This window comes from Gambusia affinis, linkage group LG20 (genome assembly GCF_019740435.1).
Source record: "Gambusia affinis linkage group LG20, SWU_Gaff_1.0, whole genome shotgun sequence".
NCBI lineage: Eukaryota > Metazoa > Chordata > Actinopteri > Cyprinodontiformes > Poeciliidae > Gambusia > Gambusia affinis.
In genome coordinates, this window is record NC_057887.1 from 3,771,335 (window position 1) to 3,889,332 (window position 117,998).

Below are 117,998 nucleotides of genomic sequence, written 5' to 3' on the forward strand. Positions count from 1 at the left end.
AATTTTTTTTTCCTGAATAACCCATCTTCAGAAATCCAGAAATACTTACGGTAATTATTTGTCTTAGAAACAAGAAAATAAATAAATATTCATTCAATCTGTATTTATTTTGTACTCTTTGTATCTTTACCATCTTAAATTTGTTTTAGGCTTCTGACATTTTTCTTTTATCAAAGTTTATATCTATTGAGATTAGGTTGTAAAACATTTCTTGAATGAAGAAACCAAAAAACACTCCCATTCTAATCCCTCACTCCAGGACAACAGCTTGTCAGTTTGCAGCTTCTATTGCCCCTTCACCTTTCACCCCCACTTTTCCATTTTTAACTTTACTTCTCAATTTACTTTTATTAATTTAACAAACTCCTTCCATGCCAGTGTTTTCTCAGAGCAAATAATATTCTCCTAACTGTGTCTAGAAACAAACAAAACCAGCAACAATGTTGACAATTAACCACATCTCCATTTCTATAGTCTTGTTTGCTTCGGAGACGCAGAACGCGTCATCACTGTCAGTACCTTGGACGGCGAAGCTTCGTATGACATCAAACTGAGGGACCACCGACCGGTTTGAGGAGTACTTGTTGTACAGCTCCACCATGAACTGAGAGGGCGAGATCTTGCGATCCTCCTGTGGAACGTCCGAAAGGTTGAGTTGCCTCAGGAAACCTTCCTTCATGCTTTCCAAATAGTCCTCCATTTGTGACTCCTTGTCTTCTTCCTCCAACACGTCCTCCGACAGCTCCAAGTAGAGCCTCTCCAGACCTTCGCTTTGGGAGTTGTTGCTGAGAGGCTTGCAGGTGCAGGAGGTGATGGAGACCACCAGAGTCACGCACGTCTGGAGCAGGAAGGACCCAGATATCTTCATTTTGATAAAAGAGTCTTAGCAGGCGACGACTTTAGCTTCTGAAATGAGAGTTTGCGGTTGCAAAGTTTGAAAACGGCGTTCCCCGGCTCAAGAATGACGGTCCTGTTATCCGCTCCCATGCTCCAAGAGTAAACAGAGCGACTGGTGTCAACCGGAAAAAAAAAAAAACTAGCATGGCCTGCTTATCACCATCATTGATGTCCTTTTAAAGCTCCGTTATCATCTGGAGGCTGTCGGCTAATGAAGACACTGTAAACACTCCACAGTGATAATGAGGGAAGCGCTGGAAAATGTGAGGTTTTTGACAAGTGGACATTTCCACAAAGTGCTCTTTTCCCAGCTTCATATTCACATCAAGCAGAGAGAAACAACTGGAGAAACATGGCACTTCGTAACAAGTTCCAACTTCTTCTTCTGAAAAGTGTGTTGAAACACAGCAGATACACCAGGGGTTAAGTTGATGAGAAGATTAAAACAGTTCAGGTTACAAACCAGTACCTTGAGCCTCACAGACCAGAGTCTAAAAATGAAAAGAGTTTGACAGAAGCACAGGCTGACAGTGAATATATTAATGGAAACACACCAATTTTTCTTTTCAATTAAATGTTCTGGTGCTATGATGAGGTGTTTGGATTTTTTTGGGGGGCCAAATCGACATTGTTAATTTAGCAAAACTGCTATGGAAACACTTTTTTCCACGTCACACTTCCTGTCGTTTGATTAACAACCAAACGACAGGAAGTAATTGGAAGATCAAGTTTCTTTAATGGTAGAAAAGGGTAGAGTGCCTTCTCCGGGTCGGGGGGTGTTCTGCCCCAAGTGGAGGAGTTCAAGTATCTCGGGATCTTGTTCACGTATGAGGGAAGAAGGGAGTGGGAGATCGACAGGTGGATTGGTGCAGCGTCTGCCGTCAAGCGGGCGCTGTACTGGTCCATCGTGGTGAAGAGAGAGCTGAGCCAAAAAGCGAAGCTCTCGATTTACCGGTCGATCTACGTTCCCACTCTCATCTATGGTCATGAGCTTTGGGTCATAACCGAAAGAACGAGATCGCGGATACAAGTGGCCGAAATGGGTTTTCTCCGTAGGGTGGCTGGGCTCTCCCTTAGAGATAGGGTGAGAAGTTCAGTCATCCGGGATGGACTCAGAGTAGAGCTGCTGCTCCTCCATGTCGAGAGGGGCCAGTTGAGATGGCTCGGGCATCTGGTCAGGCTGCCTCCTGGACGCCTCCCTGGTGAGGTTTTCCAGGCACGTCCCACTGGGAGGAGGAAGACCCAGGACACGCTGGAGGGACTATGTCTCTCGGCTGGCCTGGGAACGCCTTGGGATTCCTCCGGAGGAGTTGGTGGAAGTGGCTGGGGAGAGGGAAGACTGGGCCTCCCTTCTGAAGCTGCTACCCCCGCGGCCCGACCCTGGATAAGCTGAAGAAGATGGATGGATGGATGGATGTTTCTTTAATGACTTATTGCGTGAACAAACTTAATTACATTTCTTATTTACACACCCCAACTGCAAAATGTTTTGTTTTTTTTATGTTAGCGTTATATTGACAAAGTTTTTACGCACGTATTTAATGAAAACGCTGCTGTAGAACACATTCATCTGATAAGAGGAGAAATGTATGCTACAGCTGAAAACCTCATAAAACTTGGGCACCCAGAGAAACAGAGCTCATTTCAGAGAAGAAACGAAAAGACTCATAATTTATCAGAGCAGAAACATGAGAAAATGGGCAAAACTTTATGGCGCAAGAGTAGTGGAAAACACTGTTGATCCCAATACACATGTACTATTCAGATTGAATTATTTAAATGATTTATTCATTCTGATCAGATGAGACTACGACAAAACGTTTTGGCCTACATTTGTTTGACAGGCAAAACTAACTGCATCTCGCTTTGAAAACAACAACCTTAGTGTTATCAGCAGTTACGGACTGTTGCACTATCCGCACATCGGATGGGTTTGTCAATAGATGGAGGTTTTAATGAAGGACGCCCTCCCCAATGAGAGTTAAAGTCTTTTACTCTCGTTGTCACTTAGTACTTGGTTCATGCTGAGCTTTTTAAAAATGCTCTCAATGGGGCCTTTTCAAGATTTTTGTAAGTTCCCCTCTATGGAGTTATTCATTCGTGAAAGGAGACAACGAAATGCATGGGCACAAGTACAGCAATCACTGCAGGCATGGAGGGAAATTAAAGTGAAAAAGAAAAACCCATGAGAAATGTGGGCAGTGTCATATGTCAACGCCTCAGTGAAGTTGCCCCCCCACCTTCTTCAAATCCGACATAATTGGTGTCAGTCGACTCGACTACGCTTGTGGAGCTAACATTTTTGTTTGTGCTGCTTTTGCTTTGTAGATGTTAATGAAAGTTTAAAGGTCTAAAGGTCAACCACCCCCCCACACTAAAACAAAATTACCTTTAATCTTTCATTAATATCTTCAAAGCCAAAGCAGCACAAACAAAACTTTTTGCTGCACAAACCAGCACAAACGTTGTCGAGTTGATTGACACCAAATTTGTCTGATTTGACGAAGGTAGTGTGAGGCTGGTTGACCTTTCATGACATCTGGAAACATTTCTTAATATCTTTAAAATGATAGCGGCACAAACAAAGATTTTTGCTGCACAAACCAGCACAGGCGGGTTCGATTCCCGGACCTGACTGACATTTGCAGTATGTCTTGCCCCTCTCACTCCCCATTTCCTGTCAGCCTACTGTCATATAAGGGACACTAGAGCCCACAAAAGACCCCCTGGAGGGGAGGAAAAAAAAAAGATTTGAACATTTTCCTGAGTATTTCTCATGCACAGATAATTTACTGATAAATACCGATACGCAATAGTTCACAGCATTGGTGTGTATAGAAGAATGTATGGGTGAAAGAGCAAATTCACCGGCCAATCAAAATTTCTTGTCGTCAGGATGCTAAACACTTTGAAACAATATTTCAGATTGTTTTAAACTACTATTTGTTGCTGTAGTTTTAGCTTTCTTTTGCAAATCCCTGCTAAAACGGGTTGCTAAGCATGCTAGTGCTAAGGCTAGCTAGCTAACACGCTTCAATACGATCAGCTTATAACCCTGTCACACCGCCTTTTGTTAGTGTTGTATCATAACAGATACAAGATTAAAGAAACTGCTACTCAAATTTTGCAGCAAAACTCAATAAGATTATTTATTCCCACATTATGCTAATAAAGACTCACTCAACTCAGCATGCAAGGTGCTTAAAGCTAAACGTGAGTTTGACTTAGTTTTGATTTCTTAGTTAAAAATTACCTGACCAACTCGAGTGTTCATAGACAACTCAGTTTAATTCTGGAATACTAGGGAAGATCCTTAAATATATTAAATAATGACAATAATAGTAAAGGAAGACAGTTATGTATTAGGAAAAGAAGTGATACAGCAAAACACTGGATTTTACACCCTTGATTCCAAAACTAATGAACTATTCAGAGTGGAAGCACATCAAAAGCAATATGCACATTGAAAAAAAATTGCAGGAATTGATGTTTCTCAAAGCCCAATTAATTTTCCACATGTAGACTCATATAGCACAAGCTGTTTTATTTATTTATTTATTGTCTATTGTATAAAAACAAACAATAGTGTGACTGGAGCTTCATGCTTTCTTTCATTGAATGAGTTTCAAGTTGGGGACATTGTGTAATTTGGGTTTTAAATATAGTTTTAACAGATCTAAATTAACAAAAATCTTTATATTTTCAAAAATCCCTAAAAGATATAGATAGGGATAAACTGCACATGCTTTGTTTCCAGATTCACACTCTAGTTTCATACAGATTTGTTCAAATGAAAAACACAATCCTCACTTAATTCATAATAGTGTATTTAAAAAAAGAAAATTAGAATTATTAGCTTTACAGTCATCAATTTTATATAAAGTCAACAGTTACCATTGACTGTATATACAAGTCAACCTTTTCTTCCATAAACTTACCATATAATCTGTTCAAGTATACACACTACTGTAATACAATTTAATTACACTTTATAGTCACATACTTGTGAATACATACATTGGACATTTTCGTTATTGTTTAAAAGCCATTATTATTTTACACATCAGTACCTGTACAAGTTTGTTTATGGGCTACATTTGTAAGAAAATCCGGAACAGCTGCTCCAAGTTTTTCATTCCTCAGTTTATCAGCTTGCACAGCAGAGGGCAGCATCACACCGTTTTTCACTGTAGGACTCAGAAGATGCAACCACACAAACATTAACATGCTTGAACAGTCAATGGAAGACCAATAAAACCTTTAAATGAAAAACACAGAAACAATGCTATTGGAACTGGTTTAAAGGCGATTATGATGCATTATTCATGATAAAACGTCACCACACCACAGAAATGACAACAGATGGTTAACTTGACAAGAGTTGAACATTCTGCAGTTTCGGTTTCTGATAATCTCCGTAAGGTTACAGCTTGTCAGCTTGACTAAAAGCTCTTAAAATGAAAGATGAAAGCCAAGAGAGGAAAGCTGCTGAAACCCAGCTCGTCTTCAACCACACACAAATGGCTAACAGCGGAGTTTCCTGCACAGGGTTGTTCCTAAAGAGTCTGAGGTGACCCTACAAAAACCAGGTCCGCTTGAGTTAAGGCCTAAGGTTTGATCTAAGACAAAATCACTTTGGATATTTTGCCCCAAAAAAGAACCCTCATGAACATCCAGGAAGCAAACAAAAAAAGATTTGAACATGTTTTTTTAAGGGAACCGGCTCATCCTTTCTTTAAGCAATGTATAGAAATAAGTGAAAACAGAATACGTGATAAACATTAGCATTAAAAACTGTTATTAGAGCAGCATACTTTAAGGCAACGTTCAGTCAGATCAGAAAACAAACAAGAACAAGTATGATAAAAAAGGCCATTTCTCAGTTCTTCCCTCTGACGTGATTTCCTGCACATTTGGCGTCAACAGTACAGTCTTTCGCTCTGTTTTTCAATCATCACACTTCTTGGAGGATTGGGTGGTCCTATCGACAGCCACAAGTATCCACGGACATTCCAGGGTAGACCTTCAGAACCATGTTTCTATCCGGGTCCAGGAAGAGGACACTGAGGGAATTCATCTTGTCTGGAACACAACATGGTTCCGGGATCCCTGGGACGATTCCTACAGCTCGGACGATACTCTGGATGGTGGCATGATTAGAGGGATGTGCCAACTAAAGAAATCAAGTGTAGAAAAAAAGCAACAATTAGCACTTAACTGAACAACACAGAATTCCCAAAATAAGCATCTAAAGTACTTTATCACAGCCAGGGGCAAATCAAGGATCTATCTTCTTCCTCAGTTCAGTAACAGGCCAACTCTTAGACTCAACTGGCATTACAAGAAGTTCTTAAGCCTTAAATGCTTCCTGTTGATATAATCATCACCACCCTGCCACCCAACAGATAACTGCTAAAATAATAAACCTCTAGAGAGACTTTATCTTAAAGTTCCCATGACTTACTTTAGGTATAGGGAATCCACATGTCCCGGCACAGTAGTAGGCATCAAAAGACTTTGGTGCCAACACCCATTCACTCCAGCCAATGTCAGCGAAGTCCACTCTGAGGTAGCGTCTGGAGCAAACCCTGGGCTCGCTCCACTGTCTCCTTCTTGCCTTTTTCATTGTCCGTTCATCAAAATTTAAAACCTGGGGCTTTCTCATGGCCTCACTGCTCACCTGGTCGTGCTTTCTCCCATTTTTGAGTTCAGCTTTTGCTTTAGCTGGGAAGTATGTGTTTTGCCAGAGTTCATGGTTTTTCAAGGTGCTGAAATGAACCTCTGGGATGTCATTGGTTTCAATCTGGAGATGTAGCTCTCTCCGGATCCTTGAAGCCGAAGTGGCGGCGGATGCATCGTCCCCGACAGGAAAAGGCCCGTATCTCTGAAGTGACAAGGCGACACTGTTTGGCTCGTCTATAGCTTGATCATCAGCATGCACCAGAATGTATGGCTGGTTGGCTGGAGACAGATGTTCATGGCTGAGGGGGCCTCTCTGTTGAATCCTTGCTGCCTCAAAGCCCATATCAACCTCCACAGTGATCACAAGCTCATTGACATCCCTAGCCTGTCTCACCACTGTTGTCACATCTCTGGTTTGCCAAGAGCCTTTCTTTAGAGACATGAGACTAATGTTTCCAAGAGGTATTGCAAAACCCAAATTTGAGGAAGATCCATAGAAGAGGAGCTGCGAGGAGGGCAAATGCCGGACTCCAATGGCTAGGTGGTGAGGCTTTCGCAAATGCCATGGCCTCTGGTAGTGACGGGGCCGCTTGTTAAGGAAGTGAAAAGAGGCAGAAAGGATGATCTCTGAGTTTTGAATTGAAGACAGATTGAACTGGAGCAACTCTTTGCCGTGCAAAACTCCTGAAAGAAATGAAAAAGCAAATCAGCAGGGTGGCATGAAAATTCTCATCAACTTGAAAATCACATGTGACAGCTAGTGTTGGATTGATTACTGGTGTCAAAGTATAAAAGGTAATGCTTTCAAAATTACTACATTTTTCTATAGTACCATTCATATGGTTTAAATACTTCTTAACGACCTGCCAGAAAAAGTCCCAGACTGACAGCTGTATTGAGTTAGAGTAAGTGCAAGGGATTGATTCATAAAGCACTGCTATTCTCCCACCTGTTACTTAGCACCGCCACCCAGCTAGCTAAAAAGACTAATCGACTTTTCCCTTACTTCCAGAAGGAGATATTTGGCACTCTGGAGAAATCCCCCCTATCCCCTGCCACCAAACCCCCACCAAAAAAAAAGAGTCACGGTGCATAAAATAAAGGAGCATCCTCCATCCCTCTGAAATCAAGATTAAGTACTCGCGTGTTTAGAGCTGCTTTTCAAGCATAATAAATAGATCACTGACCAACAAATTTCCTGTGTGCTGATGATGTTAAACAATGGCACTTGACAAATTTCACTGTCTGTTAATGATATTCACAATTGTTGAATGTATTGTGTGTTTATGATGTTTTTATGTTTTCGTGACGTAAAGCACTTTGAACTGCCGTGTTGCTGAAATGTGCTATGCAGATAAACTTGATTGAGTGATGCAGGCTGCATTTGATCATTTAAGCAGCAGCAGGAACAATTGTTACTGTTTAAAAATATGATAAATATCTAAGTACGACCGGATATGGACTCCCTTCCTGGACATTTTAACCACCCTAGACCTGAGAGACTGATCTGGATTGATCTTTACTGGCTTGTTTAATTCCTCTAATATTTTTGTTGTATCCTTTACTACTTATTCTGGCCTTTCAAAAATATGGATAGTGCTAAATGTAATGTTACTAAGTGTGTTGCTACATAGAGAGAGTGGGTGGGGTGGGTGTATTTTTATTTTTATTTTTTTGGGGGGGTCGGGGGGTTGAAAAAGAAAAAGAATAATATTGTACCCTGGATGTAGATTTTGTATGGACATACATTCTGAATAAATATATATATATATATATATAAAAAAAAAATCTGATAAATATATATATTTTTTGGGTTTTTACAATATTGCTGTAATTGTAATAGCTGTCTTTTTACTTAAATCTTATCATATGGTGTGAATCTAATACGGACCCTTATCTCACGACAGCTGATGCTGCTCTTTCTTAGCTGCTTTTTTCATTTGAGACAAAGAAACACAATCAAAATTCTCATTTCACCCCAAACGGATATGCTCTTCAACAGATGCGAAACCTAAAACAAGCGCTTCCTGGAACCTGTTATCTGTTTTATCTCGTCCTTTGTCATCTCTTCTGACAGGTTTGAGGTAAATGAGAAACGGTAACCAGAGAAAAACCCCACTCACCACAACATGTTTCTCAACACATCTGAGCGGAGCGGCATGGAAAATATTAAGCGCTGCACGGTTAAGTGCTTGCCTTATGCATGACCAAAAACCTCATCCCTGATAGCTATACTCTTGAAGTTCAGCCTCGTCTCCCGCACTTCCACCACAGTCTGAAAGACAAACATTGGACCAGTCCAGTAGGTCTCTCGCAGGCATATGGAAGTGCTTATTGGAGAAAAAGTTACTCCTGAGGCTTTACTTTTGTGTGTGTGTGCAGCCAGTGTCTGGCTGTGATAATAGGTGCTTGTCTAACACCTCGGCTGCTACATCTACTGAAGAGGTAACAGCATTTGACTCTTTAAGTCACTCTGTTCAGTAAATCATAACGCAGTCGGAGCACTGAGGTGAAGACATGTAGCCCGAAGGGAGGCTGGCTACTGCTGTGAGATGGACGGTACATCGACACTCAGCGTTCACGGCCATTAAATACAACAACAAAAAACTTTTTAAAAAAACAACTAACCTTTCCACAAAGCATTTTGATTGAACCTTTAACGCCTAACTTAACCCTTTAGGTTGGTACTTTTATCCTTTAAAAGTGACTGAAATGTGCGATGACAATATAAAGCATGCTTAACGCAGCTTTTAATTTAAAAACTAAAACCCCTTAATTCTCAAGCTGTACTATTAAAAGCACAGTTAAGGATAGGTGCTTGAAAATATATATTTCACTTATTTCTGGAATCTTTTTAGTATGCATAAAAATGATTTGCAGCTATTTTTTTTCTGGGTGTGATAAATGGTCAGATTCAAAAGACCGAAGTCATTGAACTTCAGTGTACGTTGATGAAATCTTGTACCACAAACACAAAGTAGTGCAACAATTGTGAAGTGGAAGGAAAACAGTGCTTGGTTTTAAAATAGCTTTTACAAACAAAAAACTGAAAAGTGTGAATTTTGATCATTTTCCCCCATAAACCAGCACTTTCTTGAACTTTGAGATGACACGTGTTGTGCATTGGTGCTGTGTAAACTAAACTGGTGCAAATATAATTTAGTTCAGCTGCAGGTCAGTTAGGACTACGCCTTTACCTGCTTTGCATATCAAGAGACTGAAACTAAGTCAAACTGAAAAACGGGTATCTGTAAACAGCAATTTTAAAATTTTGCCACAGATTCTTACTTGGATGTGAATCTAGACTTTGGCTAGGGCCATTGCAACACATACTTCTGGGCTAAACCACGTTGTTGTACCTCCTGTTGTACGTTTAGGGTCACTGGCCCGTTGAAAGGTGAACCTCCTTGAAGGAGCCACGATATTTTTATGCATTCAGCTCTATCCAACGTCCCCACAGCGTGCTGCCACAGGTGACGTCAGGTCAGGATTTACATGTAGGCCAAAACTATCAAACTGTGTAGGATTTCTATAGAGACCAGGTTTCCCTAGAGCATCAGTAGTAGTTGTCCAGATCTCTGCAGCTCCTTTAAAATTACCATATGCATCTAGTCTGCTTTTTTTTGATTGATGTCTGGTCTGTCAGTCAGTTCAATGCTATTTGTGTTATTTTCTATTTTCCAGATAATAAATTGAAAGTAGTTAGTTTGCACTACCTGCCACTTTTCTCTAAATATTTTTTTTAATGCATTTTTAGTTACCAAGACTTCGTAGTTATTGTTGTTTCTGTTGTTATGTTTCTTTATTCTTGATACTGAAAATGTTTTCCAGAACCGCTGTTATATTTGTTGAAAATGGTCTCGAAATGACAATATTAAAGTTCCTCGCAATAATTTCTGGGACAGTTTATCGTCCAGTAAAATGTGTTCTTGCAGCAGGCCTGTCTGTGAAATGTTCAAAACTTGGAATATTATTTGCATGAATCTGCTTTAGATTTCTCCCTGGTGTGTCTGCTGTGTTTGGTCTTCATGATGCTGGTTTTGCTCTAACGCTGTCTCTACAGCCACCACAGAGCCAATGGATGGATGAATAACACACACACTGACTCTGTTTACTAATTAATTGACTTTCTGGAAGCAGTTTGCTGCATTCAATTTTGGAGTATCAGAATAAAGGAGGTTGGCAACTAATGTAGACCAGGTTTTTACTGGTAAATAAAATTTGAACAATCTTTTTTCCTATTCATAATAGTGTGGTGTAATTTTTTGTGTCTTTTCTATCAGTTAAAACCTCATAAAATACGTTAGTTTGCGTCTGTAAGGTGAGACAGATTGAAAGGGAGCGAATACTTAAGGAAGGCTCTGTAAATGACATAATGACATCTTCAGTGCTTTGAAGACACAAATGTTGTTTCACAAAATCCAATTAATCCAATTCCCAAAAAGGAACAGAGACAGGTTGGACCAGGAGTTCACCGACAGAAATGAATGCGTGAATCAGCGACTCACTCGGGACAGCTTTGAAGCTCCTCACGGTGTTCCCCGCCGCGTGGCTCCGCGGCTCCTCGCTGTACCTCTCGTACAGCTTGAACATGTTGACGGAGACCGCGTCCTGGCTCGCGCTCTCCTGAGCAGAGACGCGCTCATCCACCTCCGGCCGCGCGCCGGCAACTTGACGCGCGAGGTGAGCCCCGCCGGGCGCGAGGATCACCAACAAACTCCAGATGTGAAAAAGCCAAGTCGCCATAAGTGACAATCTGAGGGATGAATGCAGTTGAAGTAAGGAGAGTGAAACACGGAGCCGCGTGTTTTCAGCCAGACGTCCAGTCGGTTTTACAGATAATAAAGCCCTCCGCGGCTGTCTCTGCTGTGGGAGGAGAGGCTGGCCCCGGAACCGGCCCGGCCCAGGCGCGTGCACGAAACGATGCTGCTGGATGACAGGCGGTGACGTCTTCTGAGCGCACAACCAACAAGCACCAGGCACCCCATTAGGTAAACTAATGCGAAGTTTGGAGCTCCCAGTGTGCTCCTGTCATTACCTGGTTTTCATTAACCATTAGCAATGCGCAAATTGAAATTCCGAAAATTATTTAGCTTAATGGAAACACGTCAATTTTGATAAACCCTACGTTTTCCGATAGAGTGAAAGTGGTTTGAAAGAAATGTATTTAGCAAAACACCAACGGAAACACTTTTCCCCCCCTTATCACACAAGTCACGTGGTCAACATCCAGATGTTACTACCGGCGAAAGAAAATGAGTGCCGTGGCAGACTTCTGAATATATTTTATGCAACATTTACATAAATTGCCATGATTTTTCATACTGCGTGAACAGGCTTATTCACGTGTATCTCCAGTTTCAGTTCGTATTTAATGGAAGAACCGCAACTGCCAAATTGTGTTTTTTCGACATTAGCAGAATAGTGACAAAAAATTGCGCACACTTGTAATGGTAACACATTATTGTAACACAGCTATTGGCCACTTTGGTTGTACATAATTATTGTTCATCTTCACTTAATGTTCATTGGTATTTGAACATTACCAATGAACATTGGTAATAACTATCAATGAGGGGCTGACACAATATTGTGTCAATAATGTGACACAATATTGAGGAAAGTGTTAGGCTGGTTAAACGTTGTGCTATTTGCTTTGTACACAAAGTCTGGACTAATGGCTAGTGAGAAACAATCGCTTAAACAGTAACAGGTTTTCTGCATCATTTAATTCCATTACCAAAGCTTAATATATAAAATAATTACAGGTTATGTATTCATGAAAGCCAAATAGTTTTCATAGCTTTAAAGGGAAACTTTTCTCTCTACTGTGATTGAAGTCTCTTACTGGTAAACTGAGACGAATTCGACTTTTTTTTCTCTCCTTAAAATAGAGAACAAACAAGCCAAAACTAACTGGAGAAACGTCTCTGTCCTGTCAGTTTCCACACAGATATTTTACACTACATCAATTTTAGTTTTTCCTAAAAGTTTACAACTGCGTATTGGATTTCAACGTTGACTCCGTGTAATTTTACACTTTCCACCAGCTAGCCGCAGTTTATGTAACTTCTAAGAGTTGTAAAAATATGATCTTTGCATGTTGTTTCATTGCTGGTTCCAGACTTCAGAATCAGCCCAGTTTATGAACATAGCTTCAGCTGGAGGAGAAAAGACAATGGACGCAACGTGGAAACGTGTTCTTAGCTTACAGTGGGTCATATAAGTATGACTTTTTCTGAGTAGAAAACCAACAACAAGTTTGGACAAAATTTGTTCAGGTACTATTTAGACTTACCTTATACATTTCTCATTCTAATAGCTGGATTCTTTATTTTTATAAGACATTACATTGCTCTCATTCAAAACTCTGCCCTCTACCTGAAAATTAGGTTGTTTCTCAAAGAATATCTCTGCGTTCTCACAAAACAGTTTCTGCTGTAATGTTTCCTGACAAATAGTCCTCCACTGTTTCTAAACTTTCCTTCTCGTATGGATTTAGCTTGCTGAAACTATCGGTTGTAAATGTTTTGAGTACACTTTTTCAGTGGAGCGGGGGAGGGAAAATATACCTTTTACCTTTTAAGTTGATGGAGGAACTTTTGATTTGCAAATTTATCAGTCTTTGTGGCAATCTAGAGCGTAAATGTGGGAAGATGCAATGGGTAATATAACCTGAGGGTTTCAAAATGGTACAGCCATTAGCCAAAAGTCTCTATGTGAAAGGTAAGAGAATATTCTGATTGAGAGACTGAAAGTAATTTTGATTCTGGGGCAACGTTTAGAGGTAAGATGTGAATTAAGTTTTAGTTAAGATTAGGGTTTATGGTGCATGTTTATGTCTGTTAATTCTAAGATGGAACGGCACTGAAAGCAGCCCTTTAAACCAGTGGTCCCCAACCACCGGGCCGCAGACCGGTACCGGGCCACGCAAGAAATAATTAAATATGGCCGTTCTATGTATTAAGTATGGAGGAGCTTTTATTTTTAATGGAAGAACCGCAGAAATAATCCAAATTAGGATGTATTTTTACTTCTTTCCTACTTACGGAAAGTTTCTGTTAATATTACAGGTTTGTGGTGCCTTCCTATCCTAAAGAAAAACATGTAAAACATCAGATATTTCACAAGGAGATATTAACATACATGGAAAAACCTTACATAACCTTGTATTAAGGCAGAAAGTACAGCAGTCACTGTAAGAAAGGCTTACAGTATTCAATTATGCCACATAACTTATCAGTAGATTATTGCGAGGGAACGCAAAAGAAAATTTTTCCCCAATTCCCTAGAGCCCACAAAAACCCCCTGGCGGGAAAAAAAAAGAAAAAAAAAAGAGAGAAAAGACGTGAACTAGCATGCTAGCACGGACTTGGCAGCAAGAAAATAGCCTCGTCCTTAAGCAGTTCAAAATAACTGAAACTGACAAATATTAAAACCCAACTTTATCTTCTCTAACGAGAAAACTGCAGCAAATGTTTTCCATGTGAGCTCATGCTACTGTGAATAAAAAAAAGGGAGAATTAATTGAAAGTTTTTACACATCGTTACTGTGCATATTAATAAATATCAAAGATGCTGTGTTAAGACATCGTTAGCCTTTTTTTTTTCTTTTAAATTTTGCAGCAAAAAGCAATAGGTTTCTGATGCAGCACAACGGTTTCCCTGTGACAGACGTGGCAGCATGTTACTGCCACCGCAGGTCGGACGGCCATTAAAATACCTCCTACTGCTCCAGAGGGAGGGATCACAAGGCGCTCTTTGACACCACTGTGTCCCACATCAGAGATAAAGGGCTGAGCTGAGTCCGGGTTCCCCCAACCACTACTTGGTAAAAAGAACGACTTGTCATGCTGTTTCAGCAAAAAGAGCGCGATAGCATCAGTCTCCTCCCAAGGAGTAATCAGAAGCTGTTATCACTCAGCGTGGAGTTGTCTAATTGATTTTAATGGGACAGGAAAAACAAATGTTGTTCTTGTGAGTTTCCTTTTGATGCCTGTTTCCCCCTCTCCCTCTTTGTGGTCTACAAGAAAATCGACGAGGAGTCAGGGAGGCTTTGTTGTGCCAAAAATAACTATCAATCAGGGGCTGTTTATTATTTTCTTTCTTGCTTAGCAGAAAACAACAAAAGGCATTAATCATTAGATCAACCACTTTAAACGCAAACCAAAGTCCTGTGGTCATGGGAGGAAAGAGTCCTTCCTGCTGGAAGCTCATCTGACAGTAGGGCGAGGCTGGATTACCAATCAGCCCCCCAGGATTTGGCGCTTTGAACATCGCTTGATGTTATTAAGGTGCCGAGAAACTCCTGACAGGGGAGGTCAACGAAGATGAATGCAGGGGGGGACAACATGCAGAGCTCTGATATCGGAGAGCGAGCTTCACATCCAGCCTGTGGGTTTCTCTAATCACGTCCCGATCTTAACTCTTAACCTGGCAGCTTTGCTGGAGCTAAACGAGCCCAAATGGACAAAACGTCTCCAGTCCACCTCTGGTAGAAGAAGTGAAATCTCACATGAGACACGTTGTGTTCCTGTTTTGCAGTGTAAACCACTTCAACAAATCCATGAACACAACTACATATTCAAAAACACGATACTCAGTTACAAATTAGAGGGGCTGTACTTCGTGTTTTCAGCCACGCATGATCATTTTATAGCAAAATCAAGTAACTATGCCGCCTTAATTTGTTAACAAAAATTGCTGCATTTCAAATATGTCTTAAAAGAAATTTGAGCTTATAATTTAACACCTTGAAATTGGGCCTCTGTCTCTTTAAAAACTCCTACTCTTTCCTCCTTCAGGAAGTCATCACAACATGGCTCCTCTGTTAACCCTGCATTTCACTGAGAAGTAGCTCCTATAATGAACTCTGCTGATGTGCAGTTCCACCAGGTGTTTGCTAATTGCTGCTGGCTAGTCTGCAGGAGTAAAGTAGGGGAATTATGGGGCAATGCTGCTCTGTGAGGCGGAAGTATGGAGGAGGAGCTTTATCTCACGGGCGGAGCTACATCCATCCAAGCGTTTTGCACAGCTGAACAGTTGCTCAATAAAATATAGTACTGTCACTTCAAGAAAACACATGAACAAAACAGAAAACGTAGGCCCCAGTGAGAAATATGAGACATCACAGTTTTTCACTTAAAACCGGAAATCATTCTTGCATTCACACTCTCATTGTTCAGACAGGTGAGAAGACAGTCACTGCTCTACATGTTGCCCAAACTGTGAAAAAGAACAAACCTGAACTTCTTAGAGTTTCCCAACTCAGAAATATTCTTTCACAGCAGTAGCTACGTTTTCATCACCGCTAACATTCATATTTTCAACAAACGCGGCCAAAAGTGGTATCGTCCAATCAGTGAAGTCTCAGGTTTCCCACTGAGGCATAGCGCTGATGTTTTGTTGGTGTCAGTTTGTATTCTTAATTTGCAATTGTGCTTTGTGTTTAGTAATTTGTTGACATGGTTTGAACTTCAGGGCCACCAAGCTATTTAGATTTGTTGCAGAAGCTCTTTTTCTTTTTTTTGGGGGGGTAAAATTTGTTGTTAATGCTCGGCATTAACGGCGGTTAAAAGGAATCGGTCCCTGTGTCAGCTGTCACTGAGCCAGTGGTGCTTCACTGTGATGATCAGCCACCACATCAGGGGTAATTTAACCACTCTGGAGTATTTGTGAGACTCTCTCTGCTCTACCCCTCCCTGTACGCCACCAAACTCTGTCAGACCCCTCCAGGTTTTGCCTGTGAAGTAAATGACAGCTATTTAGAGAGCATTTAAAAGGCATTTAGATGGACGTGGCTGATCATTCCCAGGATTGAAGATTGTTACGTCCCGTGAGCATAAATTCAAAATGATCATAAAGCCGCCTCATTACCGGGAATTTGCTTCCAGAGACCAGACCTGTCTGTCCCACACCTCGTCTCTTCAGCTCATTTATCCTTGCGTTATTATCAAATGCCTGCAGACCTGCAGTTCTATAATGATGCTGTTTATTTTTATTTTTTTAAAACACAGACGTAAATCAGCAATGTTGCTGCAGGACATGCTAGTGTTTAAAGTGTGTAAAGTGCAAACATTTTCATATTTCCAATTGGATTTTATGATAAACCAACACCAAGCCGTACCTGATTATAAAGTGGAAGGGAAGTTATGGATGGTTTTCCTTTCTTTTTTTGTTTGTTTTTAAAGAAATATATAAAAATTGTGACTTGCACTTCATTCCACTGTGGTTACTGAACTACTCTGGGTTGTTTTAATCAATTCTCTGATTTTTTTTTTTAAATCATCAAAACTGTTTTGTAGAACAAATAAAGCAGATCCCCCGTCATTAGTCTAGTATGTCTGAAGCTATAGAGTGAGTTACTTCTTGACTTGCAATCGTCTTCCAAACTGAATTTTGCTTAATAAATTAAGCCTAATTTTAGTTTTCTAATCTCTGAAACAATCAGAGTAACTGTTTGGTTTTTATTGATCGCCCACCGATGAAGAAAGAAAGAAAGAGAGCGAGAGAAGGAAAGAAAGAAAGCATCAGGCCAATAATTATGCTACACTCCTGTCCTCAGTTACACATCAACACTAATTTTTCATTTTACACTTGGATGACATCATCGATGAGTCACCTCTCTGCTACCTCCTCTGCTGCAGGGAGAAATTAAAATGTAGCTCCCCAAAACTGTTCTCATTCATAGAATATTTGCCCGGGGTCTTCATGGGGACGGGGGAGCAGGAGAGAAGAGCCGACCGTGTTTTTGTTGCCATCAGACCCCATCTTTCACACTCTTTGCCCCCAACCCCACACCCCTGTTTTCCCTCTTTTGACTTGTTTTCATACTTCTGGCTTCAGCTGAATGACCATTCATGCTCACTGATGCTGGATGTGGATGTGTGTATTCGACTGCCTCAGGCTTCTTCTCATTCTCTTCTGCCAAGGTCTCGCTTTCTCTCTCACACACACACGCACACACCCACACACACGCGCGCGCGCACTCTCTCAACCAAATACAATACGAACTTTCTCGATTTTGGATGGTTTACCTGTGCCACTTTAGGTTATTCCATGTTTTCCAGCAACATAGTATCATTTCATAGCACAATCAATGAACCATTTTATAAAAATGCTATGCGTATTAAATATGATATAAAAACAATTTGACTTCATAATTTAACGCCTTAAAATTGAGCCTCTGTCTCTTTAAGAAACTCCTGCCTTTTTAAAACTACGCCTTCAGGAAGTCACCACAACAAGGCTCCTTTATCAAACATTTAAGAAAGTTTTTTTCCCAGAGTTTCACTGAGAAGTAGGAGATGCACAGTTCCACCAGGTGTTTGCTAATTGCTACTGGCTAGTCTGAAGGAGCTGAGTGGGAGACTGGCAGGGGAGGGGCTCTGTGAGCTTGAAAACTGCACCCCTCCTCTGCCACTCTCCCACTCAGCTCCTTCAGACTAGCCAGTAGCAATTAGCAAACACCTGGTGGATCAGAAGAGCTCGTTATAGGAGCTACTTCTCAGATCAACGCCGGTAAAAATGTTGTAAAAGGCTTAATAGAGGAGCCATGTTGTGAAGAGCAGGACTTTCTTAAAGAGACAGACGCTCAACTTCAAAGTTATAAAATTACAAAGTCAAGTCATATTTCATATATGCAGCATTTTTATAGCAACTGAAGGAAACATAGTTAATTTATTGTGCTATAAAATTATACTTTGGGGCTGGAAATACAGAATCCTGTCCCTTTAGACACAACTAGCTGATGAAGAATCCTCAATTAAAGCATATTTCTCTGAATGCCCTCACAGGTTCTTCGACGCATGGTTGATTTCTTCCTTTTTTTCTTTTTCTTTTTCCCCACATCTTGGTGGCACACTACAGCATTCCCCTCTGCCAAAGAAGTGTCAGAGACACACATGACAACCTGCTCATTAATCATCCAACTGCAGACAACGAGGCTGATGACTAAGTAATCGCTGCAACCAGTTGTTCTCCGCTATTCGTTGGCCGCTCTCATGTGATCCAACTGGCATGTGTGGAGCAGAAAACCGCAAGATCACCAGCAGACCCACACGCAGCACCCCTCCCATGTGGCCGACAGCAGACAGGGCCAGCAATCAGCGTGATGGATTTTAGTCGTGACGCGCCTTTCCTCAAGTGAGCCAATTAGGGAAACACTTTTGTAGAGTTGAGTTTCCGTTCTCTGACAAAGTGAAGTTCTTGTAGAGTCTGATACTGAGGCCGATGTTGTTCACCTGAACCAAGAAGATGGACGTAAGATGAAGGTATCAGGGATAAACAGGTGCAAAAAAGGAACTTCCAACAGGAATCTGGAGAGTATCAGTCTCACTATGTTTATGACTCAAGTCTTTTCAGTGGGGCACAAACCTTAGAGTCACTGTATACTTATTGTCAGGCTGAAACGCTGTCTGAATGTCTCCCATGTCAACAAAGTTTATTAGTAAATGATGATCAGGAAAGAGTATAAAATCATGTGTGAGGTACTATTCAGGCTAACATGTGAAGGGCACGTAGACGCATTAGTTTCCCTAACACACAAGAGTGTTTGTGGACTCTGGAACAAGTCAAAGAACAAACGAGATCCAAACTGGAGATGATTATGTGAAGTTCAAGAGCATCGGTCCATTAGCTTTTAACACATACAAGCTCCCACATTACTGCAGTCACTTTCTCTGAACAGGTACAGAAAATGTTGATGTTTCAGAAGACATGTATACACGTTTGTTGGGCTGGACTTTGTATTGTAAAGAAAAGCTCCCTTTTAACATAGAAAGACCCCTGTGTTGTTTATTTCTGTGATGGGTTTGGGAAAAGGGAGCGCTGCCTTCGATCCGCCATACATCACTTCTAGTACCAACCTACAGGAAGAGGCCATTTTCCCATCAGCTGTCTGTCAGTGAGCCCATTACTTTCCACATTAATGGACCAAACAGACTGACGACTGGCACCAGCCCCTCCTCGCCCTCTTTACTTTATTAATCTTTCTTTGTAAGCTTTTTTTTCCCCTTCTTCCCCCCTCTCGCTCTCGTCTTTCGGCGTTTTCGCTCGGTTGTCCGTGAGTTGCTTGTCATGTCACAGCGATGCACTCTGGACCCCGCTGGGGTCGCCTGCGGTGTGATTTAGCCTCCGGTTGCTTTTCGTGCAGAGTGATACTCGGTATGTCAGCGCCTCTGTCAGTTGCGCAGGAGTCGGACACAGTGAGTTATGCGGGGAAGCTCAGAACTTTTTATTCTCTTTTCATGCAAGAGAAAGGAATTAAGTCGGCGCATTACTGACTGCGGTTTTTCTGGCCAGGCACGTTGTTTTCTTTGGCTGCCGCACTTAAAGTCTGTTGAAACAGGCCCTTTTTCTCATGCCTATAAATGGACTTCTTTCATAAATCCATGAGGGGATGCTTGCTCATTTGAAAGGGGTTTAGGAGGATCCTTCACCCTACACAGTCACAGATTTGTGGTCCGCATTCACACACTCCATCACGTTAGCGCTAATACGTTGTGGCGGGCTCACTGCTCACTGCGTATGAATTGTCATGGTCTTTAAGAAAATGACCCGGCGAACAACTGGAGTGGCGATGAAAAGGGTTAGTGAATTGTTTCCTGTCTCTGAAATCAGAAGGAAGGCGGCAGCAGGCGCCCAGAGGAGAAATAAGATGGAATGATGGAGACTAGAGGAGTGATGGAAGGAAACACAAGGCAATACAATCGGTCATAGCAGAGAAAGCACGCTGCGTCTGCAATACCAGTCACAGATAAATGGAGTGAATTCCCTTTCTTGTTTCTGTCGGTCTTCACAGTTCTACTGTGACAAAGTGTTTGCCCCATTCCTGATTTTCTTTTTCTTTTCTTTTTTTTGCATGTCTGTCACATTATGGTGTTTCTGTACATCAAGCCAACATGAATATGTTGGCTTGATGAAACAAATATAGTTATTAAATGAGGGTTTTTAAATGAGGGTGTTTATTATTAAGAAAGAGCCAAAATCAAAACCTACGTGACCCTGTGTGAGAAAGAAACGTGCCAGTGGCAACATTCAGTTGTTGATCATGTGACTTGTGTGATGCAAAAAACCTGTTTCCATTGCAGTTTAACAACATAATCCAATTTTGATAGGGCCAACAAAAAAAAAAAACAAACAAAAAAAACACCTCGCCTCGCGCCAAAACGTTTTATTAAAAAAACAAGCCTCATTTTCATAATTCACATTTCCATCAAGCTAATTTATTCTTGATATGTGAAATTGTGTATCCACAATGTTGCAATGGATGCAACGGATGGTCAATGGATGTTGCCAGTGATGTAAACCAAGACGACGACAGGAAGTAGTAGGAGGATGATTTTATGGAAACACCTCAATTAGAAACTTTTGTTTTTTTATTCTTCACATCGGCTGAATATCGACAAAGTTTTGCTCACATTTTTAATGGAGACTAAACTTTAGAAAGTCTTTTTTCCTCAGACGTTGATTCTAATGAACTCATAGCTTTGCTTCTGACTGAATGTTAAGGGAAACATAATGAAAACACGCACACACACACACACACACACACACACACATACACCCACATAGTCCTGTCACTGAGCCAGCTCTGACTCCAGTTAAGCCAATTTCTGCTTCCAAACTCAATTGTTTCCGTAATCACAATCTTCCACCGCACGCTTTTGCTAAACTCTCTATCGGGTTGCCGTTCGCGGCCACTTGACCCGGTCCTGAACCTGCTGACTTCCTCTCCTCTAAATGCGGTGTGACCGGATTCCAAAAACCTGAGTGCTGCGTTTATCAAACCCCCGGTGAACTCCACATCTGTCTGTTTTCTCTCTCTCTCTCTCTCTCGACCTCCACCTTTAATTGCCTCTCCCGTTTCCTCTCGCTCCGTCTGTTTGTCAGTGTGTCGGGTGTGTTTAAGTAGAAGGTCAGTCTGTTACTTTCTGTCAAGAGCTTCTAATTATGAAATAGAAAGTAAAAGATATTTGGGTTGTTAGGTCATTTCATGATAGTAATCATACATCCTAACACTGACTGTGAGTTAAAAAAATTAAAATAAAAAAATAGTAGGGCTGTAATAAGGGCTTATAATATAAAAATACCATTATATTTTACGTCAATAAGAAGTCTTTCTCCTCAAAGTGTCATTAGCACTGAACTGGACAGACTATCAGAATACAAATGATTTGCAAATGCAGTGCAGTGAATGGTTAACCGTTAGCATTGGCAACATTAGCATCTACTTCTGAGTTTCCTTAGGCTGTTAAATTAAGGGTGAATTTTAAGTTTATTCTAAAATATTGCAAAAATGTGTTTTTCTTGCGAGTTTTCCATGATGCTTTTTCTGGCAAGCTGAATTTATCAGTATGTCCTCAAGCTTTAATATTCAAGCGTATTCCTCACACTGTGATATTTAGTGGACTGACTTCACAAAAATACATTTTAGACCTTCAGAAAAAAGGTAACATATTTTTGGAGAAACAACGCAATATCCATAGTACAAAGAGCAAACTCACCTATTAAAACAATGAATATTGGTATGGATGAAAATGAATTCCAATTGATCTTCTACAAGCCATCCATGCGGGAAAACCCTCCAGTGAGGCAAAATTTGAATATTCTGCAGAGAAGAAAGAATCAAAATAATTAGCATTAAAAGAAATTCATCGCACATTATGACAAGCAGTAGATGGCATGTAGAGTAGCACACTGGGGTTTTTGCGGGCAACAACTTTTCCCTCAATAGATGAAATCCTATGAAGTTTGCATTTTGTATTATAGATATTATGGATAAAGGATACTGGTGGGGAAAACCCGAGGACCGAGGCAAAACCCTTCATCAGTGAGATCAGGTCAGTAGCTGCATTTCCATTGACAATATAATTGCACAATTTGACATTTCAGAAATAAATTTGCTTAATGGAAACACAACAATTTTGAAAAAAACTCATTTTTGCCGCTAGGATGAAGTTGTTTTTTTTTTTGGGCGTACCAAAATTAAAAAAAAAAAAAAAAAACATACCAAAAAACCACTGAGTTAGAGGATGATGGGATAGCACGTTCTTTGATGACCTATCACGTGAACCGACTTATTCACGTGTGATTTTAACAGCGTCTCTTATTTAAAGGAAACGCTGCAAGTGCCACACTTTTTTTTCCGACATTTGCAGAATATCAACACAATTTTGCACCCATTTGTACTGGTCCAAATGTGTAACCTTCTGCATGGTGGATTGTGAAGAGTAATGGAACAGGTAAGAGGACTGATTGGGATTTGCCAACAAGATTGATTTCAGGAATGGATGCCAGTTAAAAAAAAAAGAGAGAAAAGAATCTGGTTAATGAGTTTTAATGAAGGAGAAGAAAATTATAGTAGAGAAAGAAAAGGCAATCCAGAATCAGTGGAGGGGAAATGGGAGGGGGAGGCAGAGAAGAAGACAGATGCAGGCAAAGACAGAAAAAGACAGACGTGCTGCTCTACCTCAGCTCGTCAGTGAGGGGTTCATGAGTGATAGCAGCCAAAGGCAAAGGATCGGCTCATTGCTGCTGCTGCTGCTGCTGCTGCCCTCTGCTTTATTTAACCATCAAGTTTTTTTGCATGGAAAAATAACAAGGCACAGAGCCAAGCAGCACAACAGCCGAAAGAAAAGCAAGCAAGAAAAAAAAATCCAAGCTCTGTCAGACAAAAGGCTTCTGTTGTTTCTAAATCAATGTTAATTTTTAAGTTGGCGGACCCCTGCCTCGAGGAAGGTTGTGGTGAAGAAACGAAAATGAGTCAGGCAATTTCTTCTTCTTTTTTTTTTTTTTTTTTTTAACAATCCCCATCTGAGGTCTGAGGTTGTTTTTTATGCAAACCTTGTGGTAAAGTTTTGGATTTCACCTCAACCCTTAAGCTTCCCTCCCAATACCAAGGACTTCTTGCCCCATGGGAAATGAGCGTCGTGATAGCAATGAATCAGAGCGCAAACCTCAACCAGGGACTTAACCCTTTTTCAGTCCACTTTGTCCTGCATTTGTCCTCTTGTTAATTGGCTTCTCCGCCCCGTAAAAAGTGACGAAACCAGCGAATCTCACAAGTGCAATTGTTGAGTAAAAGGCCGGATTTGTTCAGTGACAGAACATTAAACCTAATGGCTCCCTGTGGCTTTCACAGCAGCAAGAATAACAGAAGACTGGGTTGAAGAAGACACGAATAATGAAACTAAATTATGAAATGTAAGGCATACTGTGTATAAAAAATATACATGTGGCTTTGTATTATTTTTTTTCATGTTAATATTTCATGTCATCAGAACGTCCACCTAAACAGTTGGAGGGATTTGAGCATCTCCTGTGATCCTAGGGAGGATGTTTTTCTGAGTTTTGTCTCCCGATGGGCCTCTTAAGGGCCAGTTAGTCTTATGGAACGAGTCAGATTAAAGATAAATCACAAAACTTGATGAAGGATGACCATAGCGAAGAACATACCTTTTCCAGACCAGGGCATTCTCCTGAAGCCAGGCTTGGGAGTGAAATTTGCCAGAAAGCACCTGGTGGTGGAGCTCTGGCCCTCGCGGTCGGCCAGGTAACAGGAAACCAAACCCACAACCCAACCTTGTCCACCGAGTGGAACACTGATATTGACCACCTTTGCTCGGAAACATCACATTTCAAGCCAAGGCAATTTCAGATTTTGGCTTGAAACTGCAAGAGGAAAGGTTCCAGAAGGAGAAGAGAAAACCAAAATATATGCATGATATAGAGAACCTGAAGGAACAAAACCCAATGACTGAGACATAACCCTTCATCAGATCTTCAAAAACCCAACATTAGAGAGAGCCTGTCAGTAGCTGCATGTCCGTAGGCAGTATAATGCAAATAAATTTGCTAACTAGAAACAAGTCAATTTTGAAGAAAATCTAGTTTTTGATGAAAACTTTGGATGATAAGAATAATGCGTTTCTTTTCATCGTATCAAAATTTGTTTATTTTGCAAAACTTACAATAAAAACACTTTTTTTTTTCTTTTTTTTTTGCATCACACGGGTCACGTGATCAACAACCGGATGTTACCGCTGGCACAAACCATGAAGAAGAAAACAACAGGGAGGAGGAAAACGTTTTTTAATGGCTAATTGCCTGAAGCAATGTAATCACGTGTGATTTTAATTGCTTTTCTTAGTCAATAGATACACCACAATTGTGAAATTGTGTTTTTTTTTACATTAGCAGAATATTGACAAAGTTTTGCGCACATTTGTAATGGAAACTCTGCTGCTGTGTGGTGGATTGTGAAGAGTAATGGAACAGGTAAGATAACAAATTGAGATTTGCACACAAAGACAACCTGCCAACCTTCTTTGACAGAAGAAATCCTGTCATCAAAGAAGGGGTGTTTGGTTGATTCCTTGAAGAGGATCTACTTGAATATTCAGGGGGTTTTTCCTGAGAGCCTCCACAGCTCTCAGGCTCTCAGGAGGTTAATGTTGGAGTCACTTGGTGGGTTGTTATTAGAAAAGCATAGTCATTAATTTCAATCCGAGCCTTGTTTGCTGTTGAAGGTCTGTATTATGGCATGGGTTGTCCAAAACACAATCTTCAAACATGTAACTGGTCTTTAGTGTACTTGGTTCAGATTAGTCTTGAGTCAAAGGTCTACAATCAAATATTTTCATCAGACCTGTGATGCTATGTCTTGCGCACACCGCCTGGTTCTGAGTTTGAAAATGAGGAGTCTAAAGTTAACCCACCTCTGAAGGAAAGTGATATAGGTCAAGTTAAGTCATGACCAAGGGACAAGAACTTGATTGGTGGGTTGTGAACGACCAATAGAGCCATTAATACGGGTTCGCCTGTCACCTAAAAGGTCTTACTTTCTAATGTGACATATGAATACTCTATCAAAGACAGAAACCACAGGAGCACCACAGGGGACAGTACGCTCACCATTCATTTTCACTCTGTACACTTCAGACTTCCAGCACAAGTTTGACTCCTGTCATCCATGGAAATACTCAGATGACTGCAGTTCCTGGGGGTAACAGTGATCCTCTTCACTGAAAACCAGAGTGTGACCTTTTTGTGAGATATATGTCTGATAACATCTGATCTAAAGCTAGGAAAATATACTGAGTTGAGCATGGTAGTGGCTTAACTCGGTATAAGCCACTAAGCTGTCTTATATCGAATAAAGTAACAGTGACTCTTGTCTGTAGGTCACTGTTATGAGCTAGTGACAAAAACGGTCGTAACAGAAGAAATCTGTCAAGAGGCAAATACTTTTTCGCAGCACATCAGTCAGAGCAAATATTTCTGCCAACAAAGGAAACAGATACAACTCTGTGCAACGTTTCCATCCACAGAGATCCAGGAAGAGTGGGATAAAAGAGAGCTTCAAAGATAGACGGCAAATATTAAAACTATGTTCTTCTCAACAACGACCAGCTGAAAACACTTTTCCGAATATTCTCTCAGCTGCAAAATTGAATGATTCCATCCGTTGCGGACATTGATAACCAATGTTTCAGAAAAACCGGGAGACTTCGCTGCTTTGCGTTCGTCTTGCTTGGACTGAGCCCATTAGAGAAGCAGCCAAGTTGGACTGTCAGAGTCCATCCAGATCAGAAACAGGTGAAGAGCTCTGTCTCTGTTTTATAGCTTCTGGACATTGAGATAAATCCGACTTTAACTGCGAATGACAAAGACAGAGGACTGACTTCATGCGACTGCGCTAAGCGGCCGGTAGTTTCATGTGCGAGCCATCGATCTCCACCTGTGCGTACATGAAAACCAGGTCTGGACTTGATTGGCTGTGGGGGGGAGTTGAGCGCGAGGCGGCCAATTTGTCATCATTTGGGTGACAACTTGTGTGACTGACACGCTGCCTCAGTGACCTCTCTGTGTGCTTTGAACTGATAACCAAACTGTATGTGTGTAACTGCATGCAAGAAGAGGGAGGGCGGGGGAGGGCTGAGAAAAATGACAACCAGGAGGGAACAGGAGACGTTAAAGAGAAAAGCAGGGTCTCCGGGTTCAGTGATACCGTCTCTAGCTTTTCCAGATCTCCACGTCCTGAATTCTTCTCAGGACTTTGATATTTCCAAGGATCCGGGTTGACTGCCACGTCACAGACTCACTTTAACGGTTGCGGTTACTTTTGACGGATAAAGATAGAAAAGTGAGATAATTTTGAGTTCAAAAACCAGATTTAGTCTGCGTCCTTCAGCTGAACAATGTTTCAGTACCTTTCCAGAGTTGTCAGGCCTTAACCTCTGGAGGCTGAACAATTTGATTGATTAATTCCGGGATATATCCGATCTGGAAGCAGCCCTGTGGCTGTTTGACCCAACCTGAAATAATAGTAACTTTATTAAGAAGGCAGAACGTTTTCAATTATACTTACGTAACATAATGCCAAGGCCAAAAAATAACTAAATCTCTTATTTGCTATTATTTAAAACACAGTTCAGAATTTAAAGTGTGTTTGCATAGAGTGCATTGATTAGAATAAATGGCTGTGCCTTGATTTAAACATGTTTAAATATTACATCTGAAACATTTTCAAAACAACAGAAGTCAACCTGGACCAGATTTATGGGTGTTAAAATAAATGTTCAATGATTAAGAGATAACTGTTAATGAATACCCAAAGACTAAGAGATTATTATTAACTGTTCTTCTCATCAGAGCGAAGGGAAGTCACATGCGGAGTCCCTCAAGGTACAATCCTGGGTTCCCCTCTATCATTTCACATATATTCATGGAGAAGCACCATTCAGCTTCTATGCACCACAAATCTGGAATGAACTCCCAGAAAACTGCAAAACAGCCGAAACACTGAGTTCCTTTAAATCTAGACTAAAACCCCCCACATGTTAAGAGTTGCTTTTAATCTCTAAACATGGAGATTAGAGATTAAATCTCTATGTTTATTAATTAAGTGGAAGATATTTATTATGCTACACTTAATTAATAAGTGGAACAATGACCAATTCTAGACTTCAACCCAATAGTTGATGATGATGTCATTTGAGAAAATGCAATGTTTCAAAAAATGTATTTATTTATTTATTTTTTGCTGTTTTATGTTCTCAACATAATATATTCTGTTACGTTTTTATCATGTAATTTATTTCGAACTGCCTCGTTGTTAATATGTGCTATACAAGTAAACCTGACTTAACTGACCTTCAGCTTCCTGAAACGTGACTTGGACTTGTAAGGATGACTTGTGAACTTCTCTGAGATCCAAACACATCCGTCACATTTCTATTGCAGCACAATCCTTTTCACGGAATGAAAATATGTGACATTTTAGTTCACGTAACTGAGTGGAATGTCACGCGAATGTGTACTTGGAGACAAATTGTGACTTGTAAAACGTTCAAACCTTCTTCCATCGGGAATCTGAAGGAGCTTGAACTCGGTGTTCCAGAATACCTCGGACAAAAGCCATTCCTGGTGCAGCTGGCAGGTGAACCAAGTGGTAGCAAAGAGCCGCAGCTTGTGTGATGGCAGAAGCAAAATCTCAAGAACTGTGTTAAACATTTTCTTCTTCAGTCTTTGTTTGACAGCTTTATTCTAGAAAAAGTACTGTCATCATCAAAGTGCTTAATCACTTGGATGTGTTTGATGCTCATGTAGCCGCTCTTATCCGGCTCATCTGTAGTACTCTGCGTTGTGTGTGATATGCAAAAGGAACCAGCAGACGAGGACACTGGAGTGTATTGCGGCAGGGCAGGTTTATTCTGTTTAAAACAAAAATAAAATCAGCACAGTTCTTGGGCTCTGGCTTTCCCACGCACACCTCTCCCCAGCGCAGCTTGGCGCGAACTGACAGGACTGTTTAAAACAAAAATAAAATCAGCACAGTTCTTGGGCTCTGGCTTTCCCACGCACACCTCTCCCCAGCGCAGCTTGGCGCGAACTGAGGAGAGCAGCGCGAACACAGAGGATATGACGCAAAAAACAGGAAACAAGAAAATAAAAGCTTCTCCGTCAAAATAAAATACAATTCAAGAACTAAGAAAAACAAATATACATGGATAATGAAGATGGATTTGAGGTGGAATATAAACAGTTTTACACACTTGCTACATCCACCCCTCCTATATTACACCAAAATCCAAGTCAGTCTAAATTTTACAAGCCTAATACAAGAAAAACTGACAAATTTGATAAAGCACAGGGTTGCCGTAACCGAGTACAGCATTCAGCTTGAGAGCCACCTACAAACAGGTTTCGAAGGAACATAAGGTTGATCAGGCCTCTGCCCTTCTCAGATCAATATGATGCCATTTACACCATACAATTCTGTGTTAACTTTAAACCCATAAACACAATACCGGATGCATATTTGAGGAAAACAAAATTCCATTACAGTCATATTACTGAACTGTCCATATAAAGACTCTAAACAAATGAGTTTACTCAAAACCAAGTAAGAATAGACTGGGATTTTTGGCTCACAGAGTTTGCTAAATCCCTAAAATCAAAAGGTCTTTGAACCATGGATTCAATGAGTCTGTTCACCCTTTTGCTGACCCTACCCACCCGAGTCCTAACAACTTGGTCAGTATTCTCTGGAGGATGGCACATGTCCATGTTAGCCCCTGAATTTACAGGAAGAGCCCCTGTGTCCATAGAATGAACTTGATTCACTGTATGTAACTCTTCTTCTGCCAGATGTTCAGCATGTTCACCTGAGAGTTCCATCACACTGTGAGGTGTCACAAGACTCTGGTTGGATAAGCCTGGTTCTGATACCTCTTGATCCAGAGAGACATTGTTGTCACAGTTTGTTGATTTACTCATCTCCCATGCATTATCTCCATCATCCAAACTTCCCTCTTCCAAAGCATCAAAAGAGTCCGACAAGTCTTGTGCCTCTTCTGCCCCGACAACAGCGATCTCATCCTGAGCTGTTCCCACGGGTAGAAAGCTGATATCCAGTATCAGATTCCTGTGCACAATTTTTTTGTTACCTTGTTCGTCCTCCAACCTGTATGTGTGAGTTTGGAGATTCCTGTCAACAATTGTGTAAACTTTAGCACTCCACTTGTCAGATAACTTTTTCTTCCCTCTTTCACCCTTGTTTGCCAGCAAGACTCTGGCTCCAATGTTCAAATGGGTACCCTTCACTTTTTTGTTGTACCCGTGTGCCTGTTTATCTTGTTCTTCCACAGCATGTGCCTGAGCTATCCTAGCTGCTTCATACAGATGTGACATGAGTGTTTTGGCATAGCTTTTATAATCAGTGGTCACCGGATCACACAACACCTGTTTGAAGATCACATCCACAGGGAGTCTCGGAACCCGACCAAACATGAGTTGGAATGGAGCAAATCCTGTAGTCTCATGAACGGTTGCATTATATGCAAAAGTCAATGTTTGTATTTGTTCAGGCCATTTGTTCTTCTCTCTGAGTGGCAATGATCTGAGCATGCTGCCAAGTGTGCGGTTGAACCTCTCGGTGCCCCCGTTCCCCATAGGATGGTACGCCGTAGTGTGAGACTTTGACACTCCCACCAGTCGAAGCAATTCAGCAATGAGCTCACTTTCGAAGTTTGCTCCCTGATCCGAATGGATACGTTCAGGAAATCCATACACACAAAATACGCGGTCCCACAACTTTTTAGCAACCTGCTTTGCTGTTTGATTAGTGCATGGAAATGCATGGGCTAGCTTTGTGAAATGGTCAGTCAGGACAAGCACATCTACTGAGTTTTGCTTTTTATCCTCCGCACTCCAGAAGTCCAAACACACCAACTCCATTGGAGCAAAGGTTCTTATACTTTTAAGAGGGGCTCTAGCACAAGGTTCTGGTGTTTTGGCAAGAATGCATCTCTGGCAACATTTGACATACTCCCTAACATCAGTATCCATCTTTGGCCAAAAAAATCTCTGCCTTGCCAGGTGAAGAGTCCGTGCCTGCCCCTGATGTCCAGCCAAGTCATGAATGCCTTGCAAGGCTCTGTCCTTAAGGCTATCAGGAAGAACAAACTGATGTCTTCTCTGTTTGCTGAGGGGATCTCGAGTGACTCTATAGAGGATCCCATTCTTAATCTTGAGCCTCTCCCACTGTTTAATGAACACCATAGCTCCTCTACTGAGTCCTGCTCTTTCACGTCTGGATGGACGCCTCTCTCGGATAATGAATGGCAAGATTTTGGAAACATCAGGGTCAAGATTTTGTGCACTTTTTAAATCATCCAAAGTGAACACAGGAAGCGAATCTTGGCCCGGTATGCCCAAATCCTGGACAGACTGAATCAGTGCTACTGCACGGGTCTCAGTAACCAAATCCCACTGGTCATGCATCTCCAGAAGAGCCTTGACTGCGTCGCATTGGTAAGGTTGCGAACTACAATGAGGTTCTGGGACATCACAAGATGGTTTCTTTACTTTTTGGCTCTGGACCTTTAGGTGAAAAGCATCTTGGACCCCATCATGGCTAATACTATCAGCTTCAATAAGGAGACGAGAATAGCCCTCAGTGATGATCCTGTGACTGACGGTTGTTGCAAATGGATCCCTGCTGAGTGCGTCAGCCACTGTGTTCTTGGATCCAGGTATGTGTTTCAAATCAAAAGAGAAGGGTGCCAGCTTTGCAACCCAACGCTGCTCACAAGCATCAAGTCTTGGCTTTGTCATGATGTAGGTGAGTGGATTGTTATCAGTCCATACCGTGAATGTTTGACCTCTTAACCAATGACTGAACTTCTCACATATACTCCATTTCAAAGCCAAGAATTCAAGCCTGTGTGCCGGGTATTTCTTTTGAGAGTTACTCAGTGTCTTGCTGGCAAATGCAATGGGGCGAGCCTTCTCCTCTCCAGCTGGTACTTGAGACAAGACAGCTCCAAGTCCATCCAGTGAAGCATCAATAGACAGAATCAGAGGCTGTGAAAAATCTGGGTGTGCAAGGACAACACAATTCAACAACTTTTCTTTGAGACTCAAAAAGGCTGTTTCACATTCCTCTGTCCAATCAGATGGTTTCAGTTTTCTGTAAGAACCCACATTTGTTGTTGTTTTGGTTTTGCCCTTCCTCTTCTGTCCAGCAGTTAAAGCAAACAGTGGCTTGGCCACAGATGAGCAGCTCGGAATGAAATGTTGGTAATAAAATACCATACCGAGGAAGGACTTTATCCTCTTGACTGAAGGCGTGCATCCATCATCCTCCATCAGGTCAGCCTTTGTCATCTTTGTAATGATTTCCACCTTTCCAGGGTCAACAGACACTCCATGGCCATCTATGATGTGCCCCAGAAATTTCACTGATGATCTCATAAAGTGACATTTCTTGGGGCTCAACTTGAGATTGTGCAGGCGAAGGCGTTGGAACACAACCTCCAGCCTCTCCAGAGACTCTTTTTCAGTCGAAGCAAAAACAAGGAGATCGTCCAGGTAACACAACAAACTGCTAAAGTTCAGATCTCCAAATATGCTGAGCATCATTCTCATGAAAGAGGCAGGGCTGTTACACAGGCCTTGGGGCATTCTATTATATTCATACAACCCCATAGGAGTTGTGAATGCTGTATATTTCTGGTCCTCCTCCGCCATAGGAATGTTGTAAAATCCTGACGTCAAATCCATAGTGCTGAAGTAAGTGTTGCCTCCAAGAGCGGCTAAGCAGTCGGACTGGTGTGGAAGTGGGTGTGCGTCTTTGAATGTCCTTGCATTTAACCACCTGAAATCTGTGCATATCCTCAGACTGCCATCCTTCTTCCAGACCAGCACAAGAGGAGAGGCGTATTCACTCACAGATTTCTTTATTATCTCCTGTTCCTCCATGTCAGATAAAACCTGACGCAGCTTGTGATAATGAGCTGGTGGAATTCGGCGGTATGGAAGACGAAATGGTCTATCATCAACAAGCCGGATACGATGTACAAAGCCTTCTGCCTTGCCACAATCTAGAGCATGCTTAGAAAAAACATCATTATATTTCTCAAGCAGCTCGACCAACTTGGTCTTCCCTGCATCATCAGTGTGGCATAAGTCAATATTGAGGTCACCGAGCCCAACCTGCTGCAATCGCAGTTTCAGATCCCCGGACCTTTCTTTGACATGTCCCTTCTCTGGAGCAGTGGTTTCAACCTGACTGATGCCTTGAAAAACCTCAAAATCTTCAACTGCCAGGCAAGGAGAAACATCTGCCAACTTGCTGTTCCTTTTTAACCTGATGGGCTTGTCTGACAGGTTAGCGACTTTTAAGGGAACCCACCTATCTCCCCATAAAGGAGTGATAATGCGAGCAACCATAATGTTGCGTGGCATCGACTTCGATGAGGTTGGCTCAATAATTACAGTACTCCCTGGGGACATAGGAATGTTATGTGGCATCTTACCCCACACCAGATGTTCAGTCCTTGCCAGCAGGGTAACAGATTGTTGTAATTTGACTGTGCCAACCTTCTCTGGAAGTTCTTCACCTCTCCACCGAGAAGTGCTTGCCATCATGTCGAGAAACTGTTCACATTCTGGGAGAAGACTGGGACTGGACACTAAACGCCAATAATCATTGGTTATTTTCAACTGATGCATGAGAAATCTTATGACATTTGTGCCAATGATTAAATCGTCCCTTTGGCCTGGTACTACTAACACAGGGACAACACATGTCTCGCCATACAATTTCATTTCCACCTCATACATGCAACGAGGTTTGCTGAGTGTCCCTCCACAACCAATGAGAACGATTTCTTCAGAGAGGGGAACAGGTTCTGAAAGTGAGTTCTGATTCAGCATCATTTCTTCCACCTTCTCACTCAGTGTGCAGGCCATGGAACCAGAGTCAAGCATCCCCTGTAACTGAAACTTGTTATTTAGAGTCACAGGTGTATAAAATAGTTCATCAAATGGCTCAACTCGTTGTGTGTTTTGAGCTATCACCCTAGCACCAACTGGTGCTGCTGCACGTGCCTTCTCATATTGCTGTTCAATGTCATTATTATTGAGGGTTGTTTCTTTCAAGCCCACACCACCCCTCATCCCATGTAGGCCATCTAGTTTAAATGCTGGGGGTCTTGTGGCTGGAGGCCATGCTCACCTCTGACAGATAAGCGGTTGGGACAGTCTCGCTTAATATGATTTGGTTCAAAGCATGCTAAACACAAGCGTTTCTGTTTGCAATGTGAGATGGTAGAATGATCCCGAGACTGACAAACCCTGCACGCTTTGTGATGCACTTGACTGAGTGAGTTCTGTCTGCCTGCAATCTGACTGTTCTGTGAGAGAGTACGTTCTAAGAGACCGATTAGAGTTTTCATGCAGCTGTCATTACAATGTGATGGGGCTGCTGCACCAGTCTCTTGGTGCGATGGAATGTCTCTTAAGTGACAGGATGGTGGTGATTGTTCAGGAACAGAAGCCTGAGCATGAACTGTAGCTAGTTTAGGATATCTCGACCTGGAGAATGCCTGCTCTCTGGTTTCAATTTGGTAACGATCAATGTGCTCCTGAATTTCACTGGCTGTCCATTTATCTGGTGCTTTGAACTTCAAAATGGCAGCAAGCGCTGGGTCTGGGCAATGTTTCACAAACATCATAGTTGCTTCTTGGGAAGGGTTATCCACATGCCGTCCTAATCTCTTCAAGCCCTCTTCTGCTGCATCAACTGCCTTGTTCAAGCGTACCCAGTAATCTAGAGGTGTTTCTCTTGCTAGTGGCACAGTGTTATAAAAGTCGGCCATAGGCATACATGAATAGGGCACATCACTGAAATGTTGTCTGAGAATGCTGTAGACAATATCTGGTTTTTCCTGAGGCTTTAGTGAAGGGCTGCTTCGCAGTGTTATCCTCACAATATCCTTAGCTTTCCCCATCAACTTAGAGAGGATCTCAGAGTACTGTTCATTAGTGGGTGTGCCTCGTTTTCTGAAGTAGATTTTCATTAATTCTTCCCACTCGTCAATAGTGTTTTTGTCGGATCCATCTCCCCTGAAAATGGGGGGTTCTTTGACATCTGGCTGTAGTACTAGCTTTGCGCCAGTCAAGTTGAGGTAAGTAGGTTCACCTTGTGACTGGCCCACACTACCCTGAGATTGCAGACCCATAACACTCCCTTCCCCACATTCACCCTTAAGACGGTCCATTATGGACTGTCCAACTTGCTGTGCAATGCTTGTAATAAGGTCACTTAGTGGTGGGTCAGCACTAGCTGAATTGTCAGAGACCGCACCATCATGTACAATACTAGAAGATACATTCTCAACTACACGTGTAGAACTGAAGGCTGGAGAACCTGCATCATTAGTGTTTCGAACTGGGGTAAAAGGCAAAGCCTCAATCATTCTCCCTCTCCCCACAGAAAAGTTAATACCACTCAACGAACATTTATCCTCATCTGCCTTATTTTTAATATAAGTCATTTTCAGTTTTTTTTTTTTTTTTTTTAACAGTTTTTTTACATAAAAACAAATGTATACAAAATCTGTTTTTGTTACTGGAACACTATTCCACGTTGGACTGTCACACTATTCAGTCTATATAAACGTGTTAATGTAACAAGCAACCTCAGGTGACCAGCTGACGTTGATCCACTCTTCACGAACCACGATGAACTTGTCCGAAGCAGTGTGGATCCGGGTCACGGCACCACTGTAGCCGCTCTTATCCGGCTCATCTGTAGTACTCTGCGTTGTGTGTGATATGCAAAAGGAACCAGCAGACGAGGACACTGGAGTGTATTGCGGCAGGGCAGGTTTATTCTGTTTAAAACAAAAATAAAATCAGCACAGTTCTTGGGCTCTGGCTTTCCCACGCACACCTCTCCCCAGCGCAGCTTGGCGCGAACTGACAGGACTGTTTAAAACAAAAATAAAATCAGCACAGTTCTTGGGCTCTGGCTTTCCCACGCACACCTCTCCCCAGCGCAGCTTGGCGCGAACTGACAGGACTGTTTAAAACAAAAATAAAATCAGCACAGTTCTTGGGCTCTGGCTTTCCCACGCACACCTCTCCCCAGCGCAGCTTGGCGCGAACTGAGGAGAGCAGCGCGAACACAGAGGATATGACGCAAAAAACAGGAAACAAGAAAATAAAAGCTTCTCCGTCAAAATAAAATACAATTCAAGAACTAAGGAAAACAAATATACATGGATAATGAAGATGGATTTGAGGTGGAATATAAACAGTTTTACACACTTGCTACACTCATATACATCTATTTTCGACAAATTCAGGACACGGCACGGAAACAATTAGCTGACATAACAAGACGCAACGCAGGGATCCTTCTGGAAAAAGACTGACAATTCTTTGTATATGAAGACAATTGCAGTTTATAATTTAGTTTAAGGAACTTCAGTCCAGCTTCTTTGAGTTTGTAACTTCTTGTTATTGATTTCCGATTTCAGGTCTTGTGTACAGCTATTTTTTTACTGCCAGCAATTAAATAAACAGAGTAATGAGGCTCCGTGATATTACTCGCCTTGTATTATTTCTGCACCATCAGCAGAAATATCAGAAGAAAATCAGAAGAAAATAAACGTGTTGCTGAGAAAAACATTCGAGGTGGACGGAGAAAACAAATCTGATCTTGATTATGAGACATAACGAGTTCTGTGGGTTCTTTTTTTTTTTTATTATTATTATTTTACAAGCAATTGGTAGCTGTCTGGGGAGCCAGCCAGGTACACAGGGAGGCTGGGAGGCACGCATTGTGAAGACTGAAAAATTCCATGTCCCGGAATGGTTTTTGGCTTAAAGCATGGAATGGAAGATTAGCCCCCCAGAGAGACGGCTTAAAAAAATCCAGCCTCTTATGGGGTTGGCTGTAGAACCACTGTTGAGGCAAACAAGATGTAAGAAAAAGAGCTTCTTTTTTTAGAGCTCAAACTGTTTGTTCCCCCCCTGTAGATGGATAAATAGAGACAAAATGTAAACAAGAACCATGACGGTGACTGCGCTTCTCTTGACTTTCGGTAATTTCACAGGTTGCTGGATGTTGCTTCAGACCCAGGAGAAGAAGAAGAAAACAGGTGGCAAAGGTCACGTTTGGATTTGTTGTGTTTGTGACCACAGAAAGATGTACAGTATGCACTTTGTCAGACTTCTGTTGAAACGCCTGTTTTGTTAATTCACATTTTTGTCACTTTGTAACTGCAAACTTCGATATATTTTACGCGTTGGGTCATGTGAGAGCAGGTCATTATTGAAAGGTGGAATGTAAATTATAGAGAATTTTTTTCAAATTTAAAAACAAAAAAACATATTAGAAGTCTGGTGTGCAATTGTACTCAGAAGAATCAAAGGAGTATGAAGAGAGCGGGAAGGAAACTGGTTTAAGTGGAAAAGTAGAGGAAATATGTGAACTGGCGTTAGGGAAAAGCCAGAGAAAGGAGAGAACAAGAGAAAGGAGAAAACAAATTCTAGTGAAGGGAGAACAGAAAGTGAGGAAGAGAATAAAAGAGAAGCTATCCCAAATATTGTGACATGGCTTGAAGGTGAGAAACTAAGTCCTTTGAAACTTACTGAAATCATAAGTGTTAGTAAGGGTTATGTTAGAGTTCACTAAAGAAGGGTTCAGTGAATGAAACTGGTGGGTTCAGAGATGGAAACTTGCTGATTTGGTGCAGTAGTGATGAACAGATTGCAAAAGCAACTAATTTGACTTTTGTTGGTAATGCAAAGGTGAGTAAAGTTGCAAAGGTAGGAGACAGGTCTGGCCTCCACGCAGGAGTTCCTTTGGGAATGGAGAGGAAAGAGCTTGTTTTGAACTTACAGGTCTGAGATAAAACGGTCAAAAGTGCTAAAAAATTGACTATGGGCTGAGAAAAGGTACTCTGAATCTGTGTTGATTGAGTCTGCAAGCAAGAAGATCCTTGAATCCCTTATATTATTATTTGCAAAGTTCAGTATAAGGGAATACATACCGAAAACCATGAGATATCGCAGGTGTCAGAAATTTGGCTGTTCGGCAAAAGATTGCAAAGGGATAAAGAAGTGTGTAAGGTGTGTTGGTGATCCTGAGTATGGTAAGTGTGGACAGGGAGTACAGCCAGAGTGTTGTAACTGTGGAGGAAATCAGTGTGGCCTGTTGGGGATGTGACGTTATGAAAAGAGAGACTGTTGTGCAGCAGACAAACACTAAGGAGAAATTTTCTCATGCTGCAATTCAGGAAATTAGACTAACAGGAAAAAAAAAAATAGCTTGCCATAGACATTAATGCCACTTTTAATGTTACATCCAAAACCAAGAGGATACAAATAAATTAGGCAGCAGTACAATATCTTGATATTTTAGGACTTAAGAGGGAAGAAATAAGAGATATTCTTAACGTGGAGGCAAAGCAGGAACCATGCATTGAGAGATAGTACGTTTTTCTCCGTCATGTAGTCCAGTGGTCCCCAACCACCTGCAGGGACGGTACCGTCCGTGGACCAATTTACCAGGTGACGCCGCAAACACAAATTAAATATGTCCGTTCTATGTATTGAGTATGGAGGAGCTTTTATTTTGAAAATCGTACACCGGATGCCGAGGTTTATCCAATAATCGCTAGCTCACAACGCTCAGTTGCCCGATCTTCAGAACGCACGCACGAACACCCCCTTCGATCTTCACAACGCAACGAACACCCCACTTTGAATACATGAATAAGAAAACATGTTCCGCAGGAATTTACGAGGCTTGGCCGGTCCGCTGTACTAAAATAACATTAAAACCATATGACGGATAAAATCACATTACAGCCAGTTGGGGGCGGTAATGCTCATATACTTGTTAGCCAAACGCTAATGAAACAGAAGAAGAGCAGGTAAAAATAGTTGCTATGGCGCTGGTTACCACTTGTCACAGCCTTAAAGTAATTGTGTAACGCCGTCCGGCCCCCGCTGCGTGGCCGCAGTCGCTGGTGGTGTGTCACAGGAACATTTACGAGGCTTTCTGTCTGCAGCCCGGCAGAGTGGAGCCACCGAGCCGCCCAACTTTCTCCAGGTGACGTTTTAACACAAAGTTAAAGTCCAATTGAGTATGCAGTGAAAGAAATGTCTGCAGAAGGTGACGGACTGTCGCTGTTTAATTTATCCAATAATCGCTTGGCGACAGTGACTCAGTTGCGTGTGGTTTGAGAGAGCGTTAGTATATTTTCCTTGTTAGCTTTGCTAACAACAAAATCGAGAGTAGTTTGAATACATGAATTATGAAAAATGTTAAGGGTTTGCTGTTTGAGCGGTTGGCATTTCAAAGACGTCATTAGATAGAAAATAACATTAAAACAACAAAGCTTGTGTATGATAAAGAGGCATCACTTTGATGTAAACTGTGCGTGCACTTTTGGTTAAAACATGTTCAGGGAACTTGCTCGCTGCGGGTAGAGTAGCTAGAAATTTAGAGTAGCGATACTTAATATTACTGAAGTAAAAGTAAAAAGAAATACGGTGCAGTAAAACTTCTAAAATATATATTTTAAGTTATTCAAAGCTAGCTTTTTGAAAAAACTCCTTTTTTATTTAACCTTTGTCTTCTTCTCCTGTCTTATTCTGGAAACCACTGCTCCTCGAAACTTTTCCGTTTTAACAGTAATTGCACCAATTTTGAAATATCAAAGAATTTTTTTAACCAGCATATGAATATTGTTTGCAAAGAATTATGTATTATCACAGCAAATCGATGAGCTTGTGAAACGTATCCCGCTCAAAGTTGATAGCAGAGAGATAGTAGTTTGTTCAACGTCCTGTAAATATCACAGAGCAGCTATTAAACCCTCACATGAACAATAAAATTCTGAGGCAGGGAACACAGAAAATTGCTTTTCTACATATTTTCTTGAGGTCCCATGCTGAACAGAGGTTCTTTGTGAGCAGACAGAAACATTCTCCCTCTGTGATCACAGCAGGGTGCTAGCTTCATACAACACAAACACACACACACAGCAGCTCTGCAAACCTAAAGAGTAACATTATGGCAGTTCCCCCTCCTATGTCTGTATTAAAGGGATGAAGGAGGAGGAGGGCGGTGGAAGTCCACATTCCAATACAAACTTAATGCGGGATGTCTTACACACAGTACTATGACTGATGCCAGGAGCGCTGGGAGAGGGGATGTGACTGTGTGTGTGTGTGTGTGTGTGTGTGTCATCGTTCTCTGTGGTGAGCAAAACACCACAGGAGGATTTGAACAAAACACTTAGCTAATCTCCTCCACTCATGATTTTCCCAAGACTTAAAAAGTCATATTTCGACACACAGTGGATATACATATTTCGGATTTGTTCAACATATGTACAACATAATGCCTAATTTACTTTTCTATGTTTTTTAACTATTGTCTACACAGATACGTTTGTGAAGGGAAAAAAAACCCAAACCATTGTGCTCTGTTTTTGACCATTGCTCCCATGGAAACGACATGTGGACTTTATCTAACAAACATTTTGTAAAGTAAATCTTTGGTGAGCGTGCATGCACTCTTAAGATTTTTGGATTGACATCGAGTTCTAAATTGCACATTTCCCCTTGTATTGTGCTGTGTGTTGAGCATGCACGAAAACATCATGAGAGACATTTAAAAACATTTTTTACAAGTCTGACTGACAAAATCCAGACTCTATCCCCATTTTGCTTCTAAAGTGTGCTGGAAAGAAACAAAATTAGTTGCCATCACCGACTGAGTGCAATGTTCACAGCTCATTTCTTCCAAATGCCAATCAAGTCTCCAGTAGGGCTGGGCGATATGACTTCAAGATAAAATCTCAGATGTTTTCATACCTGATTTTAATCAATTTTATTTCTTGCTCTTGTTTTTCTGAAAGAGAAATTACAAATGACAGAAAATATTTTCAAAAAAGTTGGCTTTATCCATCCCTTCTGGAAGTTGTACCAGGGCTATGCTTTTTTTGTGAACTATGTTATGAGAATATAGTGATAATATTAGCAGAATAAAGATACATTTTTACCAGAAGGACATATTCAAATTTAAAAACTTACAAATAACTTTTCAGCAAGACATACAAGCTTGTTTTAAGTCAATAATTCCTTAATATTGTTAAAAAAGTACTTGCTCCATTGGCAGATTGTTTCACTTATAAGATGAGGAAAATGTCTTGTAAGAGAAATAATCTGGCAATGAAACTAGTACTTTTTCATCAATATTAAGAATTATTCACTTAAAACTAGCTCTTATATTTGGTCTTATTTCGAGTCTACTATGACATGCACTAGAAACTTGACCAAAAATACTTGGCAAGATTTGGTGTTTTTGCAGTGCAGTACAATACTACCGCCATTTTTTTCCACTCTTATCTGCCATGCATGTCTTATCTGACAAATCCACACCTGCGGAGAACCTCACATGTCTGCAGGGAGTGTTCCTGAAAAGTTCCACTCTGAGACCTGGCTTCAGAAAGTGCTGGTGTGCGAGACTCCAATCACTGCAGACCTGTAAACAAGTGACTCAATGGCAATAATCATTTTATAGTTTCACTAAAAAACAACTGTTTAAATAAGGCTTCAGGTTTCTCTAAAATGTGATGCATTTTTAGAGAAATGCATCACATACGTTTGGTTGTAATGTGAAAATGTAAAAAGTTCAAGGGAAACGGAGATGTTTTTTGGTCCTAGTGGTCTTTATTGTCAGTATTTAGGCAGGAAACGGAAGAGAGAACCAACATACATTAAAGATTCATGGTTAGAATGAGACTGTATGTATTGTCTCTTGGGGAAGACTACACAAATTACCCACAACACTGTTGTAATATTGATGATGATGACAAACGTAGATGCCATGTACTCAAGATATTGTCATCAAAGGAAGTTTTCTCCTTCATGGTTGTCTGTCATTAACTCTCAAACGTCTGACTACACAACGGGTTGTGTTACTATTTGGACTCTGTCCTCCCTTCGCTGTGATGTCATGTCAGCCAGAGCAACCACACGTTCATGGTTGCGGTGGTCCTCTGCCTCTGCGTGACGAGGTCCATCGCCCTACGCAGAGCATGTGGAGGACATCCAGGACTAATCTGATTCCTCACCTATTAAAACGACACACATCACCAGGTCAAAGTGAGGCGAAATCACCACAAATAGCTGTAAAGTCTCATCGCAAACCCACACACTCGCTCTCAAACACACACACAAACAGTAAAGACAGTGATGAATTGCACTGGGAAAATTCCCTTCTGTAAGGATTCTTCAATGGTTAAAACCTGCAAAGCTCTTCAGGGCAGATCCTCCCGGCACTCAAAGGCAACTTGCTCTCCTCCACTAAAGGGAATTAGGCTGAATGAAAGCACTGGAAAGTCATTCAAACACTTTATTAAGATCTCAAGTCATAAAGCCACTGGAAAGCCATTGGATCAGAGGCCGCTTGGGCGCCGTCTGCTCTGGACACCAATCAAACTCTTGATGCGTAGCGTACATCTGGGATACCACTTGAGCGCTGTCTCTTAGACTGGGCTGTATTTGAAAAGCACTTCTCAGAGGAGAGGTGAGTTGAATCCAGAGTTCCCGGTGAGGCCACCCTGTTCAATCCAACCAACGGCTAAAACAGCTGAAACCTGAAAACCTTTCCACGAGACTGTACGAACCAAAAGGAGACATAAAAAAAAATACTGAGAAATGTAACCCCAGAGTCCCGCCATAGGGGCACTGACTGCTTCGCTTCTGACCGTCACCAGATACAGTCGTAAAGCCTTGGCGTATTATGTTGTGTAGCTTCAGGCGCATCGGCTAAGCCAACTTAAAGAGCTTCTCTAAGTCAATCTGAAGAACAGAGAACGTAAAAGTGCAGCTGCATGACTAATAAGGGTGTCGTAATAAATCCGTCGTACATGTGGAGACGATGCGCAATATTGGTTTCATGAGAACGAGACGAGAAAGATTTTAGGAATATTTTTTTTCGGGAGAGGGGGATTTAAGAATCCCAATTTTTTTTTTTATTTGGCTTTAACAACCAATTGAAAGGTTTTATACATTTAAAATTGGGATTCAATGAATTTATTGCTTTATTGTTCTTATGACAATAAAGCATTGCAATGACTGACTTTGACATCATTGTGGAGGAATTTTGGGCCCACTCTTGTTTCCAGGCTTGTAGCAGGGTTTAGAGGCATGAAGACTTTCAATTTTCTGCTTCAAAACTTTAATTTCACTTTATTTTGAGCATGTAAACACATGAAAGTCCATTCAGTCTCAGACTCTGAGATGCTTCTGTAACTTTGCATCCAAATGGGACAAATTCCAATATAAATCTTAGTTTCTGTCTGGAATTTGTCAGTCCTCACCAACTTTCAGCAGTATGCTCGACCGTCTTCATACTCAAGCTTGTTTGATTTCGGTTGATCTAGGATCATACTGTTTAAAAAAAAAAAACAAAAAAAAAACTGAACTTTTTCTGCACCTTCGCAGTCATAAATATGAATTTTTAGAGGCGTTGGAGTGATCTGAACCCACTTGTATCTTCATGGCCGCTGTAGTTGTTGTCACTGACTTTCCTGACCCCCGGAGGCCGGCTGGCCGAGACGAAAGGGAAGGAGGGCTCTGTCCGTCTTCTATGCTTTGGGTCCATTTAAAGCTGATTATAGGGAGCTGGCCGAGCCATAAAGCCTCCCTTCATGAGCGATCATGCAGACGAACCGCACGTCTCACTGTCAATATGATGGCTGTTGCCCGGCCAGTCCAGCACGGTTCGCTGGAATGCGGGGCTGTTTAATCAGAGGACAAACGCCATATTTTGTGTGGTTTGTTTTTACGGCCCAGCGGGGGGTGGGAATGTAAATGCGAGTGAAAAACATAACCCAGTGTGTGTCTTTTTTAGAAAGGATTATGTAGCAGTTGCATAAACAAGCATCTTAAGTTCTCGTCCCCTTTTGTTTGTGTTCTTACCTATGTGTTCAATCATGCATGTTTTGTGGCATGTCAGAGAGATACGAAGCATGCGTTTAAGCAAATATTCTCAATAATTTATGTGCAAATTCATTTATTGTTTTTCTCCAGAAAGTCACTTTTATACATAACAATATATACCGGTATGTATTTGTGAGTGTGTGTGTAAGGGCCACCCATGGAGACTGCGGCGTCTCAGAACCAGCAGCGAGACAAACCGTATCTGAACCCTGCTGAGTTTTCCTGTAACTAACCGGTTAATGGTCCTTCCTTTAAAACACAAATACATGAGCGCACAGTAGCAGCCATTGTCCACGTCTGCCTTCGTGCATCTTCGGCGTTTCACACACAGCTGTCCCGGGTCCGGCAGAATGTTAAAAAAAGAATAATCGTACATAACCCTGGAGGTTTGGGGAGGGGGGGGCCTCCCGTCCGGTATAGCTGGGCCTGAGTCAGAACAGCAGCGAGTACCACCCACGTGATTTCACTTGTAACTTTTTAAAGACTTTCCTAACTGCATCATTACTGTGTTTCTGGTGGAACGGAGGAACGCTGTTTGAGGGCTCTATTTTTCCGACCATATAAACTTGACATTATATGTTAATGTTGCTCTTAATTTTCACTGCCGTTCTGTTTTGCTGAAGACGTGAACCTGGCAAAAAAAAAAAAAAAAAGCAGTAAAATTAGTAATCTGTTGGTACATGACCATTATTCCACATGTGAGTGCTTTAAAGGTGCAGTGCCATATTAAATTGACTTTTGTGAGCTTTACATTGCGTTAGAATGTTATCCCCTCTTCAAAGACATACATGGAGTGTTTCTTTGACTCTTTCCTGACAAAAAATCCTTTAATATCCACGGCAACCATTCAGCTTTTTCAAAACACCTGGTTGGACCTAGCCCCGCCTTCAAGGACGAAGCTCCTCCTCTCATGAATAATTGGAAAACAGTTTCATAGGCATAAACCTTATCTATCTTCTCACCTGTAAGCTGGAGATGTATTGTTAAATATCCACTATTCTTTCCCTAGCTGTGTTTCCATTTACAATAAAATTGCCCAAATTAAAATTCCGAAAATAAATTTGCTTCATGGAAATGCAGCATTTTTTGAAAAAACATAAGTTTTTCGATAAAATGTTTTTTTGCGCGACAATGACGTGGTTTTTTCAGCTGACTTGAAACACTTTGACATCACACAAGTTGTGATCAACAGCTGGATGTCACCACTGGCAAAAATGACTGTGGCCTCGTTTTTGCCATCATCACCTTCCTGTCATCTTCACTATTGAAGATGACAGGAAGTAAAAGGAGGATGATGAATTTTTATTAATTTTTTTTGACCGCCAGCTGCATTTTTTGGAAAATGCGGCTGGCTTGAATCCATGAATCTTCCATAAAATTACCCACTACAATTTCCCCAAAACGCTGCATATGCAGCCGCTCCCAAGTATGTTGCTTGTTGCTAGATGATTAGCGCTAGCACCATGGCTGACTTATGAATATATCTCGTATAACTGTTTGCATTTGTCGTTGGCATGATTTTAATGGCTTGTTGCGTGAACGAACTTATTCATGTGGGATTTTTAATTTAATTTCCAAATTTTTTTCAATTCTGGCACAAAATACACAAAGATTTGCGCACATTTGTAATGGAAACACATCTTCTGATAAAACGACAGTTTCATCTTTATTTTTGAGATGTATAGGTTATATTTGTCAACACAAAGTCCTGTTTTTTTTGTTCTTGTTTTTTCTCACATTTTCAGACATCTTCTCTGTTAAGACGTGAGGAAAAACCTGACTCTTAATTACTGGAAGGGGAATTAAACAAGAAGTTGTGGGTTGCTTTGGGAATTCTAACCTTTAATGAGGCACATCTGTCTTAGGCGAAATGTTGATGACCGTTTCAGCTGAAATTCCTGCTAAGCAAATAATGAGCGCTGAAGATTTGCACTGGATTAAACCTGTACTCGGGGGTCTGCAAACACCAAATATGAGCAGGGCTTTTCAGGTCGGCCGTGCGGTTCTGTGCCAGGCGCTTATGAATGATGCAGGACAAATAAACGTATGACACAGTCCAGAGCACTTTTTTTCCCTGCCCACATTTAAAAGCCCTGGCTGTGGTTCATCCAGGTACCCTGGCTGTGCTTCTGTTAATTAGAAAATCTCTTGCACACCAGTTTTGTACAGTAAAGCAGCACTTTGTTCTGATTAATGACTGAATGAAAACGGGCTTAATGCAGAACGGCTCCATCTTGTTGCACTGGAGCCCCAGAGATGACCCTTTTTCATTGGAATTGGCCTGATTCTATGTGAGTGAGGTTTTTACTTAAACGTCTTTGATGGAAATGATCCATTTCTCTCGGGCTTCGTGTGGGGAAAAAAAGCCCCAGCATTCTCAGTAAATCATAGAAAAGTATGTCCAGTCAATCAGTTCAAACCGATTAACGGGAATGCTCCTGTCCACATCCCACTGGACCTCACTAACTGTGTTGATGTGCATCAGAGTTTTAGATGGAAACGCATGAAATCCAGCCAGAGACACAAGAATCTTGGTTAGTACTGAGAAGACGACACCCCAGAAAATTAGGAATGTTTTGTTCTGTATCTTTCTGAACGACCGAGAAAAGAAGGAGTCTGTTTTGTTTTTCTTCCACTCAGTATTGTGAGTGATTAGAATAAGACTGAACTTTTTTTTAACATAAAACAAAGGTTGGAAAAGTGGAAATCCATCTCATCTTTACTATTAGGTATGGTGAAAATTCTATAATCCTGTGGGCCTATTTTATTTTTAAAAGGAAAACACGCTATCCCCTACGCCACCACAGCACGCCCTGCATGTTTTTATAAATCAATCAATATTTTGGATTGTGTGCCTACTTCTAATGGAGGGATATCTTGCATATATGTTCTTTATATTAAAACAATACATACATTAATGGAAAAAAGAAAAAAAAAATCAGATGTATGACAATAACAGTTAAAATGTTTTTCCTGATTTAACGTCTGCATAACATCACTTCTGAGCTTAAGCTACTTAAAACAAACAAGAGCTCCTCAAAAATGGTAACTTTATGAACTTTCATGGAAACAATTGTGTGTGTTTTCCCCAGATGCTTTGGAGAGGTTGCTTTGCATGACCAGACCAAAACAGACGTATTGGCTATCATTCCGATGTTTAAATCATTTAAGAGTTTGGATCCCTTCCTGCAGCTCTGGATTTGATCCACTTTTAGCACCGTGGCTCTAAGCCTTATTGTAAAGTCTCCACTATTAATGGATCCAAGCTCTTTTCATCTACATATTTAGCACATAATAAAACAAACCTTATTGTCCTATTTCATTACACATCAGCTCCTGATACCATTAAATGTTTTTGTTGAAATCCAGTTCAGAGTTTTTCTCAGTAACATGTTGTTTAGGAGGTCCAACCAGCAGCTGTGTCGTGAACAAATCCGTGTGATGAAATCCGTAAAAAATATTTAGAAAATCATCGGCACACGTACAACTTCAGAGAAAGGCCGACTCAAATGAGGCGGCTGTTGATGTTATTTCAGTATTTGAAAGCTCAGCCAACACGGACTGAACGGCTACGCTCGCTTCATCCGCTGCCACTGCTAAAACTACAAGCAGACTACAATTCCAAAGCAGTTCTTGTTCACAACTTCTGCTGTTCGCTGCTGTTCTCAAACCAACGAGAATCACAAGTCAATGGAAAAAAGACCAGACTGCACTGTAAGTGAGATTTGAATCGAGTGGAATAGCGAAGGAAGGCAATGGCCAGGCTAGCAATGTATGAGTTCTTGGACAAAAACACAAACTGAGTCCTGTTCTACCCTAAAAACCTTTTAACCATTTATCAATCATCATATGCTGCTGACAGTTTTTCGTTTCGTGACCTTTACGTGCATTGTTGTCAGAGGGCAAAGCCATTTTCCTGTCTTTTCAACATGATATTCCTCAGGTTTAGGCTTTTGATCTACTTCAAAGATTTAGAGTGGGGGGGGGAAATGCAGTAATTTATGAAAGTGTCATGGTGGAGACAAAGATCTACCCCTTGTCTGTTTTGATTTGACATTGGAAACAGCCTCTGAGGGTTCTAAGTGACTGAAATTATAGTGAGCATATAACAAGTTGGAAAATGGCTCGCATATAGTCAAATTGATTCGAGACATCTGGAAGAGGGGGGCACAAACATAATACCCATCACGTCGAGGAAAAGATGGTACATTTTACGCTGTGAAACATCAAACTCCACCAGCTGGGTGTCCTGATTCGTACGGCTTTGGCACGGAGACGCAGTCCGGCTAGGAGCTACGGTTCACTCATCAGATGTGGAATACGGGATCTTCCTTGGTGACATAATGGAGATCGTGTTACAGTGAGGTAATAGCAGATGGGCCAGTCAGTATCACACATAAGCACACAATGTGCCCTGCTGTAATAATCGCACACCAGCGCACCCGAACACACAAGTCATGTCCCCAACCACCAACCCCAACCATCTCTGTGTTTGATCGCAAATGTGACAGATGCTGAGTGCCTCACACCACTGCTGTAACCTTGATTTGTGCTCTAAATGAGGGAGGTTGCATTTTACGACTGCTGCTGACGTACAGATCACTTTATTGGCTGAGCTGTGCTTTGGCCGACAGAGCCACGGAACCAGAGGCTCTACTCATTTTATCTGCATTTAAAAATGATCCTCAGCATCACATTCAACCTATATTTTTAGACTTGCCTGGACCAAATAGAAATGAAAACACGTTTGTCTTCAGTTTAACGGTGACGTCTTAAACCGCACATTACTCGTTTGAAGACTCGCACTTGCATATATTCCGTCGCAGACTTTGTGGCCGCTTTGTCCTAATCAGTTTGTAAAATTTAACTGATCATGTACGGTGACCTGTGTGTTACCTGGAGAAGACACGTTTCCACCACAGATGGTTCTGTTTAGCAAAAGTGTTTGTTTTTGAAAGAAAGTGAGCCCTGTCAAAACTCAGTGGAATTTCTTTACAATTTCAAACATGGTTAATTGGAAAGAAAAATTTGAAAGCAGGATATTGGATTTTGTTGCGTTGAGTATAGAGCTTTCACATCCAGCTGTTGACGACGCCATGATTTTTCTTTTTTCTTTTTTTTATTGTCTTAACTAGTTGCCATTTCGGAATCAGACAGCTGTAGTAGTTATATTATTCAATAGTGTTTTATAATATTTCTAATTCCAAAAACTGTTTCTGTAAATGACATTATTGTCTGATGTCTTTCAAGTGACATGAAAGTTACGTTTTTGCTTTTTTTTTGTAAAGCTTTATTCTCTTTTTAAAATACAATTCGTACCTGAATTGGAAGTGGCCTAAGCACAGAGCCCTGTGGGATTCCATGACTAGCTTTTTAGTCAAAAGTTATTGCTACAACATTTTCACTTGCATATATTCCATAGCAGTGGTCCATGTGTGTTGTAGATATGATGTGTTTAAGTTGTGGTGCTTATACAGCCTAGCATAGCCATGGAGATCTTTAGCTTTATTAACTTTACTAAATGTCTGTGCTACTAAAGCTGTGGAGCAGATGTGGATATGCAGCTCAACCTCTACATGCTATACATCTTCTCATCTAGAGCAGATTCTGGCTGGTGGAAAATATATATAATTCCAGAAATAATCTGGCGACATATTAGATAGGCAGAGGAGCTGGGCTTTTAAAGTGGGAGGAATCGGACTTTTATGAGATGTGACGGACAGATACAAGGCTGCAATTTATTGCTCTGGCGTAGTCTGCTCGCCCGCTGGGAAACATCAAGTAGGAAAAGAGAAGCAGAGCTAGAAATGCGAAGCGTAAAGGGTGAAGAGGAAGAAAGAAAGGGTACGGGTGTCCAAAAGGGAAATAAATTGGAGAAAACTGAAGGAAGGAGGGATTTGGGGTTTGTTGAATTCTTTTCATTCACTACCATTAAGTTCATGTCAGAGTAAAAGCAAAGGGCAGCGCTTACATTCCACTTCAGAGTTGCTTCTCCAGCTCCAGCACAGAAACCACCAACATCTTATAACACGCTATGCTCTTGAACACTTGACAATGATTCTAATAGAGGCTGAACGTTATATTATATTTCCACAGTTTGTGGGTGTAAATTATTGCGTCCCAGTCCAGTTTGAATAACACCAAAACTCCAATGAATGTGGACACCCATGCATTTAAAGAGTCAATTGGACTTTCAGATTTATGCACATTAGCTCTGAACGCTTGACTGACTCTGGTTGAACAACAGTTGGGGTTCAGTTTGTTGATGAAACCACAGCGTCTTGGTTTGCAGGCTTCAAACGGTTTTACTAATAACTCAAAAATTAATCAAACTTAAGAAAATTGAATTAATATGCCAATACCAAGGACATATAGGTTATATTTGTCACTGTACAACAAAAAAATAAGGACAGTGCTGTTAAAATTGAAACCATAAAAAATAAAAAAACAAAACTGGAACAAATATTGTTCATCCATCTGAGAATAGACGATATTCCCCTGAGGTTCCAGATTTAGATTAGCGTACCTCTAAGTAATAGCCAGTTAGTAAGGTTGGTGGCATCAACTAACTCGCTCACTCATTGGTTACCTAGCAATAACCTGCTGAGTAACTTGTGCAGCAGCAATTTCAAGTTTTTGCCACCGTTTAACATTAGCTTCTAATTTTTTTATGTGCTTAGTGGTTAAAAGTTAGCAGAGTTAAGATTCTTGCTTATTAGCAAATTTGTCAAACTTTTTGGTTATCTGTGCCCACCACTGGCAAAAGGTGATGCTAACTTTAGTACATACCTATACTCTCTATTAGTTAGGTTATTGTATCTGCATGTGAAAGAGTTTGAGAGTTTGCTGAATCGTCTGCTGCGTTATGAATTTTAGAATTCAAAATACAACTGATCTTGGTTTAATAACTCTTTATATATCTGCTCATCCAACAAGCCTTTTTCCTACCAGTAAAACTCAAAGCTGTGAGTCTTAAACAACCCATGGGAGGTTTCTGGCTGTGGGGAGGGAGGGTAGGCTGATTGACCGTGGGGCTTGTAAAACTTTATCGGGACAGATGCGGTCTCGCTGCGTTTCACGGAGGCTGACGTTAACTGTGTCGGGCGTGGTGGAGGGTCTGGGGTCAGCTTGTTTATCCTGGCCTCCAAGGTGATTGGGGACCTTAAAATACAGAAGGAGATGAGTCTGGATGATCCAGACTCCAACTGCAGCTGGGTGGGCTTTACACTACCCAAGGGAGCTGCACTACTTGGATTTAGACGTGTTTGTTCGTTCTGCTAATGTTCATACCACACACCTGAGAGCGCAAATGTTGACTTCGCTAACTTCTAGCTCTCTTTAGCCCTTCCATATAGGATGTAATGCCCACATGCACCATCAAACACTTCATTTACTAAACCTACGCTTCACTTGAGAGCTCCTATTTGTTATCATTTTCACACAGATAGAAATCTGAAGCTCTGGTTTCTACATGATGCTTAATTACCCACAGAAGCATCGTATCGTTTAGAGCTTAGTGAACTTTCCTGAATGAGTTTGTCCCTTATGTGGGGTTATCGCAGCTCATAAAGTATACCACGTTCTCCTGTAAAACAACAGAAATCAGTCTCTCTTTCTCACGCTTTCAATTTAAACCACTCTTAAAACGGACCTATTATTCCTCAACGTCTATCAAAATCAGCCTGGTAGAAGCCAGCCCCTTGTTCTACGTTTTGCATCGTCCAGAGGATCTGGAAACCTTGGCTATGGAGAAACAATTGCTTTCTGGAGGCATGGACACTATTGAATTTTTAAATTGTACCCAACCTTTGCCTGTGATATTTGAAGATGCAAAGCTTACCGAAAATGGCCTGCAATGTAAACAACCATCCTCCACTGCAAAGAGGACAAGATATCCAAACAAGATGGATATTAGTGTTGATTCAATATTTGGGAGCATGGCAGATGCTTCCTGTGGTGCCACTGCTAAAACTACAGTCAGACTACAATTCCAAAACCAAGCTGAAAATGAACGTCATACCAGAGGAAATCCAGCTCAATGGGAGAAATCCCACACAGAGCAATGAAGGGAGATGAGAATCAAGCGGAACTGAAAAGGAAGGCAATTGACAGGCTATCAAAATCAAAAGGGTTTGCCTTTAAACTGTTTTGTAAAGCACGGATGATGATGCCATGAATTTTGAAAGCCACATTAATTCACATCTAAATTGATTGGAAGCAACACCTCAAACACACTGCTTCCTTATGTTACACGTATATCAAAAGAAATGTGCAAGGGTGTCAGGTAGAATACTGAGAATCCCCATTCATCTGAACCAGATGGGGTAGAATTTGTAGATGCCTTAAAGTTCTGCGCTCAGGTTTCCATCAAAGAATGTCAAAGAAGAAGAAGCCACCACTACTCCAAAAGGAGGTTTAGGAAGCACATACCTGATACACGAGAATACTTGAGACACTCTCTAAAAACACTTATGATTGTCTATTTTAATGGTTCAAACACAAAATATATCTTAATATGCATTATGTACTACGACAGAAGTTAACAACCAAGATCTTTATTATATCTACTCTTAGGGCTACAGCCAATCAGCACAAAAGAAACTCAATGGTATTCCTGGATTGGCTGCTTCGCAAACTGCAGCTAATATTTTTGATATGTCACCTAAATCATTGTTTTTCAATAGAAAGGGTTTATATAGCTATTTACTTACTTAATTTCCTTCTCTGCAAAAATGACTTTTGGCAAAAATAACTTGCTGCATTATTTTAGGAAAGTGACGATATGCTCTATTTTTTTATTTTTTTTTAAATCATCAAATATCCAAGTTTTAGTTAAATAATTTGGTGTCACTATTCACAGAAAAACCTACAAATACTGAATGGTGACTTGGCGGGGGTTCGCTCTACTCTTGTAGCTATTTACCTTCATAATCTATATATTCAACTTTTACTTAAGCAACAATAAAACAGTATATTCATATAGAATAGAACAGAATATGATGCGTTTTTTTAAAAATGATTTCCCTTTTCATTATAAGGCTTTCCAATAGTTGTTGGTTAATGTTGCTTCCAGACACTATCTGGTACTTTTGAACTTATTCATTGGATGAAATATATTTATATTTTGCATGATTTATTGCATTATTGAGACAAGAAACTGAGCAAATAAACCTCGCCTGAGTAGATGTCTGGATTTTTTTTTTTTTCCAGATGTTCTGGAGCGACTGAATTAAACGACAGCTGTAGCAGCGAATTAAAATGGTAGTGTTTATTTATATGAAATCTAAGCCTATTTTGTGCTAATTTCCACTTCCTTTTATCGACAACAGTGGTCGATGCCTGTGAAGGAAAGTCGTGGGTTTTGGCAATAACAGACCCCCGTCTCCCCTTATGGAAGCCTCATTAAGGCATCTGGAAAACCAGGTTAATTTGTCACACAATACCTCATCCTTCTGGTGTTACTGTCACTGCAGTGGGATTTAGGGAATATTAAAGCCCAATCACTCTTCTCTGCTCACGGCTGTTACGGATCCTGACTCTAGACCGTACACAACGTCAGGCCCTGAACTTACCTCAGCTGCAGCCTCTTTCCTTTCGCCTGTTTGATCTTCTGCACAGCTGGTTTTCTTCTGAGCAAAGGTGTTGAGTGAGAGCTGAGACGTCTGGTTTATGGCATCAGACGGAACCAGTAATACTGAGCGGTCACGCGGGTCCGTCCCAGAGCAGCTCATCGGACTGGGCAAGGCACAACGATCTGGGAGAAAAATTAGTTTTGCTTGTTTTGTCCGAGAGGATTAAAAAAAAAAGTTTGTTTTAAGAGAAAATTGCATCATTCCTGCTAAGGCCGCAACTGTTAATCTTACGCTGACGATTAATTGGGGGGAAAATTATCACATTCTGCTGATTTTTCATGTCACCTCTTGAGCCTTATTTGTACAATATTTGAAATACTTTAGAAGATTCAAATAAATAAAGAATTCAACTCCTTTTTAAAATAAGAAAATAACACAATAACGTAGCGTTCTTTTTGTGAATGTGGACCGTGTGAAACTGAAGCTAAAACTATGCCACGTGAAGAGTTTTGACTCAAACACATTTACAGTCAGAGGTTGTTTTTCTTTTTATTCTTATTGCAAAATGTATATCTATTTTGTACAGTTTTGGCTTAATTACTGCTCTGAATGTGTTGGGGGTTTTTTCTCCAAATGGCATTTTTGCAGATTCTATTCTCCAGTTAACGATTAATCGATGACTAAATTAGTAGATTAATCATGATGAAATTCATTATTCAATTATTAGTCCTAGTTCCTACTCCTAAAACTGAAAAAAAAAATCTGAGAAAGTCTTGTAAAATAATAATAATAACAATAATAATAATAATACACAGTCCTTCACTGATCAATGTGTTTCGATCAGTGAAGGATTGCGTGACCCGGCGGCCTGGACGGAGCAGAACCACTGGTTTAGATTAAAGCATCAGTGTACGTTAGGTCAGCCCAGTCAAAGTTCAGATCGAAGTCTAATTGAGAATCTATGGCACGATGGGAAGATTGATGTTCACGGCTGCTTTCCATTTATGACTGAGCCTGAGCTGTTTGGAAAAGAAGAATGAGTGAAACACTCAACCTGTGATGTGAGTCTAACCTTAATAGGAACCAGTTCTTACCTCGCTTCTATCAGGTTATGAATTGATTCATGTTCATAGTTCACCATCCAAATACTCTAATCTGTTAATAGCTCTAACTGGATCTAGTTGTTGCTCATGTGTCGTAATTATATCTGAAATAAGGTTTAATAGATGGCAGGTCGTGGCGTTAATCAGATGGATAATGGTCTGGAATCCGTTTTATTCTCAAACTGTATTTTATGGTGGCAAAACTTCCAAAACATCTGCTCTCATTCACATATTTACTAACAAGAATCAATTTAGGCATCCATCCATCCATCCATTCTCTGAACACCCTTCTTCCCTAATGGGGTCTGGTGTGCCATTTGAACTGCTATTCCACAGACAAAACTCCTTCAGTAACAGTGAAAAATGTCAAAAAACTAAAAGTTATCTGTAATAAAATAAGTACAGTTTGGACACAGAACTCAGACCACAACCTAGAACAGGTTAAAGCTGCAGTCATGTTTTTGGACTGTGGGAGGAAAAAAAAAAAGAAAATGCACAGTGTTAGAACAGACAAACTCTATGCAGAAAAATCATTTGAAGAAATGCTCTGCTTCCAGTCAAAAACAACCAATCCAAGCCAGGAGGAGGGACTTAGTGCTGTCAATCATTCTCATGTATACAGTCCTAAAATATTGCTAATGGCAGAGAAACAAACTGCTGTTACAGGAAAACTGTTTATTTGCTGTCTTCAGTGGCCATGCTAACTAGCCTTAGCATTCACGACAAGCTATGCTAGCTGCAGCAAACAGAAAGCAAATATTGTAAAAAAAAAAAACAGTTTTTTTTAAATAAAAGTTACATACTGCAGCTTTAAATAAGTTTTATTGGCAGCAATTTGATATTTGACTTCTTCCCCATGGTCAAGTCTTACTTTAGCCAGTTAATGTCTGATTCAGTTCTAGCCAAGTTGGGTGTGTCTCCAGCAGCATGTCGAATGTCGTTCAGTTCAAAAAACCTTCTAGCCGTTCCTGCACAACACGCTTTTCAGTTTGCGACTTGTAAAAGCATTTTAAAAAGCAGGCATCCTCTTCGTTCCGCTCAATCACACTCTACTTAGGGTTGTTCCGTTACATTGCCGCCAAATAAAACCCATTAAGGTTTGTGGTCGCAACGTGCCTCTATCTAACAAAGCAAAAGGCACAGAGCATCTAGAAATCAGGAAGCTCGTCTTTCTCCAGGCAGCGTAGAATAATATTTGAACACCGTGTGTCTTTTCCTCTCAGTTTCGCCACATGATGTATTGGATTCCTGTCGTTAAAATGAATAAACCTTTCACGATTCTTTCTGCCTCGCGGACGGTGACAACCGCAACCCCGTCAGATTGTTTTGCTTTCCTGAAGCGTTGTAGATGTATGATGAGGATTTCCGTTGACAGAGCTGTTGAATTTCTCCCCTGTGCGCCAGCCGGGGTCCGCACCACCCCCCCAGGCAACCTCCCACACTGAGCTGTGAACTGAGTAACTCTAATTTACTTTGATTCTGTCATTTTCCCTCTAAGTGTGGGTACTCAGTCCTTCGCCTTCTATTCATCTACTTGACACATTGAACTTTTATTCCCTTCACTTTCCAGTCTAAACCTAATCTTTGGCTTTTTCTTTTAGCAACTCCAAAAAAGCTGCTCAATGTTCAATAGTTGCCGTAAAATGAGCAATTATCACAGTTTCGCTCCATAAATATTGACCAATTTTGGTTGTTTTTACTTGGAATTAATTGAAGAAAAAAAAACTTCCAGTTTTATAGAGCTCTAGGACTTTTTCCAAGCTTTGTTTTAAGTCAATGCATACCGCTGCTGGGTGATGGATTTGAAGCTTTTTAAAAAAAAAAACAACTCTAGCACAATCAGTTTAATTGGGGAAATAGCAGGATGAGAGGGAACTTCAAAGTGGGAGGAAATCTACCCTATTCATACAACCCTCTCCAATCCCTGGAAAGGGCGGCAGTGGAAAATGTGATCCTGAACAATGTCTTCCATTATAGGTAGAGGTCTTTGAGGTCCGCCGAACCATTAGCATGTCCACTCCTCATGGTGTTGATAGTTTGGAGGTCTTCGACATGTGATCTCGCAGCAGGAGCTAAGATGGTTAGCAGATATAGTGTGTAACAGTTCAGGAACGGGATACTCGTTTTCTCTGATATCCTGTGTTGCAGTCGAGCCCACCCAACCTGAGGTCAAGTCAAGACCAACTCTAGAGTGTATCCACACAAGACCAAATCTTTTAGGGGCTGAGACCAAGTCAAGACCAAGACCAGTGCCAACACTAACATTACGTGACATTATCTATTGTTCACTAAGCTGAGTGGCAAACAGCTGACAGGAAACAAAAACCAGTGCCAATAAGCATACAGTATATGCTATACACAGTTAGCTAGCTTACTATGTGTAGCTAATATTGACTGTATCTCTGTGTGACGGCCAGGTAAAGAATTTTGGTCATGGGGCTGACTGCTAACGTTAGCTAGCTTTGCTAACATCACTTACACATAACTCAACTTTCTAAATTTAGCTATCACTACAGTGTTGACTTAAATAAACTCACTCCATTCAGTATGGCAAGCTAAGCTATTATATTGAATATATACAATACAAAATTAGCTACTTTTAGCTGTAAGGCTAATGTTGAAATACACTTTTGTCATTTTGTCGATGAACCCACATCGTGTAAGGCAGCACCTTACAGACAGCAGACAGTATTCTGTTATTACCTAATGAATGAGTTTTTGGTTCAGGATTGTAACACTTTGAAATAAATAAATTTCAAACTACATCAATGGCCAGTTGGCTATTGGTGACCTGCAGAGATCCGGACACACTGTTCACCGTTGTGATTTGTCTCCAAAACAAAGAGCTCAGTGCTTCGAAGTGCATCTTCCTTCCTGGAGATGGCTTCGGGAACTCACAAACACACACACGCATGCACGCACGCATACAGGGACACACACGCTCAAACAGCCCCGTGCCGACTCTGCTAGCATAATTAGAACCATTTGGGATCATTTGCAAAAGAACACAAGCTCTGATGGGATCCAGATGCACAGTTGAATTTCACAGAATATACAGGAGCCCTTATTTACAAGGGGCCATTGCTGGTTTCTCACCCAGGGAGATGTGTGTCTGCGTGTGTGTGTGTGTGTGTGTGTGTGTGTGTGTGTGTGTGGGTGTGTGTGTGTGTGTGTGTGTGTGTGTATGTATGTTTGCTGCTATGTTTGTTCACATACTGACTGAGTGCTTCAGATTGGATCATCCATACTCTATTCAGACTCGGTTCAGTAGCTTTTATTTTTGTTTGGTTACATAATGTAAGCCCACTAAGGCAATGTTTTAAACAATGTTTTGTTCTTGTCACTTCAGTTTTCTTCTCTTGGTGGAAACTTCTGTGTTGGACTACTTCTTCTTTCAGTCATGATGTTTCCTGAAGGAGACATCCATCAATGAAAGTCATTGTTTGAAATCAGTCACGTTTTGGTAAATGCTGCCATCTAGTGGATTTCACAAGCTTGGAGCATTTGCCTTTTTTCTTTTTCAAAAATGTTTCTCTTTCTTTCCAGATTTGCTCATTATGAGGCACATCTCCCTACATTGTTCTATATTAGCAGTTCTGTAGAAAGGCAGAAGCTATAACTAATGGATTCTAAGGTGCTGTTGACCACATCACATTAATCGAAAACCTACTACATACCTGGAATCAGGTTCCTCTATCCTCAGACACACTGTGAGGTTCTAGATTGTATCGGCACCTGGCAGAAAACTCTCCAAGTTTCCCGTCCTCTGCTATCCTCACTGTGCAAAGAAAACAGAGGAAGGAACCAACACATACGTTACTCTTAGAAAGGAATAGAGAAAGAGGGCAAGTTAAACCACATTTTTAAAATTTACTTGCTGAAATATGCACAGATTATACCACAGATTTGGTAAGATTGGACCTTCTGATACTGAGCTGATTCTGATTCTTCTTTAACTATTTAAATATCAAAATATTGTTGTAAATGTTTCTAGCCTTTCTGCCATAAATTACTAATATTAGGACCAAAGACCAAGCCATACTGTATGTTGTGTAGGAGAATGATTTATGTAGTACAGCGGTTTTACTGATGTAGTGTCAATTTTTTTAAACTCATTATTGGGTCTTCCTGGGCTTTGACTGTAAAAAGCAGTGCTTGTATATTCCATAGGGAATTTAGATCTTCGTGTCAACACAAGAGATTTAATCTGGCTTCTTCCATGACCGACAGAAGGGGAAAGGTGAAAATGCTAAAACAGAGAAACATTGCAGTATTTGACCTCCCACAAGCATGTCTCAACATGTGTCAGAAAGTAGTTTTCTTTTGAACAGCTTCTTGTGTTCCTGTGCTTCCTTGGATTTCTCCTAATACCTTGACAATACCGACAAGAGGAAACAATGAATCTCTTTGCTGCAGAAACAACTTCCACATGTTTGTCATTCCTTTGATTTGGAGTAAAGCACTTTGGATTTCCTTTTCTATGAATGGTGGCATACAGATAAACCTGGCTTGGTTGTGTTTAGGTATGGTGCATTCACTGAGCGGAAACTCCCCCCACAAGATTTGAGTATCTTTCTGGTTGGATTGTGAATGATTCTGGTATCTAGGTGAGTACTCTGTGCATTTCCTGAATGTAGCTGTTTATCAGAAACAATGCTGACCTTTTCACAGTGCCAGCAGCAATCTGCTAACAGGTCAGAACAACCTTAAGCCTTCAGCATCCATCACCACCTCCTGCTTCATCTGAAAGCATGATGTTGCTTCAAAACGTCAGTGCTGATGTGAAGCTCTAAAGGTGGATCAGGTGCCGGCGAAATGGTCCATGGAAGGGAGAATCCCTGCAGAAACAAGAGGAGTTAGGGAAGTTGACGGGTGGATCTTTTTCAAGATGATGTTCGATGTTTGTACCTGGCGACGGCCGACAGAGAGTTAGCCTCACTTCAGCTGGGGAATTCTTGAACAGCTTTAGCACTTTCTGCACCAAGAGATGAACAGTGGTTTACACAGATATCAGGGTTCACTGAGGCCCATTCATTTCAGAACTTTTGAAGTTAAGTACAATTGAACAGTTTTAAGAAACAACTGTATTTTCTGCTGCAGATAACTCTCTTGCTGTCTTCATTTAGCATAAACCTGAATGAGTTGGTCATTCCGGCTCATTATGTAATAGAAAGGTAAGCTAGTGTAAGAATATATATAAAAAAACATTCACTTAAACCATTTAAAGTAATCGAGTTTTATAATTTATGTGTATTAATGTGGTGGTAAAACTAAAAGGACATTGACATAATTAACCCTACACACAAGGTTGCAGGGAAAGAAAGAATACAAAAACTAATTTCTAACCCACAAAACATGAGAAATCTTAAAACTAATTAGTCAAATATGAAAAACAAAGAGCAACGAATCTCAAAAAAAACCCCAAAGATTATGAAAGTTCCTGTTTCATTGGTTCATTAGAAGATCACTGGTGGCACATCACCTCCAATCTTAATTTCCTCTTTAAATAGTTGCCATTTTTAAAAATTTCCACGACATATTAATGTGACGACAAATTAATTGTTGATGAAAGTTCATTTGTGTAAATCGCGATGAGAGCTTTGAGACTGGAGTTGTTTTAAAACAGGACAAACTTGATGACTCTGGCCTGCTTCAAACTAGATGTTCACTTCAGTGTTCAGGTCCAGCTAACCCGGATTAGCACCAAGTGAAGACACCGACAGAGCCATCGCTTCAGATAAATACCTGAAAGTATCTCGTTAACAACCATTTACAGTCATGACAATAGAAACAAACAATTTAAAAACTCAATTTTACACATACTAGATAGGACAGCTCCTTTAGCGACTGGCCGTTGATAGCCAGCAGGACGTCTCCCTCCAGAATTCTGCCGCTTTGCTCGGCGGGCTGGCCAGGGAACAGCTGCTTTATCCGGACCAGGCTGCTGAAGTCCTTGGTGGGTGGGTCCAGCTCACACATCAGGAAGCTAAATCCCAGACCGTTGACGTCTTTGGTCAGAGTCACCTCCTTAACATTTTCTTGGGGTTTAGGAGGAGGAGGCAGGGCAGTGAAGCAATAGTGATAAGGTCAAAGGTTGGACAGAAGAAACAGATGTGGGGAGATAAAGGACAAATGAAACCCAAACAGTAGCTGCCACTCCATTACAAATGTGCACAATTTTAATTTTAATTTATTTTATTTTATTGATATTCTGCTAATGTCGGAAAACACAGTGTCGTAGTTGCGGTATTAACATTGAAGAAGAAATCTAATCGAAGTCACACATGAGTAAGCTTGTTTGCATAACAAGTAAATTAAAAACATGGCGGCGATGGATGTAAACATGCACTCATCCGTCAGCCAATCAGAGGAGATGTTGGAGTCTTAGTGAGGCGTTGGCGCATCAAGCCCCGCCTACTTGGGAGTGGCTACGTATGCTGCGTTTGACTTGAGAAACTTGTAGTCGGCCATTTTACAGAAGAGCTTTGAATTCAACTGTTTTGAATGACAAACTAAACTTTTGATGTGCGATGCTGCGAGAGCTCCGGTGCATTTCTAATGCAACTGATATTATCCCAGGAAAGGCTGAGATGATAAATTCCTTGATGGATGGGATTCATTTAAATGCTAAGTAAGACATAACAGTTCCATATCTTTTCTCCTGCCACTGCAAATGGAATATTATATCGTCTTCTTTGTTGCAGCAACATATATCCTCAGGCTCTGTCCACACTAACAGACACTTTGCTATCGTTGCATTTTCTGTATCATTTACAGTTTGATAGAGTGAGTCATAATTTTATCGCTCGGTGTCCTCAGCAGAAAATATATAAGGCAATATAATAATTCAACATTGAGAGTGAAATACATTTCACACTTTCTGGATACAGCTGAAATTAGACCCATCTGTGGGCTGTTTCGGGATTTTACAGATGTATGACGGACGTCTCGTTGACCGACTAGTAAACAAATGTTGCTGTATGAAAAAATTCAAAAAACAGTCACACTTTCCAATAAATAAATGTAGGACCTGCTATGATATTAAATAAATTAGCATTTGTGGAATTAGAATTGGATTCTAGGGCTGGGCAATAACACAATAACAACGCAGGCATAATAAATATCAATAGATACTGTAGTATCTCCAATATAATGTTGAACTCCAAACCAGGAATGCACAGCATTCTGGGAGATGTAGGCAGAAGAAAGGCTTTAGCAGCTCAACCTTACATGGCCATCTAAGCTAGGTTGGGGGTATCAACTAAATCACTCTCTCGTTGGTTACTTAGCAACAGCCTATTGCGTGACGTGGTTTAGGTTCCATCACCATACCTCATAACTGCTTAAAATAAAAAAACAACAGCATGGAGTGGACGGAGAAAATGAGTGAAACAGCTTGAGAGGAAACTGGATAAAGCAGGAAAGGTTACATATCAGTTGGCAGTATTTCAGATATTTAAAACAAAATAAAAACTCATTAACTAGAGATATCGACTGATATGAAACACTTGTGTTGTGATACGTTTTCCAGCATATCGTCCAGCCCTAGGCTCTAATTACCATAACATCAATACTGTTTTATGGACCACTATGAGGCATATGTAATGTCTTCATTGCATTTTTTTTCCAGTTTCCGTGTTTTCAGTTGTACTTTTTGTGCTGCTGTAGGCTGTTTAGTAACCAGTGCTGCTCAGTCTATTCATTCTTCAGAAAATCCATTTTTAGGTTTGAAAAATATGTTTCTCTTGCTCCAAAATCCTCAAAAAGTTGTTATTCCTAATCTCAGTTATTAATATTCAGAAATAAGCTGTCCTCTGTTGACCTTTCCTATCATCTAGATTTTGATGAAGCAAAATCTAGACGAGGTTTTAACAGCGAAAAGATTTTCACTGTGCATTCGTAGAGTTTTGTTTATCAAGAGACTTCAAGTGCTTCCGCAGTATTGGTTTTTCACATGAAACCACAACAATGGAGGCATTATTTTTTTTTAATTACTTGACTAAACTTCAAGCTAGAAAAGTTACTGATTGATAAACATGTTAAGATGAGGAACGCCTGTTTTGGGTGAATCTTTAGCCCAGCACCACTTCAGCCATCCTGAAAACGTATTTTCCTGATAGTTGAAATCATTTTAGCTCCTTAATTTTAGTTCATTTAAATTTGGAGCTTTCCTGGCATCACAAATTGGACGTCACTCAGTTTCTCGGCCTGTAATGGAACGTCAAATCCACCTATGTACTTTGATAGAAGTCAGTGTAGGAAGGTGCCTATAGGTGTTGTGGTCACAGATTAAGGGAAGTCTGGATGAGGTCAGGGTCAATCAGCAGTGTAAACATTCACAGGCAGCCAGAACCTTTCAACCACCTTAGACAGTTATGAACACAGAGCCTCAGATTTCCTCCTCTGCTGGTTACTCTCCTCCATTTTGATGTGGAGGACAATATATAACATGTCACACCTGTACTTATTTAACTGGAACTATCTCTTGGCATAATCATTCTTGATTAACAAGAATTTGTGAACATGAAGGTCTTAGTCATCTGAAACAACGGAAAGAAGAGAGGTCCAAAATTCCTCCTTAACAGTGTCAGAGAACAAGTATTTGAGGTTATTGCTGCTAACTGTGGTTCCGTTACATTTTACAATCAGTGTACTGCACGTTATGGTACATTTGTAATGACTTCCAACTTTTTTAGTGCTGTGCATTTCAGTCCACTGGTCCTAACCTGCGTTGAAATGTCCTACCCTCAGTGACGAAGCTGTAGTCTCTGGAACGGTCAGACCTTGTGCTTGTGGGAGAGCTGAAGGATGACGAGCTGCTGAGTCTCAGATGGCTGGTGGTTTGACGAACTCTCTGATTGGACACCATGCTGTCTGTGTCAGCAATAACAGAAACCTTAGGCAGGTTGACTGACTCCCGTCTCACAACAAAGTAGACCACCTAGATGATAGAAGAGCAGAGCAGTTAATAGCACCTCACGAGACACATTTGAACATGTCACATGAAGATTTCTGCAACCAAATCCATGTCTGTTTTTGCTAAATGAGGCCTAGCATTCTAAGCATATTTGGCCACTTTTATAAAAACTGCCTTAGAAAAGACAGTCATGACCTTCAAGCATTTTGTAGGGAATACGGTGTCCCAGCAACAATCTTGTCAGCTGTCCAGTTCCACTATGAACAAAGAGCTGTGTCTGTATTCTCAACACAATCTTAAGCCGGTTCCTGAGGCCTGTTGGACTCCACCAGGAGGGGCTTCAAGTCCCTGAAATACATGATCAGTATCTCAAGGTGCAGTCCTGAGGATGATGACTAGTTTGGAGACCTCAAGGTCTCGTCATTTCTTTTAGTGGATTTAATGGTGCTCTTGGCTTGCTCAGGCCATGACCTCCATTCAGTAGGTACTACTACAGCAGTTTGCACTCAGGTCTGTCTTGGCCAATGTTCAGAATCGGTTCCTTCACGTCTGAGGCCATGGTGCTTAACTACCAAAACATGAACTCTTCTCTCTGGGTTTGGGTCAGCGATTGCCTCAAGTGGAGAGCAATGGGTTCATGGTGGAAGCAGGGGAAGGAGCTTCCACCATGAAGCTCCATTTGCTGTAATGCAGGCGTTGCTTAGCTCTTTGTGATAAAAAAAAAAAACTGAGCCAAAAATCTCCCATACCCATTATCCTCATTACCAGATTTTGGATAAGTGGGAGACAATGGATGTATTGGTGGGCCCAGCAGAAGAATTGCAGATTTTTGGAGTGCAGTGCAAACCCATGCTATTCCCATCCAATATACATATCAGTTAAGTTCAAAAACCTTGACCAGATCATGATTATTACATTGGAGATGGTATCAGAAACACTAGGTTTAATTTTACTGGGACTTGTCCCAACTGAAATGTGTTCTGCAAACATTTCCAAAATTAGCTTTTGAAACACCAAAACTTCCAATTGTCATCTGCATATGCAAGGTCTTTGCTCTCATGCGGTCCTTTACCTCCCCGGTTTTACCCAGACACTCCACGGCCTGCTGGTAGGTGAAGCCATGAAAGTTAATCCCATCAACCTCCAAAATTCTATCGCCTGTAAATAAAGAAAAAAACAAAGGTGAAAAATAAAGACAGAAAAACAGTCAGACTGATCAGACTTTACACATTGATACGTTTGAAACAGAAGTGTGGTACCTGTGTGTAAACGTCCGTCTCTCTCTGCTGCCCCTCCGGGAACGAGGCTCTTGATGTAGATTCCCCTGTTTTGAATGTTAGTGTTTGCTGCACCCTAATGAGTTAAGAAGAGGATTTCCTTATTTACATTCATGATATCCCGAGTTATTTTATTTATTTATTTAGCACCTTATAAGAGCAACTATATTTACTTAAAGTGGTTCACACAATTTTATTAATATATACCACATAAACTTTAACTAAAAATATTCTTGTATTTGACGACCAACCGAAAGTCATTATTTTCATGCTAATCAGTTAGCACTTGTGTTTTGTCATACATGTTTATTTTTCCTGCTTGGTTACATTTGTACTTTAGATTCACTCAACCACAGTCGTTAGGGTTTATACAGAAGCTTTCTAAATTTGTAATATTTAGTTTGATATTTCTTATAACTAAGATATAATAATGTCCTTGTAATCTGACATGCTTTATTTTGGTGGTGTAAAGTTCTGTGTCATGCTCTGGCTCAGTTTTGCTGAGGTTATCAGTGTGGATGAGCCAACTCTTGGCATCCCCATCTAATCCTGTCAGACCTCAGATGTTAATCAGCTTAAGTGGAAGAGTCTCTGTGGCCCACTGCTTCAGATCAGGTGCTACAGTTGACCGTTCACTGCCAGCATTGGAAGCACATTCGTCAGAATGACAGGTTTTTGAAAGTAAAGCCGGAAAACTCACCGAGATGCTGATGCCCAGGTTTCCAGAGATCTTCCTGAGCTCCACAGAGATCTCCTCTGGCTCCACACAGTTCAGAGATGGAGGTATAGGGCAGCCGTCCTGAGGCAAATAAAACACAAGGACCTTGTCATTACATTGTGTAATAGTCCATGTAGAAGACAATAAGAATATCCCGGCAGGAGAAAAGGTCAAGATTTAAGCCAATAGGTTTGAAGAGAACACAGAAGCAACAAGAAGAAAAGACAGGTTTTCAAAAATACACACAAAAAACACACCTTAAGGAGTTGACTGAATATGAATACCACTGACATCATGAAAAGGAAGAACTAAGTGTAGCTTGAGTTTGAGTGTTGTCAGTGTCCTCAAAAAAACCATTTGCTATCTACCAGATGAAGCACGATGAACAATGTGTCATTCATGTAGAGTGAGATTTTCAGCTGCTTCCATCCACTGACACTGTGCTTTTCACAAAGGCTTAAGTAATGCATGGTGCCAGTTATATGGAGAAGTAGAGCTGCTGATACCCATTCTAATTGTAGCGACAATGCTGGTCAGAACTGGAGCAAATGCTTTTGTAAAAGAAAAACAGGTAGATTAGGCTTGTCATAATTTTATAAATCTTCACTTTATATCATATTGTACTTTTGTATTTTATGGTTTAAGTAGCCATTGTGTTATGTGCTGATGCTCAGGTTTGGTGTTCCATCATGTTTTCCTTTTTTTTTTTTTCCCCACTCTAATTTACATTCAGTCATTTTCAATAGAATAGAAAATGTGTTGAGCGGAGGTTTGTTTTAAAAATAACATTTATACAGGTATTAAACATATTAATCCCAAATATGTAAATTAAAAATGATTTTTAGTGGTCTGACGTAATGTTCCAACTTTAAATTGTTTTCATTATCTCTACGTGGAAAATCATAACAGGAACAAAGCTTGAAAACATCCGTCTTTGTAATTAATTTATATTATAAGTTTCACTTGGTGAACTGAATTAAGGAATTAATGAAAATAAATAAAATATGTCCACTAAATGGTGTCATCATGATGGCTCTATCCTGTGAACTGAGGCTATCGTCTCCTGAACGTCCGTCTGTCATCAGCGTAGTCTGGGACCCAAATTTTCTCATTACAGGAGAGCGAACGTTGAGGGGACTTAGTGGGACTGTGGAGAAAAAAAAATCAACAAAACTTCATTCTCTGTTTTTCAGTACCGAGACGTTTTGTTTATTTATTTGTTTTTAATGCTTTAACTTAAACCAGACTTGATTTAAGTGGGACTGTGGAGAAAAAAAAATCAACAAAACTTCATTCTCTGTTTTTCAGTACCGAGACGTTTTGTTTATTTATTTGTTTTTAATGCTTTAACTTAAACCAGACTTGATTTAGCATCAAATAAGCGATGAAATGCAAGCAATACATGTTATGTACAAACAACCCAAGGTTTAGTAAGCCAGGTAGAAAGTGGTATGGGGTTCTAGATTTATTTTTCTGCCTTCAAATTAAACTACAGTAGGATTTTGTTCCAGCTACTCCTGTCATGTTTGTGAGCTAAGCTAGCCCAGATGCTAACTAGATTAGTTAGGTCAGTGGTCGTTTCTGGCTAGCAGACAATCAACATTTACCAAAGCAGAGTTACTTATCTGAATCCATGAAATGTTTTTGTGGAAAGGGATATTTTCAGACAGAATTGCTTTAACCTTCCTCTATTCTTTGCAAAGAATGCAAATTTTTTTTCATATTTCTAATGTGTGATTTCAAATTTCAAAGAAATTTCTGGACATGACTGTGACTGTAAGCATGATAACTTGACAATAAATCAAGCTAGCAAGTTGTCTGTTAAAGATGCTACCTAGTATTTATTCTGCCAGTTAATCTACAGAAATTGTAGGCTATTGAAGTAATTTCAATTAAATAGCTGTATTTTTTTTTCTACAATATCTTCGAATTTGTGACTCAATTTAACATGTAGGTTTTTTGAAGTACATAGAAAAGCATTTTTAACTGCCTGTGTTTAAGCTAACAAACAAGCTAGCAAGGCACCTGTTCAACATGTTGACACCTAATCTGCTACTAAATTAGTGCTGAAGAAACTTTTTTGAATAGATTTTTCATCCAGATAGGTTAGATAAACGTAAATTTTTTTCCAAGATATTTTTATTTTATTTTGTCTCCAGAAATAGCAAGTCCACAACAAATTATACATTGTCAGTTATAGGGTGTAGCCTTAATGCTAACAAAAACTCCCACAATTAAAATGACTAAAGATGAAAGGGCAAAACCAAACAGTAAAGGATAGAAATTAAACAAATATTTCTATTATTCTAGTAACTATTTTACATCGTGTTAAAAAATGTGCATTTGTGGAGTAATTACTCAAACAATACTGAGACAGAGAACACCAGATGACTACTCGTGCTCTACTATTGATATAGAGCACGTGAAGCACCTTTAGGCTGAGAGACAATGAGCTGCACTTCCTCAGGGCTGTCCTCCATGACCTCTGCTGCCTCGCTAAAAGTGACGCCCTCCAGGCTGACGTGGTTCAGGGATATCAGGCGACCCCCTGAAGGCAAAGGTCAAACATTAAAAGGTGACCCCACCAGAGCATGCGGAACACAATCTCTGTCCTTCTGAGCACATGACTTGATACATCCTGCCCACAGTCATTCATCAAAGGTGTGGAAGAATTTAACAAGTAAGATTTAAACATTAGAGGAATGTTTAAACTAACTGATAAAAAAAATAAATAAATTCATCCCTACATGAAAAAAAATCTAGATACATTTTTAAGTATTATTTAATGTAGAATGAATATGTTTTAGTATTATAGGCATGTACCGGGTCTGATGCGTCCGTCCTTGTCTGCAGGTCCTCCAGGCACAATGGAGGCGATAAAAATGCCCAAGTCATAGCGGCCTATTGTGTCCTCTCCGACTATAACTATACCTGTATAAGTACAAGTTACAGTTTAAATTAACTGAATAAAATGAGACGCTTAACGTTTTTTTGTGCTCAGTGCCTTATGTCAAATTGTTATTTAAGATTACCAAAAATGAAATCCCAGAAAATTTTGATTTTGACAGCAGGCTGTTTATTATGGAGTGAAAAGTGCTGAATTACTCTAGATAAATACCTTATGTTATAACTATTAATGTGTCATAATTTTTTTTTTAGACTGAAAATAAATATAGAATTAATCATATGAGTCTCAATTAAATGTATTGACTTCATTTTAAAAACTACATATTAGTATTACATGTATAGTAAGTTATTCCTGTGCTGGAGCACTCCATGAATGAATTTAAACCATCAACTTTACCCATCAAACGCAGTGGGTGGGATTAGGACTGCTTCTGATGACATGTTGCAGGGTGACATCACAAGACCCCGCCCCCCAGCTTCCTGCTGGAGGGCAAAAAGCTGCTCGCCAACAATAACTACCACTGGTTTAACTTGGCAAGTTGTCAACATTACACACTAAATTTTAAATGTATTTGTAATATAGAGAATGAAAAAGGGACACAGCGTTTTGCTAATATTTGTCAACACGCCGACACATAGTATCACATTCTAACCCTAGGAAAACATTTAGCAATAACTGGGAGTTATAAAATTCTGGGTTATATCCAGTGCAGAGTGATATCCTTACCCAAGCCTAGTTTTGGGTCTTTCTTCAGTGAAACACAGATGACTTCCCTTTCCGAAGGAGTCCCCAGTTTAGGCGGTGTTTCTGTTGGACGAGTGATACGACCAACCATTAGCCAAAAGGAAAAATCGCTCTGAATGAGTGAGGAGACACAAAATTCTCTTGAAGGGGAAACTACTGGCTGACTAGAGCAGAAGCACACAAGCACATGAAGCTGGGCTGTAAGAGTGAAGACGCTGTGCCTCGGGCTGCCGGGGATCCGGAATGGGCCTCCGACCCGCTCCTCTGGGAACCGGGTGGAGAGAGTAAACCTGTGCTGCTGCGCTGGCTGCTGGAGCAGGTGCTGCTGAAGGAACACACGAAGGAGAAAGATGAGAAATGAATTGACATAAAATAGTTTAGACTTTGTGCATAGGGGAAGTAATGTTTTCAAGAGGAAACAAAGCAAGTACATTTTATGGTTTCCTGGGGAAAAGCATTTATGCATTAGAGGTTTTACACATCTTCTCAGGTTTTAGCTTAACTTTCATTAGCATTTTATGAGGTAAAACAAATTAATGGTTAACAGTAAAGTGAAAGAAAAGGATGTATGCAGACTCAATGTATTTTTGAATGAATTTTTTTTAAAACCCACTTGTTTAGAGTTGTATTTGAAACATAATCAATTACAACATTTTTGACGGAACCTGACTTAATGTTGTTTTGATTGTTGATTCTATGTTGCATTGTGTTTTTGTGTTTGATTTGATGTAAATCACTTTGAAATGCCTTGCTGCTGAAATGTGCTATACAAATAAAATTTGATTAATTGATTGACAGGAAATTAGAAAATATCACTAGATAACTGTGTTATTGGAAGACATGATTAACAATACCTAAACATCAACTATAAGTCTTAAAATAGAAAAATACAAAAGAATACACTTAAAATAAATATATATATTTTACACTTCAGCTGTTTCATCCTAATTAAAGTGTCCAAAACTCATTGATTTTTTTTATCTGTAATTTATTTCCATTGCAGAAGTTATTAGCATGTAACAGGTAAACACAGGGAGTTGTTACGGAGTTCTAGTGAATAAACATAGTACTGAGTTTACTATGTTGCCATTATGCTTCCAGCCATTTCACCAAAGAGAGTCTGTAACCTGTCTTTGCTATCACTGTTAGTGATGTATTAAATAAATAATAAATAAACAAACAACGCTTAGCCTGGAGGTGATGCATGTAAAGTAAAACCCGCCAGACTTATAATACACTGGGGGAAACCCTGATTAGTACAAAAGGTAAAAAATATACCTGTGATTTTTCACACGGGCCTCGATTCTGGCCGCGACGTCGTCACACAGCTTGGTCAGAGACTCTTCCTGCGGCGTGGTCAGGCCGCTGTCGTCCTGGGGCGTCTCGGAACACGAAATGGACTTGAGCTGGCTGCTCTGAGTGCGGCACACAGCTGCGTACTGCACAATGTTGTCCTCTGGACAAAGATGCAGAGGTTATGCTTGCCATCCTCTACAGCTTGCAAGAGTAGTGGCTGAAGCGCAGAGCTGCGATGGAATGTAGTCCCTTCTGCTAAATACGTGCAATGAAACTACAAAGAAAGTCTGGCAGCGGACGTCTACACCGCCAAACCTTACCTGAGACCAGGCTGTGGCTTAGCTGCCGGGAGCTCATCTCATTGTTAAACTTGTGCTGGGCAGAACAGAGGTTACACAAGTACGTGGCTATCCTGGACCTCTCCGTGATGAAGATGTATTTCTTCCGGCTGCCCCGGGACTCTATTATAAATTTTCGCTTCTGCAGATTCATAAAAGATGCACGTTTTAGACCAGAAACAGAAATATGTTAGAATGTCACATGGCACTGTGGAGGGCTCTCTCACGCTAGAGGAGATGGTAGCCGTCTCCCTCCAGAAGAAATTCTGAGCAGTGGACCGGCAGCCATCTTTAACCTCGTAGACAATAACACCTTTGGCACAAACTCCGAGAACAACTTCTCCGTCTGAAGGCCTTTTCTCCCGTATCACACGGTGGAACAAGACGCCGTATTCAGGCAACTGCTGACAAACCTGCAGGGTTGAGAACAGAACAGCCATCACTTTTAGAAGCGGTCGACGGAGCATTGTGAGTTTTATTGTTTCTAAGTACTTTGCTACTACCTTCAGGAATTCAAGTTCTGATTCATCTGTGAGCATTTGGGCGCTATTGGCATGAAGTCTCAGCAGCTCTGCCTGAATGTAAGGCAAGGCACGTTTCTCCATCACACTCTTGGAGACGTACTGGTCAGGTCGGTAGTAGTTTCTACCGTACACCTAAACAGAACAGAGTACAGGCTTTCACAACATATTACATTTCATTGTGTATACTACACAATGAATACTACACTATGCTACACAATGCATATTTATCTGGTGAAAATGCTACTTCTTTTAATAGAGAAGGGTAGTTGCCCATGTTGACCATATCATAAACTGCCACTGATGGGAATGTCACTCACTTGGACAATAGACATCAAAATATAATTGCCACCTTACAAATGTCTTCTGTTTTTACTATTTTGTCTTATTTAAATGCTTTAGATCAGGGGTTTTCAAAGTGGGGGTTGTGCCTTTCCTACAGAGTTCTTCAAGTGAAGCATGAGATAAGGAAACAACTAAACTACAAAAACCAACTGCAAACATTTAACCGTCTTCACCAAGCTTATGCCATAAACAAAAAGAATAGATCTTTAGAATCTAAAGCTATGGTGAGTATAGGTGTATAGTTGACGCAGAGAAGGAGGCTTGAGAATATTGGCGCTAACCCTATATGGCAAAAATAAGGATAACTGTAGACTTCAGCTTCTACGGTAGTGCTAAAACGGCTTCCACTGTGTCTGTTAATGCAAATTAAGGTATATCTGATGTTTGAACCAATAAAATAGACTTATAACAATTTTTAGAAGGGGTCTCATTCACAGATATTAGCTATTCGTGGGAAGCCCAGTTGCCTAATCTCTACAGTTACTGGGCGGTCCACTGTATTCTCATTCTTCTAAATGTACAACCTCAGGCATGCAGTCTCCATACTCTGTCTGCAAGGCCAGACCTCCCAGATACAGAGCAGTCTCCTCATGGCAGGACAGTCTGTCTTCTAAAAGGTCCCTCCTAAGCTGGAGGTAGTACTGGTGACGGGTCTGTTTGTGCCTAAGAGAGGAAACCAGGGACATTAAGTTACTCAGATCAGTTTGGGATACTCTTACTTTCGCTATTGGTAACTCCGGATCTGTTCCAGCAACAAATCAACTGGAGCTCTAGGTCTAGCACGCATAATTAGAATCTTTGAAGTATTTCCTGATCACAAGAGAAAGTTTCTTCTACTAGTGAATCTATTAAGACTTCTCAAAGGAAACTGTTTTAGTAAACCAGTAAGCTGGAGCACTTGCCATCAAGTGTCCACCCTCACCAATAAAAAAAAGAATAATAAAAAAAGAATAACTTACAAAAGAAGAGAAATGTTGTTCACAAAGAATTTGATCCTGAAGAAAAGGACAAAAGTTGTTGTAGGCACTTTCTTCCAGCTATCTGGAGCCACTTTGGAAATCTTGGTGTCATTATCAACGAAGAAAAACTCATTATCTGACCACAGAAGAGAGACAAGATCAAAGTCACTTGGGAAGGGCTTGACATAGAAAGACCCATTCAACAAGTAGTCACGGCAAACCAATCGCTTCAATTATTTTACCATCTATATATGCAAGGCCAAAATAGAAGTGTTCCATGAGGTTTGAATGAGCCACAATCATGTCAAACACATCCCCTCCTCTGGTTTTCACTTCACACTTGACCAGGATGCTTTGACCATTTGGCATCACCACACTGAGCTCTCTATGGGTGGCTGGAGATTTCCCTTTCTTTGTCTGTGGAAACGGGGAAGAGGACTAAACCTGACATCCAGAAAAAGCAAAGATGCTTGAAAGCAGTTTTGGAGAGCATGAACTTACCAGGATGGATCCAGGCAGTTCCAAAACGACAAGGGGTTCCTCTAAAACTCTGAGAAACTCAGGACCCATGTCCTACAACCCAGAAAGGAAGGGAGAGGAATCTCTAACAGGACATAATAGATGCCATTTAAATGAGAGTTCAGTTTATTTTTGATACCATAGAGCATGAAACGCTGCCTCACTTTCATTTTCTTATCATTGAAACTCATTGCGGACTCGAACTGCGGCAGGGATCTTGCACTGGTAGTTCGACTGCCATCCATGTATGGGCTGCTGGGGGTACGGGTCAGATGCTGCCACCTGGGATAACTTTCTCTGAGTCGACCTCCCGAGGGAATCCTGGGGGAAGAGAATTTTCTAGTCTCAGATGGATAGGAGACATCTGTCACTTACGAGATAATGGCTTGGAACTAAATATATTCATGAATTTAGCAATACCTTGGAGAGTTTGTGTTGTATACACTCACTGAATACTGTATTTGGTACACCTTGGACCCCCTTTTGCATTCAAAGCTACTTTAAGTCTTTGTGGCATAGGTACAAGGTGTCAGAGTCGGACACATTCTTCAAAAACTTTGGATCACATTATGATCCAAAGTCCACATGATGCTAGCATTTGTCAGCTGCAAGCATTCGTCAGTTGCTAACAGCTGACAAATGCAGATTTGCCTGAGGTTGTACATGCCACCTCCAGCAAGAATAACCCCCCTTTAATTTTTTTACTATTTTTGCAAGACTGAGAAGTTATTTAGAATTTTTTGCTATTTCCATCAACTGTTTCTAACGCGATTCTTCAAAATGTGCATTAAAAAATCGCCAGTGGAAACACAGTTGATGTCAAACCAGTTTTATATGGTCAGAGCTCACGTAGGCTGTGACATCCAATGACATTCAGTGGATATTAAGAGGCCCGACGTGTACCGAGAAAATATCCCACACACCAGAAACAGTGCTACAAGGATCCATGCTTGTCTCGGCTAGAATTGCGACTCATCAAACCAGGCAATGATTTTGTCTCATGTGACAAAATCATTGCCAACAATCTTCAGTTCCTTGAAGATTGTTGTCTCTTCAAGGAACTGAAAAGACGACAATCTCTTCAGTTCCTTGTTGGCTCACACCCAGTGTGGACTTTTACTGTTACCATCTTCTTCAAGATTTGACTTGACTCGCAGTTAAAACCAGTAGTTTACATACACCATATAAAAAGACATACACATTCTTTTTTTCCTCACTACCTGAACCTGAAGTTAAATCAGACCAAACTCCTCTTGTTCTGGTCCAGTTAGAATTATTAAAATGATTAACAGATTTATTTATTTATTCAGTTTATGTACCGGTAGTCCTTCTCCTCAAGCCAGCCTTTCCATTCAAATCTGACCTCTGACACCAGTAGATAAGCTATTTCTAATAATCATGACTGATCTGTTTGCTACCAACAACAATGTTCAAAGCTGATCTCTACCATATCTGGATGCCTGAGTGCCTCCTGAGTGCCATGTAGTTGGAAAATCTACCAGGTGTATCTAATAAAACCAGCTATATATTACCATAACTCAATATTATTTAGATTAATAAATGAAAACAAGGTTCTGTTGACTGCAAAGGAACCAAGATTTGCAAGGATTTGCTCCTCTGATTATACCTCTGAGTGTATGATCACTCAGAGGTATAATAACTTCTTACCCTGTAGTATCAGCTGGATAAGATGTTCCTGAAAAGGTTCTGTGGATCTTCTTTTTTAGGGTCCATGTCGAGTTACTGAAAGAACCTCCTGAAACACACATTAGATTAATAATTGCTTTGGCCGTATTGTATCTTATACATTAGATTGTGGTACTGTGTCGGTTCTAAATAAGCTTAATAATTGCATATTTTGAAAAATAGTCTTATTAGCTTCCTAGCTAATAAATTAATAGTGAAATTAACACCCCCAAACTGTAAAGGTCAAGGTAAGGTGCCCCGTATACATTTAATTTAGACACACTTTTACATGTATTTCTTGTGAAACCAACATGTTTCCACCACAACTCACTGTGTTGATGTGAGAAGAGGCCATATTGATATGTGACGTTTTGACTTGCACTGTCTCACTTCTGTTTTGAAGAATTGCTGGACATTATTTATCATATCATTTCCAAACGAGCAGTCAACGTGTTCCGGCTTTTGGAGTAAACACTTGTGTTTCAAATCATGGTGCAGGAAGTCCTCCTGACCATTTTTAAGTTTTTAAATGTCGCTACCGTCTATGCGCTGGACCTCCAACGGTTCCAGTAAGCCAGCTTAAAGACGCGGTGCAGAGAGAAACGGCTCGCCACAGCTTTTCAGCTTATGCACTAATTAAAGAAATTAGATGGGATATTGTGAGGCACTTTTAACTTGCTTAGCTTACTGAGCTGTTTTCCCTCAAAATTATATGTAAAGGTTGGAAGTATCCCCCCTTCAAGGTGATTCTTCTGTGTTTAACTTGCTCTTGCAAAGTCTTAGGTTAGCATTTTTTCTATTAGCCATAATATTTGATATTTTCTTTGAAAAGATACCATGCTACTTGCTAGCACCTTTTTCAAAAGACAAATATACTTAAAACAATGCATGTCAAGTAAATAAATAAGTGCCTCAGACGGAACGGATAAAGTAAACGAGAGTGACATACAGGGAGGTATTCCACTCTCTTGTTTAACATTTTTAGCTTTAATGTTAGCCGTTAAGTCTGAGGCACTTATTTCTTCTTAAAGGCGGGGTCAGGTTCAACTTTGCCGTTCTTAACACTAATCCACACTAACTACTACTGTTTTGTTTTGCTCTTTACAGACACCGGCTTTCACAATCCTGTTTTTTTTTTTGTCTTCCACTTTACAAAAGTCACTGAAGATTTACTTTATTTTTGTCCAAAGGTACCAGTAATTTTTAAAACTAGCACAATATAAACATTTAAAAAAATTATGTGTAATTTAAGCAACATTGACAGCAACTGTAGTTTCAAGAAACTCAACATATGGCCCTCATCCATTGTTTAATGCAAATGTTACAGATTTTTGATTTGCCTAAAATGCAACAACATAGCATCCATTTAGTGGACGATCATTTGCAGATGCATCAGCAACTAAAACATTACTTCTAACATCAGAATGTGAAAAGCTCAGCCCTTTGTGCTTGACTTAACATCAATATAGTGTCTGGAGATTGTGTTTTTGGATTAACCTATTAATGATTAGATAGAAAAATATGCTTAAGATGAGATTCTATGTAATTGTTTCCAGTATTTTTTCCAGGTAAAATTAACACTAGACTTCTTGAGGAGTTCTGGAATGTATTAAATGCAAATTGAATACATTTTTTGTACAGTTTTGATTGTTACCCTGACTTTGTTTCAGCATAATTGCCTTTTTTGGGATCTGTATATTCCAGTTAATGATAATCCATAACACTAGTTGATGATTATTTCAATAATCTATTCATCACGATTAATCGTTTCAGCCCTACCCGCAAGGATTTAAAGGCATTCAGGTTCCATATTCATAAATCCCATGTATGAAACAGGATTTTCTCCTTTTTGTACTCTGTCTCTCTTTGGGTTGCTCGATAGCAACACTTAAACTCTAGGTGATGATTCCACGTGGATCAGAGTTCAGCTGTTCAGTCCAGAGTTCAGATGAGCTTTCACACTTTCCCAAGCAAAGTGGATTATTGGAGGAAACGGACTCTGGTCCGTTTAAATCGGATCAAACAGCTCTGCGGTGGAAGTGCACCAGTAATAATTATCTGTCTCCAAGGAAATACTGCTTTTATTTACTGATCAGATGCTATTGGATTGTTTTTTGTTTTTTTTTACAAACATTATTTTGCTGTACAATGCATCTTTTGATTTTAGCAATAAACTACAATGTCTTTTGTTTCTGTACAATGACTGGTGTCCATCTGCAGCTGGGCTTCCAGTAACCGCAAAATTGCGCAAATTGACATCATGAAAATAAATTTGCTTAATGAAAACAACAATTTTTGCTCTAGCACAAAGTGGTTTTTCAGTCGTATCGAAACACATTTTTCACATCACACTAGTCACATGATCAACAGCCACGTGTTACTACTAGTGAAAACAACGTAAAAGATGACAGGAACTAGAGGGAGGATGATGGGGACTTTTTTCCCTGACATTGCAGATGATGAGCGCTAGCATCATGGCTGAATTATGAATATATCTCATGTAACTGTTTACATCCGTCACTGCCATGATTTTTAATGACTTATCTCGAGAACAAGGTCATTCACGTGTAATTTTAATTTCATTTCTTCAGCAGCTGCATTTCCATTGACCATATAATTGAGCAATTTGACATTTCGAATATAAATTTACTCATTGGAAACACAGCAATTTTGAAAAACGTTTTTTTGATTAAAAGTTTTGAGGTTTGTATGAAGTCTTTTTTTAACTGTATCAAAATTGGTTACATTTGGAAAATAATTAAAATGTTTTGTTTTTTTTCCCCCCCCAACAACTGCATGTTGCCACTGTTAGAAACCATGAAGAAAACGACAGGAAGTAGTCGGAGGATCATCACACTGCATGTTTTTTAATAACTTATCACATGAGCGAGCTTATTCATCTATAATTTTCATTTAATTTTTCCTTTAATGGAAACAACTTATTTGTGAAATTGTGTTTTTTTGACATTAGCAGAATATTCTCAAAGACTGACGCACATTTGTAACGGAAATGTAGCTTGTGTGAAACTGGTTGTTGAGACCTGGAACTTGTCATGGAAAAGCTTACTGTGGACATATTTAGTACTTTGCTTTGCGAACAGTTGTAAACACTTAATCACTGTGTCTCTTAGCAAGAAAGCCAATAAGCACACTCCAGAAGAAGTCAAACGATGTCAAACTTCAGCTCAAACAAATGGGATCAGTTTCTTACTGTGTAATCTATCCCTGACCATCTGACTGCGGTCTGTTAGCTGGGATCCGTTTTCGGTCATGGCCACGTGGTCGGCCTGTAGAGACAGTAGGTTCCGGCTCGATTAAATAAGCAGAGGACTGGTTTTACAGAAAAGAAAACAAAGAAGGAAATGCGGCCACTCACCGAGTTTCTGTAGACGTCCTCTACCAGCTGCCTGATGAGGCGCTCTGGGGATGGCAGCATGGAGGACTTGTGATGGAACTCGCAGGTCTCCAGCACCGTCAGCAGGTCGGTCCTCCTCACCGCCATGTCCTCACACATGCTCAGCAGCAAACCCTCCAGCTCTGCGCTTATCTGGACTGGCTGAGGAGAGGCCAGCAAAACCCAAAACAGCTTAGAGAATGGAAGACAGTGACCGGGATGAGAAGAAAGGAAGTGAGGAACATACCTGATTCTGAGGTAGGTGATAATCAGCGCACCAGTAAAGAGTCATTCCCAGTGAGTATACTACCACCTGAGGGTCATGCACACAATGCTGTTTTAGATGTTTTATTCTAAAATAGATACTGCTTTTTTTATTTTTTTCACAAAAGTTGTGCTATGGGGAATTGTCTCAGACATTAATGGCAATAAAAACTGGGGAGTGAACTTCAGAGCTTGGCAGAGGAGCAACGAGAGGCTTCAAGAAGCTAAAAAGCTGAAGCTAAAATCCACAAAGCTAACCAGAGTACAAAAGCACATTATTTTATTCTGACTGTGCTGTCTGCCACAGGGCACAATGGACATTATTATGTTATAATTAACATAATAATTAAGTAAAGAATATTTAAAATCTAAAAATTACTACTGTACAGAGTGCTGTTATAGTTAGCGAACAGTGCTAGCTGTGCTAATTGCTAATAGAACATGTTGAAAACAGCTTAGAACATCCCATAGTTGAGTATTCTGAACTTTTGGGGAGGTTTTTAAATTTCTTATGTACACATATCGGTATTACATCTCTCATGAATAATTAATAACTGTTCAAAGCAAAAAAAAAACCATAACATTTCAAACTTAGCTAAGAGGGATGTTTCAAGTTTATTCTTAGTGAGGTCGACACCTATGAACATTCAGTCTGTGTATCATTTTAGCAGCTCACTAGCATAAAAATCCTTTTTATATGTTCATATAAAAAGGATTTATATGAACATAAATCCTTTTATGTTCATATAGACATAAAAGGATTCTTCTTAGGGGTAATTATGTAGTTTTTTGGTTTTTTTTACGTCTCATCATGTACTGTTGAGGTATTCAGGTATACCATAGCTTGGTGCTAACATGTACCAGGGCACCCAGGTTACCCAGGTCTTCACCCAGGTTAATAACCAACAGGAACTTTGGTGATTTTGTTGTTGTTGTTGTTGTTGTTGTTGTTTTTTTTCTCCATTTTTGTAAGCAGAAGAAAGGTTTTTTCCGCTCTCAGACCTTTTCAGCAGCAGCCCTGGTGGAAGGAGTGAGACCCTGCTGGACCTCGGGAGCTGTGTAAGAAGCCACGTCTTCACTTCGTGCGCAGCTCTTGAAGGCCAGGCTCCCATTGGCTGACAGTAGCACTGAGCCAGGGTTCAACACAGTACACATATTACCTGGACCTAAACACAGCAGACCACAAACCCTTTACCAAGACATTGTTACAAATCGTAAACCAACAAACAGTGGATCAATTTTGGCACATTTTAAATCGGTTCTGAATAGTGAAAAAAGTTTTTTCCCTGACTCAAACGTTTTTGGACACAAACCTACCTCACATGTTCATCTAGTGCGTTGTTTCAACCTTTTCCTATGAGTCTGCAGATTCTGACAAACTGTATGTTTAAGAAGGTACAGTTGTTGTACGTGTAAGTTCATACTTAGATGTGGTCACCTTTTTTGGAGATGTCCAGTAAGGCATCAGCGGTGGCCAGCAGCAGACACCAGACTTCGTCCTCTTCCAGGGGTGAACCCCGGGCCTCTAGCACCTCCGTCAGGGTCACAAATGTGCCCATCCTGCTACACATGGGCTGCACATGCAAAAATGACACAAGGCTGTGAATGAAATGATCTGGACCGTTTGCATTGAGCACAAACATACTGGTACATTTGCAGTTTTAATAAGGTACCCTACACATTTTGTTCACCGATAAGCCTACGGTTTAGTAGATGGTTAAGACAGAAAGGCTGGAATAAATCCAACACCAATTCAACACTTAATTCTGCTCATCTTTTCCCTGAAATAGAAACGGATATTTACCGATGACCTTGTATTGTACAACTGTATTGTACCAGCAGCCACTCACTCTGCTCTATACTTTGGGGCACTAAGGACAATTTAATTACATCTAGTACATCCCCAAAATACAATTAATCTTACTATCCTATTCGTGTCCAAAGTCTGCCTTTAGATTTTTTGAACTTAAGATGAAAAATCTACTTTATATTCCATTTTTCAAATCAAGTGCTTGGCTTAGAAAGCATGCAATTTGAAACACTAAAGTGTAACTAGCCCCAAATTATAATTTATTTTTTGCTAATAAACTAAAGTTATTTAGGATGTTCCTCCATGGAATCTTTTTGTAGCAAGTAGGGCCACAAACAAATACATTCAAAGTATAACAAGCTGATTGAGATCCAACTTTATCAAAAGTATCAACATTATCCGTTTGAAAATGTCTGAATGGCTCGAGGGTTTGCTTACTTAAACCTCAGAACCAAGCTGTCATGCAAAGGAAGACTTCTTGTTGGATAGCTGGCTTGTCTCTACCACTGATGCACAAAGGCAAAAATAAACAAAACTAGAACTTTAAATATTAGATAACGAGCTGAACAAAAGGTTGAGGTACATAAAATCTTTGTCTCTCCATCTAGCAGCACATTATTCTCTGCCATCATTCTCTTCTTTAGCCAGCCTAATTCAGAGATACTCGATGTTCAGTCCCATTAGATAGCGCTGTAAAAAAAAATAGAGTTCACAACATTTCGAATCCTGTTTTGCTCGCATGACAGAAGAATCTGTTTGAAAACAGGCCCAAGATAAGCTAATGGTGTCACTGGGTGGAGGTTGATTTAAAGCAGTCATTACATTAGACAAAAGACTATTTTTTTGTTTGTTTCTAATGATTCTCCTATATTTTATCCGAAGCCAAACAAAGGACACTAACAGAGGACACACCCTAACCCTATGCCATTGTGTGGTTGCTGGAAGTTCATATTCGCACACCTTTTAAACATAGGTCAGACCACATGTCCTGTTTCAGTGTACGTCACCCCGGCGTTCCCACTCCATCCCTCCATTCTCAGTTTTACTTTAACAAAAAAGTCAAGGAGAAAGCCTTGATTGTAAGTCGTCCTTTCTCCATGGATAACTTTGCAATTTTCATCCAGGAGTTTTTAGCTATTTGAGAATCATTGTCGTACAAATGTACGCAGTTCCTCACCAGGTCTGATAAGTACTCCTCAAAAGCAATCATGTCACCCCCAGATACAAAAATCCGATAATCGAAGTGGACTAGCTGGAGAGAGCCAAGTGCATTTCTGCATAAAACACGGCAACAAACATCTGACCAATCACACACCACATCCAACAAAGCTCTGCGCAAAATGGTTCCACCTGATCCTGGTGTTGAGAAACGGGAGGAGGACACCAAACTCCTGATCCACTGTTTTATTGAGCTACGTCAATGAAAGCCGATTTCCATGCTTTGGATGGGACTGCCTTAAACAAAGCTAAATTCCGATCTAGCTGTGTATGATCTCTCCCTTTCAAAAGGCTTATTTAACATGCACTAATATGCATTCAAACAAACAAATTACTGTAAAACATTTAACCATCTCAAAACTACGATTATTTTAGATTAATTTAACATTGTACAGGTCTTTTGCCCCAGTCCGGGTCAGGGTCTTTCTGTCCTGATCATGTCTTAAGCTGCAACAGAAATGTGAAGGTTCACTGTAACTGATGTTTTACTTCAGTCTGTCCCTTGAGGAAAACTAAAGACCTTTTCCTCAAAGGAAATGCTTTTAGCAAAGTAAATGTAAAGTAAATATATTGTTGCTGTCTTAATATTGTCACCATTACACTCGGTGAAGATCCTGCTATACTATACGAATTTAGGCAATCTATTTGACTGAGGCCGGATGTTAGCGGAATTGAAAAACCTCCTTGAGTTTTAACGCTTGACACTGCAGCAACAGTATCATTAGTCAAATATTTGCTTCCAAGTATAACAATCCATCTACATATGCTTATGAGCAGACCATGCTTCAGGCAAAGACTTGGTCTGACTCTTTCACATGGTGTCAAGCTGTAGCAAGTTATTAGCAGATCACACCCCATGAGCCTGGGCCAACTGCCTTTATAAAGTGTTGGGTCACGGAGTCTCATTTTTCAAGCCATGTTGGTGTGCCTGGAAACATGTCATGGATATGTTGCCACCATACTGCCTCACACGCCACCAAAACCCTGTTGGGCTGACGGCACCATAACAAATGACCTTGCAACATAACCCTTTGTGCATGCTCAAAAGCCTGGGGAAATTCTTACATGCTAACCCCACATAATGGGAAGCCTGCAGTTTTCTGAACACACCGCTGAAGATTACACAATGACCTTGCAAATGTCCTCCATGTTTCTTCTGTTTTCTTCATCTTAGTGTGAAAGCAAGGAGGCCTGTTCACCGATTCTGCAATCTGAAACCATCAAGAAACAGCCTTGGTGGCTTTTCTTTTTGGCAAAACTATGTTGAACACAGTTACAGTAGCTCTGCTTGACTGTATAGCAGACTTTGTGCAAACATTTTTGGAGGTTGCAAACGTACAAGTGGTTCTAATACTGGGCACTTTTCAAACATTTTTCATTCAATATTCGTCAATTCAGCCAAGTGACTTAATAGAAGGATGCCGACACACTGGTTTCTTAATGTTTGATGCAAGTAATGTGCCAAAACAAGGCTGTGCACAAAGCTCTGAGTACTGATCTGATTTTTCTTCTGCAATTAAACATTTTTGGATTCCTTGAAAAGTGTGAATATTATTTCAAATAATTTGCCATTAAGACTCCTGGAAGATTTCTGTCAGGTATGAGAGTCTGCAATCTCATGAACATCCATCTAGCTTCTGTACTTGTATGTGCTTAATCCTCCAATTGTTGTGAACTAGTGTGTATTTTTAGTGGTTAATAGGGAAGATGCGGGATACACCTTGTGCTGATTGCCATTCTACCACAAAGTAAGCCAGAGAAGAAAGGGGAAAACAGTGATGCAATACCAGAAACTTGAGGGTGATGGGATGTTCTCCTGGAGAAAGAATCCACGGCAGTACATTCCAACTCAACAAAGAGAGACTGCCTCAGTTCAAACCCAGAACCTTGTTCTTACAAGCTGGCGGTTTTGTCCAATTCAAATATTGGGCATGAAAACACCCAATAGGGAAATATTTTTCATGATACTGTTAGAGCCTGTTAGAGTTCTTCAAGTAACTAGAATCATTTCTGTGGAGGGTTGACTGGTACATTACGAAGACATGCTGGTTGTTACTTCTATTTGTCATAAACAAATACAATGAGCCACAAGAATTACACAAATCTGACATCCACAATTTTTGAAATGACAAACTTTGAGAAGTTTGTCATTTCAAACTGTATTCAAAATTAATTGAATACAGTAATTACATATCTTCATTTTTGTGTGGTTCTTCCGTATCAAAACGTATTCTAAATGTCACAAAGCTCACCATGATGCTTACCCTTTTTGGAAATGGCTGTGAGATGTTTAAGGCCATTACAGACTTACAGAAAAGGAGGTTCACTTATGAATGCAGCAGGATCTCCATAGGAAACCAGACAGTTCGGGGGTGATGCTTTTCAAATATTTCAAAGTCCTCCAAGGTAAAGTCCAGGATGACAAGATGTGTGGACATTATGAATGCGAAAGCTACAGGTCTCTAGTTCAAGGTCATGGTGTCTGGACCATTTACAGCTGTCCACACACAACTCTCTCTGACGTTTTTCTTACAAACCTCTAATGCGGATCGGACATTTGTTGCAAATTTAAACTTCTATCATTTGCTTGATAGTTAATGAAGCATCTTAGTCCTTTTCTTAGCAGGTTGTCTTGTTGTTTTAAAGTCTTTAACTTAATTTATTGTGCTATAACTGGATGTACTGTCTTAGCTGTTGCTGCTGACTTGGCTGCCAGTTGACAGAGCACTGCTTCACATGCTTTTAATTCTCTGACTTTGGCACTTTGACAGCTGGCCAAGAAACTCCAGCTCTTCTTTTTTGTGTGGTTCTTCCATATCAAGAAGAACGGAAGAACTTAAGGGCACTATAATTCAAATAAGCTCAATCAAACTATCATGTGATGTGAAGTCACATCAAAAGAATAGCATCGTGGTTAAGTCTAGAATATTTTATCTGGAGTTGGAAGACATTTTTGGGCGGCTTCTTTAAGCCACGGATCTCACAATATGCAGATGATGCCATGATAGGATAAAATTATCTAAGGGAAGCAAAACTTCTGTACCTCTTTTTGCTCTGGGTTTCAGTTGTTGACCTTATCAGATAAGGCAGTGTGAATAGTAACAGAACCCTAGCAGAGTTCCAAGACCTGGTGGATAAATGTGCTATAAAGGAAACTGCTCTTGTGTGAGAGTTCAACAGCTGTTTCAGGTGACCGAAATCAAATGCCTAACATTAAATAGATCCTTTGTGTTTTTATGACTAAATAACCTGGCATTAGTACACAAACAATACCGAAGGGTCTTGGAAATCTTTTGAGCTATTTCCATGACCAGAGGATAAACAACCACCACTGTCCAAGAACTTTCTGTATCACTGCTTAAAGTGTTAGCATGACATTTTCAGGTGTGTTTCCAGTTCTATGAAACATCTCACATTGAGTTTTTGTGATGATCCAGTAAAAATAAAAAAAAAAACAATCATTGCTTTTGTCTGAGCAACAACTGGTTTCACCATATGAAGGATTTTGAGGAAAACCGTGATGCCTAGCTAAGTGGCTCTTGTATAACTGACTTGTTACACCGTCTACCATAAAGGAAAAGCACAGGAACCTGCTTGATTACGCACATATGTCAATATAAATATATTCACAGCCACATTACACAGCCGTCACTTACTTTAAGACATCTTTCTTTCCACATGTGCTGTGTTGAGCAATATTCCACTGAAAACCCATTTGACAAGCTTTCTACAAGTTATGCAGCTTACCTTATTTCATCAGGTACCTGAGAAGATTGTCTCTAAGTTCCTCCAAACATCCGCCACTTTGAACTCTAATCCTTCCTCCTCTTATACACCCCCCACTGCCATTTCGCCCACCTCTCCGTCGTCCCAGTGCTCCTGTCTGTCATGACAGCTTGTCCCTCTATTATCACATCGGCATGGGTTGGTCACAATCATGTCCCCCCCTGGGAGGAAGAACTAATCAGCCCCATAACTTTGTTTCCTCTGGACTCGTGTCTAATGACGCCACGTTCTGCCTTTTCTGGAGTTTTTGACTATTTTTAGCCGAAGGGGAACTTACTGTAAGAACTTAATTGGATTTGCAGGGCAAGCCGAAGACAGATGGGGCAGCAAAGGGCCAATCCACTGTAGGGAGGACTGTGTTAATCTGGTGTTTTAACTACAACTGATAAGTTAATTGCCCCACTTTCTGACAGAATCTATAAACACAGGCATGATTGTTTGCCATTTCTGCCCATCTAAATAAATCACTGAGGTTTATTGTTTTCTACCAGAGCCAGTGATGAAAAAGGTGTTACAGGGGCAGTACTATGTGTTTTCCAAGCACATAGTGCCATTTTAAGCACAATCAAGTAACTTCACTTGTCAAAAAATGCTTTGTATATCAAATGTGAATTAAAGGAAAGTTTACTCTGTAATTGAATGCCTTGAAATAGGGCCTCTGTCTCTTTAAAAACTCCTGCTCTTTCTGAAACTCCATCTTTAGGAAGTTATCACAACATGGCTCCTCTATTGACCTTTTAACATTTTTACCAGCATTGCACCAAGAAATATCTCATATGATGAGCTCAGCAGATGAGCAGTTACATAAGCTCTTTTTTAAACCATACTTTCCCCTTCCACTCAACTTTCCATTGTTATTATTGGAAGCAGCACTCTGTGAACAGCAAGCGTCTAACAACTCCGTTTTGAGGCTTACCCTTCTTTTAGAACAGGGGTCCCCAAACTCGGCCCTCGAGGGCCGGCCTACTGCATGTTTTAGTTCTCTTGGTTTAACGTACCTGACTCAGATGATGGCTCGTTAGAAGGCCTAAGAAGAACATTGACCTGCTGAAAAGGTTGTTGGTGCCACCAGGGAGAGAACTAAAACGTGCTGGATGCCGGCCCTCGAGGACCGAGTTTGGTGACCCCTGTTTTAGAAGGTGTCACTAATTGGAGAACTGTAAGGTTAGCAGTCTTCCACTGTGGTTGAGAGCCATACATAATATTAATAATGAATTAAAACCCCGGTTTTTTTTGTCTTTCATAGCTTTCTGAGAAGTGGAATTCTGAATTCCACTTCTCTGATGAAAACCTGAATCATCAAAGTGGAACAGAAACATCACCCCGTGAGTGTGAGTTTTTAAATATAATTATTAGTAAAAATCAACTTCTTGATGATGACTTCTTGTATTTTTGCTAATGTATTTAGAATACTATAACGTCTATTGGCTAAATAAATGTGTTTACTGTATAAGCAAGCGTAAATACTGTAACACGTCGCGCGCGACGTCATTTTGAAACGTTGCAAAACAGTTTCTTCCGGGCCGCTCTTGAACGTCCCCCGGCTCTCATTGTGCAGCCGAGGAAACATCGGAAGGTTTCGACGACGTCGGTATGAAATGGCAGAAAGTGCCTGTGTCGCGGAAGCACCGAGATTAGGCTACGTAGGAGCTACACATGTTTACTGTGGCGACCCCGGCCTGCTGAACTGAGAGCTAACGGGAGTGAGTCTGTTTGGGGGGTGGGGGGACGTGGATTAAAGACCACCAGGATTTCCTGCCTAAAAAAACCCGTCCAGCTCGCGTCTGAGGGAGGCAGCAGGCGGCGGCGGCTGCAGGTCGACACTGCTGGAAATAACCGGAGAGGGGTGAGCTCTGCGTTTAGGTTTTTTTTTTCCCTACCTGTTTTCTCCGTGTTATTGTCAGCCGTGGGGGAGAGGGATGGGCCGAATGGAGTTGCTCTAAATTAGTGTAGCATTTAGGAAGAGCAGCACAGCAGGCAGGACAGGTCTGGCCTAAAGGCGAGAAGGCAGCCAGACAGAGTGACTGCTGAGAAGCACTCTACAGTTACATATTTATGACGGTGCTGCGCACACTTTAGCACGAGCTCGGACCGTAAATAAACCCCGGATCCCGTTTTTACTCATAAAACTATCACAATGTTGAGCTTTAACGGTGACCTCCACTCAGTGCTCATATAAACCCAGAATACCAGCTTCCATGTAAACACTAAGCACCAGTTGTTGCCTTTGAATACACCCTGCTTCCAGCAGCTAGCATCAAGTTGACTGCCTCAACTTTGAATGTGACTTAGCTCAATTGCTACCTTAAAAGACGACACTTTTTGTAGTAGGTAATACTGTAAGGACATGTTTGTGTAAACTAGCGTAAAAGGAAGCATATAGTCAAGTGTTTGCCTTTTTCTGATTCAAGCCTATGTTTTTATATGTTATTTTGTAATACGTCAATGCAACACCGGTTCATAAGTTTATGCTTCCCTAAACAGAATTTGATTTGGCGACCCAATTCCTGTTTCGATTATTTCATGAATAAATGGCTCATACATAATGTTCCTGTTAAGGGCTAGCATGAAACTGAATGAATGTAGAGCAAAAATAAACCACTGTCGTTTAAATATACTAACATATTTATCAGAATGGCTGATTTCATAAATAGACTTGGGTATGCACATTTGCCAAACTCATTAGTAGTTGACTACTGGCTATGTTGAATATTGTATCGGTTTTTTGATGTGGACAGCTGCTCACTACAAGGTAAAAAGACTATAGACTGTCAGTTGTTCTGTCATTTGCTTTTATCCATATGCTATTGGTGAGAAATTTTCAATTGAGTTAACTGCAGTGTCTGTAATCAATCAAAATTATTCACATTTTAATATAAAAATGTAGCATTTTTGCTGCTAAATTATTGAATAAGTAGACATATGAGCTTCACAACAAAAAATATTTATTGTTTTTAATCTGTTACTTGGGTTACTCAACTATATCAGATTAGTGCAACGTGCTATTATACCAATAGCATTGAGATGCTCTTTAAGGTTGAAGGAGTTGGCCTGCGATTAAGGAAGGGACCCGTTTGGTGTCGTCCTCTACCTTTAACTCCTTTAACTAAATGAACTGGAGATGTAGGTATTATTAATTTAGGGATGTGCCTCGCTCTCTGTGTCAGATATGGCACGCACGCACGCACGCACGCACGCACGCAGTTGTTGCCACAGCAACTGACAACAGCGCCACTATACGTTTCAAGATTCAACACCAAAGAACCCTCAAACATTTCCCCACACAAAGAACAGAACGTTAAGTTCGTTACAGTATTATGTTTTTAGGTCTGATGTTTATTTTGCGATTATTAATAAGTGATCGCTGTGGTAATCAGCTACTGCTGCTATTAGCTAATCTAACACAGTGGTGGTTGATTATCTAATTTAAACTCCTGATCTACTCATGATCTGCCAGAGAATTGGTGTGTGGGTTGCCGTTTTTTTTTTGTTTTTTTTTTACTGAATCGAAACGCAGGTCGACACTCTGCAGCACATCTACAAGTTAGTTGTCAAAGTCAAGCTAGCAAAACTGACCTACTTCCCTCTCCCTATTTTTTTTTTTATTAGATATTTTTCCTGACTTTGTTCTGTAGTCGTCATAGAGTTGACGATTAGTAGCAAAGCACTGCGTCCCTTTTTCTTTTATATATCATGCATATATTTAAGATTTAGCATGTTATGTTAGTAACTTGACAGCTAACACCAATGCTGGTCATCATCAGCGAGCAACATTTTACCGTCCAGCATGGAGCTGGGAAGTGTGACATCACGCTTCAACTTGCTTCAAAACGTAACACAACATCAACTATTGAACTGTTTTCAGTAGTTTCTTTGTTCCTGACCGTTCATCACTCACTTGCGGGTCGCCGGAATTCAGTCGGACACACCCATCTTCAGTGTCATTATTAATGACAGTGATCATAGCTGAAGCAAGCTGAGGTAGGTTTCAGCTTGCGTGTTGTCTGTGTTACCAGTAAATGCATCTTGTTCCACTATTGATCTGAGACGCCTGTGTAGTGATGTTTTTGGCTCCATGCACTGCACACTGCTGCAGGGGAATGCACCAAGAAACTTGACTCCTGCACCAAAAAGTGAAAGGTGGCCAGAGTCTCGGCGTGCACGCATCTGTACGTAAAGACGTGTGCCGAGTCGGTGGTTGAATGTGCTGTTTGTCTGTTGTCTGATCTGGTTGCAAAGAGCCAAATACCGTTGGAAGACACATTGCATGTCTCAGTTCGGTCAACAGTCACGTAGAATCATGGTCGGGTCCGTCTCTGTCCGGTTTCAGCGCCTCCTGTTCTGCCAGCGCTGCGCAAACAGGTCTGAAGCTCCTGTCTCGTGTTTCTGTGCAAATAAGACGTAAGGTGGTAAAACAAAGTTCATCCTCAATCAAACAGCTGGGTATAATATCAGGCTGAACTCCACATAAATACTTTTACTTTCATTTCTTTTTTCAGTATGTAAAATGGATTAACATTAGGTCTAGGGATGTAACTGACAGTTATTTTAGTAATCGTTAATTCCATCGATTATTCTGACAAATGAAGAAAATTGAAAACATCTGCAGATTTTTCATTTAACCACTTCAGCCTTTTTATACAATATTAGAAAAACGTATGTCTGTATATAAATGTCTTTTTCTTTTTTTTTAAATAAGAAAGTAAGCATTTATTGCATAAAGTACAATAACACAAACTTCCTTTAGTGAACATTTGCTCATTTGTATCAAAGAATGAATCTGCAGCTAAAAAAATAAATACTTCTAACATCACATATTGAGGTTAGAAGTATTTTTGGGGTTGGCGTGCATGACGTAACCAGCAGCATCCGGTTTAGGATCTTCAAAATAAAAGCTCCTCCAGACTTAATACATAGAACGGACATATTTAATTATTTCTTGCGCGGCCCGGTACCAATTGGTCCGCGGACCGATACCGGTCCGTGGCCCGGTGGTTGGGGACCACTGATGTAGAGGAATGATTCTTGTGAGTGGAGCATATCTGTTGTGTTGGACTGGACCTATGTTGTCATGGTTTTTCATCTTTAATGTGGGGTTTATTGATCTTTTACTTTCAGCAGTTGGAATCAAGGTGTGAGTTAACTATTGCTTTTGATACTGACAGTATCTCTGAGCAACATTTAGATGCTGTATGTTTTTGGTGCAGACCTCTGACCCCTCCCTCTGGGTTGTGTTTGGATATATCAGACCTCCCAGGTACATATTATTGTCTTTATGCGAACAGGAAGAGCACACCTGATGACTTAAACACAGTTATAGTCAAAACAAACCGGATCTGGATGTTCAGGGAGAACTTGATCATGGCCGAAATAGTCTGTTCACAAAAACATACTTTCTGTAGGGAGTAAATTTATACACTCTTAATGTCGGCTCTATTCACTTTGGCATTTTCATGTCAGAAGTGATTCAGCTTCTGCGACAAATTAAACTGACAGTTTTTGATTCTTTTTGGAAAAAAAAAGGCTAAATGTGATATGAAGGGGTGTTGATTTACTGTATATTATGTGGGGAAACTAACATGCTGTGGCAGAAACATCTCAAAGGTTAAAGATGGCAAACGTACCAGAATAATTAACAGTCCCTTAAATGGCCACACATAGTAGCCGTGGCTAAACGTTGAGATTGAAAGTGTGTTTTAATTGATTTTCTCAGATTTCTCAGGGACAGATGCACTGATTGGAATTGACTTCTGATTATTCTTTCTGCAATTGACAAGATGAAAAATTATTCTTGTAGCATCTCTGTACATTGCACCAAGTTACAGTCGACTTTGCATTTTCATCATGTGCAATCAATAAAGATTGCTAGGCTGCCATATTTGGTAGCACATGACTTTTTTTTTTGGGTGAACCCAATTTGTTTCCCACTTGCACCCCCTGTTTGATTTACACAACATAAAAAGACACTGATAACAAATGCCAGTTTAAAACAGGAGTGGACGAAATGTAAAAATGAAACATTAAAAATAAATCAATGTATGATTTAAGGGTAGCAGTAAATAAAAACATAAATATAGAGAAAATGATTAAATTAAATGTTGTAATAAATGAAAATATTGCATCGAATGCATACTGAATATGGAAACAAATTTGAAAAAGGATAGAAAACTGATAAAACTATATGATTAGGGAAGAAATCAAAATAAAATACTGATGTTACATTAATACTGTTAGAAATTCTAGAGAAATATTACCTTATGTCACATTATATAATCAATAAGTCCACTAATATCGGCTGGCCGATGTATCAGTTGACCTCTAATTCAAACTGTTTGGCAGTAATCTATCCATCCAGCTGGATGGACTTTCACTTTTATCTATTCCCAGAACTAATATGGATTTTATAAACCAATATGCTACATAGCTGGGGGAGATCATAAGGATGGAAACAAAGTAATACATAATTTAAACCAAACCACTCTGACAGCAGCTGGAAAATCTCATAAGGCAGGTTGGGAACTGGCGGATATTTGGGAAAAGAGCGAGTTACTTTTTCACCTAGGTCAAGTTGGTATGGAAAGATTTGAGTTTTCTTAATTAATTAAATCATCATTTGATTGTATGTAGTCAGAATGTCTTTTTCTAATTTCAGCAGTAGCTAAAACGTTGGTTGCTCTAAACCTTAAAGCACTACACCAAAGGTATTTTGCAGAAGTTGATGCTAAAGTGCTAAAGAGCTAACTTCATTTTGAATTCCATCTGCGTCAGGACCCCATCCTGACGCAGTGCAACACTGGGACTTCCACACCCTTGAACCCAATACATGCGCTCTACACACACTGCTAAAACACTGCAGAGCCAAAGAAATCCCCTGTGAAGTGTCCTCACTCTAAACCCAGCACTTACAAGTAAATCAGTTATACTTTGTTCCCTTAAGAGAGCAAAAGCAACAGGATATCAGGCCTGCTGTAGCTCTGATGCCGAGAAAATGTGTGGAAGGTGTCCCTGATAAGAATGGACAAGGACTGTTTTTACAGCTGTTGCTTTCTTATCTGTGTTTACTCTTGTGTATGTCTTTTTTTGTTGTTGTTTTAAACTAAACAGCCCCCTGTTAGCCTCATTCTGTAGGGGAAGATGACTGTGTTTTCGGCTCTTTAGTGATGTGAACACATTCTCCGTCTCTGTGTGCCCCAGGACGGTTTTGCTTAGATGCATTTCTGATCTGAGATGAGGTGAATATGGCAGGAGGGAAGGAGGAATACGATGCAGATGAAGCCAAGCAGAAAGCATCGGGCATCTCTCGGAGGAAAGGATCAGGCAGAAGTTGTTCAGGACTCTTGCTATTTATGTGTCACGCCACACAAATTCACTGGGATTCACTGGGATTTTATACCAGTGATCAACACACAGCAGTGGATAGTTGCTAATCGGAGGAACCACGGTTCATTTTGTTCTAGGAAAAAAAAGATGCAAAGAGTTTTTGCTGCATTAAGAATTACGTCGAAGACTGATCACTTATTGATCCTCCAACAGACATTTGCTAGTCAGTTGAGGGTTATACATCTGGAGACTGACATGTTTGTCCATTTGTCTTTGCAAAAATAATTTCAGGTCTGTGAGATTACATACAAAATGTCTGTGTACAGAATGTTTGAGCATCAATTCTCAGTTGAATTAACACGCCAGCCTTATGGCTTTTGCTGAGGGTACAATTGCTGAGGGTCTACAATTAAACAAAAATTTGGTTTGTGAATCAAATTCTGTAATTTAAATTATCAGTACTGTGTGAGTTTAGCGGCATGCCTTTTTCTTAAATTAAAAAAATATCAAAGAATTCATCAAAATACATACGATGGCCAGACTTCTAGGGCGGATAAGTGGTCGCATAATGTGATATGCATTAAACTAACAATTAGAAGCTGCAAAGACAAGCAATTTAAACACTGAAATCCATTTTTTAGCATTTTCAGCCTGCTGGTAGAGGCAGTAGGGTAATCCACCAGCAGTCCACCATGTTTTGTTTTCAAAAATGTTAAATGTTACAAAAATCTGGAGGTACATAGCAGGGATCATAATTTGGAAATAATAGAGTGTGACTCGAATGATCTGCTGCAGGAACGTTCAATGCATTAATTTTAAACATGGCTTAATCCGTCTTTGATCTTATCTATCATCCATGTCACTGGTACTGATGGATGAAAAACCCCATTTAAAATAAACAATGCTTAGCCTGGTGGGGATCAAGTGAAGCCTGGTGGCCCACCAGGTTTGTAGTCCACTGGAGCAAACTGATTCAGAACTCCCAGGATTAGGATTTGTGATTCTCTGTAGAATCGGTTTTCTTTACCTGTATTTTCCAGAGCACGTGTTGCAATGTAATCAATCTTTTCAACGTCAATGACTGACTTTTAATCAGACTGCTACTTTTGTGTCGCTCGCTTCCTGCCTTAACTGCACCCGGAACTGGGAGCTAAACTAAAGAACCGGAGTTACCTACGAATTAGAGGGGTGGGAGAAGAGGAAAAGACTTTTAGGTTTACTGATGGGAAGAGGGAATGGGCGGGGTAAGATGGCAGTATTAAGACAAGTCTCTGCAAAGAGAGGCATCTTCTCAGTTCAGTGCTCCAAATCCCACTAATGGTTTGTCATGCTCATACCCAGCATGAAACCCTGCTTCCTGCTTCCTGTCTCCCTCTGCCTGGATCACTGCTCCATAACCCCAACATTTAGATTTCATGTAGACGACATGTACAGCTCATCTGATGTGTTTCAGAGGCGCAGTAATCACTGAAATTGATGCCGTTTTGGATTGTATGCATGGCCAGGTTGATTTTCTGCCATCTGAATCAGAGCTTTTGCTGGTGACTGTAGACTTTAATTGAGTCTTGTAGAAGGAGGCTTGCATTTGCACATTAAAGATTGATCATTTATGACAACAATTCTCTTTAAAGAGTTGGTTTCATCCACATCGGAAGAAATCCATTTCAGTATAACTGCAGCTGCAGCGATTGTTTTCCGTTGTGTCTTGAGTTCTGCTGTGATGTTCTGTCCTGCTGATTTGGTCCAATTTGACCTGTAGGGATGCACCAATTAAAAATTTGGGCTGATAGCGAAATCTGATATCGATAGTGCTGTTACACCCAATAACCGTAATTCACCTATGCAGACTACTCCCCTAGGCAATAGACACCATAAAAAATGACCAGGAGGGAACGAGATGTAAATAAACGTCAGTTGTTAGATCTCCAGTTTTACTTATCGGACCGATACTGACATGTTAAACTATCAACATCTATTGTTTTGATGCATAGATTTTTAAAAAAATCAATAAGTCATATCAAAACAGAGTACCATGCTTATATGAGCCTCGCATTTAGTATAAAGTGAAAACAGTTGCTGCATTTCCATTAGAAAGGTGCACAAACTTTGTAAATATATTCCACTAATGTTAGAAAACTAATGTTAGAAAAACACAATTTTGCAATGGCAGCTTTTCCATTAAATAAGAAATGCAATTAAAATCACACATGAATAAGTTTGCTTGTATGATGATTCATTAAAAATCACGCCACACCACCATCCTCCTGCCACTTCCTGCGTCTTCTTATTTTCTGCCAGTAATAACATCAGACTGTTGATCATGTGACTCGTGTGATGTGAACAAAATGTTTCCAATACAGTTTTGTGAAATGGATGAATTTTGATGCCACCTCATCAGACTTTTTTACTAAAAAATGAATTTTGTTTTGTTTTTCCCCCAAAATTGGGGCGCTTTCTTTAAGCGAATTTATTCTAGAACTTCTAATTTGCGCAATTATATGGTCAATGGAAATGCAGCTGTTGTAGCAAGAGCAAGATCTCACTTTGGTTTTAAGTCAAATATTTCTATGGAAACAGATTCTAATGCTGTGTGTATTTGTGGAGACTTACTAACATTTAATATTTGATCAATAAAATATTTGATCAATAAAATATTTGATCAATAAAATATTTGCGAAGGGAGTCGTTGAAAATAACAGGTGGAATAAAAATATCTGGAGGAAGGTATGAGAGACAAATATTGATACCTTGAATTTTTCTAAGTTATAAATCTGTAAAAAAAAAAAAAAAAAATCAGTCGATCAAAATGTTTGTTGTCCATCCTTGTCACATCAATTGTGATCATTAATCCTGATGTAACTTATTATATACGTGCCAAACATGCTGACGATGCATGAAACGGACTAGTTAAGTTTTTTCTGTGTGTTACGCTTTGACACAAGTTGTGTGAAAACTTGATTTTGTTTAAATCCTAAGGTTTTTTTTTTTTTTTAATCTTGAGTTAAGTCCAACTTACAGAAACCCGGTGTTAAAGATGCTTTTGCTTTGTGAGGTACTGTCAGACCTGTATATCATTCTGCTGAACTGGGACCTGGGTGGCTGAGCTGGTTCTGTGTATAGTTTATGGTTTTCTATTTTTCTGCCTGTTGACAGTCAACAAAGCCTGAAAACTCTAAAAAACACTGAGTGGAATTTCACAGGTAGAGTTAAAACAACAACAACAACAAAAGCTCAATAATCAAGCAAGAAATCCCCAATAAATGGATCCATGCGATCTCTGTGGCGTGTTTCTATGTTTCAGGGTGTGTTTACTGACAGTTACATGATGTTATTTATTTGTTAGTTTTAAAATATATATATTTAAGACCAGAAACTAATTTCACCTCTAACAAAGTCTTATCTTTATTTAAAATGAGTTTTTATTGGACCTAAGCGTATGCTCTGTCTCCACTGCAGATCTTGAGAGGCCTGCCCTTCTTGGATGCCCAGCCTCAGAGTTCTACCAAGGTTTCATCATGAACCGGAACAAGCGTGAAAAGGAGTATTACAGCATAGACGTGGGTGATTCAACTTTTACGGTCCTGAAGCGCTACCAGAACCTCAGACCTATTGGATCCGGAGCACAGGGAATTGTCTGGTAAGTCTGGGTTTCTGACGGACACACACACAAAAAATAAACAAGTGCCGTTTGATGATATTTCAGTGTTTTTAACAAATATTAACTCTTATGTTCTACCTTTTGCTCTAGTGAATTGAATATTTACTGTTGTTTGTTATTGATACATAAACGGCACACAAGCTGCAAAGAAGTGCTAATGTGACTCCATGCCGGCCGTCGCCTCGTTCCTTCCTTCTTAATGTTTGTTTTGAGAGCAAAGGACAGAACTATTAGACATTATAGATGTGGGTCAGTTCGTTTATATTCATTGAACATTTTAGTGAAGTTTGGCAGATGGTAATGTGAAAAAAAAAAATTATAACTAGCAACAGGTTTTTTTCCTATCGTGACGCCATTTTCTATATACATAGTAGAGGTGTTTTCAGCATCCAGCTGAAGATGTGAGGGAAGACGTGTTTTTGATAAGAGTGCTCCGAAAAATAGGCCAGTGGATTTTCTTCATTTTGGGAGATCATATTTAGTCACTTTTCAGACAAAAAACAAACAAAAACACAAATTAAAGCTAAACAGATTAAATATCTAAACATAGGGGAAGAAAGAGAAAACCTTTTCCTTTGTTCTTGGGATTTTCTTTATTCTCTTGCAAAATAAATCGTAACGTATGTAAGAAATAAATGTGAAAAACTGTAGATAAAATTTTTCCCAGATGCATCATTGCTAACTGCGTCTTCCTCTCTTTTATTTCTGTCTCCTCAGTTCAGCGTATGACCACAACTTGGAGAGGAACGTTGCCATCAAGAAGCTGAGCCGGCCCTTCCAGAACCAAACCCACGCCAAGCGGGCCTACAGGGAGCTGGTGCTCATGAAATGTGTCAACCACAAGAACGTAAGAGCTCCTCTTCTACCGTTCTAATCTCCCCCTATGTTTGGCTCCAGCCATCACACAATTAAAGCTGACATTAAACAAACAAATATATGTTTGAGCCAGCACAGCGTCCAGAGTGACAAACGAGTCAGAATCAGTAGAGAGGACGAGATGTTCAGACGGAGCGAAGCCGACCCTGAGGGAATCTCTGGAAAATGTTAGCCGTCACTGTGCATCCCTCTAATTGGGCTGTATCTGTCTTCATTACAAAAACATCATCTACTGATATGCGGCCGTGTTCAGAGAGACGGAGAGTAAATGAGGAAGCTGCCGGCTCACCAGCATTCCCATTGTACATGAATCCACAACCACTGGTTTCCAGTTCTCCTGTTTACAAGATATTGTTTTAAAAAAAAAAGGAATCAGACTTTGGTTTCCAGCTTTACGTGAAACTAAAGGAACAGAACATGTATGTTTATGAAGAGCCATATTCCTGATGTAAATGTTGGTCATGCATTGAAGCCTGTTTAGTTTCAGTGTTCACTGCTGTCTCTGTGATGGATGCTTTTAACAAATAGCTCTCCCAAGGTTAAAATCTAAACGGCTTGTGTCTAGAATGTGTGGGGTCTGCAGAGATTATTACAAGTCCTGCATTTTGAAGGTTGTTTTTTTTCTGTTTTATTTCCCCAGATCATCGGCCTGTTGAACGTATTCACGCCTCAGAAGACGCTGGAGGAGTTCCAAGATGTGTGAGTGTTGATGTTTCTCTGGTTGTGAAGTTTAAGTTATTGGTTGGTTATTGGTTATTGGCTGCAGATAACCGTTATTTTAACTATCCATTATTTGCTCAATTGTTCAGAAGATGAATCGATAAACGGGATAAAACCTTTTGGCACATTCTGCAGATTTTTCATCTTAAATGTTATTAGAAATACATCGACAGATGCAAACAAGACAATTCAGTTCCTTCTTTTGAATAAGCATTTTATTGCCTAAGATGGAATAACACAGCTTTTCTTTAGTGGGTTTGAATCAGGTGATGGTAAATCTTTGCCATTAGAGGAGTTTTGAGTAAAATATATTAACACAGGTGTGTTTTTTTCATCTTAAATGCAAAATGTTTATGTATTTTTGTCAGTTTATTGAGCAAATAGCCATATTTTTGAGTTTGTATATCATCAATCAATTACTGTTATTGACTGGATGGCTGTTTCAATAACCGATTAATCACAATTAATACATTCAACACAATCAATCGTTTCAGCCCTACATTGTATAATAATGCAATCTCCCTCCAGATTTCAAGGCAACACGTAGCATTAACAAAGTTTGGATAAAGAACCAGTCCAGTTTAGAGCGCAGACAAACCTGAAAATGATGTCCATTTTTACTGATTCTCTGGTAGTTGTGGATGTTTGGTTTATGATCGTTGTGAAATATTCTGACATAACTCATGAAAGTCTTTGTTTTATGGAAACTGGTTCCGGTCACATTTCCTTTCAGTCTGGATTGTTTTATCTATGATATATTAGAATGTAATTGAAGGAATTGGCATTAGAATGGTTGTAAAAAAAACAAAATATTAATTTTCCTGCTTTGAAGTTTATAGTGTTAAACTGGGTTTGCCTCAACAAAAATGTGCCTGTAGTAAGTTTTTAAATTTCCTAAAAATGGAGTATATCTCAGTGATGCATTTCAGTAGGTCACATCAGATTACATAAATTGGAAATGATTATTGTTTTATGAAGTATGATGAGCGCTCCCATGATTAATGCAACAAGAAGAATGTGTGTGTGTGTAATAGAAATGGTATGGTGCTCTATGCGGCTCCGTCTGCCTGATTGGAGCTAAAAAGGAAAGTGGACAAATCACTGCTGGAGGGCTTCCAGACTCAGCCAGCGATGGAGGATGGACACTCCATTTAGGTTGTTGTTTGTTTACATGAACACACGCGTGCATCACTGGAGCCGTGACTGCATGTTGTTGAAATTTGTGAAAACGCGCATGGAGCTGGCATTTGTTCTCCATTTTTAGACAATGGTATTTCCAGCTGCAGAGCGGCATCAACGCAGGACGAGCTCCTGTAGCACAGCCTGGTTTAGGCCAACATGGGGAGGTTATGCTGCAGTGCCTCCTTTTGTGAGGAGCCGTGGTAACAGGCGTTTCTCTGCAGGTATCTAGTGATGGAGCTGATGGACGCCAACCTGTGTCAAGTGATTCAGATGGAGCTGGACCACGAGAGGCTGTCCTACCTGCTCTACCAGATGCTGTGTGGGATTAAACACCTCCATGCTGCAGGCATCATACACAGGGTGGGTCCTGCTGACACCCCGTCTGTTGGACAGCCGCCGCTGTCCACCACTAGCTGTTACTATATGTCACCATCCATCATTATTTTTCTCTATCCATTACGATGCATCTGCATTCATCGTTATCTGTTGCTATTCTTCACTATCCATCGCTGTCTGTCTCTATCCGTTACCACGTGTCGCTATCGTGCGCTATTTTTCTGATCTGTGTTGCTATCTATTTATTATCCATCTATCCGTCTGTCTGTTTTTTAAAATGTTTTTTTGTTTTTTTGCACATTCTGTATTCAAATCTTGACCTTAGTACAAATTAAACTTTTTGATTAATAGTTTAAAAATGTTAATTTTCTGTCATTTTCAGACTGAAAATGTACTCATTTCTGTAATAAACATGTAGGAACTCTCAAGTGACTCAAACCAAAACAGAATATTTCATTTCCTGTAATGAACCAAACTCTGTCAGCTCGATCAGTTTTTAACGGTCTGTTATGTTTTTGTGTTTTCGGTGCAGGACCTGAAGCCCAGCAACATTGTAGTAAAGTCTGACTGCACACTGAAGATCCTGGACTTCGGCCTGGCCAGGACCGCTGCCACCGGCCTCCTCATGACGCCCTACGTAGTGACCCGTTACTACCGTGCCCCTGAGGTCATCCTGGGCATGGGTTACCAGGCCAACGGTGAGTGATGGAGAAGGCGAGGAATGGCCAATCAGGGACTGCCGTCTGGGCCGCTGCTTGTCCCTAATCCCACCGCCTTCTCCCTCCTGCTGAGGTGTTTCACCAGCACTTCCCAAACAAACACACACACACACACACACACACACACACACACACACACACACACACACACACACAGATTCGGTAAAGGTTACACTCAGAGGGGAAGTTGGCATGTGGGGCATCCTTGCTTTGTGGGGTGAACGTCCTGTGTGAAGACTCCGGTGGTGGCAGCAGTGCTTCAGCATGTGTTTGATGTTTTATTTAAAAGTTTCTGGTTTTGAGCTTAATAAGGCCTGGCTAAAAGCTGCCAGTATGAGAAACAGGCTCCTGTGCATGACTCGGCAGCTTCTCCTTCTCCTTCCGACCTGGATAGAGATCCCAAACACAACCTTCTAGTTGTGTTTGTGTTTTGTTAGACCAACAGAAAGTGGAGGAAAAGGATTCATGGTTTTCAGAATCTTTTAACAAATAGAAATCGAAAAATCTGTGACCTGGATACGAAAAGTTGAAGTGACATGAATACTTATCTTTTTTGCCAGACAGAAACTGCTCCACTAAAATCAGAGCCAGAATTAGTTTGCAGTGTTTATCTGTGAGGCAAGTGTAACAGTCTGGCAGGAATGACAGGTTTCCATTTCCCCCTCCTAATCAAAATGGCGTCTTCCTGAAAGCACCATAGTCCACAGATATGGTAGCCAGTGAGCAGTGCATAATAATAACCACTAGGTGAGTTTTAGGTGATTACAGCTTGATAATCTTGCAGTATTTTTGAGGTGTTGAACAGTGAAACGCTGGCCCTAATTCTTCCTGCTGACCTGTTGCATCTGTGGCTCCCCTTCTTTTCTCCCTCCTCCAACGCTGCGCTCATGTAGTGGATATATGGGCTGTGGGCTGCATTATGGCAGAAATGGTTCGCCACAAAATCCTTTTCCCTGGAAGGGATTGTATCCTTGAGCTGCTTGACAGAACATTTGCACCAAGTCTTTCATGTTCACTTTTTCTCCTGTCAAATGCAACTATTAAAATTCAATTTCTTTGAATTTTTGCCCCGTCCCTCTGGCGCTGTGACTTGCTGCCACCCACCTGCTGTCTCTACGGATACACTGACGACTCTATCCGCTCGAGCAGCAACATTGTCGCTAGCGGCGCCGTGACTGTCACATGAAAGACCCGAATGGAATTTTAATAGTTTGCTTTTCAACAGAGGAGAAGTCAAAATATCATAAATTAGCCTTATTCATCCTCCTGCTGCTGTTGTTATTTGTAGCTCCATCAGTAAAGAGATGTCTCTTTTTTTGGTTATGTTTGCATGAAATAAAATTGTAAATATCTGTTGTGGGGTGCAGTGATCATATAGAAGCTGCATTGATGCACAGAAACCAGAGTCAGAGTCCCACATTTAAGGGATTGTTCAACATCAAAACAATCCCTTAAATTTGACTTCTTAAAAAGGAGTCAAATTCAAAAACACAAATTTGGGTGCATCGATAAATCAGCAATAATAATAAAGGGCTTCGGCTAGGGATGCACTGATGGCAGTTTACAGGCTGACAGACGTTTTTTTCTTTAATGTGAGATTTTTGTGTGCTAAATATAGAGACAAACTTGCTAAGTCAGCTATGACCGACTACGTTCACACAGCAGGTTTTGATGCACAATTCTGATTTTTAACGTAGATCAAGATCAGCCGATGCTAGCATGTGCTAGCATCGCAATGGTCTGAAAATTGGCCAGTGTCCCCTTTCATCCTGCTGTGAAAGGGGACAGTCTCCTTCTACACACACACACACACACACACACACACACACACACACACACACAAAAGTCAGATTTGGGCCACTTCCATATCTGGTATTAATTCAGAGACGTATCCAACATTTATTACTGCAAAGCGTCTGCAGTCTGAATGGTCATGTTGCATTTTATCCGACTTTTAAGTCATTGACGTGAAACAACGCGAGATGTAATTCTGCACCAGAAGACGTAAACAGTGGCTGCAAATTACAGTGATGAACTATAAAAGACGTTTGCAGACGTGCATCACATCATAGTCCCACCGCTCTTAGTCCCGACTACGTATCTAGAGAAGAAGCTGTAGTCGACGCTCCACAAATGGTCATTGCTATTAGTTATTCTTCATTTTTAATATCTCCCTTTATGCTGTTGAGCTTGTGACGATGCTGTTGGCTGATATTGCTGAATAAACGTTAGAACTGACCCATAGTCGGATGTATCCATTATTATTTCCATAAGCAGTGCGCCGCTGTATGGCATCTATGGGGTCGCTTTAGGTTTCTAAACTATTCACAAATAAAGTGACTGCTGCCGCATTTAATTAGTAGTCTGACCACTCCAAAAAAAAAAGGAGCAATTTCAACTATAAAAAAAAAAAATCCTAACTGGGCATCAAGATTTGCTGTGTGAACGTAGCTATAGTTACCCACACTGTTTCCATGATGGCAGCTTTGTTGATTATATTTAGCAACTTGTCAGACAAGAAAGATCTTTGGCATCGGCAAATCTTTTTTTATTTATTTATTTTTTTAAATCAGTGATCGGTCAGAGAACTACAATCGGTGTCCCTCTAACAAGAACCCCCTTTAAAACATGCTATTAATCTGTTTCAGTAGATAAAGCTTTGTGGGACCCTGACCTCTACCAGAGTTTACTGAACCGCATGAAATCATCCCGTTGTCACGCCACTTCATGTCCATCATGAGTTTTACTTTTGATCCCTCCCTCTCCCCCCCTATTTTGTTTTTATTGTTGTCCTGTTTGCTTTCTTTTTTTGGTTTGCATGCTAATTTGGTGGTTGTCATTTCATTTTTTAGTTGATGTCTGGTCTGTTGGATGCATCATGGCTGAAATGGTCCGAGGTAGTGTGTTGTTTCCAGGCACTGATCGTATCCTTAAGTTAAACCTCCATCCAACTGCTCCCCTGCCTCCCACCCCTCCACCTCACTGTAATCTGAATATTTCGGTCTCTGTGTTTGTCAGTCATCTTTGCACACAAAACTAGACCTTCAAGTTTTCTCCACATTAAATGAGCTTTAGATAAAGTTCAGCAACTTTCAATGCTGTGTTGAGGTTGGAGAGACGTCTCCTCCTGTTCGGATTACCAACATTTACAGGTGTTTCAGCATAACTTTCCAACGTAAAAAATTCAAAAATAGTCCATTTTAGTTTTTCAATAAACTAATTTTATGTACTCTGAAAAAAGATATCCAGGTTTAAAGAAACTTTACAGCATCGGATGATTTTCTGCTATGACATTTTTGCCATAAAAATTGCTCACATGTTCTCATTATTCTTCAAGTTACACGGCTTTTATAAGAGGATGTAAGCTGACTTAGAAGTGTTAGCTGGCTCAAAGTCACAGTGGATTTTAAAAGTTTACCGCCTCCTCCATCTCATACCAGGTTTTTGTCATGTTGAAAATAGAAATTTGGCCACAATCAATGATTTCAGAACTTTATCAGCCTTTATTGTGACGTAAAACTTGGACACTTCAGTAGAAAACAAACCAAAATATTCAGCAAAAAAACTAACTAAATAAATAAATGACTGCAGAAGTGTGCACACGCTCCTATAACAGTGACTTTAACTGGAATTAACCAAGGGGGGAGGGCGAGACGAGCAGCGCCACATGAAGAGTGATTCACAGCGCTAAGACCCGCCTCCTGGCTCTGATTGGTTGTTTCTTGTTAGCACTGAAAACGTCCAATCCAGTGCTAAATACTGAGATAATAATAATAATGAGATCATTATCTAATTATACTGTCAAGACATAATGACAGTTTCAACAAATATGTAAAAAAAAAAAGTATATATATTTTTAAATTAAATCTTAAGGATGTACACATTTATGCAATCACATTAATTTAGGCCTTTGATTTTGTAGGTTGAAAAAGTTAATAAATGATATTTACCAGTTGTGTTGAGACTTTTTATATGTTTAGGCTAATACGCTGCTAATTCTTCAAGTTATGTTCATATGTGAATCATAAAACAAACTAAGTTTAAGAAAAAAATATGATTTGGAAAAATAATCATTTTGAGAGCTTTTATATATAATTTTTGACCACAAAAAAGCCAACTGTTATCTTCAGTCAGCTTTATACATACAGTCCTATCCTCTGTGTTTATTGTAAAGGTGGAACAAAGATGTCAACAAACATTTAGTTGTTGTGTGTTCCATCTGTATTTATGTGGTGTGTTTTGTTTTTTTTCTCTTTACAAAGAAAACCAAATTCTTATATTTCAGCCTCTGGGTTTGTTAAAGGTGAGCAACTCAAACTTCAGCTGACATGTAAAACAATCGGTAGCTGTCATTAGAAATCCTTGCAATGTAAAGAAGCCAGTGTTGGTAAGTAGATCCTCTCAGTGAGGCTGACTGGAAAACATCCGTCTTCAGAAAAATGTATTTTCCTCTTCATCTAAGGCCATGATTGGAACGTTTGCACATCCATCCCTGTAGTTTTCTTAATATCATTCACACAAGATATTGACCAGTGGAACAAGGTGATCGAGCAGCTGGGGACGCCGTCTCAGGAGTTCCTCATGAAGCTCAACCAGTCGGTGAGGACCTACGTGGAGAACCGGCCGCGTTACGCCGGCTACAGCTTTGAGAAGCTCTTCCCTGACGTCCTGTTCCCTGCTGACTCTGAACACAACAAGTTGAAAGGTGAGCGCCAGTTGGTCTTCCTTTGGTTCCCAATCTGTTAAAAGGCTGGTGTGAAGGTTTACATGAACCTACAAAAAATGTTTTCGGGTGTTTTTCTTTTTCCAAGACATTTCTAACCTGTCGGGTAAAGGTAACTACTTTAGAAATGGCTGCTACACCTATAAGCTACTTGATCGAGCAGAGATTGGAATCTGACCTAGAGGAACTTTAAACTACATTGCAACTGTTTAATTCCAGCTACTTAAAAACTCTTGTACTCCTTCAAAATTGTCTGAAATAAGCCTTTTCCCTTTTTTGCTCATTTTTTTTGAAGCTGTTTCCTATTTGTCAGCTGTCACTCCCTGCTTCGTCTCCCACCACCTCCGACATCCGGTTCCAGCTGGAAATGAATCACACTTCCAAATGACAAACCCACTCAGCTGGAACAGATTAGAAATCTAACCTGATTTATTTATTTTTTCCATTTTCTCGTTCCTCCCAGCGAGCCAAGCCAGGGACCTTCTATCCAAAATGCTGGTAATAGACGCTTCCAAGCGGATCTCTGTGGACGAGGCTCTCCAGCACCCTTACATTAATGTGTGGTACGATCCGACTGAAGTGGAGGCAGTAAGTACTTCAGCTCAAACCTAAGATATGTTAGAAGCAACGGGTCACGATGGACTTATCTCTCAAAGCCACAGAACCTACTTTATTTGTGCTTATTTAGAAAATACAATCATCATATTTAAATCTTTGGGCTAATTAGATGTAACTCTCAATACGTACTTTAAAAGTATCGTTGGAGAAGCTCTTTCTGTAGTTTCCCACATTAATGATACTTAAAACATAAAGAGTCTTAAAATGTCTGAAATTGATTAATAAAAAGGTAAGTTGGCCTTAAATACGTTAATCACAAATCTTACATTTTGCAATGGCAGGACTGTTGATGTCTATGTAGATCAGACAACTTTATTGTGTCCATGTTACTCGAGGCAGTCGAGGCTAACGGTAACTAGCTAGCTTGCTTTTTTTTGCGTCTGTCCTAGTGCCAATTTATCTGCATTTAGCTGGACGGGGTTAATTTTATTCACCATTGTATCACTTTTGTTGCCAACCTATATGATGCTACGTTTATTCAGACTATAGAAAGCCGTATGCAGTGTGACAAGCATAAAAATACTGCCAAGAGCCACAAACAAACCACAGAAATGTCAAGTTTGCTCCGTTGGTGGCTGATACAGAATAGAGCCACATATGCAGCTATGATAACAAGTAAAGAAAGAGATTTAAAGGAACGGTACATACCAGCCTGTAATATAACCACTATGTTACAAGTCTTGATACACTTAAATTTAATTCATAATGGTCTTAAATTTGCACTGGTGAATCCTACAGAAACCCTGTAGACTTTAGTTCTACAGTCTTGACTAAAAATAGACATTTGTGCTGCAAAGTTCAGCCTTTGAATTCAGAGATAAACATGAGAACTTTCTTCAGAAACACAATGACTCATCCGACACATCATGATTTATGGTGGTAATCAGGCAGATTGGCATATGGAGCAAATTGCTGCTTTCATTTGTCTCCTCTGTGTCACGAACGCTGAACATTCAGATTTGACAAGTGCGTTTCTACACACACTGTGGTGCGGCGCCTCATTATCACATCAGCTCTGAGGCCGTCTCTGGATGGAGAAGACGGGTCGTTTCTGTTCTGTACAAACAAACTTTAACTTGTGGTTGAGAGGTAACTGGGTTGGATGAATGTGTGAATCCATTAAGGCAAAAAAAAAAAGAAAGATCAACAATGTGTACAAAGCATAATATGAAAACTGAGACTTACTTGTTTTGAATACATAATATTGTAGGTTTTTTATTTTACCCTAAATATTTACAGGCCTCTGGAAATTTATTCACATCCCCTTGACTTTTTCTATGTTTTAATCACATTGTTTAAGTAAACAAACAACTACTGAAGGAAACACACAAACCTCTGAAGAAGACACAAAACACAACTACCTTCTTCACAAAAGGGAAAGAAAGTAAGAGTGCCGTCAGATTCCAGCTGTTGTAGGATTTCTCTTTTGTCTTTGATAAAAGACCACAATCTTATTTCTCCTGCTAGCTCTAGACACTTGTTTGTTTTGGTTGTAATTACCCAGAATGCCCTGTGCTGTAGTCAGCTCCTTGCTTTTGAAGCGGTCTCTGTTTTGCCTAAAATCCTGTGACTGGGCTCAGTTGACATGAACTCTGGTACAGTTTGAATTCATTTGTGAACACCAGGTAGACCAGAGACCGCTCCAAAAGCAGGAAGTTGAGTATTGTGCAGGGCATCCTGGGTAAATACACCAAAACAAATGCACAAGTGTAGCGCTAACAAGAGAAATGACTCAGTGTTTTGCCAAAGACAAAAGACAAATCCTGACGGCACTCCATTTTTGTTTCTATTTTGTGAAGAAGGACGTTGCGCTTCTTAAGAGGCTTTCATGTCGTTTCCGTCTGTGTTTTTTGGTGTAGCGCCACCACAGGTGAGGAGGTAAAGTGTTTGATTCAACAATATCACAAATGTTGCATCTTTGGTCTCCAGTCAAACAGAGTCTACCAAGATACTGTCTGGTGTGAAAACACCCTAAGAAAACCATCAATGATGAAGATGTTGAACACTTTAAAGCAAAGTTAGGGCCATAACACAATATTCAAAGTTTTGGACATTTCATCCACCCAATCCAATATTATAAAATAGAAACATCCACAAACCATGAAAATTCAAGGTGTGGATTAGGATTAGAAACCAGTGACGCGCACACTGCAGACATCCAGGCTGTCTGCCTCGAGGGATTGTTCACTCACTCTGAACTGCCCGGTCATTTAACAATGAGTGTTTCTGCTTCCTGTTGCTCGTTGTTGAGGAGAAACATTCAACAGGCAGACTAAAGCGTCCGACCGCGTGTCTGTGTCTCTGCTTTGTTTTAAAGCCGCCGCCCGCCATCACAGACAAGCAGCTGGACGAGCGGGAGCACACAGTGGAGGAGTGGAAAGGTAAAGAAGCTCTCGTCTTTTTTTTCCACACCCCGTGAACAGAAACTCTTCACTTCATCTAACCCAGAAATCTAACGTTTCCTAGTGCATTTTCTGAATCATTTTAGACTAAACCAACCTGGAGAATGCTGTTGTGGCACATTTAGTAAATATCAATTTACACTCTCAGTACTCTGCACCAACATGACTGTCATTTATTTAATAAATGCCCCTGGTGGCTGCGTGGTGGATAGTTACTGTTGCCTAGCAGCAAGAAGGTCAAGAGTTTAAATCCGGGTCTGGGGTTTTTCTGCTTGGACAACAGATTGGTGGACGCTCCTCACTAGACTCTACAAATATTTCCACTTTTTCTATTTCATTTTGTATCATGTGGAAAAATCTGTGGAAAAAAAAAAAAAGAATTTTAAAAGTGTTGTAGATTTATCAAGCAAATTCAGACAGCTTAGAATATAAAAACAATCACATGCAACATGTTTCTTTTTTTTTTTTTTTTATCTATTTCTGTACTAGTTTTGTTTTGTTTTTCTCAGCATGTTTCAAAATGTTCCTTAAAAATGTCACGTCTGTCATTTTACAAACAGATTATCTTTTTTTCCTACAGTAAATCCCTAAAAGTTTATTTTCAAAGTAACCAAAGTATTTGCATAACCGTGATGCACAGAGAGACTACATCTAGATCACCAAACTCTGACAGTTTCTTTTCTCCCTCTGTTACATTTTGAGCTGAATGAACCAAAGAGAAGCTGAATGCAGAAGCTTGTTTTGTTCCATTTGTGCAGAGTTGATATATAAAGAAGTGCTGGACTGGGAGGAAAGGACGAAGAACGGTGTCATCAGGGGACAGCCTGCATCTATAGGTTGGTGGAGTGTTATTGTGTTTGAGCAACGTTGCATTTTCTTTTTTTTTATTCAAACCTTTATTCCTATAATCTTTCATTTTCAAATAGTACTCCTGCAATCAGCTTCCCATATCCATCAAGTTTGAGCAGTGTACAAATATCCATGTTCCTGACTTTTGTTGCCCTTCTTTAATGTCGCTAACCTCTCAACCAGCTCAACCATTTTTTATGTCTGGAAAGTACTAAAGCTTTTAATGTAATTATGCCTGTTGGGTGACGAGTGTGTTAGGATAAAGCTTTGCTTTGAGCATCAAAGTTTCCTTGTTTTGACAGTAACTCATGTGGAGCTGATTACTAGTTGATTATCTAATGAGAAATGTCTGATTGCAGTTTGTTTAAACTACTAATTATTTAATAACAGTCCATAACCAAAAGTCCAAGTTTGTTAAGGTGGCCTAGAAGGGTCAACAAAATGCAAAAGCTGAAATACAAGTTATGCTAAAACTGAGGTTTTGTTAAACTTTCTAGCATAACTTGTTTCTTTTGCATTCTGTTGACCACTCTGGGCCACCGTAGATTCTGCATTTGTTAACTTTCATCTGTAAGAAAACTACAAGAAAAAAAAAAAAAACCCTGTCACCTAAGATATTTAGCATAAAACAAGCAGCATTTTATCATTAGTTGAGTTTTGTATTTACTGTTAACTGTTTTTTGCATCTAATGTCAGACAATGGGGACAAATAGTTCATTTAATCATTAATTAGCCTTTTATTTGACAAATCTTTAAAAGCTGACCATTAGAAATCAGATGAAACATAATTGGGAATCCATTTTAATGAATGATTATTAGAATTATGGTTGTGCCAATAAATCGGCCGGCTGACTATTATAATATTTAGCAACTTTTCAATCTAATAAAATCGGCAGCTCGTTGGGTAGTTTAAAGATTATTGATCGGCCAGAAAACGTCAATCAGTGAAGCCATAATTAGAATTAGTTAGATCTGTTTATTCAGCTATTTATCTCTTAATATAAAATACCACCTTCATAGATTTATTCTCTTCCATTGAAACTTCATACCTGAAATAATTCCCATCTGCAGCCTCAGGTTTGCCCACAGCCCCCTGACCCCCTCTGACCTCTGACCTTTTCCTGTTCCTCATAGTACAGGTGCAGCAGTGAGCAGCAGCCCTCAGCAGCAGCACCAGCACCATCCCTCCACGTCCTCGTCCTCTGACCCCACCCTGACCGACACGGACAGCAGCCTGGAGACGGCCCCCGGCCCCGCGGCCCCCGCGGCCCCCCCGGGCTCCGCAGGCCCTGTGGGCTGCTGCAGATGACTATCACACCTCCCCTCACCCACAGTACCCTCCTCCCCTCTGTGCTCGTCTCCAGTAGTTTAGCGTATTAGTCAGATAGCTGTTTAAGTAAAATGTCTGAAACAACAGATCTTCATCCTGTTTTCCTTTTTCAAATAATCATTCGTAGTCTTTTGTTTCTGTTTTAAAATCTAAATTTTTTTGTCTATAATTTATTGTTTTTTTTTTTTAGAAAATGGTAATGTTTTTGACAGTAAGATTTCTAAAATGATCTTTTTTTTTTTTTTTTTCAAAAGATCTTTCAACAGTTGACATATTTTTTTTCTTACTGCTTTTTGCAACTGGCCATATCATCGTAGATCACGTTTGTACAGATTCGACGGTAGCTGTCAGTTTCGTCTTCAGTACAGACTTTCGGTGAGCCTTTGAAACCTTATTTAATTTCCAGACTCTTCTTTGATCTTCCCTTATTTGATTTAGTCTAAAACATTCTGAATCTTGATTTATTTTTATTTTTTTTTGGCTGCAGATGACATATCCATTTATTTGAAACTAATTTTGATTTCTTTGTAAAAAAGAAAAGAAAAAAACAGGTTGCTCACAACGAGTCACTACTACTTCCTACATTGTAAACTTTCACTTTTTATGAATGCTTTATAATTTTCTGATTTTTCACTTCCCATTTGGAGAAAAAAAAAACAACCCAACAAAATGCTGAGATTTGGTTGAGTCTCCTTTTGTCACATTTAGCCCAGAAAGGGGAAGATGTGGGTTCGATTTATTTTGGAGTTTCTGGTTTGTCTGAGCGAGCGGCGTGGACCCGGTTGGGTGGGAAAGTTCTGTGGAAGGATTCGTCGTTGTGATTTGAGAGTTTCTTTAAAAATGTAAAGTGCTGTGAAGTTTGTGACGTCGGTGGTGAAACTAGAATGTGCTTCAGGAAAGTAGGGAAAGCAGGTGAACATGCACCTCAATGAATTTGAATGTCGTCAAAAAGGTTATGTTATTAATTCATACAAAAAATTCAACTGCTACTGTATAGATCAACAATACATAATATTGAATTCTGTTTGTTTTGATGATTTTTGGGTTTTTAATAGCTGCAAACCATAATCATCAAATTTAATAGCCATAAATGGAGAAAATTAATTTCTAACTGTCACAAATCTTGATAATACAAAAGTCCAACTTTTTGAATTGAGTTGTCAAAGTAGACAAACTTTTCAGTGACATTCCGATTTGTTGATGTGCATCTGTTTGAAGTCATGGAGAGGAAAGTGATTCGGTTGCGTGGAGCGGAGGGGAAATGCAGCTCCAACTACATGTGAAATTGAAAATGAGAAAGGGAGTTTATTTTTGTTTTGTTTTGATTTTTTTTTTCTTTTTTTTATGCGTGTGTGTGTGTCGGCCAAACAAACAGACTCAACCTATTCTTAACGAATGCAATAAACGTCTTTTGAGTGTGTTTTGATTCTGGAGAGGTAAAGTGCCTGTCGTTTGTCCTTCATTCCTGCGTTTTGCTGGAAGGTTGTGTGTTCGTTATGCGTAGCAACAGAAGTGTGTGGTGGGGTTGTGGTTCTCACAAAATGTCTATTTTTTTACTTGTTTTGAGTTTGGGTCCTGGAAACCGAAGAGCGTTCACCTCGCAGGTCTAAAAGAAGAAAAGCGTCGTAACGTCGAAGAAACTGAGGAGCTTTAGCAAGTGTTTAAGTAATTTCAGAGGTCTTTCATCAAAGTGAGAAGAAGTCTCTGTTTCACAGCGACCAGAACATATGTTAAAAAACACATCTTTTAGGATTTCCTTTTTGGTTGTTATTGTCAGATGTTTGAGTTGAAAGAGAGATTTTCTTAACGTTCTAAATTAATGTATATTACTGGATTAAGCATTTTAAATTCCCTATCCCGACTATTACAATCGAGTTCCTGCAGTGAAATTGGCTACTTGCATAAAGAAAGCAACAGATTAGCTTGTTGACGAGCCGCCAAATGATATTATGATTTTCACACTGTAGTAGTGTAAGCTGTAGCTCGCTGTTGCGATCGGTTTTGGCGTCTCGTCATCTGGGAAACGTCGGGGTAAACACAGATGGAACCGTCTGCTCCAGTTTCTGTTCTGAGTTAGTCCCGACTGGAGACCATATCTGTGTCAGAACAGCTGGCAGACTCACAGCTGAACTTACTAAATCGGGTTGCATCATTAAAACTTGACACACACTCTATCGTAAACACACCAGATAATTAAGATCCGTATTATGTTTGTTAATCTGTAAAAAAAACAAAACACTGATGCTAAGTAGTTTTAAATGCCTTGCTAAATTCTATAACTTATATGTGATTTATTATTATTTTTTAAACATTTGAATTATGTTTTGAGACAGTTAGTTTACGAACCATCATTTGTAACGTTTTTATAAAGAGGGAAGGGAAAATACAAGCTAGCTTCTTTATTCCACTGCTCATACTTTCACTGACCTTAAAAATAGTTGGTTTATTTTAGATTATCATTAGCCAAAGTGAGCAGTTGTGAGGTTATTAGCACATGAGCAAAGGCAGCAGAGAACTAAGGTGAAAAACTATTGACTAACAGCTTAGCGGTTCTTACTCATCATGGGTTAGGTTTGTTCAGACAATAGCAATGCAGCTAATATAACTACTATTTACTAATTTGATAGCAAATTTTATGAATGAATAAAACGTAGCAAGAGAAATAAGGACAACCGATAAATATTAGTTAGAAACGAAGCATGCTAGAAAACGGTTAGCGGTTACCAGCTAAATATATTGGTGTTAATGTCAGTAACTAATGGCATTTTATCTCATTTTATCCCATTATGTAAATAGGTAATAGGAAAGGAACGAATACCTTAACAAAATTACCACATCAACTAGCCACAAAACTTTTTTTTTTTTTTTCATATTTAGTTATATTGGCAAATTACTTATAATTTTTTGGATAACTGATCATAGGCAATGATTCTATTTTTTGGTGACAAACAAAACAAATGGGATTAGCGGTTACTAACTTAACATCAATACTAAACGTATTGATGTTAATGTCAATAATTAATCCCATTTAATATTTTATTATGTCGTTAAATAGTAAGTTAGCTTCTCCACTAGTTCCAAAACTCCTGGAAGGTTAGGAACAAAGCGAGGTATAATTCTGTACTAGTTTCTACACTGACAGATGACTTATTTCTTTATTATTTAGACGAATGACATTAGACAATGATTGATTTTTTTGTAACAAAAACAAACAGGATTAGCAATTACTATTTATTTATGCTAATGTTTGCAACATCAGTGCTTACTGTACCACTGTGTTTTTTTAGTAAAATAAATTTGCTTGTCAGCTAACTTTGAAACATTAAATTTTTGGAAATAATTAAGTATTTTTGACAAATATACTTAATTAAATTAAGTATATATATATAATTAATAAAGCTAGTATGACAAATACTAGCTTTATGAGTTAGCCACATTAGTTACACAAACAGTACATTAGCAGTTAGACGTTGTTTTTAATTTATTTGACAGTAACGCATTTAAAAGTTAATTATACTGCTATATATGCATACATATAACAAGTTTGATTCTACGTTTTAACAAAATGTAGTTAAAAGTCAAACACTGGCTATTTTGAAAGATTGCGTAGCTGTTAACGTAATAAGAAGCTGTAAGGTGCGGAGATCTTTAGTTGCAAATTTCGTTTTCTTTTTGTTTTCCTGAAACATAATAGAAAAACCAAAAAGCATATTCCGAGTAGCGCAGCTGTTGGAAAAAAAAAAAAATGTTTTAGCATTGCCACTCGTATTTGAAAGTGACTTACTAGCAAGCATGCGCTAGTGTACGAAAGAACAGTTAACATATTAAGCATTTGATTGCTTTTTGTAGCGAGTTTATTTGATGCAACCCGTTTTAAAAGAATATCAGAATGATTACAAAGTAACTTTGAAGCCCTTGCAGCCAAATCCATCAAATATAAAACTCAGTGCAACAATTGCTGTAGTTTACACTGACAAAGTATAAGCTTCCAGTAAAGGAAAAAAGTCATTTTAATAGGGAGGCCAACAGTGGCATTTATCCAGTACTAATATTAGCAAAGAGGGGGGAAAAAGCAGATCAGGAAAAGATTTATTGTCTAAAGTGCTCTTAATATTTGTTTTGCCCAACATTGAGGGGCATCAATTTGAGTCATATACATATCCATGCCATCTTTTTTTTTTTTTTACATTGTTGTTTTTCTAGTAGTATTACTTCATCTCTCTAAGCAAATCTACTCTGATTTAAGTCGACTTTGATGAACTACCTCACGCTGAATTTCTGTCAGTTCTTGGTAATATTTTGTCACCTGCAGAATGAGCTTTCAAAGGTGTGTGAATAACAGATTCCATTATTTATTTATTTGAAAGTGTACTATTTGTCAGTTTCAAGCAGACTTCTAGTTTTGTACATTATGTATACTTCACCCAGAAGTAAAAGAATTATTGTATTGTTTTCTTTTTTTTCTTTTTTACTAAATGTGCAATACCTTCAGCAAACTGTGCTAGTTGTATGTATAGGTTTAGCATTTGTTAGCATTCTCCTGAAGGTAAAGAAAATGTTTGGTACTGTCAATTCATGTTTTCTTTCTTTTTCTTTTTTTTTTTTTACAAATAAGATTGATTTTTATTTGTGACTTGTTTTATAGTTATAATGTTACGTAATCTGTCACACCCACCCAAAACCTCTGTCAGGGTTTGATGGAGAGACTGATGTTTCATCAAATAACCCTGGTCTGATAGATTTTGTTTGATGTGGGCTGTATTAGTATAAGATGCAAAAAAAAAAAAAGTTTAAAAAAAGTGAGTAAATACCTACAAGAAATTGTTATGTTATACTATGGTGCTGGTTTGTAATGTTTGCCAGTGAATCCAGCCATGCTACTAGTTTTAAGAAGTCCTGGATCTGTGCGTCCCAACTGCAACCAATGGAAAAAAAAAGTGCACTAAAAGAAAACATGCACTGGGATCTCATGATGCCACCTCTTATAAATGGAAAGAACATCTACTGCAAATAAAGAAATACACTTTGATTTGTGACTGCATGTCTTTTTTTTTTCTTTTTTTTTAGCTAACATTTTTGGTGCTTTTCAATGTTATTTTCATAATTGTTGGCACCATAATTAGAAGCGTCTCTAACAACTTCCAAAAAATGCATGTAGCTGAAACGCTTTTGATTCGTCTACACTTCTTGAGTTAATTATCACTGACTTTCTTTGTCCCGAAAGGGTAAATATTGCATACAAATATATTTTTCTCGCTTACCGTTGAAATGAAGAAAGCCGAGAGAAAATAGCATTCAGTTATTCCAGAGGAGTGTGGATCTTCATTAGCAACAAAATAGCAACTTGCCTAAACTTATACTTGTCTGCAGTCCACCAAACCACTTTCAACCCTCGCGCAGTCCAGTAGACCCCACGTGAGCTTCGTACTCTGCGCAGGGTCGCGCTAACGTCGCGTGCGCTTTCGGGAGATGACTGGCTGATCCCCATAGTCCGATCGACCACGCCATCTGCCGCGCTACGACTCCGGGAGGGTCAAGTGGGACGACGACCAAGACTGAATAGAACCCATGTTTACCTTCATAATAAGGTAAGGGAAAGGTCAAGTCCTCATAAGGGCTAGTAAATGCTACCTGCTATTACGAGACATGCTACAGAAAAAGAACTCTTTCTCTCTCTGTCGTTACGGAGACTTAAACTGTTTTGGTCACATACCAGTAATACCACCAGCTCTCTAATGTCTATGTTGCCGTTCTTTCCAGCATCACCATTAGTATTTGACATTGTTGTGTACACAGTTTGATCACCAGATAAACAAGGCTACCAGACGTTTTGAGGTCAAGCCTTGTCATGTTGGATACTTAAAATTGAGAATGGACCTGATGGCATGAACTACTTCTTCTTGGTTAGTTTGGGTAATTATTTTCTGACCACTTTCCATATGTCGAAATATGGGATAACAATGCAAAAATAAATCAAAAATGTAATGTGGCCCATCCAGATACAGCAAAGCACTTTGAATTGCGCGCCTTTGATCTCAGTACACGCCCATTATTCAGACTGTTGGACTTGTTTTACAAAATCACATACGTTTCCACTTGTAACACTCATTTTCAATTAGATGGGGAAATAGGAAACTGTGATAGCAGCTTGACGTTGTAAACACTAAAGTGCATCAAAGAAGCACTTTCCAATTGTTTTACTAAATTGCTGTTATTCCAATCGCCTTGACTATGAGCAGATGAACTTGTTTTCCATCTCACACGTTCAGGTTCACCTTTGTCTTGTGTGACAGTTGTCTTTATTTCTCAGATACGGCCATTCATTACAGCAATGTGAATCTACAATAAATAAGCACCATCGATGTTGAGAAGACTCTTAACTTACATACAAGTACCTGCCATTGCTTTTCCCCCATCACAGTCTAAACTTTGTGAAGGAAGTGAGGAGCTCAAAAACTGCGCAATCTTGGAAAATAACAATGCTTTTTTGATCCTCGTGTCACAAAAATCCCAGTGTCCAATTGAAATCCAATTTTTCAGTGAACTGTAAGAGTCGGTTTATAAAGGGTGAGACTAAAACTGCAAAAAACTCTTACATGATGAGCCATACTGTCTGTGTTAGTCCCACTTTGTAAAGGTACGGCTGGAGCCAAATGCATTGGTTGACTACAAGAAAAAGTCTTACATTTCAGTCACAGGGCTGGTTTCGATCCATAACTCATTCACCATATTGATACATTCTAGATGCAAAACTTCCAATCACTTTGCGATTTACAAACAGAAATTGGCACCATTAAATGATTCAGTAGCCTCAGGCATTGGTTCCATACTACAACAAAACAAAATAGAGGAAAAGAAAAAGAGCAGCCACCATGTGGGTGAATATTAGCACCACATCTTAGGACAAGCAAGCAACATTTCGTTTCTTTTTTCTTTTTTTTTTAATGTTCAAAAACACTTCCCTGAAGGCACAGCCAGGAAACTCCATTGTTTCTCTGAGGGCAGTGTTCAGCTTCATGTGCCAAAATCAACATGGCTTCCAGGCAGTCCATTCTGATCTCATGTGAGTGAATCGCTGATGAGGCAGTCCAGCTTTGGTATTTACTGTGTCCAACAGGGCAATGGAAAGGTATTCCCTCCTCCCCTTACAGATTTCGTCTTCTGTTTGGATTTTTCATACCTAAATGTTCCAGGTCAAAGAGAACCGTAGTTCTGGATGCAGGTTTTCCACTGATGATCTCTTGTATTAAGGGGGGAAATTATCCAACCCAAACAAGCCTTAGGAGAAAAAATGTCTTCCCATTAAGTTATGAATTATAATAACCTACATTATTTGGAAGGTTAAATTCAGTTTCAGTTGCCTGCCCTGTCAAATCAAGAATCTTACACAGAATGTGTCGACCAACACAAAGTAGGCTAGTAGATCTCAAAAAGCAACATATTATCTAAAAACGTTAAAAGTATACAGTGGTTTACAATGTCATTTCAGCAGCGTTTGGACTTTACTAGTGAAAACCTTTTCCTCAAATGACTCCTAGAGCGCATTGACAGCCTACCCACAACGGCCATTCCTGAATGGATAAATAGGGTTTCCCCAAAAAAACTTGTTAAGCCCATTGGTAGTGGAGCTAGGGAAATCTACCAGCGGCCCACTGTGTTTTTGTGTCAAAAAATTTGAAAAGTTACAAAAATTTGGAGGTGCACAAGCATGCACCTGCCAACGAGCAGGTGTGGTGATAGTGCAATTTGTGCACAACACCCTTACGCCCAATTCAACGCATCTACTATAAACCTCGCTTAATCCGCCACTGTTAATGGTGTATAGAAAACCCTACTTAAAATGAACAAGATTAGACTGGTCAGGATGGAAGTAAAGCCTAGTGGCCCTCCAGGCTTATAACTCACTGGATGTTGTTTTGGACAGTATTTTTCCCTTAATACATGGAATCATTTTTTTCTTTGTCAGATGTGAAATATAATTAGAAACATTTAAGTGGAACAGAAAAGTAAAAACAGAACAAATCTTTAAGGGAGCTAAGTGATTAGCCACTGGCTCTGTATGATAGATTATATAATAAATGCTTGAGGAATTGTAAACGTAACCCTTGATACCTGACAGACATTAACAATGTGAGAGCCCAACAGAATAGCCAGGATTTGCCATCGAATGGACTCAGAAACCGTGTAGATGGTGACGAACAAGAGGCACTGGAAGGCCTGAGAACAACTATGGGAGTGAGGCAGCTGTGGCAGAAGTCCAGTCCAGATGTGTTTAGGTTTTACTTAGGAAATTGAAAGTCTAGTTTATTGATACCTTCTTTTGTTAACACAATATACAAACTTAACATTGAACCTCCCCCACAATGTTTGTAGTACAAGTATGGGAAACAGAAAGACCTCTGCTAAAGTTGTTATTGTAGATAGTTCAATTAGCCAAGTTTATTTAAAGGTAAGTTGCTTATCTTGTATTCAGATAATTTTATTCGACC

At 39.9% G+C, this 117,998-nt stretch overlaps 4 protein-coding genes across 10 annotated transcripts in view; 1 reads left to right on the forward strand and 3 right to left on the reverse strand.

Moving 5' to 3' along the window:
* The window catches only part of gdf2 (growth differentiation factor 2), a 4,334-nt gene extending 2,914 nt beyond the window's left edge, over positions 1 to 1,420 (reverse strand). Inside the window, exon 1 of the mRNA XM_044102750.1 lies at positions 520 to 1,420. Within this exon, the coding sequence (XP_043958685.1) occupies positions 520 to 868 (349 nt within the window). The 5' untranslated portion in view covers positions 869 to 1,420. The remainder of the gene's footprint in view (positions 1 to 519) is intronic.
* A 2,960-nt stretch (positions 1,421 to 4,380) lies between these two features.
* Positions 4,381 to 11,468, reverse strand: gdf10b (growth differentiation factor 10b). Its single transcript, XM_044102789.1, has 3 exons — positions 11,088 to 11,468; positions 6,362 to 7,263; positions 4,381 to 6,070 (listed from the first exon to the last, which is right to left on the reverse strand). The coding sequence occupies exons 1-3, from the start codon at positions 11,323 to 11,325 to the stop codon at positions 5,879 to 5,881; spliced, it is 1,332 nt and encodes a 443-aa protein (XP_043958724.1). The 5' UTR covers positions 11,326 to 11,468; the 3' UTR covers positions 4,381 to 5,878.
* Positions 11,469 to 38,352: 26,884 nt separating this feature from the next.
* On the forward strand, positions 38,353 to 114,538 carry mapk8b (mitogen-activated protein kinase 8b). Of its 7 annotated transcripts, XM_044102992.1 has the most exons (13): positions 38,353 to 38,494; positions 86,023 to 86,107; positions 95,553 to 95,733; positions 96,472 to 96,601; positions 97,271 to 97,329; positions 98,754 to 98,892; positions 99,401 to 99,566; positions 102,440 to 102,511; positions 104,110 to 104,292; positions 104,774 to 104,898; positions 107,246 to 107,309; positions 108,089 to 108,166; positions 109,319 to 114,538. In XM_044102992.1, exons 3-13 carry the CDS (start codon positions 95,612 to 95,614, stop codon positions 109,486 to 109,488), a joined length of 1,308 nt encoding a protein of 435 aa, XP_043958927.1. In that variant the 5' UTR covers positions 38,353 to 38,494; positions 86,023 to 86,107; positions 95,553 to 95,611; the 3' UTR covers positions 109,489 to 114,538. The 7 variants fall into 7 exon arrangements, with proteins under 7 accessions (XP_043958927.1, XP_043958926.1, XP_043958931.1 ...); XM_044102991.1 differs by lacking the exon at positions 86,023 to 86,107; XM_044102996.1 differs by lacking the exons at positions 38,353 to 38,494; positions 86,023 to 86,107; positions 102,440 to 102,511 and adding exons at positions 86,311 to 86,622; positions 100,481 to 100,552 and having other exon boundaries at positions 109,314 to 114,538.
* frmpd2 (FERM and PDZ domain containing 2) lies at positions 57,341 to 86,951 on the reverse strand. Its single transcript, XM_044102997.1, is given in 29 exon segments — positions 57,341 to 57,486; positions 57,754 to 57,854; positions 58,738 to 59,051; positions 59,900 to 60,114; positions 62,822 to 63,017; positions 64,066 to 64,151; positions 64,253 to 64,346; positions 64,971 to 65,096; positions 65,978 to 66,135; positions 67,420 to 67,536; positions 67,812 to 67,919; positions 68,623 to 68,788; positions 68,791 to 68,965; positions 69,919 to 70,096; positions 70,257 to 70,416; positions 70,502 to 70,687; positions 70,778 to 70,930; positions 71,665 to 71,803; positions 72,100 to 72,235; positions 72,342 to 72,516; positions 72,601 to 72,672; positions 72,783 to 72,939; positions 74,287 to 74,374; positions 77,516 to 77,591; positions 77,681 to 77,860; positions 77,946 to 78,011; positions 78,965 to 79,128; positions 79,401 to 79,536; positions 86,657 to 86,951. Coding segments are annotated over 26 exon segments (3,678 nt in total). The 5' UTR covers positions 79,522 to 79,536; positions 86,657 to 86,951; the 3' UTR covers positions 57,341 to 57,486; positions 57,754 to 57,854; positions 58,738 to 58,865.
* Positions 114,539 to 117,998: the final 3,460 nt, after the last annotated feature.

Excerpts from the sequence above, each read along its gene's own strand:
- gdf10b (XM_044102789.1), bottom strand. The coding sequence starts at position 11,325 with ATGGCGACTTGGCTTTTTCACATCTGGAGTTTGTTGGTGATCCTCGCG. Across the intron at positions 7,264-11,087 it reads GAGCTTCAAAGCTGTCCCGA|GAGTTTTGCACGGCAAAGAG; the intron begins GTGAGTCGCTGA and ends CATTTCTTTCAG. Across the intron at positions 6,071-6,361 it reads GTGGATTCCCTATACCTAAA|TTGGCACATCCCTCTAATCA; the intron begins GTAAGTCATGGG and ends TGATTTCTTTAG.
- mapk8b (XM_044102992.1), top strand. The coding sequence starts at position 95,612 with ATGAACCGGAACAAGCGTGAAAAGGAGTATTACAGCATAGACGTGGGT. Across the intron at positions 104,293-104,773 it reads TGAACACAACAAGTTGAAAG|CGAGCCAAGCCAGGGACCTT; the intron begins GTGAGCGCCAGT and ends CGTTCCTCCCAG. Across the intron at positions 108,167-109,318 it reads GGGACAGCCTGCATCTATAG|GTGCAGCAGTGAGCAGCAGC; the intron begins GTTGGTGGAGTG and ends CTCATAGTACAG.